Source organism: Pinus tabuliformis, chromosome 1_1, assembly GCF_031772625.1.
Source record: "Pinus tabuliformis cultivar Carrire ecotype Pingquan chromosome 1_1, CPIR1, whole genome shotgun sequence".
Classification (NCBI taxonomy): Eukaryota; Viridiplantae; Streptophyta; class Pinopsida; order Pinales; family Pinaceae; genus Pinus; species Pinus tabuliformis.
This window is the reverse complement of record NC_142297.1, coordinates 942228104-942372282: the sequence shown is the minus strand read 5'-3', so window position 1 is coordinate 942372282 and position 144179 is coordinate 942228104.

Sequence of the window (144179 nt, the reverse complement as noted above, 5' to 3'; positions counted from 1 at the left end):
TGCAAAATTAGACATATTTCCAAATAAATGCCTTAATTCAAAAAATTCTCAAATACAACACTAACCCAGACAGAGTATGTCTATAAACATCAAGGCAGAGATAAAACAAAGGCTCTAATACCAAAATGTAAGCATAATAACAATTGGGTTAGGGAAAGAGTTCTCATAAAATCCATGGCTGTGTGTGCCAATAACTAAAACTAAAATGATACGCTGATGCACTATTCCAATAAAAGGGAAAAACGTTTTGACCAATGGAATGCAACGCCATTATTGAAAACAAAATTATAATATGATCTTCTTATCCAAACGTATAGAATGGGTGGACTAAAATCCAGTAAAATACTACGAGCAGAGATTATTGCAAATGTGGGAAAGTTAAACAAAGCTAAAGCACAAGGCATACGGTAAGTGGCCTATAACAGAAGAAGACAAGGCATACGTATATAAAATGATCCCAAGTCTGGAATTAAAAAAACGCTTAACACGCTGGGTGTGGATAAGGTCTGAATAATGATTTTATAATGCGGAATAAACACTTAAAAGAGTCAAAAACTTGAATGCCCAAGAAATCGTACCTCCAGCCATTGATACTTGCTCACACTCTGTCACTATTTCTTTCTCCCGTTTGGCACTTCCAAGCTCTGCGCGCTCCAATTTTATGGTGTAAGGTTGAAGGGGTTTGAGTTAGTGAGCTTGGGGATAAAACAAAAGTGTTTATAGCTAAGCTTCCATCAAGCTTCTGTTGGCTATGTGTCAAGTGTTCCACAGATCATGGTAGAGAACTGCAAAGGGAGTAATTGACCACTCTAGGAGCTCCCAACAAGAAATTAATTTAACTACAGTTGGTGTCTGTAATTTAAAGAAATAACTGCAGTTGGTTTCTATAATTTAAGGAAACAGCGGCAAACTATTGCCCGTAATAAAAATAGTGGCAGATGAATTATCGACGACCATTGGGAGCTAACAAGATCCTAACAGTCCAATTGAAGGATAGTGCCACTGAAGCAGTGACTCAGTTATCCATGATTTCACAAATTCCTCCTTGAATTATGGAGGGCGGAGGGAAGGTGTTGAGAAAGCTAGGGCTTAGCTTCATAACGAGTAGTTATGTATTTTGGGTTGACTGCAATAATGTTGTTTGCATTGCAGTGTCTCTCACCTTCGTCAAAGTTTGGACTGATATGAAATTTTTGTATTTTGATGACACTCAACCCAATTGTTCAACTTCCTGCAAACAAGATTTGCTCAACCCCAAAATTTTATAGAAGACAGATCATTCCAGCTGGAGACAAATTCTTTGTAACTAGCCCTCATTAGGCCTGAGATTTTGTCAACCACAAAAGGTTTTGCAGAAGACCTATCATTCCAGTTGGACACAAATTTTATGTAACTCATACTAGTTATCTAAGAGTTGGAAATTACAACTTTGAAGAAGATTTATAGTTAGATGTGTTTTGTAAGTAAATGTGAATGTTAGTGAGTATTTAATACTGGGCTATGAACCTGCACAAGCCATGCTTTAGATAACTTTTTGACAATCTATTAATAATTACCAATCCACTAATAATTTTAATTTGTTGATAGGTGTACATATGTGAATTTTCGATGGGAGAGGGTAGGTTGAATTTTGTTATGTATTGATAACACTAATTTGATAAAGAGGGAATATGTCCAACTTATTTAGTCTGTGTGTTTAATCCATGGTTGATACAAGGTAAAAGAAAACTTCCAAACAAGTGGAAATATTTAGTGTGGAAGTGTGGAAGGTTGCCTTAACATGTTTTGAAATTTAGTTCATTAATATAAGAAAAAGTTAATATTAACATAATTTTTGTTAAAAGAACACGTTAAAGATAAAGCTAAAGTTAAATCTTATTGTCTTACTATATTTGGCTTCCATGAAGTAGATGAAGAAGGTCGAATAAACAAACTTAGTTCATGAATACATGAAAACTGCCATGCATGTTGTTAATGTATGTTGTTATAATGATTTTAAAGAAATGTATGTTTTTAAAGTTAAATGTTACTGTCATACTATATTTGTCTTCCATCAACTAGGTGGAATAAATGAACTTTTTCCTTATTCAAATCCACAATTTTAGTGCACTGGAGTGGAATAAACCTCTTCCATCAACTCTATGAGGAAGGTGGAATAAACAAACTTTTTCCTTATTCGAACCCACAATTTTACTGCACCGGAGTGGAATAAACCTCAATACCTATGGAAAATTATCTTGAAGTTTAAAAACATTGGTGAATCTCACTAGTCCCTAATATGCAAACTATAAAATGTTTATTGATATATTTGTAAATTTATTCAAATTTATAATGAATTCATATATAGTCTCTATATAATGTTGGAGATTTTTAAGGTAAAATAGTTTTATATTGTAAAATTTGGGCTAATCATTTTTAGAAAAAATGAAAGTTGGCGAATCTCTTTTTTGAAAATTTCATGGAAAATTAGCCCACCTGCGAATATTAGCCCTTAAAGTTTTCCATGTTTGTGGAGTTTCATATTTTATGGAAGCTTGAGTTGTTATGTTCTTCTTTGTTTGACTTAGCAGTTGGTGGGGTGTGCTTCCTAAGCTTGGATTTGGAGACGAATACTACAATTGCAAAGCAATACTACAGTGGTCGTCTGTCATTTGTGTTCAAATGAGTAAGAAGAATGAACACCATTTTCTATTCAAAGTATGAATTGGTCAATGTGCCTATTTAGTGTGCCTACTATGCATGTTAATAGGAAAAGATGATAGGTTTGTACCTTAGAAACCCGAGTTAGTCCTATGGCCTAGCCAAAAGGTAGTCCCAAGGTCTATAATAATAATATGCAAATTTATTTAAATTTTAAAGGAAAGATTTAAGTAATAGTATGCTCTACTTTAAAGGAAGAAGCATGCACATTAAAAAATAAGCATGCACATTAAAGAAACAACTATGAAACCTCTGCATTTTTCTATTAAGAGATAAATTAAGTTGAATTAGACAATTTGGAATTTGGTAATTTATAGAACAACATAATCAATGAATCTTATTAAGTCAAAATATTATCAAATAAATAAAAAAATGTGAAATAATTATCACGTCTAGTCGCTAATTTAGACCCCATGTTGAATCGTAATTTATAGAACACTACAGTTAGTGAATCTTAGTGAGTTGAAATATTATCAAATAAATAAAAAATGTGAAATAATTATCACGTTTAGTCCCCAGATCGAATCGAACTAGCCAACAACATGGGGACTTGTCTGGGTCAATGCAACCTTGCATTAGCGTCTGGGGTTGATTAATAAGACCAAAACCGCGTATACCCAAGGGATGAATGAAGCATAAATTTGAATCTTATAAACGAATTGTGAACCTAATGAAGACAAAAAGTAAAAGACAATGCACAAAATAGTGGTTGTACCAAAGACAAAACAAAAACAACAAATGAAAACTATACTTATCTGCAATATATTCAAAATAGCCACATAAAACCGATTATTGATACAAACCTAAAAGAGAAAACCATTTCGGATGGTGAAACCCTCATTCATGAGAATGAAAAAAGGAATATAATAACAATACATTTCATATATTAACAACCAAACTTTAAAAGGGCCATAACTTAATTGAGTTCGTTACACCCAACCAAGATGGTTAGGATACCTAAACCAACAAACATTCTATATCCGTATATATATATATATATATATATATATATATATATATATCCTCAAGTAACAACAAACCTCAAATACTTGTGCCAGTGCTATAAAATACAAGAATGAAATAACAACACTTTATGACCACATTTAAGCTCACCGTGTATAATTTGTCCCTAGCGGTTAACTATGTCATAAGGTGTTCCCTCTGAAAAGAACTCCCCTCCTATGCCACCTGTGCTTTTATGTGCCTTTGATTGAGGTGTTAGAGGATGGAAATAATCTGTGCCATCAGATTAAAAACGAGTATTAGTTATGTTGAAGAGAGATTCCATACAGGCTGGTAGAGTATTATGATTAATGGAAAAAACCTGTGAGCAATTTATGAAACCGACGTTTCGGACTAGCTAGGTGAGTCCATCATCAGGGAAATGAGATCTGTATTTTGAGAAGAGAGAGTCAAGAAGATGTGAACCTATTAATAGAAGGATAGAGAGATAACTTAGGGTTGGAGAGGTCGGCTTGGTTTTCATATATTTATTAATAAATTGATTAAGTTAATTTTAATTTATTTTTAATTTTTATTTTAATTAATAAATTTTAGTTAATAAATTTAAAATTTAAGTAAAAATAAAATAAATTTAACCTAAATTAAAATAAAATTAATTTAAACTAAATTTAAAATAAATTTAATTTAATTAATTAATTAATTACTTAATTAAATTAACTTTAAATTTAGTTTAAATTTTATTTTAATTAATTAATTAATTAATTTAAACTACATTTAAAATAAAATTAATTTAATTAATTAATTAATTAATTAAATTAACTTTAAATTTAGTTTAAATTTTATTTTAATTAATTAATTAATTAATTAACTTTAAACTTAGTTTAAATTTTATTTTAATTAATTAATTTATATATATATATATATATATATATATATATATATATATTTATTTATTTTAATTTTATTTTAATTTTTAAATTATGAGCTGTAAATGCTGTCTCAAGGAAGAATTTGTATAAATTAAAGTTACTTTATTTTATTCAGCAAAGGTTTCCATGTATTACTTAGTTTAAGACCATCATCCCTATTCATATTATTAGAAGATTTTTCAATTTCAATTGCCTCTTTAATTCTTCTTTTTAAATAGTGGTCTTCCTTATGGATTAATTTAGTTTATTCCATGCATATATAGTGAGAGGAGGAACAAGCGTGCTCTGCAAGACCTGATTTATCACACCTATTTCTAGTAATATCGCTAATGTGTTCTTTTAATCTTACTCCAAAGGATCTCCCTGTTTCCCCTATATAAACTTTACCGCATGAACATGGAATCGAATAAACGGCTTTGTGATTTTTTGGGTCAATTGCATCTTTCGCGGATTCAAGCATGTTTTTTATGGTGTTAGGGGGGGTGAAAGCTACCATAATGTTGTGCTTAGCGAGAAATTTGGCAATTTTGTGAGTGGTTCCTTTGATATAGGGAAGGGAGATTCTAGGGTTTTCAAACGATTTCCTTTTGTTTTGTTTATTGGTTAAGGAATCTTTAATTATTTTGGGGATGGTGTGATGTTCATAGCCATTGTTTACAAAAACTTCATGGAGATGGACAAGTTCTTCATCTAGATGTTCTGGGTCGGAGATTCTAGAGGCTCTCGTGGTTAGGGTTTTGATGACACCCATTTTTTGCTTAGGATGGTGGTGGGAGTTTGCATGAAGATACCTTTCAGTGTGCGTTTTCTTTCTGAAGACCTGGTGGCTTAGCTTGCCATCTTTCTTGGTGAGGAGGACATCTAAGAAGGGGAGCTGGTTGTCTTTCTCAATTTCAATGGTGAATTTTATGTGTTGAAAGAGGCTATTTATATGGGATAAGAATTCCTTGAGCCTATCCAAACCATGGCTCCATTTAGCAAAAATATCATCTCCAAAGGAGTATTAGTTAGTTACAATTCAATTCATTATGTTATAGTTACCCTATGTTATAGTTACCCTATGGGCACTTTCTTGAATATCATAACGTTGAGGTTACTGGCGTCCATAACAAGTTAGAGGTTGAGATCTGTTTTCTTTTGGTTAATGGCAAGAAACAATAATTGTGAGAATTGTGTGTAGTTGGAAATGGGGTCTATGGCTTCTTTGGCGGTAGAAAACACACCGGCTCTGTGTGGTGTGAGTGCCAATGGAATTGAACACATCTGCGTTCGAACAAATGCGGCCAGTGTTTGTGGATCTCTGAAGCGATGCGGCTAGTGTCTGTGGAGCTACACTGCGAATAGGGTTCTCAGGTTTGACAGTTGAAGATTGATTTTTTTGTGGGCTAGAAGCCTCGTCCGGACAACCATACTATTGGGGTAACTTTATCTAGGTGCAGGTGGGTGTGCCGCCAGCGATGGCATCTCCAGTTTTGGGCCATTGCAGTGGGAGGGTATCATCAACTCCCTTGTTTAATTTTCAATAGCATTTCTAGCTAGTTTCAATACAACTTTGTTGTCACATATTGGGATCCATAAATAATTTGTCCAATTTGTGAACTTGATCTACCATTCCGTTGTAAAATTTGACAACATTGCATTATTTGAAAATTTTATATTTGCGCATAGACAAACCTGCACCTTTGAATTTAATTTGTGAAACAATTCCAAAAGAAAATATGGATTGAATTTTGATTTAAATCTTTCTCTATATGCTGGTTTTCGACCCAGTTAACAATCTCTAACAAAAACTCATTGAAAATTATCAGTGTTTGTAGCCATTCCCGTAGTCCAAATCTGAACATATTTTGACCAAATGTAGTCATAGATTTCTGGCAACTGAAATATTTATAAATATAACATTAAATAAATGGATTATTTTTTAATGGAAAATGATAATGTATTAAGAGTTCTCCATTCCCCATAACTTTTAATTGTATCACGTGTTCTTGAAACCTAGATATTTATTCTTTCTATGAAATTATGACCTTTTCACTAGACGAGAGTCACAATTTTATTCAATAGATTGACAATATCCCAAGATATAAATTATGTTAACTATAATCTGCTTGAGAGTTCGTAAATGCAGTAGCCAATTTAAGAATTGAAAATCTCAATTCCATATAAATAATTGTTTTGCGCGATCTGTTATAGTCGTTGCCTAACACTTGTCATCCGTCGAACTGGGGATATCACACCCATGTTTCTTTCGATATTTTTTTACTAACTTGAAATGCCTGTTATTATTAACCATTTATGGATGCCTCGTTTTTATAGATAGGTGCATCGGTTAGAAAGACACAAGAATAATGTAAGAGAGTTGAGATTATTATTTTCAGTTTGAAGCATTACATGGTAAAATATATACTTTGTGGGATCACGTATAACTAATGATAATAGTTTAAAGTTTTAGTATATTGAATTAATACTTTGTGGGATCACGTATAACTAATGATAATAGTTTAAAGTTTTAGTATATTGAATTAATACTTTGTTGGATGATGTATATGTAATGATAATAGTGTAAAGTTTTAGTATATTGAATGAAGTATAAGTTAAAGGATATTCATGTAATGGATCAATAAAAGGCCAAAGCGTGTAAGGGGAAAGATACAAATTTGATTTACGTAGGAGATAATAATTATATCACTAGGTCAAGTATAAAGCATTGAATTGTGATAATGAAGCTTATGGATATATAAGAGATTTCAATTCATTAAAGGAGAGTGGATATCAAGGGAAAATTTTGGAAATTGTAGTTCTTTAACTTGAATTACAAACGTATGGGCTAAATCACCATGCATCAGAAAATTGCTAAAAATGAAAATTGTTTTCCAAAGGCTACCAAATATGGATGCACAAAACCACCCAAAAAAATTCATCGCCATTGCACCCAATGTAACATATAATGCATGGAGGTAGTCATGACAAGAATATAACACATACCGAATAATGATCATAGTTTAGCCTTGGAGAACCTCCAATGACCTTGTTGACTTTTTTTAAAGAAATTCTTTATACTGATCATTTGTTCTTGCACATATAGTTCATGAAAATTTGCAAGTCTCATATGAGATCATAATTTTCAATTAAATGAGCATACATTCTAGGAAATTAGTAAGGTAATGAAAACCTATTAGAAGTGTGGTAAAGGAAGGAAAAAGGATACTCCTTCTGCACATCAATACAATGGGGTCGTAAAAGGGTAATTAGGATGTTGGTGGAAAAAGTAAGGTATGTGCAGAGTGTTGTCAAGATATGATATGAGTTTTAAGTAGAAGTAATGGATACTACATGTTACCTAGTAAAACAATCACCCTCATCAGGATTGGTTGAAAATAATACACGAGGCATGGAATGGTAGAAACCATCTCTTTAATGGTGTTGCTAAATAGTAACTCTTATCGAGGTAAGGGAAATAGGGAAAATATAACTTATTTAAAGGAGGAAAATTTTTAATCAATAGAAGAAATCAAATTAGAAGACGATGAAGCCCATATTATAGTATTGAGAAGATTGGTTTCAGAAAGAAAGATACCAAAAATTTATACTTATTTCATATTTTATTTCCGTTGTTGACAATAAGATGTCATAAATTTATACTTATTTCATATTTTATTTTCGTTGATGACAACAAGATGACATTTATGTTAAAGGGGATGTCTAAGACAATAGTACTATATTCACAATGTTGAAGGAAGTAGAAAGACTCTTCATAAAGCAATATTGCAACTAGATATCTAAAGAGGATGTAAAAAGAGGAATTAAAAGAGTGTAAAGATATTTTATTTTTGAACATATTCATGATGCTCTGATTATCGTATAACTTTACATTATTACATAGGTCTTGTTGATATCTTTCCAATGATATATCCTACTCTAAAAGGAACCTACATATGAGAAGTTCTGGCCATTTGAAGGTCAAAACTAATTGGAGGCTCAAATTATGGAAAAAAATCCACAATATTTATACATTAAAGAGCGTGCACCTTATAGGTGCATCCACCTTACACTAAGTAGTTTAATTGTAGATATGACAAAAATTGCATGAATTATAAGTGAAAAATGGAGGACGTTAAAAAATTCACTGATTTTGGGTTATTCTCATATAACTCCAACAAATATTCTCATATAACTCCGGAAAATCAATCCTTATGGAAAATGCTATGAATATGATCAATGTTATACGTGTACCACTAACTTGAAGTTGAAAACTGTACAATTCGTTTTAACGCTTGGATTCAAGTTCTGTAAAAGTTTTTTTCTCCAAGAAATCATTAGTTATGACATATTAGAGACTTCACATTATTACCTCTTTGGTGTGATCTTGACGGTCAAGATAGTTGCATTCACAAAATAAATGTAATTATTGGGTAGGTTTCACATACCTAACTATCCTCTTACCATAAATAAGCATTATTTTTTCTACTCTCCTAAATCCTCCAATTCATTTCCAATAAAAATACTACCCTAACTAATCAAATGTAAACAAAGAGGGAAAACTCAAATCCAATTACGATCTAACAATAAGGAACTACCTTTTTTGAAGTTGAGGTTTGACATTAATTATTGTATCATTTTAGGGTTCATTATGCAAGCACTTCGAGATCAATATCCATTGTTGTAGTCACAAATGGACCCAACGGTATGAAAATATTCATTATTTCCAAATCTAAACAAAAATGCATAGGTGAATATAAATGATTTAATTAAAAATCATATTATCACAAGTGAATATAAACAAGTTATTTTAAGAACATGTTAAAATACAGTCTTACCCATAAACTTAGCCAACTCCTAGTATAGGCACAAACACTGGTTGTGGAGCAAAAGTGTGTTATCTTATCCTTTTTACACTTGTTTTTACGGTACAAAGTGGAGTTTGTAGATTCATTTTGAACTAGGATAAGAATTCTTAACATTGACTGTCTGCAACATGTCTTCATTGATCACAAAAGCATAACCTTATTTTAGCAAAGACGAAAAACATGGTGGACCATTCCCATGTGCATACTGTAAATTGAAGAACTTGGTGGTTCATTCCCATGTGATTTTCAGTTGAATTTTGTGATTTTTCTCATAGAATTTTAGTGGCGATTTTGAGTGCACTCCAACTAATGTCCCAAATGATAGTAACTAGTAAAAATACAATAGTTTGTCTCTACATTCTTAAAAAGGAAAACCCTATCTTATGTGATCTTGGTGGTTCATTCCCATGTGATTCTCAATTGAAGTTTATGATTTTGCTCATAGAATTTTAGTGGCAATGTTGAATGCACTCCAACTAATGTCCTAAATGATAGTAACTAGTAAAAAGCTAATAATTTATCTCTACATGCTTAAAAAGGAAAACCCTATCTTATGTGTAATCGACAGTTTGAGCAAAACTCAATAGTGACCATCCCTTAGTAATTAATAATGTTGGCCAGATTAATTCATTAATGAAAGTTGGATCACTTTTAATTTAGAGTAAAGTTGTATCACTTTGAATTTAGAGTTCCTATAAAATCAGTGTAATGTGGTGAATTGTGTTTTGTTGCATTTAGCTAGAATGTGATCTGTATATATTCATATATTACGGCTGAGAGGAATCTCAATTGTCGTGTCACAAATATGACAATATTGTCTCTTTCCTTACACATTCTGGTGGCTTCCACATCAATCTCACTTCTCCTGGAGCTTGTATTGAGTATGTCAACCCTATCCACTTTGGTAGAGTCCTCTTAATTTTGTTTCTTTTTTAATTGAATCAATTGAAAGGATACAAATCTCATGCAATTTCAATTCATTGCAAGAGATATTCCCCTCATCTCACGAGTCTGGGTGTATAAATACCCACTAATAGCAATACATCTCCTCTTGTACAATGCACTTTTCACATGTTCCTAATTAAAATACATTGGCATGTCAAGCTCAACTACAAAGAGTATTGGAGAGTGAAAATCCTATCACAAACTTCAATTACATGATGAATTACAATGTTTGGAATATTGTTACTCAACATCCAAACTTCAACAACTTGACCCAAATTTTCAGCTTCAACTACAAGCCACTTGATCCATATGCATCTGAGTAGGTAACTCAATCTATTTCCTCTATATTTTCACACTTCACTATTTCTCACAACACCTTATCAAATTTTCATTTTAATGCTAATAAGTTAAGATATACCTAGTCTTTTTTATGTATTTGATGGTACCTTTAAAGATGACAATGCATTGTTTTGGGGAATCAAATACTACAATGATATGATTTTAGAAGTTGAACCAATGGGGAATGTCTAGTCTGAATTGTTGCTTCAGAAGGATACACAAACATTTACCCTAAAATAGAGGTGGGTGTTCCCTCGAAGAATATAATTCTATAGAAAGAAATAACTCTTCATATATGCTTTTCTTTCATATGCTACCGACTTACGACATTTCCATTGCAACATTTGGTGCAATTGCTAGTTAAAAATGTAAGAAAATAGCTACAGGGACCAAATCTAGAAACCGTAATGAAAATAACTATAGAATTTATGAAACCTAGAAAGAAGAAATATGTGTGAAGGTCAGCTTGTTGGCCCCCATCTCAAAAAAAATTGCAGATGAAAAGATAAACCAAAAACAAATTGGACCTGTAACTAAATTCAAAATTTTGTACATTCATGAGGAATGATATTGCATGGAATAACTTCATTAATAAAGAAAATGAGATATATTTTTCTAAGTTAATAACAAATCCATATACAAAATTATGGTATTTATACAAGAATTTTGTGTACAACATTAACCAATAATAGATCCACAACCTGTGTAACACTATCAACATAGAACCATTCAAAATATACAAATTTGAACACAGTTATCAATTCTGAGAAGCCTAAACCCTTAACGCCAGCAGATTGAGGAAAGGCTTGGAGCCTGCCCTCTGGTATCTCATGGGTGAACACCGGTGTTATGACAAACCCCAAAAAATAGAAAGGAAACTATTGTACATACGAGAGGGAACCGAAACCTAGAAGGTTTTCCCTAAAACAGTTCATCTGCCCATGGTCCTATGAGGACAGGGAAGTATAAAAACAAGAGATACTGGAATTCCAACCTGGAGATGAGCGACCAGCATTTCTGAGTAACATAATGAAGCCAACAACCCTGGTAAATGTCCTCTCCACCTGCAGGAATAGTCTTCATGTTAGGAATAATTTGGTGGAAGGAATTTAGCTCAAAAATTACAATAAAAGGAAAAACTAGAGAAAAATAAAACAAAAGAGTAAACCTTACCTAAGAAGGTGGTGAGGGGGTATTATTCATGAGGGAAGCACAATGTTTGAATGGATGGAACAGCAACCCATCCAACGTGAACCTAAATATTTCCTGAGTGATTCGGTGCAGAATAAGGTTTGAGCACTGAGGAACATTTACTTCTCCTGGTTTCTGCACTCTCTCTGCCTGGGAGAAGCGACTGGAAAACGAGGGTTCTCTCCACCTACAAGAATAGTCTACCTGTTAGGAATAATTTGGTAGAAGGCATTTAGCTCAAAAATTACAGCAAATGGGAAAACTGATGAACAATAAAATAGAAGAGTAAACCTCACCCAAGTCTGTGGTGAGGGAGTATTCTCCATGCAGGAAGAACAATGCTCAGATGGATGACACAACAACCCAACTAGCGAGAAACTAAAGATTTCCTAAGTGATTTAGTGCAGAATAGGATTTGAGTGTTGAGGAGCATTTACTTCGCCTGGTCTCTGCACTCTCTCTTCTTGGGAGAAGCAGCTAGAAAATAAGGGTTGTAGAGCCATCAAAACTGACGAAAAGGAACAAAATGAATTATGTTTGCAACAACCCAGCAAGGTGGTTACCCTAATTTGTTCACAAGTGATCATGGCCGTAAGATGAGTATCGGGTGAGGCAACCCTTGGATGATCATTGTGTTTCATTCTAGATTGATGCACATATGGAGGGGTGCCTAACAATTTTTGAGAGCCATCCATATCATACGAATTAGTATTGATACTTAACGTTTTCTTGCGAAAACTAATGTATGGTACCTGACTTGATACATGTCGCATTTAAATCTCTTCAAAAGCATTTACACTATATGTAACTCCATGATACATGATATTAATGTTCCATGGTTGGGCTCGATGGTTCATACCATTGAGTTGTAATAAATTAAATGGATTACATAACTATAATGTCAATAGTAATATTGTGTTGTGACATCAAATCATAATGTTTAGATTAATAGATAAGTGGTGACATGTAAGTAGAATATTTTTTTTTATTGATTTATTCAAGTGGTTAACATATATGTGAAAATATGGTTTAATTAAGGGTTAACTTCCAAGGTTTCATAAGGTTTTTTTTGCATTAATACTCGATGTCTGAACCCACTTACCTACCAAGCATTCATATTTCCCATTAATTTATATGAGAATAGCTACAATTGGAAACTTCCTTCATGTCACCTCAATCATTGATCTAAACCTTGAGCTCAAAAGGTCGTAGATACAAAATTGCTCCAATCTTGAAGATAACTCCAAGCCATATTGCAAGAGATCCCAACGTGGCCTTTAATTCATTTTATCTTGATCTAGATAATGGGCACTTTTTAATGCTCTTATGGTGATCCTTCTTATATATTGTCATACATTTCTGATCGAGAGGTGGCATCCCTTACCCTTAAAATTTATGGTAGAAAATAGCATCACAACAAATACTTGTCATAAACTTTTATTCTACATTTAAACTTTTCTATGTAATAATAGGTTGGGAATAATTCAAAGTGCATGACAATGATCACATGTAAATAATTTATTCATCATCATTTATTTAATAATAATAGTTTAAATGGTTTTAGTATAGTCTAAAGCAATTGCAAATACAGATTTTATTTTACATTTAAACTTTAATTCTAAACATTAATGTGTGGGAATAATTTACTGACAATGGTAACCCATAAATAATTTATGGGTAATTATTTATGTTGCAATATGATAACGATACTAACTTTTCATATGATAAGTTTAAAATAGGTCAAGTCATTAGTTCACTTTTTCAAAAATTTCTTCAATTTTTTTTTGAAATGCAAGGATTATTGAATATAGGTTCTTGCGAAAATCAAAAGAAAAAAAATTCATGCTTTGAGTTTTGACTTTTATGTTTTGAAATGCATAAGGATTATTGAATATAGGTTCTTTCGAAAATCAACGGAAAAAATTTCATGCTTGGACATGATGTCAAATTATTGTGTGAAGTGAATTGGAATGATGAAAGTTCATGTTGCAAGGTGATAAAAATACTAACTTGCCATATGATAAGTTTAAAATGGGTCAAGTCATTAGTTCATTTTTTGAAAATAAATTTGAATAATTTTATTAATGATCTTTAAAATTATACTTTCAGATTATAACTAGTCCTTGAAAAAAAAAAAAAAAAATGTTGTAAACAATGATTAATCCATGATTTTTTTTTCACAACTTAACTCATGGTGTTGTATAAACCTAAGTATATCTTAAGTTACCTTCTCATATAATATAATAAAATATGGTGCATGTTATATAGATGGAACTAAAAAAATTTACTCCTTTTACTTTAGTGGCATAAAAAGCTAATGATAATTTTTAATAGGTCATGATAGTTACAAATAATGATAATAATAAAAATCATAGTAGTAGATAAATCAATTTTCTCATGTTGTGGATGACTAAGACTTTAAATTTATGTAATAATTTAAGGAAAAATGACATGCAGATGCGATGTCAAGTGTTTTTACATTTAATTTATAGTTATTTTTAGAAATAAATTAATTTAGTTGTATATTTCATTTAGACATTTTGTTTTGTTTTATTTTATTTTATGTTCAACTTATTTAAAAATATGTATATAATTTTTATTATTTTTATCTTTTCAATATAATAATATAAATAAATATGCAATAAAACCATTTCTCTTATAAATTTTCTACTTTGAAGCATAGAGAAATGTGTAGGGGTGCACTAAATCCGAGACATTTAGAAATTTGTGCTCAATATGTTGAATTCTTTTAATTTTTTCAAACATTTTGAAGTAAAATAATCACCAACCATACTTTTTGTATTATTAGATTATTAATAAGTAGTTATCATTTAAAAAATAGACCGTCTTAAAAGGTATAGTGTCGAGCTTATGATAACTTCAATATAGTTACAAAGTTTTATGTTTGTGTCAAACTTATGATAACTTCATAAATTGCAAACTTAGGCTTTCACAAATATGAATTTATCCTTAATGTTAGATTTAATATTCTATTGAAAAGGTTTTGCATCATGTGCTCATCTAAATCATTTTTTGACTATGGGGGATTTGTCCTTCTTAATATTGAACTTTTGTATTAATTTTTTAATATATTTTTATATATATCATAATAATTGAATTAACAATGAGGGTAATTATCATATATTTAACTTGCCCATCTTTCATAAAAATGTTTCAAAAAATCGTTCTTGCACAGTGGTTATAAATTTCAATAATTTTGGATTATTAAGTTGTACTATTTTGTTTAGTCTAATATTGAAGTATATAGAAAGAAAGTAAAGATTGAAATGGATAGTTTTCTTAATCCATTTTCAGATTAAAATAATCAATGAATGTTGTTCCTATTGTCATTTAATTGTTTTATTCTTTACTTTCCAGTACAAAAAGCAACTTTTCCTTTGTTTCCAACAAAGGTTGTTGCTTTTGGTATGGATACTGTTATTTGGAAATTTCTCCCCTTTGACATTATTGAGCTTCACTTTCATTGGATTCCTTTGTCAGTGTTGATGAAATTTAATTTGGTTTGTAGACAATGGTGTCTTGTTTTGAAAAACCCGCTTTTTCTTGTGGCTTTTGATTGATGTCGTGAGAAAGATTTAGGATTTATTTCCTTGTCCACTCGTTTTCGCAATGATTGCTTCCTAGCATCAAACCTTAACAACGGTGGTCAGTTGTCAATTATGGTGTTTGCTTTTCTTCATTCTACATATAGAATTGAATGTACAGTGGGATCAATGGTTCTCTTTAACACGCCTACAAGTTATTTGCATACAAAAAACTATTTCATTGTCAACCCTTTTACGAATACATTTAGAAATGTTGGACTTCTTAGCATTGCGGAGGAGGATTCTTCTCTTTATTTCGAAAATGCAGTCCAAGAAATTATGAATGGGTGTTTTTGAAACATGTTTGTGAAAACATGGACTCACATTTTCTCATTTGTAGTAGTGTTGACAATGTTTGGAAGAGGACAGAGCTTCCATATGGTGGTGTGACTCCGAAAAATGAGTGTATCTTGTTTGAAGAAAAGTTTTATTTGGTATATCTAGACAAAGATTATGAAGATTACCCTGCTTATGGTTACACTCTCTACTGGTTGGAATTGAATAGAAATAACTAGGGTTATTCGTTTGTTCCTATTGTTGATATACAATGTATGTCATTAGGGTTATATAAGAATCAACATGTTTATGTTCTTAATAATGGTGGCACATTTGTTTGGTCACTTGAAAAAGTAGAGAATTTTGAATTTTATCGACTGTCAAAAGAGAAAAGTTTGGAATATTTTGAAGATGATTGGGGACACATATGGTCATTGCTTCAATATCTCTCTTTGGATATAAATACTAAATATGCAGGATACGTACCTTTGCGCATAGTTGAAGAGAAAGTCCTTATGCTCAGTTGGTCTCGAACGTAGTTAAAGTTGTATGATTTAATGAGTGGAATATGCAAATTAGAAAATATTGATGGATTATTCATACTGGAAGGATCATGCTTCTATCTACAAATATTTAAAGAATTTGATGATTTCATTAAAAATGGAAATCTTTTTTCATTGATTCCTAATGCAGATTCTATCGTTGACATACCTCCACTATCTGTGGATGTATTCAATTAGCATTTGAGGCATGAAGATGTTCTTTTTTGTGTATTACTGAACACCATATCTATGTTTAATGTTTTTAAATTTTTTTTTGAACATCATTGTAATTCACATTTTGAAGTTATATTAAGGAGATAGCCTCATGGTTCTATCTACAAATGGTGGATGATTTTGATAATGTCATTGAAAATGGAAATGTATTTTCGGTCATTCATAATGGATATTTTATTCTTCACATATGTGCAGTATGTTTGGATGTATTGATTTAGTGTTTGAGGCTTGAACATGTTTGTTTTTTGATAATGCAGAAGACCTTTTGTATGTTTTTAATTGTTTTTCTTAAATCATTGTAATTCAGATTTTAAAGTTATATTGATGACATATGTATGGTAAATTTTGAATGCGGTTTGTATTTCTATGTTTTTGATTTCTTCAAAAAAAAATTATATCGATTATATGTAACGGGAACATTTTTGTATGTGTTCCAAGTTTTCAGTGGGAAACATAATTTGTCAAATATTTATTCTCTGCACTTTTCTTAGTTTTTAGTTATTTCAAGATTGGATAGTATGTCTTAGCGTGAAACGGAATTGCAAAATGACTTTTCAACTGACTTTAAATTTATCATAGAGATGTTGAGAGAAATAAGAAGAAAGAGAGGTGCGAAGAAACCTCCCTTTGCTGCTAAATGACAATGATTAAGTGAATACCAACGATAGTGGTATTAACAAAATAAGGAAGTCATTAAAGAACGGAGAAGAGTTGTGTATCAACGAAAGAAAAGAGCTTTAGTGAATGATGAAGAAGGAGGACCTGTAAATCGTAAGTATGAAAAGAGCGGTGAAAATTTTGCTTTGATTGTCATTTCATTGCATGTTTATCATCTGAAAGAACTTATATTTTTTTAAGTTTTACTAACTTTTCTCTTTTTTCAAAATATTGTGTTTCGAAAGAGAGTCTTCATATGAACAACAATGGTATTTATTAAGGAATTTAGACTTCTGTGATCCATAACATTGTTAGAAAATCTTCGGCAAAATCACATAATCAATCTTTTGTCGACGCGTTTCGAACCAACCAGTGTGGTTCATCGTCAGGACAAGCTGAAGACTAATCTGGTTAAGCTGGTTTAAATATAGTATGCAGAGATTCCAACAGCTATAATGCCAACGGCTAATTTTGACCAAAGGTCCAAGTCAAACCACAATTATATTATTAATATCCTTAAAAACCGCTAAAACAAATAAAATAGTTTATATATTAAGGGATTTCCTTTGTTACTGTAATAAAATCATCTATATAATTGGTAATTCAAGTATTATTAAATTAGTATTCTTGTTAAATCTTTAATATTTAGTTACAATAGGTAAATCCATAATTAAAGAATAAGTTTATTAATAATAGAATATAGTAAATTGTGTATTAATTTAATAATAATTGTTTAAATCTAAGGTCCAAAGATAACCCTTATTGTATTATTTTAATTAATTATATCAAAATAGCCAAAAATAATAATTTATGTTTATTAAAAGATCTATATAATATATAATCCCAAAGTTTATTGAATTAGTATTCTTGACAAATCTTTAATATTTAGTTACATTAGGTAAATACCTAATTAAAGTATAATAGAAAATTGTGTATTAATTAATTGTTTAAAGCTAATGGTCCAAAGGTGAACTCTAATATATTATTTTAATTAATTAAATCAAATTGGCCCATTCTAAATAATTTATGTTTATTAAATAATCTATATAATTTATAATTACAATATTTCTAAATTAGTATTCTTGTTAATCTTTATTATTAAGTTACATTAGGTAAATACCTAATTAAAGTATGTTTATTCATAATAGAATATAGGTAAATTGTGTATTAATCTAATATTAATTGCTTAAAGCTAATGGTAAAAAATAAAATAATAATTTATGTTTGTTAAATAATCTATATTATGTATAATTCCAATATTTTTAATTTAATATTCTTGTTTAATCTTTATTAATTAGTAACATTAGGTAATTACCATACTTAAAGAATATGTTTATTAATAATAGAATATCCAATAAATATAACTAACTTAAACTCACTCACTATTATAGGTATATCATATAATAAAATCAGATTATTATACATAAAAATAATAATTTCTTATTTATTATTTGACATAAAGGTCATTTTCCAACTATATCACTTTCTATAATTCATATTTAAGTAATATTAATTCACTAAAAAGATATCTATGCCACTTGGGTAAATAGATTATTACTAATAATTAAATATAAAAGCAATTAGTTAAAGGGAAATTCAAAAGGAATGCAAAAAAAGGAGATAAAAATCTAATCTAAAGGAAAATACCCCATAGAATTAAACGGGATAAGCCCGAAATTGCTAGAAATTAATTCATAATCCATACACTCCTTACAAATAGGATTAATCCGCCAGAAACACACCAATGGAGATGGAAGACAGAGACCCTAGGACCTAACAAAAGGGGAATGAGGAGGCTAGGAAGACAAGGCTGGGACCCAGCAACTGCTAATCTTCCAGCCATCATCCCTATTAAGATTGTTCGGCCTTTTCTCAATCTCCAGGGCCTCTCTAAACTTGCGATGGTGAAAATGGGCTACTTTTGCAATGACTTGAGCCTCTTCTATACATACATGATGCATAGTCTTCCCCGCATGCTCAGCCAGGGCTGAGGACTTGGTCCTACCATGCCTTAAGTCCGCCGAATGCTCGCTAATCCGTTGCTTGATAGAGCGACCAGTCTCCCCAATATAAGGGGTCCCACAGGAACAAGGAATGACATAGACGCCCTTCATGTCCTTGGGATCGATAGGGTCTTTCACAGACCTGAGGGAGCCACGGATAGTGTTAAGAGGCCTAAAAGTAGCGGGCACATCGTACTTCCTCAGAATCCTAGCAATCCTGTCCGTGATCCCTTGGATGTAAGGGAGGTTCACACCCGAGACATGATCTTTAGGAACCCTTCGGGTTGAAGGCTCCTTCTTGGCCTTGAGGAAGGCTTTTCGACCCAGGTGCCTATTGTAACCATTCTTCTCAAAGACATCCAGGAGATGGGCCTTCTCCGCTTCTAGGTTCTTCTCATCCGAAATTCTAACAGCACGGGTGGCAAGCGTGCTAAGAACCCCTAACTTCTGAGCTGGGAAATGATGCGAAGACGCATGTAAGTATTGCTCAGTATGCGTCTTCTTCCTAAACACTTGATGAGAAAAGGAACCATCCGCCTTCTTAGAGATGAGAACATCCAAGAACGGAAGACAACCATTAACTTCTTTTTCCATCGTGAATTTAATGGCGGCGGACTGGTTATATATTTAACTAATTGCTTTTATATTTAATTATTAGTAATAATCTATTTACCCAAGTGGCATAGATATGTTTTTAGTGAATTAATATTACTTAAATATGAATTATAGAAAGTGATATAGTTGGAAAATGACCTTTATGTCAAATAATTAATAAGAAATTATTATTTTTATGTATAATAATCTGATTTTATTATATGATATACCTATATTAGTGAGTGAGTTTAAGTTAGTTATATTTGTTGGATATTCTATTATTAATAAACATATTCTTTAAGTATGGTAATTACCTAATGTTACTAATTAATAAAGATTAAACAAGAATATTAAATTAAAAATATTGGAATTATACATAATATAGATTATTTCACAAACATAAATTATTATTTTATTTTTTACCATTAGCTTTAAGCAATTAATATTAGATTAATACACAATTTACCTATATTCTATTATGAATAAACATACTTTAATTAGGTATTTACCTAATGTAACTTAATAATAAAGATTAACAAGAATACTAATTTAGAAATATTGTAATTATAAATTATATAGATTATTTAATAAACATAAATTATTTTAGAATGGGCCAATTTGATTTAATTAATTAAAATAATATATTAGAGTTCACCTTTGGACCATTAGCTTTAAACAATTAATTAATACACAATTTTCTATTATACTTTAATTAGGTATTTACCTAATGTAACTAAATATTAAAGATTTGTCAAGAATACTAATTCAATAAACTTTGGGATTATATATTATATAGATATTTTAATAAACATAAATTATTATTTTTGGCTAATTTGATATAATTAATTAAAATAATACAATAAGGGTTATCTTTGGACCTTAGATTTAAACAATTATTATTAAATTAATACACAATTTACTATATTCTATTATTAATAAACTTATTCTTTAATTATGGATTTACCTATTGTAACTAAATATTAAAGATTTAACAAGAATACTAATTTAATAATACTTGAATTACCAATTATATAGATGATTTTATTACAGTAACAAAGGAAATCCCTTAATATATAAACTATTTTATTTGTTTTAGCGGTTTTTAAGGATATTAATAATATAATTGTGGTTTGACTTGGACCTTTGGTCAAAATTAGCCGTTGGCATTATAGCCGTTGGAATCTCTGCATACTATATTTAAACCAGCTTAACCAGATTAGTCTTCAGCTTGTCCTGACGATGAACCACACTGGTTGGTTCGAAACGCGTCGACAAAAGATTGATTATGTGATTTTGCCGAAGATTTCTAACAACAATGGTATTTCCTGTGAAAGTAATGAAAGAAATGCAGTTTTTGGAGTTCATGAGAACTGTAGGAATGGGGAATTTCCTGAAATGTTTGAAAATTTAGGATACTGTGTTGGTGAAGAAGGTCAGGCGTTTCTTGGTAGCATATATATTGTTAATATAGCTACGCCTCCTAAATCTGTATGTAATGTGTTTGTTGGAACAATGTAGGGAGTTCAATTATTTTTCTTTTGCATTTTTTTTTCTTCTGGATCTAAACTTTTTACTGTTTTTTTTACCCTATATTGTTTTTTCAAAACAATGTCAAAATAATTAGTAACTAGGAAATAGATTTGGAAGAAATCAAACCTTTATTTCTTCCTGAATGGCAGGGTCGATGACCAACTTGTTAGACTTCAAGAAATTATGAAATGTACAATAACAATAATCGTAAGTTTAGAACCTTTCGTCTGTACATAACAAAACATTTTGTTTGCATTTTTTTCTTTGTTGTTGATTCTCTCGGAAGTTATGTCTTCTTCCGTATATCTTCTTAGATGTTATATGTTTTTGAATATTTTGTTTACATAGGGACCCTTGATAGAGATGAGAACCTTGGGGGTTGTGGAAATGGTGCAAAAAATGTTATAATGGAAGATAGGGAATCTGGTTCTAGAGAAGAAGTTGTTGCGTTTGATGTTTTTGGTGATAGTGATATGTTTTCTAGAATGGTTGATGATTTGGGAAATGTTGGAACCAATATTTTTCGACGTAGCTTTACAGAGAATATTGTTGAAGCCAAAGAATGTGAGAATATTTTTCCTCTTCGCGGAGCACAGGTGCTTAATGCACATTTATTTTCAAAGGTTTAGTGGTTGTCAATGTTAAATTTATATTGTTTTACGAATACCTTTTTTGATATTTTTTTATAGAATTACGTTCATATAAATAGTGGTCGACAAATAAATTTGAAAGAAACGCAAGAAATATCAATTCGACCATTTGCACATAGATGATGCAACAATGAAGAAAATGTAAAAAAAAAATTGTTATATTAATATAAATTTTATTTATTTTGTAGATATTTAATTCTTACAAACATTATTTTCTTTGTTCGAACCAGAATTTGGTCAGCGTAATGAATATAGAAGAATGATTTCCCATTCTTTTATAGAAATAAATTATATAACCAATACTCCAGTTCCATGAGTTGTTTCGCATGATCGCCAAAGAATGATTTCTCATTCTATTATAAAAATAAATGATATAACCAATAGTCTAGTTCCAAGAGTTGTTTCACATGATCACCATCTAGGATGGTGTTTCGTAGAGAAAATGAAAGTGTTCGGTATCATTTTAGCGAACAAATCGTTGATGTGCATAAAAAATTTCGGTCAAGGATTGATAGTTTGGCTTCTGTGCATATGTTCTATGTATGTAATGAATGTTATCTTGGTATACAAGTTTTTAGATTGCACGTGGGCCCGATTTGTAAAAGATTTAAGTTTGAGAAAGGTGTTCATCGCTTTTCTCACTTTAACAACATGGATCCAGGTGAGCAACCTGATGTTCTAGCAATTTTAACACAAGTTGAACAGATGCTAATAGCACAGGTAAATCTGGTATTGAAAGTAACACATGCTTGTGGTGGTAAATATAAATATAGCATCCACACAATATGCTTTCCACAAGATATTTCTTTGATTGCAAAGAAGCTTCCATGACGTGTTGAAAAACTAGATTTTTTGTTGTAAGAAAGTGAGGTGTACAATATGAATACTATGAATGTTATGTGAAGAGACAATGTTTGATGGATGTGTTGTGTTATAAAATTGAAATGGACAAGTACTAAAGGGATGTCGAAATTTACATGGATTCGGTTTCTTCTCTCCTGGAAATACCTACTGATGCTTCTAGATGGTTACAATATGTTGAAAGTCATGTTGATGATATACCTAAGATGGATGTAGAGATTGAAAAAGACAGGGCTAATTGTTTTCATTGTCACCCATCATCCTTTATTTCTCGCTTGCCTAATGAATCCTAGGAAGTCGATTGAATTAGAAGATTTATTGAAAATGGAAATAACACATATGTTGAACCAATAGGCTAGCCAAATAGTGGTAAATCTCTCATTAACAAATATAATATTGAAGGACTACTATATATGGCGTTACCCACTTTATTCCCTACAAGTGATGCTGATTGGTTGCATCCTCGAATTAGAAATGTTGAAATGCATGAATATTATTTGCATCTATTAAGATTTTCTGATAAGAGATTTGGAATCCATCCTCACTTTCAATATTTCTTGTTGAATATGATTATGTGAAATCGTAGTCAGGGAAAAAAATTCATTTTTTTAAAGAAAAATATTCATGAATATATGCCTGCAACTGTTCAGGAGTTATGTCAACAACTTTCTGATTTCCCAAATAATAAGTTAGCTAAGAAATTAATGCATTTTGGATCCTATCTTAGGGGTACAAGAGCTTATCGAACAAAGTATCATTCTGAATTAATTGATATGATCAACTAGTTGGGTTGCCCTACCTTGTTTTCTACATTGACTATGGTTGGCACAAGGTTGTCTGATTTGCATAGTGTTATGCCTTCAAGCAGAGATTCTGATCAACAAAGTGAGCATGCTAGAAAGATGAAAATTGTTATTCGTTACCAACATATAGTTTCTATGTACATGCACCAAAGATTCAATATCTTTCGTGACATAGTATCGCAGAGATATCTTAGTTCTAAAGACTTTTGGTATAGGTTTGTTGTTCTTCCCTTATGACAATTTTATAATTATTTGAAGGAAAACGTATGTTGTTCATAACTAAATCCACTATCCAATTGAGTACCAGCATGAATGTGTGTGTCACCAAATGATGGAATAATCAATGGATATGAATATGGATGAAGGTATGAACGAGATGACTCAGTGAATGCCTTCACATAAAACAACTTTATATATGCATGGCTTTTCCACTTCCATGTGACACTCCTAGAATTATCGTGGCCCTAGGTGACCCTTTCACCCAGCACCGAACACATCCATTCATTTCCTTTACCATGGAGTTGCACTACCCCCCATACTCTTTTACATGGAGTTGCATTGCCCCCATACTCTTTTCCATGGAGTGGGATTCACAACCAAACATTATTATTAATAAAAATATGTACAATTTTTACAATATTTACAATCTTGACCATCCGACCATTTTTCCAACATAACATATATGTCCCTGGGTCAACTAGCCCCAAAATCAATTTACACATATTGATAAGCATGCAAGCCTACAAAAATGACTCTGAATCACCAACCTAATTGTTATGTACATTCGTCTCACCAGCCTAATATCAAAGTATTTATATTTACATCATAAGTCAGTAAGGGTATTACATGAAGACTCTACCAACTCTAGGGTTTAACAGGCTAATATTAGTACTCGTTAGGGCTTGGTCGCAGTGGAGAATGACAGTTAGCCTAGGTCCAACATTCATCCCTAATGCATGGTGTTTGTATCCCTGGTAACTATCTCTCTATGGTTGTTTCTTGTTGCTTGGACTACGAATTTTAGGTCTAGAATCTTTCTAGTAGCATGAGTCGCACTACCAAAGGAGGAGGATATTTTACTCTTGTGTTACCTATGAGGTCGTGGGTACATGATATTTTGTCTTTGTTCAATATCTATTTTGTTATCTGGTAACATGGCCTGTCCTTGTGGTAAAGAGTGTTGTGGTGCAAGGGGGTCAATCCAGCCTCATAAGTCTCGTGTAGCAGCTCAATCCATGGAGACAGTTGTAGCCTTCCATGCAGTAACCCCCCCACCAATCATTCAAAAGGAATTTTGCAAGTGGGAAAGCCATGTTTCAAAGGAGTATCTTTCTCGATCTGATGTTGAGGTGCTTAATGAGGTATCTTACTGGCTTCCTAACCCTAGTCACACTAGGGGAAGAAGGGATCAATATGGACAATTTGTTTCCCTTCATTGGAAGCTAAAGAGATTGTTGGGATATGTCCTCTACGAGAAGCATGAAGATAGAAATTATATCATCTCTTTCTTAAATGAACACTAGAGGAATCAGTGGAATATGCAGGACAATATGAACAAGTTGGATGCTTTCCTTGCTCACATAGAAAAACATGTCGAGAGTGAGTTTAAATTTAAAGAGCCTCTTGGTTCAAGGGTGGATAATCCAGTCATTGTTACCTCTTCGGATTCTTGATCCAGATGATATGAAATGGTATTTTTGAATGACGCCCTATGGAAAAAATCTAGTAGCTTTTAGTGACTCTTCTCATGGGATTTTCTTCTCCTCCCCTGAACCCATTTCTAAATATGTCATCACGTCCAACTGTAATGCATTTCATCAATGAAATTATTTTTTTCGAGCCTCAAATGGTTTTGGTTCTTCAAACTTGACAATTAGTTGCTACTGCGTGGATATAGACATATTAAAAAGAGATTCAGATGATGTTTTCAAACATTTTTTGGCTTTGAGAATGTGTTTTACAATGGTTTATACTCTCAGAAAATTTTAGCGATACAAAAGTAGGAAAACAACTTATAGAATATTGTTGCAAACTCATTTTTTAGACAAATACAAAAAATGAATGTGGGTCAACGCCTTCAAACAGTTATGGGGAGGTTGGAACCAGATAAAAAGGCTTACTGAAGCTTGTTGGGAAGCATATTTTGACCAAAATTGATGTCGAGCAATAGTTTTCCGCAAAGGGATGTGAGTTAATGGTTTTGTGAAAATTTTAGAAATGGATGTGGAACAATAACATAATTGAATGTGGTTCAATCGTTTTAAGCATATTTTCACAGTTAAGAATGGAGGTAAATGGCCAAGAGAATGTTTCTCAAGCAATTTTGAGAAATGAATATGTGTATTTCCACCAAATACTGACAGCAGGTCATAAGAGATGGTCTACAGAAGGAAAATTATGGTGATATGGTGAATGTTTGAGAAGAAAGATAACAAGAAGGGCTTAAAGGGTTCCACTAAAAAATAATTCAAGTAAATTGGGTAGATAAATTGGTTTTCATCATATTGGCAATGGGAGCGTTGAGCTTATTGTTGGTATCAAACCCAAACTCTACAATGGACACCAATTCCCATACACTATAGGATCCTTAGTAACCCCAAATGAAATTGCTACAAATGTTTTTAGTTGCACAGTGACATTGTTTCACGAGCCTTGGGACAAACTGGCTTATTATAAATTAGTAGTCATTAAATGCATAAGGGTATTGATCTGATGATTGTTTTAAATGAAATCTTCTCTACAGATAGTCTCTTTGCAATCCTTCCATAGGACAGATATCAAATAATTGATGAGTCAAATTCTTAAATCAACATATGAAGCTTACGTTTCAACATATAACTTGGAATTGAAATATATACTTTGAGTTCTGAATTTTTTTATATTATGGAGCATAATCATATCCTGACAATGATGGTAAACTTCTGAAGCCATATGTACGACTTCTCTAAATGAATAAGCTCCAAAAGTTGAATCATAAACTCCTGTGTTACCATGAATAGACTTCGATCATCACTCAAACTCAAAAAAAAAATGTCATGTAGACACATGCCCTGCATTCAATGCCTGTTAGTGCCATTTTCATAATAAAACTATGGTAAATTAAAAAATAAACCGATAACGTTGGTGGCGTAACATTCGGATAAATCAGAGATGTGTACTCCATACAAATACATGGATGTGTTTCCATTTCTCAATATATTACTTGATGGAGGGGAGTGGCATAATCCCAATATGAATGATCAGAATTCCTAGACAATGTTATTCCTGGAACTCCCATCGGGACAAGAAACTTCTGAATAAATTTGGTGAACCATTCCGATCGACCTCAAGAGGAAATAATTCACCTCTGGAGAAATACTTAGTAATTCAATCTATTCATCGTCAATTTATGAGGATTTCGTTCCAATGCTCGTATAAAAGACAAACGTTCTGAACCACACATCCCTTCCCGATATTCCATATCTGTTTGGCATCAACATAAACATTACTTGTGCTTCGATTATGTGATCCCCCATGATTCGATTGTTCAATATCCTCATAACCTCCCTGCCATGTTTGTATTAGTACTCTATTTTTAGCTCCATTAACAATTACGCTTGACACGGTATTGGTTCCCTTATTTTATCCAAGACTATGCATAGAAACATCTTTAACAATTCCTTCCTATGTATTATATAATTTATGTTTGCAGCAAAGGTATTCTTTTTTCAAAAAAAAAATTGACTTTAAATAGTCAAAATCCATGGGTGGTCAAAGACCAAAATTAGAGAAGTTTCAGTAGTTAGAGATTAACATATATGTTTTCAATGGGCAATGACATTTTTTACCAAGGTTTGGTGAATTGTGTGGCTTGGAGTTAAGATCAGAATTTAAATATGATACCACACATTGACTTATTACTCTCTAATTTAATTTAACTATCTAATACTTTTCATTCACTACTTGCATTTACTTCTTTTTTTGTACTATTACTTATCTCCTATCTTACTATTGAACAAAGTTCATTTACTCACAATCATTAAATATAAGAAGGATATATGACATAATTAGATAGTTAAATAGAAGGGAATAACAATCTTAGTTCAAAATCATCTATGATTTCATCCTCCTTCAATAAATCATTTTAAGATATCATTTCAACCTTTATGGATTCTCATTGGAACCTCTTATTTGTGTAGGACCTAGTCTAGTACCCTCAACTTATTCATATATTATAAAGTTGGATTGGCCCATTGGCCAAAATGTTTGAACTTAGAGCATCGATAACATTTGTCACATACCCCTAGGCCAAATTTGAAAATTTACCTACTAGGCTCCCATTCCCTAAATTTACTTTGATTAAAGTTAGATTCAATAGTCGTCATAAGTATGATTATTCCATCATTGTGTGAAAAAATATTATTCATGCAACTATACTCATACTCCTAAAAATTGTATAACATAAAAAGCAATGAACCATACTCACTGGGCACAATACTGCAAACTCCTTCTATGCTTTGTTGTATCCATTATGTGGACTTTTAGATTCATTTATAAGACTTATATGTCAGATCAACCCTTAAGCATAAATTACAACTTGGAGAAAGAATTAATCATGGAATGCAACCAATAAAATTCTTCGGTGACTCAACATAAGCATTAATGGAATGCTACCTTGAGTCTACTGTAGCTAGCATGGCCATGAATCATGATCATAGTCCTAATGGCATAGTCAAAAGTGTTACTGACATAACTCTTATAATATGCATAAATAGCTAAACTAACCTCATTGGATTCAATTCCTATGACGCATAACATATGCCATAGATAAGTTGAAACATATGCTATACAAATTGAAGCAATAAACAATCATTATTTTGCAGACATCAATGTCTCATGCATAAGTATTCACCAAATTAAAACAGAAATATCACATAAGTTTAGAGGCGTACTATGTTCCTTCACTAAATTTAATGGTGATCAAATTTAGATTCAATATATATCCCACGCATCTGTATATGATCATCTCATAAAATAAGTTAGTATAGGAAATTATACTTATGCATAGTGGTCACACGATGATTCTACCATTAGTAACATGTGTCAAATAGCTCTTTGACCCAAGCATTAATAACTACCTACTATGCTTCCATCAGTAACTCTACACTTGGATGCAATAGAAGTCACATGCATAAGAATTCAATCATTCTCATAAATAAAGATAACACAAACATCTATACATCTCAGCTTAATGATTCCACAACATAAAAAGTAAGGAGTAAACATACAATATATCCCATGCAAGTGGTTCAAACAAGAGAAATTGGAAAGAATGTCACTAATAAATGAGCACTGACACCCAACATAGAAGTAACTTTCACCAGTTCCCCCCCAAGTCAAGAGTTCTTGCCATTGATCAACTACCTCTATTGATCTCTTCAATGGGTATTTAATACCCTTTTTCATGATATGGTTTTTATTAGCAGCATCCTTATTTTATGGATTTTTTATCCATTTTCCCAAGCTTTTCTTAGAAAAACTCACCTTTCTCTCCCGCGAGGCTTTTCCTCATAAAATCTTCCCTTTCTCTCCCACAAAGATTTTATGTTTTTCTAAGTAACTCAATGGATATTTATTTTCAATCCATCAAGATTATCTAGAATTGAATCTAGAAGTTTTATCATGAAAGAATTATCCCTTCCCATTCACTAATGGGATTTGGCAAGAATCTCATCTCTTGGTGTCTCACTTTTCCAAGTGATTAATTTATTTTATTTGTTTAATAATGAAGTGTTTACTTTTCATGTTACACATTAGACCTAGCATTTCCCAGCTTAGGTTAGTAAAGTTTTACATACAAAGGAGGGGTGTTATAATTTCTTACTTAGAAGGTGAATCTAAACCATGTTTGGAGGTCAGCACAATTGTATTTCTTGGAGGCTAATTTTATCAGGCATATTTATTTCTCATAAAGTAGATTGTAGCTTATATTTATTAAGGGTTGAATTCAGTTTAACTTCAGGAGGACATTCCTATTTTCTTATGAGGCTGATTGAATTCTTGGAGGATCAAATTATTGTCAATACTTCAAGTGTCGAATTTCTTATGGTAGGAGACTGATTTCTAGATATTTTATTGATCCCTTAGTGACCCCTTTCAGAATGTTGAGATATGAAGTTCATATTAATTACTCAGTAGAAGAGAGTGGTGAGGTCTGAGAAGTTTGACAGTATGGGAGATTCTATCCTATTGTTCTAAGCCGTGAAGAGCATGCAAGAGTAGTGATGGGTAAACAATGGAGACTCAAACAGATTCAAAGAGAACTGAAATAGAACAAGAGGAATAGTCAAAGGGCAGGAACAATGTATTTTTTAGTTGAATATGAATTTTTTCTAGTTGAAGATGAAAGATATGACATTGATCAGAATGAAAATATGGATCAATGCAGTAAAGAACTTGATGAAATAGATGAAATTGTAAAATGTTTAATGGATTGCAGATTTCTGTGGTTCGGTTTTTTAGAATCTAAACTCGGATAATCCATAGTTTTCATTTTTCTTTGTCGACGTTTCGAGTCTAGACCAAGACTCATCATCAGGACTCATGAGTCTTGGTCTAGACTCGAAACGTCGACAAAGAAAAATGAAAATTGTGGATTATCCGAGTTTAGATTCTAAGAAATGTTTAATGTCAGATCTGTTGTAGCATCCATTGTCTTTTTAATTTTATTTTCAGTTTTATTACAAAAAATGAAAAAAATTAAATATTATGTTGTAGCAGAAATAAAGGGAAAAGAAAAAATTTAAAAGAAATACCTTATTTTATTTGATTGACGAATTTTGAATGTGAGAAACCTGAGAGAAGATCTGAGTCGTCTGATCAACAGGCCACAGATCTGACAGTAATCGTGCGGTCAACTAGAATAGGGTTTATTTCGGAAATCGGATGTAATGATGTATGAAATAAAGTTTAATCCACTGAAGTCTAGGCCAATCACAACCATACATTGAAAGAGACGATTCTGATGGATATCGTGTCGAAAAGTAATCGGGTTTTATTTTAAAAATTGAACCCGATAAATCATTAACTGGTAGTTTTATTTATGGAATTCAAAGGGGCGTTGAAAAAATGAACGTGATAAGGTTTTTTTCAAACAGGTTTAAAGTTTCATGAGTTCCGATGGATCGGACTGTCCATTGAAGGGGTGATCACATACAGCTTAGGTAGATGCGACAGGTTTATGAACCAGAGTTTTAATTCTTTTAGTTCCATGGTAATCGAAGGTTTTCCATATTCCATGTAAATGAATCAATTTCGTTGTTTTAGAAAAATGACCAAAATTAGAGGCAGATGACTAAAACTCCAAAGGAAAGGTGATTGGTCAGGTTTCTTAGTGTTTCTGCCAATCAAAATGCTCCCGTTACATACGTGGGCCCAAGTCCACGCACGGGGATTTGTCAAATATAGTTTGTTGTGTTAAAACAGTTTAACCATTATCAAAGTATCTACAAAGAAACTTTATTGGTAGCTAAGCCATAGATCTGAAAAGCGAACAAGCACCGTTAGTTTTCTAAATTCTGATACTTCTTGTTATTTTATTTTCTTGAGAATGAGGTGTCTTTTATCCTCTATGTAATATTTTGTAATAACTTTTACTTTAGATAGTTAGGAGAATAGTTAAGTAGTTTGACAGTTTTGGTGATTACCAACTGTCTCATAATGTATAAAAAGAGAAAAATTTACAGAGAAAGGGTTCTAATTTTGGAGAACCTGGAGACTAGGCCACTATATTCTTGATAGAACTGTTGATTAATGAAAGAATCATAAGTTTTCCACACATTGCTGGGTATGATTTTGTGACTTCTCTGTTATGTGTCATCATATGTTTTCTTCCTTTAGTTATGGTAATGGAGCTGCAGGTCATTATTTTCTTATGTAAATAAAGTTAAAATCTTTTAAAAGAGCTCTCCTATACTTGAAGTTCCTACCTCTACAATTCTTATAAGTTGTAGATAGTAGATTCTGTGCAAGACAACATATTATCTTTAACTTCTCCAAGTGTCACAGATAGTAGATTCTGTGTGAAATAGCATATTGTCTATGTGTTCTTCAAGCTTTCTTCATTCATCATTTGTATTCAGCAATCAAATGGCATTCTAAGATTTTCATGTCACCTAAGTATTCAGGGTTTAAATCCAAGTCTTTTAGGTCCTTCATTTGAGAATACAACATACCATTAAGTGACAAACAAGTGACAATAATTATAAAAATTAATGTCTTAAGCACAATTTCTACACAACCAAGAAATTAGTTTTTTGAATTTTTGACCGGAGAATCCACAGTAATCGAGTTTTTACACCAACGTTTCAAATCCCAAATGGGATCCATCATCAGGGTAAAGAGAAAGATGATAAAAGAAGAGCCAGATGGAGGAAATAACTTAAGGGACAACAAGATCTACCCTCTTTCGGAAGTATAAATTATGAAATATGGGCAACTAAAATGAAAACAATACTATGGAAGGTAGATTTATTGAATTATGTCAAAGAGGATTTTAACCATGATATGAGTAGAGATGCATCATCATGATATCTTATAACATCTGCATTAAATGAAAACATACTATTCAGTATAGTACATGAATATGTTGAGATTTAAAATGCAAATGTATTTGGGGATATTTTAGAAATTAAATACAGTTTGAATGAGGCTAAAGATGATGAAGGTATTTTTCCTGAAAATGATGATTGTTCTTTCAATCTCATAATTGATTGTGAAACTAAAGATGGAAACATTGAACCTGCAATGATGGTTCATGCATGTGTGCCTCTAATTGACATTGAAACATGTGATGATGAATAAATCACCATTGATGTAGAATTTGAATATTTGTATGAAGAAAGTCTCTCTGATGCAGAGATGCATGAAGTCAAATTTGATGAGAATTATGTATCTCATGGAGAGTGGTTCAATCTGATGCATGAAAAGCATCTTATTGATGAGTTGTTGTTTGGTGACAAGAGATGCCTACCTCCATACACAAATCAATGTAGGACAACATGTTTGCAACAAAAGACTTGATTAAAGAGGTTGAAGACATGAAACAACCAACTATGTTAGTGGAGAAAGATAAAGAAAGGAAAGCTCTCTTAAAACAACCGGATGGCAAGAATCAGCATGTTTATTTTCATGATATTTGATCTAACATTTCTTTTAAGTGTGTGGATATTGACAACCAAGAAGAAGCAATAAAACTTGAAGAAATTGCAAACGTAAAGGACAAGTATAAGTCCCAAGAAACTGTAGTAGTGTTGAATACAAAGAATGTTAACCCGCAATCAAGAAAGAGGTGATCAATAATTCAAGTGTTCCACCTTTGGCCAGAAAATGTGAAAAAGAGAAGCTCCACCTCTATTTTTTGGCAAGAAAGGTGAATATGAAACTTCACTAGAAAATGAACAAGCATGGACCCTTTAGCAAGAAGGAAAAACTGAAAGCTTAATTATCGAGTTTTTTATGTTCCATTGCAATCCTAGCTGAGGTTGAGACCAGTAGGCGTATGTTATTCATGTTATGCTTTGATCCATTTCTCCATTAAGAGGGGAATTTTGAATAATGGAGAAATGTATAATTATGTAGATTATTCTATTATTAGTGATCTTTTGTCATCAGTTCGATTGGATCCTATTCTTAAGGAATTTGTTCAATTACTCAACATATTTCCAATCTTATTTATGTACGAATTATTTGGTGAATGATAGAAGTGTCATGTGCAGACACTCTTCAGGTTGAGCTAGGCTCACCTGAAAGATGCTCATTTCTTCCCTATTTTGTCTCTCTCCTAAACCTAAGTGTAAGAAAATTGTAATATTTTAATAAACATCATAATATACAAAAACACTTAAATATATAAAAGGAAGTAACTAGTTGTGGGTTGTCCATGTTCTGCCCATCCATAGACCTCGTGGTCCATCAGTATTGGCCATGGGTCATCCTTGAGCTTGTTTTTTTTTCATAGTATTGGAATCTAGGTTAGGATATTAGAATCTCTTACACTACCAATCCAAATAACGCATCAAAATACTTTTCATAGAATAATATAAACAACAGTAAATTGATTAATGCACAATATAGACAGCCTTTTACAAGTTTCAATAACCCAACTTTGTTATATTAAAAAACTATAATGCAACTGTCTACGTCTCTTGTACCAAGGAAAATGGCTCTCATACATCGACTGATACAATAATATAAACTAGAGATTGTTTTCAATAGCTATGACAACCAACTTCCCTAAACAAGTTGCATTGACTGACTAGCTGATGTAGAGCTCCTCATAGTTGCCTTGGTCGTACCCTGAATATACATGTTAGTATTTATGCTCCCAATCTGTAGCATTACCTCTATCAATGGTACTAGTCCTTTAGGTCATTGAACAAGATTCATAATTTGACCTCTAGTTGATAGATCGCCCATCAATGCATCCACGCAGAGGAACCCCTACTGAGTTATTCGCTACTCTGTTTGTGAACAAATATCAACTTCCCACTACTGCTCCTCAGCTCCTTTGTGAATTCTTTTCTCTATTTCCTTCTTATGTTTATCCAATGGAGACAATCTTTGGGTCGAAGGGATGCCACCTATCATTGTAAAATGTCCTTCTCTTCAATGAACTTGGGTTAATCCAATTTTCTCACTTAGTTGTCCTTTGACCTTCAAGATGTCAACACTTGAGTTGCTCCAACACACTACCACTCCTTGCAGATATGATATCCTTCTCTAATCTGTAATTAGGGCTCCTTGGGTACCTCCTTGTTGCCCTCCAACAACCTTGATATTCCCAACCACAATCTATCCAAACTGATCCCAAACATGGATTTCAACACCTAACAACAATCAACAACATGAAGAACACATACCTTGCAAATTGCTTTGGATAACTCCTGAAGTTTGTAATCATTGGTCAGGGCACACAATAATCCATGTTATCCCTACAACTGTGGTCAAATCTTCTTTAAAATCCTGCGGTCTCCTTCCCTTTACAAACTTCCACCATCTGTTGCCCTAATAGACTGCTACAACTACCTGTTTAGGCCTTTAGGCCTTCCCAATTGAGACTATGGTGGCTCGGCCCTATCTCCTTAGGTCATAGAGCTTCTCGACCTATGTTATGAGAGAAAAACACCACAAATGATTCACAAAATTTTTCCTCCTTCACTTATCCTGACCTACATACTACTCAGCTTAGAAATTCATGAGAAATGATCCCTAAAACACGTCAATCTCTCCTATGCTCTAAGATCCAAGTGCTACACCCAAGAAAGAAGTATTCTTCCTTATGCAAGTTACTCTTGTGTTGCTTGGATGCCAAAATAGAGTCTCACAATCCTTTACTTATATGAATCTTGTGACAACAACTAGCCCTCCCTTGGGTTATCCTAAAACAAGGTTGACTTGTCTTTTGTTGCACAAACCCATATCCATGCAAAAAATAATCGTTTCTCCACATTGGCATTGTTGTGGGGAAAAGTATCCAACACGGAATGACCCTATCCCACTCTAAGGGTGATAGTTCCTTAGCAACAGCTGAAGCAAAGCTATCTAAAGTTACTTCTTTATGACATGCAAGAGATGAAAGGAAGAGATCCACTTACCGATGTATTGCGCAAATGGTCGATCCAATCTCCTCTATTTGCCGCTTGCTCCCAGCTCCAAGTCTTCTCACGGGCCCAGCTACACGAGATCCTGCGAACAAGACAAGAAAGGGAAACTACAAGAAGCATGCATTCATAATTGATTCAAGGATTAGCATAAATCAAATACGCAAGTAAGACAATACACCATTGAAACACATGCGAATAGAAGAACCTCAAATGCTTTATTAATATAAGGAAGTAAGGTTCAGGCGGTGATACAACCGTGAGAGGTCCAATCCAGCATCACCTTCCCGACGGAAAGAAATCTCCTCTTCACCTCCCTCAAGCAATCACCCAATACTCACAACTGTAAACCAACAGCAATTCTTTGCACAAAATTCCGGCCTCCAGATCCCATGGGATGAGATCCTTATATAGATTTTTGGAGTGAAGATAAGTCAGCTTGATGTGTGACTTGTTGTCCTCTTCAACTCCAGTTGTTCTTCAGTCCTTGAGTCCACTCGGAGTTTCTACCTTCCACTTGGAGTTTTAGAACCTCTTTACTCATCATTAGGCGAATCTTCTGATCCAAGTGTCATTTTGGAAGCTTCCTGGGCACTGGCACATTGAGAAAAGATTCCTCCACATGTCAAAGTACGCCCAGCGCAGGTAGCCTTTGTTGCACTTGCTATGCGGCGCAGGTACACCATAGAGCTTTTGACATTCAGCGCAGATGCTTAGTGGAGCAACTGCTTTGATCCAAAATTGACCTGTTTTTGAGTGTTTTTCAGTGGAGAACTGATCTGTAGTGCTGTGGTTTGCTGACCTTGTTCCTCTAGGGGTAGGAACAACATGTTTAGGGACTTTGGATCCCTCAGATTATTGACATTTCATGCTCCATGCTGTAAGGCACAAAAATGTCTATAACAGTTGCCCCCTAAAGTATGAGGTCGTTTATCGGGTGAAATGCTTTATTAGGAGGATCCGAAGTTCATTCAATCGTCGGGAGGTGACCTGTAACAAAATACAATACAATACATTATCTTTTCATACTTTCTTTTCATGATCTAGCTGATGCGGGCATTTCCCATGATCAGCTTTATAAATACATTCGTTGTACATAAATAGACGATCGTCTGATAATAGACTGATAATTCTCTGCTTTTAATTATCATCCTTTTAGTAGGATGATCATCTGCTGCACATGTCTATGTTCTTATCTCCTGAATATATATCGCAGCCCGGATGGATGAAACTAGATCCGGGGTCTTCAAACTTGTCCGATCTTCACTCTAGTACAAGTCGATCCATGTGAGAATTTCTTGAAGTCGAACATGGAAAGACATCGCTTGATTACCAGTCAATAATGTAAACTGTTAACAAGCGCGAGAGGAATCACCGATAATGATGATGACCCTCAAGGTACTGCAGCACAATTCACGTGGCGTGAATATAGGATCTGACGTCGAACACCACGCAAAGTCTCCCGGTCGAAGGTCATTAATGTATACCTATTGCCGAAAGTGAGAAACTTGCCATTGAGGCATGCAAGCTTCAAAGTACTGAGGGGGTGTTCCTAGATCAACTTCTTGGATAGTGAGTTGATGTCGACAAGAAGTGATCCGTCAAAGGGGGGCCTTAATGAATCCCACATCAGTGACACGGAACGGAGCTAGTGATGATGGTGAAAACGATCTGTGAAATATGATTCAGGGTGGCGGTCATGGAAGGACGAAAGATGATGTATGGTAGTGGATGGGACCCGGTTGACACTTTCTGAATGACATATCTTGAACATATAACGACACTGATGTGATGGATCGGTAGCATTACCCCATGTATGGATGGTATGGCGAGACCATGGTGAAGGGACCGGTGAATGATAATAACCCAACCTGATATTTACGGAGGCAAAAGTGTCATGTTCAAGAGCGACTTGCTACCATTAAGCTTTGAGGTTCTTCCCAATTTTTCCCCAGTCATTTCTGACCAGTACCTCTTTATTTTTGTCAAGCTTGAGGAGGATAACATACGCTTGTTCTATAACCTGCCCTTCGGGCAAGCCCATCGCTATGTTTTAACGAGCTTAACGATAGGGAAACTCGTTCTCGTCTAAAGACAAGTTTGTCGCTATCTAATATTTTTAACGAGCCCAGCGACAAAGACAACTCGGTCCTTTTCATCTTTAGAGAGTCTGAAAAGGGTACATAAAGTGGACTCCAGGGGTCCTTTTTCGTCATCTAATCCCTTAAGTCCGAAAAAGTATAAAACAATACAGAAGGGATGAATGTTCGATATCTTTATCGAGCCGAACTAGACAAACGCTCGATCTTTTTGTGCAATAATCCCTCAGGTCCAAAAAAGATTAAAATCTAGAGGAGGGATAGCTCTTCCGGTCCTTTTAACGAGCTGGAAGGCCAAAACTCGGCAAACTTTTCATATTTTACGAGTCAGTGAAAAGAGCTCAAAGAAGACTCGTATTTTGAGGAACGAGTGATAAACAGGGATAGCAGCAGATTCCAGGTACAGGTTGGAATTTTCCAATCACGGCAGTGTCACAAGGAAGGCTAGGTGAAATCACTCTTCGCAGCTGTTCCTCAAAATAGGTAAACAATCAAGTGGATGTGAATGATCGGCCAAATGAAAAGTGGAGGTGACGGTGCACAAACACGACCAAGGCTTTTATGGCTGATGAATTTACGGTCTCAAATGGTTATTTACCGGTTCATTTTTTCTTGATGAGCTTGAACTCTGGGGGAAGCTTGCTCACATGTGCATTTATTTTTTAATGAGCATGAACTCTTGCTAAAACTGCTCGGTTTTGCGTTTATTTTTTAACGAGCATGAACTTTGCCAAAACTGCTCGTTTATTTTGCATGCCCCCAGCATCATAATAACGCATGTCAAAGGAGGGTGCCCCCCAAGCTTCATTGCATTCAACTTGGTGGTTGGAATGAAGGTTTACCTTTGAATTTTGAAAAGGGGATTTGTTTCATTTTTTAATGAGGTTGACATAGTAAAAGAACTATCCTCATGACTCCTTGTTTCATTTTTTAACGAGGTTGACACGAGATAAGAACCGTCCTTGGAGCCCACTGTATTTACAGTATTTCCATTAGGGCGATGATCCATGCTGACAAAATATTTAGGAATCTTCTGAATCCGTTGGATATAGAAGATTTCATATTGTAGGTTTCCACTGTGGCTACTTCCGCCAGATTACCCGCCGGTGGTAGGGCAAAAGTACCCATCAAGGCAGGGTCTTTTAGGAGACCTACTCCAATATTTTGGAGCGATTGATTACTTTCATGGATCATTGTGCTGCTTCCCGTAACTTGAGAACTGTTGGGGAGAAATGTTTGTTGGTCGACGATTGTAATTTTTCCTTGGAAAGGAAATACAATCCTCCTGAAGTAGGTCGACACAACTGCAACCATGGCATATATCCAAGGCCTTCCCAGTAGGATGTTGTAATCGAGGTTTCCGTCGATTACTTCCACATCAACTTCTACTGTTTTGCCCCCCAGTTCAACTTGCAAGTTACTTAAAATCCCGTATGGAGTGTATGATCGTCCATCAAATGCTTTTAATGTCGTTGACGATTTTGACAAGGGTGGTGAGCCTAAATTTTTCCAGCAACTCATCGACATAAGACATGTAGATGCCCCCTCATCAATAATTGTTCGATGAACAGTTTTGTTGAGGGCTTTCACTTGAATAAGGAAAGCTAGTTGAGCTGGTAACTGAGGGTCATATCCTTTATGATCAAAGGCCACAAGATTGGAATCCATTGGGCCAATCCCACTTATCGCTGATAGTAAAGCTTGCTCTTGGGATGGGCAATTTTGCGGTACCTCAAGTGTCGACATAGCGGACGGCGATTGGGCCAGGTCCTCTACTATATTATAATTCTGTGCTATTTTTGCACGAGGATTAAATGTCGATTTGTGTACTACTCCCTTTGGCGACTTTATCATTGGTTCAGGAATGATGGGTGGCACGACTTTGGTCAAAGTTGTTGTTGAACTACTAGGTTGTTTATTTGCCTTGTTGTTCAACTGCTTTGGATTCCTGTAATCTTTATTCCTTGTCAAAGCATTATTCTGTTGCTTTGAGGTGGACAACATAAGCACTTGGGATCGGGAAGCATTTTGATTAGCAACCAGATTTTGTCTTGGATTAGGAAACAGATCAGTCAATACTGCTGGGGTTTTTGAACTCTTGAAGAGTTTCTTAACTTCAGCTATATGTGGACAATCTTTCGTCCAATGATCCTCATCGCATATATGACACCCTGTCGGGGGTTTCCCTTTCCTTTTCTTTTTCTTCTTTCCCCCTGGTTGCTTCAGTTGTTTGCCCTTGTCGGTCGACATGGCATTTACTTCTGAGGCAAGAAATTCTTCATTTGCATTTTGACTAGAAATTTTGTGTTTGCCAGTCACGCCATTGCTGGTGTGAGAGTCATTATTCGATTTAGGAGGGGGAGGAATTGAAAATTCAGGTCTAGGGGCGTCAGGTATTTTGTCGTAGAGCGTGCCAGACTGAGTATATACTAAGTCTAAATATTGAGCACGAGCAATGACCTGCTCCTCTGTTACGACTCCCCCCTTGGCCACATCTTCCGTTATAGCCGGAAGTAACGACTTTATAAACCATTCAGCTAACAGCTGATCGGGAACGTAAGTTTTCACCATCCTACGACGACGTCGCCACTCATGTATATGATCAGATATGTGAGTGGCCGTTGTCTGTTTGAAGTTGGTAAGGAGTTCTGTTCCCGTTTCATACCTTATCGGTAATTGAAAATGGGTTAAGAAAGTCGTGGCTAAGGAGCTGAAATTGTCGAAAGAGGCTCTTGGAAATTCAATATACCATTTAGCCGCTGGACCTGTCAATGTCCTCTGGAAGAGGCGAAGTCTTATCGAATCATCATTCAAGGTGTTTGATGAACACCACAGATGAAAAGTCATGACGTGATTCAACGGGTCTTCACCTGGATTTCCATTGAATTTATGAATGTCCGATGGAAGTTTATGCGGAATCGCTGGCCACCAAGGGGCATAAGCAATTGGATCATTCGTCAGCCGGTTTAGATCTGGTAATTCTAGAGTTGCTACAAAAGGCAACTGTTGGTTCAGATTAGGCGAAGCATACCTGGGATAAGATGGTATCGCCTGAGCAATGGGTCTTTGCAGACCAGCATAATGCTGACAACTTTGACAAGGTTGATGGGCAAAACCATTATAGCATGGTTTCCCATTACTTACAAAGACTTGTTGCTCAGGTCCTTGATATGATTGCTGGAATGGAGGTTGTTGAGATTGAAACAACTCTGGTTGTTGGACCATTTGTTGTTGACCAATAATGGATGATTGACCAAGATTAGGAGTCACAGTACTTGTTTGAGCCTGAGATTGTGATTGAGCCGCTGAGACAAGAGGTTGTTGTATTACAACAGGTAGCGCTTGTACTTGCGACGCATTCGCCATAGCAGGTGTGGTGGGAATATTTGACTCAGGGTGTACTGGTTGCATTGAATATGCAACTCCTGATCGTTGAGGCAGTATTGGTACCCAACCGCTGGATGTAATTCCAGTTTGACCTGATCCTTGTTGTAAACTCTCATATGGTTGTTCTCTAGGAGGGAACAATGAAAGAGCATACTGCCCTCCACATGGTGGAAATCCAGTACTTAAAGGGTAAATTGGCCTTTGAAGACACATTGGATCAATTTGTTGAGTTTCAACATAAGAAGTACCAGATGATAATCCGGATGAAGAAATAGGAACTAGCCATATTGTCGTCCCTGATTGGACTCCGGCTTGTTGTTGACAATTTGCCGGGACAGATGGTATACCAGCGAACATCGTTGGAGTAGCAGCAGGAGGTTCTGCTGCTACTGTGTCAGATGACACGGTCCTAGATGTCGACGGTTGTTCAGACATATCTAGTCTATCCAAAAGATTTCTTAGCGATTCTACAAGAACTTACGATGCCAAAAGACTAACTTCGAAGATCAACGCAGGAATAGGAGGTGATTATGTTCCGTTTAAAATGAATTTTATATGACGACGCTTTAGACACAACTTGCTTTTTCACTTTTTAAGAGTCGAGAAAAAGCTAAAGATGACTCTAGTCTCCTTCGATGTATTAACGAGCCCGAAGTGACAAATGCTCGGATGGACTTTTTCAGTTATAGAGTTTGAAAAAGGCCAAAAGAAACTACTCTGGAGTTCTAGGCAGAGGGTGTGCCAAACCTTTCGCGAAACCACAGAATACGTTTTACGGTACGAGTGGTCGATCTTCATGAATGCTGTGTTCACTGCATCGCGATCAGTAGGGCGGCTGACACGGCTTCCTATGGATAAAGGCTTTGTTCCTATAGGGGTCCCCCAATATACGCGACGGTACGCGGGGGCACAAGTCCGTATTAGTGCTATCGTCCCTCAGGAGGAATCACCCACCTTCGTAGAGATCGACAGTCACTATGTTTAACGACGCCGGTTCACGTCTCTACCTAGACCTCTACTGTGTTTCGTTATGTTTCAAAGCGTTGTTAGGTAAATTCATTTCGTTTTAGGTTGATCTTGCTTAGCAGTTTGCCTTTATGGATCACCACGTGATGTATGATACAACTCCTAAATGCAGTCTAAGAATGATAAGCAAGCTTTTTTCAATTCTTTCAACTTATGAAAATCTTAACTACTGAAGGAAAAGAAAGACATCATCTTTTCAAACAGATCATAGAACACACACTGATGCACTTTCCTAAATCGACATGCAAACTATCAAAATGCACATGCACAATGCAAGTATTTCTTTTCTTCTTTCTTAATGTTGATGTATTACAAAAAGAAAGCTGTTGTATAATTTCGAATTCAATTTCAAGTGAAAGAAAACAAGTTTTGTCCAATAATCAAAAGAACACCTTAAGATTCACTTGTTTCAACACAAGAAATACTGAAATTCGAACCATATAACGAAAGAAAATGCTCAAGCAGCTATGAACAGCAATAAACTAGCTCTTAGAATCACAACGACACTTTATCACAGGTCTAGATTCAAGAGGTCACAGCAAGACTAGTTCACTTTCGCTACGGGAAACTGTGAATGAAAGCAAGAAATACAATAAGAACAATCACGGTTTCTTCATACAACTGAGGCGAAATGAAGGCAAAGAAAGGTAGTTTCAGCTGGGTATACAGGTTGACAACAGGCTGCAAAAACAATATTGAAAACTGGGCAACAGACAGTGGGGAACCCCAGTTGCACAAGGCAAAACTGGATCAGCGCAGGTGCTGCACTGTCAATCTGACATGCAGCGCAGGTAGCCCCTTCGGGACCTGCGTTGCAGCGTAGGTAGCCTTTGCTGCAGCTGCACTGAAGAGACAACTCTCGTCTCTCTCAGATTCCGGGTCACAGTTTGCTCAAAAATCAATGGTTTTTGGCCAAATCAGAGGCTATCAGTCAAGTATACACTAGAGGATGATTAAGGAAGATGAACACTATCACAAAGAGCTAAAAAGAGTCCTTGTGGATCAGCTCTTCAAATCATAAACATGCCCAGCACTGAGCTAGAGTAGCTGCCCTCTACTTTGCATTCGAAGTATTCGAATGCAGTTTGATTCGGTACTCCCTTTGTTTAGGAAATGAATAGCAAGAAACACAAGCTACCAACAAGACACGTTCCCCAGCGGAGTTGCCAGTCTGTTGTGGGGAAAAGTATCCAACACGGAATGACCCTATCCCACTCTAAGGGTGATAGTTCCTTAGCAACAGCTGAAGCAAAGCTATCTAAAGTTACTTCTTTATGACATGCAAGAGATGAAAGGAAGAGATCCACTTACCGATGTCTTGCGCAAATGGTCGATCCAATCTCCTCTATTTGCCGCTTGCTCCCAGCTCCAAGTCTTCTCACGGGCCCAGCTACACGAGATCCTGCGAACAAGACAAGAAAGGGAAACTACAAGAAGCATGCATTCATAATTGATTCAAGGATTAGCATAAATCAAATACGCAAGTAAGACAATACACCATTGAAACACATGCGAATAGAAGAACCTCAAATGCTTTATTAATATAAGGAAGTAAGGTTCAGGCGGTGATACAACCGTGAGAGGTCCAATCCAGCATCACCTTCCCGACGGAAAGAAATCTCCTCTTCACCTCCCTCAAGCAATCACCCAATACTCACAACTGTAAACCAACAGCAATTCTTTGCACAAAATTCCGGCCTCCAGATCCCATGGGATGAGATCCTTATATAGAGTTTTGGAGTGAAGATAAGTCAGCTTGATGTGTGACTTGTTGTCCTCTTCAACTCCAGTTGTTCTTCAGTCCTTGAGTCCACTCGGAGTTTCTACCTTCCACTTGGAGTTTTAGAACCTCTTTACTCATCATTAGGCGAATCTTCTGATCCAAGTGTCATTTTGGAAGCTTCCTGGGCACTGGCACATTGAGAAAAGATTCCTCCACATGTCAAAGTACGCCCAGTGCAGGTAGCCTTTGTTGCACTTGCTATGTAGCGCAGGTACACCATAGAGCTTTTTACATTCAGCGCAGATGCTTAGTGGAGCAGCTGCTTTGATCTAAAATTGACCTGTTTTTGAGTGTTTTTCAGTGGAGAACTGATCTGTAGTGCTGTGGTTTGCTGACCTTGTTCCTCTAGGGGTAGGAACAACATGTTTAGGGACTTTGGATCCCTCAGATTATTGACATTTCATGCTCCATGCTGTAAGGCACAAAAATGTCTATAACAGGCATGTGATCTCTTAGTGCTTAAAGTTTCCCCTTTCTTCATTAAGGGTTTTATTTCGTCTCCAAGGGTCAAATCAACAAAACTCCTAGTGGATTCACACCCACAACCTTGGATGAAAGGCCCCTTGCTCCAAATACCACAAAAAACTATTTTGTAGAATAGAATATAAAGAATAGTAAATCTACTAGTGCACAATATAGACAACTTTTTACAATTTTCAATAACCCAGTTTTTTATATTAACAAATTGTAATACAACTATATAGGGCTCTCATACTAGGGATAATGGCCCTCATACATCCACTGATACAAGAATAGAAAATAGGGATTATTTTATACAACTCTGACAACCAACTTCCCTAAATAAGATATATTTAATGTCTAGCTAATGTAGATCTCCTCATAATCGCCTTGGTCGTACCCTAAACACACTTGTCGGTCCTTTTTCTCCCAATCTATATCATTGCCTCTATCAGTGGTCCTGGTCTTAGGTCATTCAACATGACTCACCAATCTTCCCTCTAGTTGATCATTCATCCATCAATGCATCAACACATAGCGACTCTTGTTGAGTTGTTCACTAGTCCATTTGTGAACAACTCTCAACTACCGACTACTTCTACTCAACTCCTTTGGTACTTCTTACCACTATTTCCTACCTGTGCTGCCCCAATAAAGAAAAACTTTTGGTCGGAGTGTTACCACCTATCACTGCAAGATGTCCTTATCTTTAATGAACTTGACATGATCCATCTATACACTTATTTATCCTTTGTCCTTTAAGGTTTAAACACTTGAGCGTCTACAACATACTGCCACTCCTAGTAGATATGATATCCTTCTCTAGTCTTCACTTAGGGATCCTTAGCACCTAGTTACAATCAACAACATAAAGAATACATACCTTGCAAATGGTTGTGCATACCTCCTAAAGTTTTAGATCAATGGTTATGACACACTACATTCCATGTCAGCCCTCGAACTGTGGTAAAATTCTTTTCAAAATCCTATGGTCTCCTTCCCTTTACAAACCTTCACCACGTACTTCCCTAAAAGACTACTACAATCACCTGTTTAGGCCTTTCAATCCTCCCAATTGAGACTATACTGGCTTAACCCTATATCCTTAGGTCACAAAGCTTCTCAACCTATATTATGAGAGAAAACCTCCACAAATGATGCACATAACTGCTCCTCCTTCACTCGACATGATAGGCATCCTACATGGCTTAGATAGTTATGATAAATGAGCCCTAAAACAAATCAATCTATCTTCTTCACTAACCTCCAAGGATCGACAACCAAGACATGATTATTCTTCCCTACGCGAGTTTCTCTTTTTTGCTTGGATGCTAAAATGGAGTCTCACATTCCTTTATTTATATGAATAACTACGTGACAATGAATAGACCTCACTTGGGTTGTCCTAAAAGTAGGTCAACTTGTATTTTGTTGAACAAACCCATATCCATACAAAAAAAATCATTTCTCCACTTTGGCACATGCTCTCTTGGTGCTTGAAGTTTCTCATTGCTCCTTTAAGGGTGCTCTTTCATCTCAAAGGTTCAAATCAACAAAAATCATATTGGTTTCACACCCATAACCTTGGGTGAAAAGCTAACTTGCTTGGATACTTAGCCCACAAAATTCCATTTGTGTTGCAATTCCTCAAAAAACCCAAACCCTAAGGCTTAGAGCACCTCCCAAGCTACAAATCTCAACAGAGGTGCGGTTGCAACTCCATAGGCAATGATGAAAACCAACTTGTCAACATGTCTGTGAAAAAGGTGCCAACCTAACAACCACAACTCAATCAGTGTTTTTTGCTTCCCAAGTGGAACACCCTTCCCCAGGACCTTCTAGTCGCTCTATGATGCCAACCTTCCAAGGAGCTTATGACCATCCAAAAAATCCATATTAATAAGGCTCTAAGGGCTCATGTTGTATCTAGGGCTTTGAGGCTGTTACAGATCCATTTCGGCACATCACTCCCATCATATAGATCAGTGCTTTAATGCCCATCAAACCCTAACTTAGTTGTTACATAAAGAAGTCAACCATCAAAATACCTAGCTTCTCAAGAAGTTCTATGACTGAAATCATCCAAAAATTGTCTCTAAGAGGATCAGCACAGGTAGATACACTACCAAGGTGCACTGTAGTGCAACCCAGTTGACTACCAAGGTGCACTGCAGTGCAACCCAGTACACTACCAGGGTGCGCTGGCGAATTTGAGCGAAATTTCATTGGGGTTTGGGAATATTCTTATCCATTGGATGCATCTAGAAGCTTCCCAAGTTTATCTACTCCTTTGGGCTCGAAATTGGGTGAGGGAGGAGTTAAGGAACATCAATCCCTTTATCCCTTCCTCCATGGAACTAAATCCTAGGTTTGGGAGGGCATTCATTATCACCATTTATGGCATAACTTCCTTCATTCACTTATAAGAAGACCACTCATATAAGTGATCAGGGCTATAAATCATTGAATTATAGGGAGATGTTGTTAGAATGAGTCTTGAGTTGGTTTCAAGTATTTTAATGATTTTAAAATGTGTTGCTTGTTATGAGGAGAGGATGGGATTGAACTAGAGGAGTGACACTGAGTCAAGAAAATTAGGTTGTAACTCTTCCTTTTACTAATAAAGTGTTCAAAGCTTTTTCCATATGTTTGTATTGTTCATTGATGCTTCCATATGTGTATTATGAACTTGATTCCATTCTATGTTTAATCAATAGGTCATTATCATATGCTTTTATCAGTTTTTGTCTTTTGTCTATGTGCAGGTACTTTTCAAGTGGATTAAGTACGGAAAGGAGCCACAGAATTGGTCAAGGGAGATAAGGAGTAAGCGAAAGCTATAGGTTCTTTACTGTCTTATTTAATCTATTGGTTATAGAAAAGGTAGAGAATGCTTCGCACTGTCACTGTTGTTCTAGACTTAGCTATTAGTCTAGGGGTTTAAGCATTTATCCGTAGACACTAAAATTTCCCAAAACAAATTGGCGACTCCACTGGGGAGTGATTATCCATCTTAGTAGCTTATCACCCTCTTAAGACACCTTGACATACTTGTTGTAATTCAGCCTTTTGCATTGAATTTTGGTCAAAATTTGAGGTTAAATGACTCTTGAGTGGCCTCATAGGAATCAGCGTAGGCTAGCCTTATAGATAGTGTGCTCAATGCACCCTCTAGTTAGAGACAGTGCACTGCAGCGTAGTTACTCCCTCTTTGGCCTGCACTGATCTTCCTAGGGTCAGATTCCCACCCTTGGAATTAAATTTTTTGCCAAAATTCTTCTGATTGCTTGTTTGCCGATTGTAAATGGATGTCATGTCTCAGAACATAGGTTTTGATCTCCTTAGTTGGCCCTACTTAGACTAGGATTGATAAATGTTTCTTATTTATTTAGTTTGTCATTTTCAATCTATAGTCGAAAGTTAGTGTTTTGTTCGATTGATCTTTTTCGAAAGAAAGTGTCATAAAATCGTCTTTTCCTTTGAAAATTGAATTGTTGTAAAGTCTTCATTCATGAAAGATCGATTGATTGGTGTGTGCATATGATTAATATTTTCATTGAAAGTTTCATAATTCCTCATTTCTTTGAAAATGAACGTGTCATAAAGTCTTCCTTTCCTTGAAAAGAAATTGTCACAAAATCGTCATTTTTATGAAAAGAGTTTATTGATCAATTGTTCATTAGTTTTCTGTTTTGTTCATTCAAATTAAGGGAAATAAAAAAGAAATACATGCATGTTGCATTGAAAAATTTTGTGAATGCTTGAATGGAACAGCTAGGAAAATTGCATTAGATGTGCTCTTTGCTCTTTGTCAAAGATCTAATTTCTCTATTCCTACTAGCTAAGGATTTTCATTGTTAAATTGAATGGATAGAATGCTTATCATATTAGTTTCATTTTAGGAATTGCAAACATACATCATGTGGTGAACCTTGAAAGGCAAATCCTAAATAAGATCAACTTAAAATTTATCTAAATTTACCTAATGGAGCATTGTCACCTAACGAAAAACATTTAGAGGTCTAGGCTAGAGACGTGTTCCGGCATTGTAAAACAAAGCAACTGTCGCTAACTTATTTGAAATACATCCCGAGTGTGATACCTCATTCCATGTATGTGAGTATATCGAATCTCATCCACCTACCTTCGGGTATATAGGGTGGTGTTAGAGTACGTAAAGTATATGGGAATGCTCTCACTGTGCAGTTTTGCATTAGACAACGCTCATACGGATTGGGCCTCCACGTACTTTTGGGTATATATGGGAGGACAACACTAGGTTTCTATCCATCCTTAGGTAACCAAGTCGGCCACTTTGTGCACTGTGATACACCAAACATAACATTTAGAGAGATTTCCTGCCTGTACTTCTTGGTTTGCCAGGAGGTATTTTGCAGTTCATAGTTGCTTGGTAAACCTTTTGCCTAGATTATCCATATTTTGTTTTGTTATGTTACTTTGATTAAAATAAATATAATTGATTGCGGATAACATCCTCTAAGCTCACTCCTTAGTTGATCTTAGGTTGATACATGTGGCGACAAATATGGATTCCACCGATCAAGGAGTTCCTTTTGATGGGAATCCTAGTCCTTTTCCTTCTTTCGGAAATATTGGTGCTCCTTATATGGCTACATTGTCCCTTCCGGGACTTACCATTGGCTTGTCAGTATGGTTGTTTTCAACCTCCTTGGTTCAAAATGTTGTGATTTCTCCACAATCGAGTACACCTCCAACTGGAAAAAATCAACCTCCAATTGATCCTAAAGTTGACCCTTCGCCTTCTTCCTCGGTTGTTTCTTCCTCCCCTTATTCCTCTTCACCTAGTGAAAGTATTGGTACTAGTAACCAGGTGGCTAAAAAGAAGAAGAAGAAGACAATTTAGCAAAGGGGAAACTAAGCAACCATTGCTTTCAATGCAACATCCGATGAGAAACCGTCCATCAAGCCTCATAAAGTTTGATATCCATGCAAACTTTGTGTGGGAGACCATCTTCTTCGAAATTGTCTTGATATTCCTCGAATCTTAGAAGAATGGTTTTCCCGTCCATATCATCTTGTGTCATCAACTTCTCAAGATCATGTTGGTGACACACCATCAACTAGTGGTAGTAAAGTTCATTGAAAGAAGGGAAAAATCAAGTTTCCCTTTAGGTTATGTGAAGGGAATCACACCATTCACCTTTGTCCCTATCTGGACAAAGCCAAAAGAGTGTTGGATAACCGTCCTGCTTCACCGTAGTGACTTCCATCTGGTTACAGGAAAATCTCCCTAAATCCTTCACTAGTTTATGAATTGAATGACGAAAATCAACCGTCAGTCGAATCCACTCTCTCTAAAAGTGAATCCTATGAGTCTGTACCCGATCCAAATCAATACGTCGAGGTAACAGTTGACCCGGTTTCACCTTTAGTAAATCATACCTTTCTCGAAGAGAGTGAATATGATACCACTCAGGTTCTTTTGGTTTCTTCAAATTCTAATGAGCTTGGGGGCAATCGTCCTGTTCCATCAAGACAGGAGGAAAATCTTCCAGTTCTAGTAACTCAAGGGGTTAATTCTCCCATTTCTATGGTACCCCCTCCAAGAAGTCTAGTCACTTCCTTTGATGGGAATCCACTGGCAGGATTCCACCTTCCTTCCTATGTTCCTTTCCAGATCATAGTACAAGTTTGTAATATGATTGTATCTGGCACCATTATAGATGAAGGTGCATCTGTGAGTATCCTTTCCTCAATTGCTTTGAAAGCACTCAGTTTACCGCCACTTGTGCCAGTTACCCAGAATCTGTTTGCTTTTAACACAGGAACCAGTCAACCATTAGGGATCCTCCCTCAGTTACCTATTACTTTGGGAGGAAAAATCGTTTATCTGAATGTGATGATAGTCCCAGGCCCTTTAGATTACAATTTACTGCTAGGCCGTGATTAATTTTATGAAATGGGAGCTATTGGTTCAACACTCTTTTGAGTGATTTGTTTCTCGCATGAAGGCAGGATTGTCACCATTGACCAAATTTCATTTCATGGTCCAAATATGGATCCTAGTCAACCATCTTCCCTAAATGGTCCTTTTGTACCAATGGTATTATCCCCGCCATGGGTTAATTATGTGGCAACCTGTTCCATACCTACATCAACTAACGATCAATTTGGCGATGTTGTACATCATGTACTGGGGGCATTGGAACCAGATATTTCCTTCATGACCTCTTATGATTTGTGATCCAAGGGTGAGGATAGTTCTTTTATTGTGTCAACCTCATTAAAAAATGAAACTGGCCCATGAGGATAGTTCCTTGTCTTGTGTCAACCTCATTAAAAAATGAAACAAAGGGAATGAGGATAGTTCTTTTATTGCATCAACCTCATTAAAAAATGAAACAACCCCCATGAGGATAGTTCTTGGTCTTGTGTCAACCTCGTTAAAAAATGAAACAAGGAATCTGAGCAAAGTTCCTTGTCTTGTGTCAAGCTCATTAAAAAATGAAACAAGGTCCCAAGTTCCAAGTCGAGTCTTTGAGTAGATCTCGTAAAATCCGAGTCAAGTATTTCACTTGATCTCGTAAATGAACCTTCATTCCATCCACCTAATAGCCACAAGTAGTCTACTCAGGTGAATGAAGCTTGGGCGGCATGCATCTAGTGGTAAAGTTAAGTTTCCCTATAGGTTATGTGAAGGGAATCACCCCATTCACCTTTGTCCCTATTTGGACGAAGCCAAAAAGGTGTTAGATAATCGTCATGCTTCACTGTAGTGACTTCCATCTAGTTACAGGAGACTCTCCCTTTCATCATGCCGGGGGCATGTAAACTAATCTCAAGCATAGTTTTTCATTTTATGCTTGTGTAAAAATGAAACTGAATCTAAGCATAGTTTTTCGTTTCAAACTTGTCTAAACATGAAACTGAATCCAAGCATAGTTCCCTATGGTTCAAGCTTGTTTAAAAATGAACCCATTTCTAGTTTAACCCTCGTGATCGCCATTCTATCGGCCTCTTTTGTCAGATGAGCCTTGGTTTTTTTCATCCCATTGCCACCATCCCTTTGGCTGATCATATGCTTTCACTTGGTTTTTTTACCCTTTTTGAGGAATAGTTAAAATGAGTGGTCTTATTAGCTAGCCTCTTCACATAAATCAACATGTTTTGAGAAGTTCCAACATCACCAGAACCAGTTGATATCCTAGACACCACTCGTTCCTCAAAATGGAGTCTTCTTTAAGCTCTTTTCAGACTCTCTAAACATGAAAAGATTTAACTCGTTAAAAACATCAAATAGCGACAAACTTGTCCATCTAGACAAGACCGAGTTTCACCTTTGCGAGACTCGTTAAAGCATCAAATAGTGATGGATTCACCCAAAGGGTGAAATTATACAACAAGCATATGTTATCCTCTTCAAGCTTGATAAAAATAAATAGGTACTGGTCAACAATGACTTGGGAAAATGGGAAAAAGGGAGAACACTTTATGGTAGCAAGTCACTCTTGAACATGACACTTTCACCTCATCACTGTGACTATGTGGGTAGGGTCATTCAGCTTGATGGTTATCACACCGTTGGTCTATCATACCATCCATTACTTTGTTTTGGGTCAATGCTACCAATTCATTTTAGTGTCACCGACATGTTCAAGAGAAGTCATTCAATTCAAAGTTCATCCTTTGCAATACCGTAAAACTTCATTTTCATGACCACCATTCTTGAACCTTCTATCGTCAGTCGATTTTCATCTCCAAAATCATTTACCTTGTTTCGTGTTGTTGGTGTGGGATACATCAAGGCCCTCCTGTGATGAGTCACTTCTTGTTGATATCAGCACATTATCCAAGAAGTTGACTTAGAAACACCCCTTCAGTACCTTGAAGCTTGCATAGATCAATGGCAGGTTTCTTACTTTTGGCGATAGGTTGACATCACTGGCCTTCGACTGAAAGACTTTGTATGGTGTTAGACATCAAATATTTTATTCACAGCATTCGAAATGTACTGTAGTACCTTGAGGGTCATCATCATTATCGGTGATGCCTCTTGCATCTGTTAATGACATACATCATTGGCTGGTAATCAGACGATGTCTTCCCATGTTTGACTTTAGCTCATCTATTCACATGGTTAAACTTGTACTTGAGAGAAAGATTGAATGATATTGAAGACCTTGGATCTAGTTTCATCCATCCAGGCTACGATATTTTCAGGAGTACTAAATCAAATGTTCAATGGCCTTTCATTCATAGTCATCCATTCATGGGTCTATATCTGTAGATGACTATATTTGTATATGTAATGAAAGTTAATAAGCTGAGCATGGGTATGCCTTCCCTCAGCAAGTTCATGAGAAAAAATCATATTATCATGATATATGTATTGTAATTGATGCAGGTCACCTTCTACTTTGAAACCTCCTCTCCACATAGTAAAGCATTTCACTTGACATATATATTTTTGACTTCATGCTTTAGGGGACAACTGTTACAAATCCATTTGGGCACATCACTCCCATATTATAGATCAGTGCTTTAAGGCCCATCAAACCCTAATTCAGTTGTTACATTCCCTAAAGAAGTCAACCATCAGAATTCCTAGCTTCCCAGGAAGTTCTATGACTGAAATCATCCAAAAATTGTCTCTAAGAGGATCAGCGCAAGTTAGGGATAATTTTAAGAACCCCCCTAAATTTATATATATAATAAATGGGCGAATCTCCATGGTATATAGGAAAAATGGAAGGCGATTTTATCAATAATATAATATGTATATATAATTTTTTGGCGAATCTCTCACCAGGCATGGCGAATATTTTACTCAATTATAAAATCTTGTAAGATCTTGGTATTATCATGGATCAATACCATGGGTTATTATAAACTTGGAGCTTAAAATTTACTATTAGTAATTTATAAAAATTAATAAAATTAATAGTTGATTTTTATTTTATTTTTATTTTAACCAAGCTAAAATGTTTAACATACATTAAATTACAACATCCATTTTTACTCTTGATCCACCCCCGTGAGGGATCAAATATTTTTTCACTCTATGCTCGTTTGCATATCACGATATTTGATACCTCTCGGGGGTTAGTAGATCCAGAGTAAAGAAGGATCTATGCTGGTTTAATTCCCCCATTTAAATAGGCTACATTCCATGTCAAATACCATGGGTCAATACCATGTGCCATTTTGGTGAATACCATGGTTCAATATGAGGTGCCATTTTGGTAAATACCATGGGTCAATACCATGTGCCATTTTTATTTTTATTAATACTAATATTAGGGTTAATAATGTTTTTTTGCATGGTATTAATAACAATTTAGTCCATGGTATTTGTCCCATAGTATTTTTCCCATAAGTTTCACCTAAATATAACGCATTTTTTGAGTGTCCTTAAATATAAGGTGACTTATGGAGTAAATATAAAAATGTTTTATTTGTTTACCATACCTCTTGTTTATTTATATTTTTATTAATTTACCATACCTCTTTTACAAATATGGTATTTGGCCCATAGGATTCACTTAAATAAAACCTCTTTCTTGAGCCTTCATAAATAGAATGAGGGTTATGGACTAAATATTAAAAGAGGTTTTATTTATTTACCATACCTTTTGAGTAAGTATAAAAAAGCGTTTTATTTATTTACCATACCTCCGCTTTACTTTTATTTTTATTTGTTTACACCCTTGCATGTATATAAGGTGACTTATGGAGTAAATATAAAAAATGTTTTACTTATTTACCATACCTCTCATTTATTTATATTTTTATTAATTTACCATACCTCTTTTATAAATATGGTATTTGGCCCATAGGATTCACTTAAATAAAACCTATTATTGAAAATGGACGAATGGATTCACTTAAATAAAATCTATTCTTGAAAATGGGCGAATGGAAGGTTGTAACTCTTAATTTCAAGGGCTAAATTTACCTTTTTTACCCTCTCCCTTAAAATAAGGTGGGCTATTTGAGGTGATTTGTAAAAATGTACTATGATATAAAATATTCGCCCACTAAAAATTTAAAACCTCTTAATTTCGCCAAAGGGCGAACATTCGCCCCTAAAATTTTCTATGGCGCAAGTAGATACACTAGCAGGGTGCAAGGCAATGCAGCCCAAGACACTACCAGGGTGCACTGCAGTGTAGCCCAGTACACTACCAGGGTGTGCTGGGCGAATTCGAGTGAAATTTCATTGGGGTTTGGGAATATTCTTATCCAATGGATGCATCTAGAAGCTTCTCAAGTTTATCTACTCCTTTGGGCTTGAAATTGGATGAGGGAGGAGTTAAGGAACATCAATCCATTTATCCCTTCCTCCATGGAACTAAATCCTAAGTTTGGGAGGGCATTCATTATCACCATTTATGACATAACTTCTTTTAGTCACCTATAAAAAGACCACTCATCTAAGTGATGAGGGGCTGGAAATCATTGAATTATAGGGAGATGGTGTTAGTATGAGACTTGAGTTGGTTTCAAGTATTTTAATGATGTCAAAATGTGTTTCTTGTTATGAGGAGAGGATGGGATTGAACTGGAGGAGTGACACTGAGTCAAGTAAATTGGGTTGTAACTCTTCCTTTTACTAATAAAGTGTTCAAAGCTTTTTCCATATGTTTGTATTGTTCATCGATGCTTTCATATGTGTATTATGAACTTGATTCCATTCTATTTTTAATCAATAGGTCATTATCATATGCTTTGATCAGTTTTCGTCTTCTGTCTGTGTGCAGGTACTTTTAAAGCGGATTAAGTATGGAAATGAGTGACATAATTGGTCAAGGGAGATAAGGAGTAAGTGAAAGCTATATGTAGGCTTCTTTATTGTCCTATTTAATCTATTGGTTATATAAAAGGTAGAAAATGATTTGCACTATTGTTCTAGACTTAGCTACTAGTCTAGGGGTTTAAGCATTTATCTGTAGACACTAAAACTTCCCAAAATAAGGCCATAACTCGATCAATAAGTTCCACAACCTAAGTGGCACACCCTTCTTTGGAACCTACCAATAACTTTCTGATGCCCACCTTCCAAGGTTCACCAACTATTCATTAGTACTCGAGTTGGTTCTAGAGTCCCAGCATAGAACTCACCAACAAAAAGCCCTTATCAGTTCTAGAACCCCTCACCAGCTTCACCAACTAGTTCATAACTGAATCCACTATCCAATTGAGTACATACATGAATGTGTGTGTCACCAAATGATGGAATAATCAATGGATAATGAAGATGGATGAAGGTATGAATGAGATGACTAAATGAATGTATTCACATGCAACACCTTTATATATGCATGGATTTTCCACTACCATTTGACACTCCTAGAATTCTCATGGCTTGAGGTGCCACTTTCACCCAACACCGAACACATCCATTCATTTCCTTTACCATGGAGTTGCACTACCCCCTATACTCTTTTACATGGAGTTGCACTACCCCCATACTCTTTTCCATGTAGCGGGATTCACAACCAAACATCATTTTATTAATAAAAATATGTACAATGTTTACAATATTTACAATCTTGTCCATCTTACCGTTTTTCCAACATAACATACATGTCCCTGGGTCAACTAGCCCCAAAATCCATTTACACATATACATAGGCAAGCAGGCCTGGAAAAATGACTTTGAATCACCAACCTAATCATTATGTACATTTTTCTCACCAGCCTAATATCAAAATATTTATATTTACATCATAAGTCAACAAGGGTATTAAATGAAGACTCTACAAACTCCGAGGTTTAACAAGCTAATGTGAGTACTCGTTAGGGCTTCGTCGTAGTGGAGAATGACGTTTAGCATGGGTCCAACATTCATCCCAAATGCATGGTGTTTGTATCCCTGGTAACTATCTCTCTATGGTTCTTTCTTGTTTCTTGGACTATGAAGTTTATGTCTGGAATCTTTCTAGCGGCATGAGTTGCACTACCGAAGGAGGAGGATATTTTACTCCTGTGTTACCTGTGAGGGGGTGGGTGCATGATACTTTGTCTTTGTTCATTATCTATTTGGTTATCAAGTAGCATAGTCCATCCTTGTGGTAAAGAGCGTTGTGGTGCAAGGGGTCAATCCAGCCTCAGAAGTCTCTTGTAGAGACTCAAGCCATGGAGACTGTTGTAGCCTTCCATGCAGTAACACCCCAACCAATTATTCAAAAGGAATTTTTCAAGTGGGAAGGCCATGTTTCAAAGGAGTATCTTGCTCGATCTGATGTTGAGGTGCTTAATGAGGTATTTTACTGGCTTCCTCGTCCTAGTCACACTAGGGGAAGAAGGGATCAATATGTACAATTTGTCACCCTTCATTGGAAGCTAAAGAGATTGTTTAGATATGTCCTCTACGAGAAGCATGAAGATAGAAATTATGCCATCTCATTCTTAAATAAACTCCAGCGGAATCAGTGGAAGATGCGAGACAATATGAAAAATTTGGATGCTTTCCTGGCTGACATAGAAAAACATGTCCAGTGTGAGTTTAAATTTAAAGAGCCTCCTGGTTCAAGGGTGGATAATCTAGTCATTGTTACCTATTTGGATTCTTGGTCTTGATCATATGCAATGGTCTTTGCTAATGGTGCCCTCTCGAAGAAATCTAGTAGCTTTAGTGACTCCGCTCATGGGATTTTCTTCTCCTCCCCTGAACTCGTTTCTAAATATGGCATAATGTCCAATTGCAATGCATTTTGTCAATGAAATGAAGTTTTTTCGAGCCTCAAATGGTTTTGGTTCTTCAAAATTGAAAATTAGTTACTACTATGTTGATATAAACATATTAAAAAGAGATTCAAATGATGTTTTCAGACATTTTTTGGCTTCGAGAATGTGTTTTACAAATGGTTTCGACTTTCAGCAAATGTTAGCAATACAAAAGTAGGAAAACGACTTATAGAATATTGTTGCAAACTCATTTTTTACACAAATACAAAAAATGAATGTGGATCAATGCCTGCGAACAGTGCTGGGGAGGTTGGAACTGGATACAGAGGCATATTGAAGCTTGCAGCAAAGCATATTTTGACAAAAATTGATGTCAGTTGATAGTTTTTAGCAAAGGGATGTGAGTTAATGGTTTTGAGAAAATTTTAGAAATGGATGTGGAACAATAACATAATTGAACGTGGTTCAACTGTTTTAAGCATATTTTCACAGTTAAGAATGGAGGTAAATGACCAAGAGAATGTTTCTCAAGCAATTTTGAGAAATGAATATGGGTATTTCCACCAATTACCGATAGTTGGTCATAAGAGCTGGTCTACAGAAGGAAGACATGGCGATATGGTGAATGTTTGAGAAGAAAAATAACAAGAAGGGCTTAAAGTGTTCTAGAGAAAAATAATTCAAGAAAATTGTGTAGATAAATTGGTTTTCATCATGTTGGCAATGGGAGCGTTGAGCTTATTGTTGGTATCAAACTCCAACTCTGCAATGGAAACCAATTCCCATACGCTACAGGATACTCAGTACTACCAAATGAAATTGCTACAAATGTTTTTAGTTGCATGATGACATTGTTTTGCGAGCCTTGGGAAAAATTGGCTTATTATAAATTAGTAGTCGCTAAATGCACAAGGGTATCGATACGATGATTATTTTAAATGAAATCTTCTCTACAGATAGTCTCTTTGCAAACCTGCAATGGGACAGATATCAAATAATTGATGAGTCAAATTCTTAATTCAAAATATGAAGCTTAGGTTTCTACATATAACTTGGCATTGGAATATATACTTTGAGTTCTGAATTGTTTGGATTGTGGAGCATAATCGTATCTTAACAGTTTTTCTTGTCCTTTTCATTTCTATTTAGAAATAGTAAATAGTAAATATTTATTTTTTTCCTACAAAGAAAAAGCACAAGCACTTTGCAAATACTAAATAGTAAATAGAAAAAATTGCAGATAGTAAATCATAAATATTTGGTTTTCTTTTCCTAGAAAGAAAAATATTTGGTTTTCTGATTAAGGCAAATCTAAGATATCTGATTAAACTGATCAAGGGATGTAATGATAAATGATTAATACAAGTTCTGAGGATCTTCTTTTGCTTTGCTTTGATGCCTTTTCTGGAAATGGGTTCTCAGTAAGCTAAACCGACATGTTTCATTTCTTTGATGCCTCCACTTTAGCAGCCACTGGAAATATGGCTTATGGGTCAATTTCACATGCCTATTCTTTTGTTGCTAGTTGATTACCTATTTATTCACTTGAAATATTTGAAATAGAAAAAGTTGAGGGATAGAAGCATGTCCCTCCTTGTTTTGTCGTGGATAGATGGTCCTTAGGACTCTTACTTGACTGACTGGTATGGCTTAGAATTCTGTCAACGAAGACATAAATTCATGAGGAACTCCATGTGTTTCTGATAGCACGAACTAGAACAGGTAACACAACTAGATAAATTTGCTTTTCATGCCGCTATTATCTCGGTAATTCCATTGGTAATTCTACTAGTATTTTTGTTGGTGATACTCAAACTACAGTTGTAAATGGAATTAGAAGTGTACGATATGTAGCAGATTCTATGGCTGTACCTGGAATTAGAATTGTAGGATATGTAACAGAGTTTGTACCTCACCAAATACAGAACAAACGAGCCAAGTTGAACTAGAAGGGGAACATGCCTTGTGTGCTCGCCACCAAGGTGTCACAAAGGACCAAATGGCAGTGTCACAAAGACAACATGCATTCGATCAACCAACTTTTATATTGCATTTACCTCGCATAGCATTTAATGTGTGGATCTAATACGAGCATTAGTTTAACACTTTCAAAATGTAAACGAAACAAATAAATATGAATGAATATAAAATATGGTTTAGTCTACCCACCTCCAAAGATGCCAAATAATATGCCGAAAAATATTACATCCATTACCATTTAACAACTTTCGTTACTCCAAAATTCATTGTAGTGATCAAATTAAACTAAGATGAATGCAGCCAATTTCGATTACTATAATCCCACATTACCGTTTAACAACTTTGGTTATTCCAAAAGTAATCGTAGTGATCAGCTTAAACTAATATGAATGTAGCCAATTTCGATTACTATAATCCCACATGTGCAGCTAAGACTATAAAGCATACCCATTCCAAAATATTTCAACTTACACAAATAAATTTTATATAAAATAGAAATCTTGCAAAATTCTTCCGCGCTTTTTAAAACCATGCGCTCCTTACCCATATAAAAACTGACCCTTTTGCGCATTATTAAATAGACATTCACATACTCTCTAAAGATCGTCATTTTTGCCATCATGAATCTGACTCAAATTTTTTTAAATGCTTCATGTCGGTAGAAGCAACAAACTGAGTTATTGAATTTATATATGAAATGCCACTCTTTGCTTGGCTTGGCTTGGCATGTTGTCGGGTGGGGAGACATGATCCATAGACAAGTAAATGTAGAATTCTCCATATTATTCTATTATTAGTGATTTTTTGTGATGAGCTAGACATCCTATTCTTAAGGAATTCGTTCAATTCCTGAACATATTTCCAATCTTATCTATGTATGAATGATTTAGTGAGTAATGGTAGAAGTGTCATGTATATGCACTCTTCAGGTTGAGCTAGGATCACCTGAGAGATGCTCATTTCTTCCCTATTCCATCCCTCTCCTAAAGTTTAGTTGGTATCAGAGTGAGGGTTGTGAGGTTGCAGTCAATTGAGTTTGGTGGATGGGCCTGCCCTTGAGATCAAGTAAGCCATTTGTAGAAATTGATCCTATGGAGGTTAGCGCAACTATCAGGGGCTGCTATAGACTTGTAATCATTGTATTATGGCATGAAATGGGACCTGTTCTAGAATGAGACCAGTGCCTGGTACGTTGTTCTTTGTGAATTGAGAAATTCAGAAGAAGGTGTTTTGTCACTATCATAGCCAAGCAGAAGCATGGTTTTTCTATGGAGGTTTGGTTGTTGTCAATGTGTGCAATTGAAGAGCTACAAGATGCCACTTGTAGGACAATGCGTTTATGTGGAGATTTGTCGGCAAGTGTGAAGAGTCGAAGCCTGAGCCTGGCAGTTGGTGTGGCATCATGTGACTTAACTTGTGAAGTCCCAGTCACAAATGGTCAGTCTTTGTGGTTGTTGGACGAACGCTGAATTTTGGAAGGCATGTCAACTTTAATTTATCCGATGTTTGTCCCAATGAACCATCCCACAAGTTGAACGAAGGTAAGTAGCCATTGGATTGTTAATCTAGTTTCCAGTGGATAACATGATTGAGATATGTGTAATCCTGTGTGAAAGGAGCCAACCTGTGTGTGAGACCCACGTTTGAGACTTGTTTCAGTGAAATAATTTGCCATATTCCCTAAGTTGGATAAACCAATTCTCTTGAGATCCTCATGTACTGAGGCCTTGTCCTTCTTAAAGTGAGTTAATTCTACAATCAGTACAGATGCCCATGATTATGCATAGCTAATCTCATCTACATCATTGGAGGAACCTTGATAAGGTGATTTATGGGTAGATAAATTGGTATCAACTATAATTTCTTGAGCGTCGTTGAGCTGCTGCAATAAACATTGTGTAGGACATATTTGTTCGATTGTGTTGGATTGGTGTTGAGTAAATTCAACAATGTGTTGAGACTTGTGGAGAGGGCCTCCTTAGCACATTTTTTGGAGTTGTAGAGTTTATTCTTCGATGTTCAAAAATCCCAAGCACGTTTTTGGATGTTGCAGTGAGAGCAACTTGTTGAAGGAGACATCATGTTTGTTTTTTTACATGGCGTGAAGATGTGTGAGGGAAATGAGCCTAGCGTAGTACAGTTTGAATCTTTTGCATGCTTCTAAAGCCTGCGTGGGTGGAGCATGTGATCTAAGTGCCCGTGCACTTCAAGTTAGATTTCCTGTGTTGTAAAGGAATTATGCAAAATTGTTTTAATTTGTGAATTTTTTGGTTGTGTGAATCATATCCCCCACCGAAAGAGACAATTTTTTGTGGAATTATCCACATGAAAGTGTGACCATCTGGAGAAGGTCAATTCCATATTCTGCATGGAGGTAAATTAGAGTAGAAGTGATCAACTACGATTTCACTTGGAGGAATTGTAATGTGTTGGTTGTAGTGCTAAGGGCAACTTCATGATATCAAGGAGTGACAAGGGTTGTTCATATTGTTTGAGTGTTATCTAATGGTTGTGTGGAGAGCCAAACGCGGCTTTGGAAGTTTTGATCATCCCAACTCAGGCCTCTACGACCTTGAGATCATTGTTTTTGTTATCTATTTTTGGTCAGCGCTTCCTGATATAAAGCATACAGAGCGTTGATATAATGCAAGCTCCAGATTCAAAATTTGTTATATTGCAACACTGGTGGTCAAAAGCGGGAGGTGCATTGTTGGGTTAGTTGACCTTTTTTTGCTTGATTATTTTAATCAATGTTCCCACCATGAGTGATTTTGACCATTTTTTTTATGTGCTCTTTGATTTGTGTTCTGAGAAAGATTTCGATATTGTTGTTAGAGGTTTAATTTCCTCCTACTCTTGGAGGCCGAAATATACTCCTTTGGCAGGTCGAAATTGTTGTCACATACCCCCTAGCCAAATTTGAAAATTTGCCTACTAGGCTCTCATTCCCTAATTTTTCTTTGATTAAAGTTGTATGCAATACTCACCACAAGTATAATTATTCCATCATTAGATGAACAAATATTATTCATGCAACTATACTCATACTCTTAAAAATTAGACAACATCAAAAGTAATGAACCATACTCCTTGGACACAACACTACAAACTCCTATGCTCTACTGGATCCATGATGTAGACTTTTAGATTCATTTATAAGACTTATAGATCAGATCAACCCTTAATCATAAATTACACTTTGGAGAAAGAATTAATCATGGCATGCAACCAATAAAATTCTTTGATGACTCATCACAAGCATTAATGGAACGTTATCTTGAGTCTACTGTAGCTAGCATGGCCATGAATCATGATCATAGTCCTACTTGCATAGTCAAAAGTGTTACTCACATAACTCCTATGAAATAAGCATAAATAGCTAAACTAGCCTCATTTGATGCAATTCCTATGACGCATAATGTATGGCCTAGATAACCTGAACCATAGGCTATACAATTTGAAGTATTAAACCATAATTGTTCTGCATGCATCAACGTCTCATGCATAAATATTCGCCAACTTAAAACGGAGATATCACATAATTTTAGAGGCGTACTATGTTCCTTCACTAAATTTAATGGTAATTAAATTTAGATTCAATAGATATCTCATGCATCCTTATATGATCATCTCATACAAAAAGTTAGTATAGGAAATTCTAATTATGAATAGTGTTCACATGCAAATTATACCATTAGTAGCATGTGCTAGATAGCTCATTCACCCAAGTATTAATAAGTACCTATTATGCTTCCATCACTAACTCTACACTTGGATGCAATATGAGTCACATGCATAAGAATTCAATCATTATCATAAATAAAGATAACACAAACATTTATACATCTGAACCAAATGATTCCACAACATAAAATGTAAGGAGTAAACATATAGTATCTCCCATGCAAGTGGTTCAAACAAGAGCAATTAGAAAGAATGTCACTTGGATAAACGAGCACCGCAACCCAACCTAGAATTAACTTTCACCAGTTCACCCCCGAGTGGAGAGTTCTTTACATCGATAACCTACCTCTGTTGATATCTTCAATGGGTATTTAATACGCTCTTTCATGATATGGTTTCTATTAGTGGCATCTTGCTTTTATGGATATTTTTTATCCATTTGCCCAAGATTTTCTCAGAAAATCTCACCTTTCTCTCCTGCGAGGCTTTTCCTCATAAAAGATTGCCTTTCTCTCCCACAAAGCTTTTATGTTTTTCTAAGTAACTCAATGGATATTTATCTCCAATCCATCAAGCTTATCTAGAATTGAATCTAGAAGCTTTATCATGAAAGAATTATCCCTTCCCATTCACCAATGGGATTTGGCAAGAATCTCATCTCTTGGTGTCTCACTTTTCCAAGTGATTAATTTATTTTATTTATTTAATAATGAAGTATTTACTTTTCTTGTTACACATCAGACCTAGCTTTTCCTAGCTTAGGTTAGCAAAGTTTTACATACAATGGATGGGTGTTACATACTCCCCCCTTAAATTTACATTGTCCTCAGTGTATTGCTTCATCTTATAATGGAGGGGTGTTACATACTCCCCCCTTAAATTTACACTGTCCTCGGTGTATTACTGAATCTTACAATATTATTTCCTCGTTCAAAGATAGTTGTTTCTGAATTTACATGCTCCCATGACCTTTCCATCTGATGCAGATCTTCCGATAAAAATATATCGATTACAAAGGAGTTCTCCCGACAAATCTCCTTCCATCGCTACCTGTAACATGGGTTTCAACCAATTTTGTGAGAGATTTTAGATGTAGAAACTGAACTTTTCTTACCACGTTTAATATCATAACTTGATATACAATACTATTATTTTAGTAACTACAAGTTATGTTACTCGAAATTTAAATATGATTCCTCATTTGAATAATGCATGTTCACTCCCCCTGCATTCTTCCAATGCCCTTATGTTCTTGTCGAACACTTGCTTCATGTTGTTTACTTGCATTATTCCCAACAAGTGAAACTAGTCCAATTGATGAATAAAAATTTATAAAATATCATATCAGGTTAGATTCAAACATAACCTTCAAAATCATACCCCATATGTAACCATCCTAAGCAGAACCATATGTCATATGTGTACTAATACTGAAGAAAAATACAGATACTTATCCTTAGTTTCCAATACGGATTCTTAGTTTCCACTTTTATCCTGCATATGTACACACTCTGGATCAGTTGCCTTACCAAGAAACCACCCAGTATCTTCATGCACACATGCACATAGTGTGCATTACACAGACACAACTATACATGTCATGCATCCATACGAGTACCATATGTATTTTTTGTACAGCTACCACCTGTACAATTTTTACACCATACTAGTGTTTGTAGCATTACCTACATGACATATACTTCATCCACATGTTTTAAACCATGTTAGTATTATGCCAAAAATTCCTTCAATTATTCATGGACCTGTAATGAGAGCATAACTGGCCTTTTTTATGTCAAAGTATTCAAGCAGTTTTACTTAGCTAATCATTTCCATGTATCTTGTGGTGGTAAGAAATTTTCAACACATGATAACATAGATGCATAATAAACTTGTACAAAACAAATAACTTTGAGTTTTTGGGATTGAATCTGTCCCAACCACAACTGACCTCTGCTCAGCTATTGACTATGATAGTTAGTCTACTATGGACTTCAATGTTATATTTGAAGTCTAATAGCAACCTTAACTTTTTCTTTAACCAAGAAACAATCATTTGGTACTCAAAGGTACTTCACACTTAAACAAATCATGTCATATGATTTATTGTTGCTCTTTTTATACTTCTTCCAACGCTTTGTTGGCCATGAATAATTTAGAATACGTCCAAAACCAATTGGAAAATCAGTATGCTATTACATACATTTCTCATACATGAGTTATAAATGAAATTTACAATGTTTTCATTTCCACACCCTCTAAGGTTGTAGGCACTATGTGTACCAGGGTGTGATCCTAGGGTATTTACCTGTTAACACCTCATTTTAACATTAAATCACCCCTAGAAAATAAAATAATATACTCATTTATCCATTATAAATTTTATTGACATGAATTCCTGCATGGTTTATGCAACAATTGTTATAGTGTCCTATACAAACCAGACAACATTATCAATGCAATCTGTCAGGTAAACTTCCCAATATTGCTTGGTAGGAAAATAGTGGTAGAAAATATGTATTCCAGTTGGTATGATTTTGAATTAATTAACTAGATTGATACATCCCCATATCCTTGTGCACAAAAACCTCAATTACCAGTACCACATAGCCATCCCTATGGTTGAATCATCCTAAGGTTTTTTGTTGCATGATTGGTTATCGATTAGAATCTTCTTGATATAGGAATTATGTTATTACTATCATAAGATCCTTAGATCATCCTAAGTTGTGTTTAATGCGAAAAAAATTTGGGTTTATCAAGAATTTGCTTATTAATTCAAACCATCATGTTCCGAATCTAGTGTACAATTGTTGTTATTCATTAGGTTGCTCTGAATTGCTCTACTGCATCAAGCACCCCATATCTAGTCTACAAGTATACGTTGTTTATATAAAGTAGAAGCACACAGATTATTTTAATCTTATCACTTCCCACAAGAGCTAAATTGTAATATCTTCAATCATTCTATAGACTAGAAAGGTCCCTATTTGTGAGATATTACCAACGGAACCCCATTTATAATTGGATGGATATTTACATTAAGGTACAAGTTGCAAGGTTTCACACATTAGAATTTGAGTGAACTGTTGAAAAGGTTGTCTTAAGCTTAATACAGTCCTTCTGTTATTAACCGAGAAGCACCAGGAGTTTCTTTTACACTCCCATCATGTGTTTATACTAGATGTACTTTTAGGTGCTAGACCCATTAATCTTGTTATAAATTTTTCAATGTGTGATGTCTCCTCCGCATACCTACAATGAGTTGTATTACAGGCGTGCGTACCCTTCACCATTCTGACTCTAGTTCAGTCTAGTTTGAACATATAATTTGTGCTTCTTATTTATTACAATTATTTAGATATTGTGTTCCTCCAAGACACTTGTCGATCCAAACTAGGCATATTTAATTTGGTATGCATGTTGCTACCATATGTTTGAATAATGACCTACTAAGGTTTAGTTTCCTTCAATAGTGCATATTTGGAACATTTTCCTTTAACGATTCAACCAATGGCAATACCACATCCATCATTCCATGCAGATGCACTTCTTACAATATTAAATTGAAAGACAATTTTTTTTTAAAACACATAGTATCCTACCACACGCAGAGACCTATATTTCAAGAGTTTAATGTTTTTCATTGGAATTTCCTGAACATATAGTCATTCAATTTCAGATATTTTTGATAGAATATTATGAATGTGTTTCATCTATATTTTTCTTTTCATAAGGGTTCAACATTCTTGCCCTTAATATTTCAATATCTCTACATGCATAAACTTTATTTCATTAAGTTATGTCCTTGATTAGACTATCTTTATTGACATTAGTTTGTATTTTATTAAGCTATGTTCTTGCTTACAAATCATACCATTCATAATTTGATTTTAGCAAGAGTAAATTTCATCAAAATTCTAATCCAATAACTGTATTTTAAAATCACTTATTCAACTTTCATCATATATTCATTATTCTTCCTACAGCTAGATATATGCTTTACTCCTCTTATGTGGAGGCATTTAGTATTTGAGCCTTCTTCTTCCTCAATCATATATATTCTTCTTACAAATTTACAACTTGTTATAAAATTTAATATATCATTAATATTGTGGGTATAACACCCCATTTCCGTTGCAATAGCCATACTTTACAAATTTTCTTATGAATCCTCTCGCTCTACTATGAACATTTGAAACTATGACCATATCTTAAACCAATTTTAATAATGGTATAGAGTAGTTGTGCCCTTCCAAGAGCACTCAATCATAATTTAAGTTTTGGAAAAATTCCATAATATATAATACAATAGAAAAATAATCTTTAAATCACTCAATAAGTAGGCACACTAAATAAGTAACCAATTAATAGTCAATCATTCTAATCATCAATTAACATGTTAATTGTTTTTTATCTTTTTGTATTACTCTTTACTCCACTACAATTCAGCCTTGCAGAATTATTTGTAGCCTCCTCGCCAGGCTATTATCGATATCCAAGACTTGATAAATTCCACAAAAGTGCAAGGGTTAAATTCGACCTTGTACATTTATATAGATACTCACTTAGAAATTTATTTAATGAGTTTTAAGATGAATATAGTTTAATATTTTACCTTTATTGTATTTATCAAGAATCAAATACACCACATATTTTCACTCTCTAATATATATTATAAATCTCCACTTTGTTTCATCATAAATCAATTTTTAACTCATGTTAATGTGTGAGAATTTTATCCCTTCACATATGTAAGCATATCAATGCAGCTCATTGCAACCATGCAAATGAGACCTACCTGCAATTCAAACATATATGTAAGCATAGGCATGTATGAGTATCCCCTTCAATCATAATGTAAATGTGCAGCTCAGGTTCTTATACACTTCTATTTTGTGCATAAAACAAAATAATTCATATAAAATGTACACTCTCTTTTGTGTAGTTCGTTTATACTCAAAGTTCCCCCAAATCTACTACTCATGTTTTGATTGTTTAAAAAAAAATTGCACTAATTGGAAAACAGTATCCTTTTCCTCCCGGAAATCATGGAATATTTATCAACATGTTTTGGTGTCTTCACACATTAAGGTGTAAAATATACAATACCTACCGCTACCATTAGGTATTTTCCATTTTTAGTTGACATGGTCTTCCAATGTACAAAGGAATTTAGTTATAAGGTGTTGTAGTGGCTACAACCATCCTCCAAAAAGTTTCCTTAGCTTCATTTTGGAGCTTCCATACCAACCATTCTTAGCAGCATGTCTTTCACTGCCCAAGTACTTATGCTTTTAGTTGAGTTTCTTTGGCTTATCATCTTGCATTTGCTAACTTGTTTTCCTTTCACCCACAAGTTCACTTCCCATGAATTGGTCTTCAAAAGGTTGTTGTGTTGACTTAGAGAATTGCATAAAACTGGAGGGAAACCAACCTTTCTCTCCATAATTGTGTAGTGCATCCTGGCAGCCGGCTACTCTCCAAAATTGTGTAGAGCATGCAGGCTGCCTTCCCCTTGAAAATTGCATAGAGCAGCCCATCATTGGGTTTGCTCTTAGACTTGCATAGTTCTAGCTGGAAGCCTTGGCTGTAGTCCAGAAATTGTGCAGAGCCTCAGGGGTATCCAGATCCACTCAGCCCAGAAACTATGCAGATGTCGTCTCAAGGCTTGTTATCCATTTCATGAGCTCACAAGTTGATCGGTTCCCTCCGCGATTGTGCAATATTGCCTTGCATGCATGGGAAACTTTTTCTCAAAAATGAAAAAAGAATCCCTAGACTTTAGGGATCTACTTTTAGCAGTTGGGGGTTACATGCAAAAGTCATTTTAGAAACCTCCCGCCGAGTGTCTCTTTTTCCTATATTTATGGCATGCATGTCATAAGCCTTGATATTGTCAAAACTATTTATTCGACACTTAGGGTCTCATTCTTCACTTTGATCTTGGAGCTCCGGCATCCCCAACAAATATAGGAACATTCAACACACTCAACACAACTTTTTTCGAGTAAATATGCTTTTCGTGTCTTTTGTTGCTTTTCTGTCGCTTTTTGTATTTCGGTCTATGTGAGTTTTTTTCTTGGTTTTGTTGAATTCTTGTTGTCATTTTAATTAATGTTAGCTTGTAGAAGAATTGTTTCAAGTTTTCCATTGCACTTCCTTGTTGTCGCATGCATGAGACTATTTCTACACTAAAAATCACCATTGCGGTGACTCACTTCACACACTTATTTGTTTTTCCATCTTACTGATTGCATGTGTGTTCATTCACTCATGTATGCACCCAATTTTTCACATGCATTCATTCCTTACTATTTTTAGTTGCCCCTCGGTGAGTCTGACTTGCCTTGGCCCAGATCTTTCCTTACTTGGATTACATTGCACATTTATGGGATGGAAGGCCTTACCTTGCTCCCAGAAATTGCGTAAAGCTTTCCTCACACTAGCCTCCCAAAATGTTCTCAGCTCAATTCTGAGAGGCAGTGCCTTAGTTGGCCCCTAGAATTGCACAATGAGATTTTCCCCCGCTGTAGTCATGGTGACTGAAACTGCACATTGCGCATTTCTAGTCCTTAGCATGCCAAGATGGACTATTCTCTTTGTAGTTTCAGTATTCATTCAACTCACTGGTAGTTTGGACTGTGCTCTACACCATTTTGGCTATCATTCTCCCACCCTCTCCTAGTGAAAATTGCACAAATTTTCGAGTCAGTCACCCAGGTTTGTTTCATGTCAGTCCTCAAGTTGCTTTTGGTTTTCAATTGAAAGTTTGTTTTCCATGAGTGTTTCTTTGTCTCTAGGTATCACAAGTGTTCATCAGTCTCTTAGCAGTACAAGTATAATGGCTTCCAAGAGTGCAGTGTCAAAGGACACCTTTGAGAGCGCAACTGGAGATGTGGTTGAGCAAGTGTCTATGAGCTTGCCCATCTATGAAGACACTAATTTGTTCATAGATAACGAGATCAAGATCAGATGGTAGGACATCAATGACATATTTTCAGGCGCCTTTGAGGAGAATATGGAGGACCACAGAGCCTATGTCAACATACACAAGTTTGGCTTGTAATGGGTTACATGCAGGTATCTTGCATTTCCATGTGGAGACATGATCCATTGGATTGTCTCATATATTGATCTAGTGACAATGTTGTTAAGCAGTGTCAATGGAATGGAACTTTCTACCTTCAAGGCATAGAACTTTTAGGAGATGTATCACTTGCTACAGTCGGTAAACACAATGGATGCACCCTTCACCAATCCTAGTAGTAGTGAAAACTCAAGAGACATCTTGAAGAGCTGGGTGAGAGAGCCATCCAAGTTTAGAACAACACCCAACCAAGTATACAAGACAAAGAAATTATGGAATTCCAATCATTTCTTGGTCATCTTCACATGCCACTTATATGGACAAGAGAGTATAGAAACCCCGCAGAGTTGGGTGATTGTGTTGGATCAGCCAGCGAACGAAGGAAGAATTTTCAATTGGTCTGACATGTTGTCTCTCCAGCTGAAGGGACAAGTAACAGATCCCTGACATCCACCCAAGGGTTAGCAAGAAAAGCTCTTCATGTTCTCCTACATTCTTAATGTAATTTGTGCTTGTTAATAACTCCTTGGATTAGGTTGGGCATGGACACCTTCAGAAACCTCTTTGCACACCTCTTGTAGGTTGTTCTCTGAGTGCAGTTTTCGTGGAGTTATACTAAAGCTATCAGACCACTTCATCACCTCGGTGTACAAGATGATATTTGAGCAAGATTAGCCTTGCATGTCATAGGTAGTGATGGAGACATTGGTTAACATAGTAGATTTCTATGCCTTGCCCCTTGGCACCTAAATCTAGATGTATATCACGGAGAAGGCTTCGCATGTGTTACCAAATTTTATCATGAATAATTTGGTCATGAAAGAGGTTTCATACCACATCTCAACAGGGTTGTCAGCGAGACTGCACAGGAACAAGAAGGCACCTTGGCTCACTCTTCCTTTGTGGATTATGTTGTATGAGATCTATAATCTCAAGCATTTTGAGGCCGAGACAGTTGAATTCAAGAGGTTCACCTTCAGCACCAGAAATTTCAATCCATATGAATGTTATCGCTTAGTAGAATACCACTTTCTGAAAGTGTATCATCCTTGGATCCACGGGGCATGTCATTGGCATGAGGAAGACCCATGGACATACTGCTATAACTCCTCAAGGCTCAATGAACCAATCAGAGTGGTTGTATAATGGTTAGCACTACACAAGGCAACAACATCTTAGAGAGCAGCAACATTACCAATAGCAATGGGCAGCAGACCTGCACATGACAAAGTCAAGAGAAAGGTTTCTGACAATGCAAAGGTGGAGAAAAGCTGCAAGTTCAAGGAAAATCCACTTGTATTAAGAGTAGCGTTGGAAATTGAGGAAAAGAAGCGAAAGCACAACAAAAGTATTACGCAAAGATAGAGGGAGAAGCAGAAACTGGAGGAGGCAAAGAAGAAGTTGCAGGAGGTGAAGAAGAAGCAAAGGGAAGAACAAGAGCTACAAAAAAGGGAGAAGGAAGAGTAGCAGGAACAGGAAGAGAAAGACGTGCAACATGGACACATTGATGAAACTACGCTAATACAAATTATTGACTCGTCACATTTGGCAGATAGCAAACAGGGTGAGCAGTCGCAGGAGTAGGACTTTGAACAGATGTTGGAATATATGGACACAGATGTGGTCCAACCAGAGCAGGATCAAGATACAAACCTCATGCCCAAGGACCAAGAGCTTGCTCCACCAGCTTCACCAGTTCCAGGAGAAGAGAAAGTCCCAAGTGACCAAGGAGATACATAAATTCTTAAGGAGAATCTAGAAGCATATGTGCACAACATATCCTTTGACGTGTCACAACACAAAGTTGTGCAGTTGTATAGAGTTCCCACTCGGAAGTCCATGTATCTCGAACACATTTTCAAGAATGAGCGATCATGTTTGATGTGCGCAGACATCCAGCTGCATTAGCTGATGCTACAAAGGCATATGCCAAAGCAAACAACTAATGTGTGATATTCTTGATAGCTGAGAATGAGTGCATGGCTAAGGAGTTCCAAGTGGCCAAGTAGGGAGAAGAGCAAGCTACAACATCCTCTAGAGCAAATTTTAAGAAAGTGATACTTGATGAAGTATCATCTCTCAAGACAATCATGCGGAAGATGTACTTTGGGTTCATCACCGTGTATAAGGCAGTTGTCCATCTTAATCGTTAGCAACAATGTTGTGCTTGGAGAACATGCATCTTGACATACATACACATTGTTTTCGATCACACACAGACGACAATGAGGTACAAGGGAGGCCCATTGTACTTTTCAAAGATGATGAAGCCAAAGGCAGTGGAGTTGAAGGCATGCATCTAGAGTCAAATTTTTAACTATGAGGAACTCCCACGGCTCATCACCAGCTTACAAGCTTCACATGCATAAGTGTTCAGGAGCATGGATGTCATTGTTTGCATGCATGTGATCCCATCCATTGGCACACTCACTAAGGTGAAGGCAAAGAACCAAGTCTGATTGGAGCTGGACATGTACTTTGAGCAGTTGATGTGCATAGCCACTAGTGCAGATTCAGAAATGAGCGCAGACATTATGCACCAGTATGTCACTGGTCCAGATGCACTCAAGACCATGATGTGCATGCTATATGACTCTTAGCCTACCCTATTGACTCTAATGATGTATGTAGTTTTAATTTACGCATGTATGTATGAACTATTATGTATGTGTTTGTATGAATCTTATCGAAGCTTGTTGTTGGTATAACTCATCACTTTGGATTGTCAATTATCTTGCTTTCTGTCTCGTGATGTCTTTCAACTCATGTGTTCCCTTTCAAGTTGTGTGCTATCATAGGCTTCTAAGGGGCACATGCTTCTCCCCTTCCATGTGTTTGAGCCTTTTGTGCACCTTCCCTGACTTGCTGCAAGGTCACACCCTTGCTTCCAACAAGTACATCTTACTTACCTCTACGCGCAACTGCAATCAAGGAAATATTGTACTATCCTTTGCTGGGACTCCTACTCCAAACAGTTTGAGGTCTAGTTGGGACTTCTTACTGGGGAGATCCCCTGACATATTGGTGTGTCCAACACCATCAACAGAAGGTTTTTATCTCATGCAGTTCTTTAAATAATTTCAAAGATATTTTCAATCTAAGTAGTCTTTTGAATTCCTTTCATACAATCTTCCTCTCTTTGATTTCCTTTACTTGTGATAAAAGAAAGCGATGAAATTTGAAAACTAGAGCATGAGCTTATAAATATTTAAGCATACATATTTCTTCTTTAGATTTTTCTTTTTTTAACAAAAGTTGAAATCAAACTGTGGCTAAAAAATAAATTAATCTGAAATGAACGGAATGGAATCATAGTATGAGATGTGCCAGATTTATTGTATGTTCGAATAACATGATTTTCCCTCTCTCCTACATAGATATTTCCCTTTGAATTGATTGTCAATTATCTTGGATGGTTGACTTGAGCATCCACAAAGCCACCATCTGTGTATGTAGTTGTAATTTATGCATGTATGTATCGCCTATTTTGTATGTGCTTGTGTGAATCTTATAGAATCGTGTTGTTGGTATAACTCATCACTTTGGATTGCCAGATATCATTTTTTCCATCTTGTGATGTATTTCAACTCGTGTGTTCCCTTTCAATATACTTGTTATCACAGGCTTCTAAGGGTTGCACTCTTCTCCCCTTCTGTGAGTTAGAGCCTTTCATGCACCTTCCCTAACTTGCTGCAAGGTCACACCCTTGCTTCCAACAAGGACATCTTACTTACCTCTGCATGCAACCGTATTCAAGGCAATATCGTACTATCCGTTGTTGGGACTCCTACTCCAAGAGTTATGAGGTCTAGTTGGGACTTCTTACCAGGGAGATCCCCTGACATGTTGGCAGGTCTAGCACTGTAAACATTTATGGTGTTAGAAGGAGGGCCAGATGACAAGGTGAGTCCTCTCAATATCTTTTGAATATTCACACATCTATCATGGATATTGTTATAGTTAACCCTCTACAATTTTTGTCCAACGGACATCCCTTTGAAGTCGAGAGGGAGTTCTTTGAAGACTTGTCAGAAATCTTGTATGATAGTGAAGGCGAAGTGGCCTGGCTTAAGCACTTAGATGAATTCCATGCATTCATGGATAATGTGAATTTTTTTAATGAAATAGAGATATGTATGTTTCTCGCACACACACTTCGTGAATACCCATTACTATGGTGTCACATGTTGCCTCCTAATTGCTTGCGCTCATTCAAACAATTCAGTGATCTAATAGAATCTATTTTTCACCATTTTGATCCTGAAGCACTTTATAAGAAAATGTTAAAAAAATGGAAGGCACCGCATGAATATTTAATGGAATTTTGGGAGGTCTTTCGTCCACTCTCTTTTCAAGCTCTGAAAAGTTAGATAAAATTCCAATATCTTATGGAAAGATATGAGTATGTCTCTATCAAATCACTCTATCCCAAAGTGAAGAAGAAGCTCAAACACTGCTCAGCATGCTTCGGTGATGGATTTGCGCAATCTCAAGCAGACACTATCACTGTCACAAGTGACTGTCCCCCTTCCCCTCATCAAAAGGATCCACCCCCAGAAAGTGATGTGGGATATTTTGCACACAATTTTGTTCAACTCTCACATCCTCCCATCCTCACTACTCTCAATTTCTGCATAGATTTGGTTGGGAAGCCCATGGGTTGTCATATGCACTTGTTACCTAAACCTCTATCTCCACATTTTGTTGATCCTACAGATTGTACTATCTTGTTTTCTTCTGTTCTGAACTCCACACCTGTTGTGAACGAGGATCAAGCTATTGATGGAGGTGATGTTGCACAACCAAACTGCATTGTCATTTATGACGAGTATGACTAGGAATCTAAGCATGAATCTGTAGTGAAGGATGACATCCTTTTGTTCACACTTCCTCAGATTTTTCCTAACGTATTTGGTGATTCTGCTAGCTCTGATTTTCCTTGTGTAAATCCATCCACGAATGAATCTACTTCTAACCATTTGCAGAACACACCCGATGTCAGTCCATCGTTTGATAGTGAAGAGGAAAAATATTTCACTAAGGATCCACTTGATTTTTCATCTACTTTTTCCAGAAATGTAGAGGGTGAACATTCTTGCTTCTCATCTACCCCTTTGTATGATTCATCAGATCACGAGGATGTCAATGAATTCATTGATTTTTCTGACCGTATCTTTCGTGATCTCTTTAATCTTATATTAAATCATGGTGTTGATTCAATCATTGTTGATCTTTCAAAGCCACCTGTTTATGATGATCTATCTGTTGATCAAGTCGAAACCCAGCAGGCCATCAAGGAACTTTAGCCTGAGATGATGTTTATGTCAAGCCCTTGTTGTCCCGAGGTTAGTTTCACTTTCGATCAAGAAATTGTTGAACCACCCAATGCTCATCACTACTCATCTATATGCACTGAAGATCAATCCAACATAGATTTTACTTCCTCCACTCAAATCGCATGATCCCATTGCTCATGCATTGGAGGAATCATACACAACAAGCACACTTGCAAGGCATAAGTTGTCTCTATTTCTCATGTTTTCTTGTCTATCATAGTCAAGAGAGTGCGCATGCTTATCATCTTCACGTTGTGTCACAACACTATGTTAATTTCGCAGAGTGCTTGTCTTGTTATTTTACTCTTTCATTTTCTATGGATGTGTTTAAACTCGGAGTGTGTTGGTATTCATTGTTATATCTTTCATGTATGTTGGATTGCTTAACCATCATGCTCACGAACCATGCCTTCACCAACATGGGTCAACCAATGTGTCCATGGCTGCATTGGAAATATCACTTCACGTGAGCAAACACATGCATCGTTAGGTTAGGAGTAGGAGTAGTGTTTGTTTTTGTCTTGTCTTCTTGCATGCATGTTGTCTTTATTTATTTGTTTTTTTGCTTGCTTGTCTGCTTTTCTTACTCGCTTTGCCTTCCCGTTTGATTCTGCTCTTTTCTTTATTGTCTTGTTTTCTTGTTTACGTCTATAGGTTAGTTTCGCATGAAACCATGTGCAAATTTTAAGACAAGAAGGGTAAAGTACAAGAGGACTTGTACAAATATTAATACTTGGTTATCTGTTGTCCTCTCTCTTTATGCATAACTTGTTGTCTTCATTCAATGATATGCCAATGGAAAATATGTTCTATTCAAAGTGAATCTTGGTGAAAATACAACCCTTGTGCTCTAACTAGTACCACCTACTCTAGTCAGTTGTTTTTAGGTTAGCCTTTGTCAGCTCAATCAAGTAGAGTAAGGTGAGGGGGAAAACCTTAAAAAGTATGTCAGAGGTATATATAACATACTTCTCTAGAGGAACTACCTATTCTTCTCTCAAGAATTCGGGATCCATATTTTTCCTCTGAAATAAATAAGTACCTATGCACAGTTCTTTGAAAAATGAAAAAAAATAAAAATATGAAAATATGAAAAAATTTTAAAATGAATAAGGAGAAAGAAGAGAAAGTCTTCCTACATAGAAAGGAATTGACTCCACCGGGGTAATGACCAGGCTCGTTGACAACGAAGTGATGCTTGTGTTCCTACGTGACTCCACCGAGGTACTATCCAGGCCTACTGGTAGCGGAGCAACACCAGAGATGAAACTTAAACTTTGACAGTCATATTACTTGTGCACCAATATACCCCTCATCCTCAAACGAAACAACTAAGTTGACTTGGCTTGGAATGTGTGCTAATCGATCAAGAGCATGGCATGTGCTACATTTTTCACTCAAGCTAGTGTGGAAACCACGATGTTTAAAGAATCAAACAATACTTCCGGAGTTAGACTTGCTTTTCATGAAACAAGGCCCATTCAGAGAGATGGAGTTCTACTAGTGTGTTGCCAATATTGTAGCCACTACAACCATCCTCCAAAATTTCTCCTTAGCTTCATTTTGGAGCCTTCCTACCAACCATCCTTAGCAGCATGTCTTGCACTGCCTAGGTACTTATGCTTCCAATTGAGTTTCTTTGGCTTATCAACTTGTGTTCACTAACTTGTTTGCCTTTCACCCGCAAGTTCACTTCCCATGACTTGGTCTTCGATCAGATCTTGTGCTGACTTGGAGAATTACACAGAACTGAAGGGAAACCAATCTTACTCTCCATAATTTCACAGTGCATCCTGGCAGCTAGCTGCTCTCCAAAATTCCGTAGAGCATATAGGCTACCTTCCCCTTGAAAATTGCACAAAGCATCCCATCACTAGGTTTTCTCTCAAAATTTGTGTAGTTCTGGCTGGCAGCCTTGGCTTTAGTCTAGAAATTGCACAGATCTTGAGGGGTAGCCAAAGCCACTTAGACCAGAAACTGTGTAGAAGTCATCCCAAGGCTTGTTGTCCATTACATGTTCTCACAAGTTGATCGGTTCCTTCCAAAACTGTGTAATATTGAATTGCATGCATGGGAAACTTTTTATCGAACAAGAAAAAAACATCCTTAGATTTTAGGGAATTATTTTTAGCAATTGTGGGTTACATGAAAAAGTCCTTTTAGAAACCTCTTGCCAAGTGTCACTTTTTCCTAGATTTGTGGCATGCACGTCATAAGCCTTGCTCTTGTCAAAACTATTTATTTGATGCTTCAAAGCTCATTCTTCACTTTGATCTTAGAGCTCTGGCATCCCCAACGCATCTTCGAACATTCAACACACTCAATACTAATTTTTCCAAGTAAGCTCGCTTTTCATGCCTTTTTCTACTTTTCTGTCTCCTTTTGTATTTTGGTTTTTTTGAATGTTTTTTGCTTAGTTATGTTGAACGCTTGAGTTTTTTTTAATGCATGTTATCTTGTAGAACCATTGTTTCAATTTTTTCATTACATTTCCTTGTTGTCGCATGCATGACAATGTTTTTGCATTGAAAGTCATCGTTGCAGCGACTTGCTTCACACACCTAAGTGTTTTTCCATCTTAATGAATCTTGCACTTACTAATTACTTGCATTTTTAGTCACTCATGTCTACACCCAATTTCGCACATGCATTCAGTCCTTACTGTTTTCAATCGATCATCGGCGAATCTGATTTGCCTTGGCTTGAACCTTGCCTTGCTCAACTTGCACTGTGCATTTATGGGATGGAATGCCTTACCTTGCTCCCAGAAATTGCACGGATCTTGCCTCACACTGGCCTCCCATAATTTTCTCTATGAAATTCTAAGAGGCAATGCCTTAGTTGGCCCCTAGAATTGCGCAATGCAATTTTCCAATGTTGAAGTTATGCTGACTGAAACTGTGCATTGAACATTTCCACTCCTTAGCATGCTAATATGGACTATGCTTTATGTAGTCTCAGCAGTTAGTCAAATCAGTAGTAGCCTATACTGTGCTCTTCACAGTTCTGGAAGTCAGTGTCCCAGCCTCTCCTAGTGAAAATTGCGCGAATTTCCTAGTCAGTCACCCAGTTGTGTTGCATGTCATTCCTCATGTTGATTTTGGTTTTCAAATGACATTTTTCTTGCCATGTGTGTTTCTCTGTCTCCAGGTATCACAGGTGTTCATCAATCTCTTAGCAATACATGTACAATGGCTTCCAAGAGAGCAAGGTCAAAGGACACCACTGAGAGTGCAATTGGAGATGTGGTCAAGCAAGTGTTTATGAGTATGCACATTTATGAAGACACTAAGCTATTCATAGATAAGGATATAAAGATAAAATGGCAGGACATCAATGACACCTTTTTAGGAACCTTTGAGGAGAATCTGGGTTGCATGTAGGTATCCTGCATTTCCATGTGCAGTCATGATCCATTGGATTGTCTCGCATATTGATCAAGAGAGAATGTTGTTGAGAAATTTGTGTGGAACGGAGTTTTCTACCTTCAGGGCAAAGAAATTTTAGGAGATGTATCACTTGCTGCAGTGGGTAAACATAACGGATGAACCCTTCACCAATCCCAACAGCAGTGAAAACTCATGAGACATCTTGAAGGGTTGGGTGAGAGAGCCATCTAAGTTCAAGACAACACCCAACCAAGTATACAATACAAATATATTACGGAAGGCATATCAGTTCTTGGTCATCATCGTACGCTGCTTATATGGCCAAGAGAATACAGAAACCTTCTTGCAGAGTTGGGTGATCATGTTGGATCAGCTGGTGAATGAAGAAAGACTTTTTAATTGGCTTGACATATTGGCTCTCCAACTAAAGCGACAAGTAACAGATTCTTGACATCCCCCCAAGGGTTAGTAAGCAAATATCTTCATGTTCGCCTACATTCTTGATGCAATATGTGCCATCAGCAGTTCCCTGGCTTGGGTTGGGCATGGACACCTTTAAAAACCTCTGTGCACACCTATTGCAGGTTGTTCTCTGAGTGCAGTTTCGGTGGAGTTATACTACAACTTTCAGACCACTTCGTCGCCCCGGTGTACAGGATGATCTTTGAGAAGGATCCACCTTGCATGTCACAGGCAGTGATGGAGGCATTAGTTAGCATAGAATATTGGCGTGCCTCACCCCTTAGAACCTTCATTCGAATGTACAGCACGAAGAAGGCTCCACATGTGTTACCGAAGTTTTCCATGGATAAGTTGGTCATGCAGTAGGTTGCATACCACATCTCGATAAGATTTTCAGCGAGACTGAACAGGAAGAAGAAGGCACCTTGGACCACTCTTCCTTTGTGGATCGGGTTGTATGAGATCCAAAATCTCAAGCATGTTTAGGTCAAGACAGAGGAATTCAAGAGGTTCACCTTCGACACTAGAAGTTTAAATCCATATGACCCTCATTGCTTAGTGGAAGACCATTGTGCGAGAGTGTATCATCCTTGGATCCACGGGGAATGGCATTGGCCTAAGGAAGATCCATGGAGAAACTTTTATAAATCCTCAAGTCTCAATGAACCAATTAGAGTGGTTGTAGAATGTTAGCACTGCACAAGGCAACAACATCTGTGAGAAAAACAACATTAGCAACAACATAGGGAAGCAAACCTATGCATGACAAATGCAAGGGAAAGGTTTCTGAGAGAGCAGAGGCAGATAAAAGCTACAAGTTCAAGGAAGATACACTAGTATGAAGAGCATCTTTGGAGATTGAGGAAAAGAAGTGACAGCGCAACAGAAGGATTGTGCAAAGATAGAGGGGAAGGTAGAAATTGGAGGAGGTAGAGAAGAAGTTGTAGGAGGTGAAGAAAAAACTAAGGGAAGAACAAGAGCTACACAGAAGGGAGAAGGAAGTGCAATAGTAATAGGAACAATAGGAGGTGCAACATGCACACACTGATGAAACTGTGCCGATACAAGTTATTGACTCATCATAGCTGGTAGATAGCAAAAGGGTTGAGCAGTTGTAGAAGCAAGACTTTGAATAGATGTTGGAACATATGACATGGATGTGGTTCAGCCAGAGCAATAATAGGATACAGACCTCAGGCCCAAGGACCAAGAGTTCACTCCACCAGCTTCACCAAATCTGGGAGCAGAGTGAGTCCCAAGTGACCAAGTAGACACTGAAATCCTTGAGGAAAATCTGGAAGCAGATGTACACAACATATGCTTTCACAAGTCACAACACACAGTTGTGTAGTTGCGCAGAGTGCCCACTCCAGATGTCCATGTATCTCATGTGCATTTTCAAGAACAAGTGATCGTGTCTAATGTGCATAAACATCCACCTACATTGTCTAATGCTACAAAATCATATGTCGAAGCCACCATATCAAGTGTGAGATTCTTGATAGCTGAGAACGAGTGCATGGCTAAGGAGTTGCAAGTGGCCAAGTAAGGAGAAAAGAAAGATACAACATCTAATAGAGAAAAGTTGAAGAAAGTGATACTTAATGAAGTATCATCTCTTGATACAATCATGTGGAAGTTGTACTTCAGGTTTGTCACTATGCATAAGTCTGTTGTCCGTCTTAATGTTTGACATCAACACTATGCTAGGAGAGCACACACCTTGACAGACATACACATTGTTGTCGACCACATGTAGATATGGACAATGAGGTACAAGGGAGCATCGTTGTACTTTCCAAAGATGATGAATCCAAAAGAAATGGAGTTGAAAGCACGCATCCGGAGTCAGATTTGAAACTATGAGGAACTCCCACAGCTCATTACCAGATTAGAAGCATCACATGCAAGCATGTTCAGGAGCATGGATATCATTGTGCATGCCCATGCAATCCCATAAATTATCACTCACCTAGGCGAAGGCAAAGAACCAAGTTCGACTGGAGCTGGACATCTACTTCGAGTAGTTGATGTGCATAGCCATCAACGCAGATTTGCAGATGAGCACAAACACTATGTGCCAGTATGTCACTGGTCTGATTGCACTCAATACCATGATGTACATGTTATATGATGAGTTGGACAGAGGTGCCAAATTGTGTACCCAGATGCAATGGAGAAAAGAGTTTTCTTTCAAAAGGATGTCACCATGGATTACGCAAACACCATAATAGACTACCAAGCTTGGCATCATTTCTCCAATATTGATCCCTAAGAGGATGTCATTGAGTTAGCCTTCCCACAACTTTCTGAGTCTAAGTGATGTCTTGTATGGATTACTTAAGCCCATTTTTGTCTCACATGGGTACATTTGCAAATTGTATTGTAAACATTTTGTAAAGTGAAAGACCAAGTTTCAATACTAAAATGTAAACGGTTATGTGTAAGTTGAAGGGTCATGAGGGTAGGCTAAGAGTCATAAAGGGGAATGTCAAGGGTCACCCCACCCTTTTCTATGTATAGAACCTCATAACTCATTGTAAGTGCTTGATAGGTATAACTTAGAGAATGGATGGAGTGTATTGTAGAGAGCCTTGGCTTCTTCACAATGCAGAGCAAGTACATCCCTTTGGAGGAATAAGTGGCAGTGACTATAACGTTCCACTATTGGGGCTAGTGATTTTCATGGTTGTATGTATGATTGGATCTTTCATGCTTTTAATATAACAGAGCCAACATGTTTCATGCATATATTTTTATTTTAGTTCGGTTATGATGGTTACTCTAATGATGTATGTAGTTTTAATTTACACATGTATGTATGAACTATTATGTATTCGTTTGTATGAATCTTATCGAAGCTTGTTGTTGGTATAACTCATCACTTTGGATTGTTGGTTATCCTGCTTTCTGTCTCGCGATGTCTTTCAACTCGTGTGTTCCCTTTCAAGTTGTGTGCTATCACAGGATTCTAAGGGGTGCACTCTTCTCCCCTTCCATGTGTTAGAGCCTTTGCTGCACTTTCCTTGACTTGCTGCAAGGTCACACCCTTGCTTCCAACAACAACATCTTACTTACCTCTGCGTGCAACCGCAATCAAGGAAATATTGTACTACCCACTACTGGGACTCCTACTCCAAACAGTCTAAGGTCTAGTTGGGACTTCTTACCGGAGAGATCCCCTGACATATTGGCGGGTCCAAAATCGTCAACAGAAGGTTTTTATCTCATGCAGTTCTTTAAATCATTTCAAATCTATTTTCAATCAAAGTATTTTTTTGACTTCTTTTCATACAATCTTCCTCTCTTTGACTTCCTTTACTTGTGATGAAAGTAAGTGATGAAATTTGAAAACTAGAGCATGAGCTTATAAATATTTAAGCACACATTTCATCTTTAGATTTTCCATTTTTTAACAAAATTTGAAATCAAACTGTGGCTAAAAAAAAATTAATCTAAAATGAATGGAATGGAATCATAGTATGTGATGTGCCAAATTTATTTTATACTCAAATAACATGATTGTCCCTCTCTCCTGCATAGATATTTCCATTTGAATTGATTTTGAAGTCACTTGGATGGTTTACTTGAGCATCCATGAAGCGACCATCTGTGAAACCAAGTGTTGTGTTTCACAAACCAGAAAATACGTTGACCGTGATATCTTCTTGAGAATAAGTTTTGAAGGACCATTCCCATTGTTCACCAAACCCATACATGGCAAGGGATGATGAAAAGGAAGATGGACTTGAAACTATGAACATCTTAGGATTAACTTTCGGAGCGCCCTAAGTAATCCTACTCGAGTTTTAATGAAAAATCTTGCTACACATTAACATTCAGATGTCACGCATTGAATTGATTGGTGGTTGCATCAGGTTTTTTAGCTTTTATAAGAATTGTAAGTTCTATGTTGCAGCCTTCTCTACCAGAATCGATCCCACAACCCACTCAGAAACCCCTAGCCAAGAAGTCAAATGCCAACCTGACAATTGCTAATTGTGAGGGCGAATGGACAAGAGTATCCATTTATCATAACTCTCACAAAAATATCTTCTAGGTGCAGAGAAAAGATGAAATTGAAGGGATTTTATTATTTATCCTCATTAAATTTAAAATAATTTTTATCCATATTTATGTCTATTATAGAAACAACATGAGTGATATGTCTACTTATCCACTGACTTCTTCTTAAAATGCATCATGCATTATCCTCTGAATGTTTTTGTGGTAACTCTATCCACCAGTGAACACCTTCAGTTCAGTGGAAAAAGCAACTAGAGAGGGTGACATTACCAATTGGAAAGGGAAACCGATGACTTTCCTCAGTTAATTGATTTAAAAAGTAATTTTGTGCTTTAAGGGTGTTGTTGCTTAGATTTACCCATCAAACATGCTTTAAAAATGTTCCTTAAAGCATAAAGGCACAATTTTTTTTTATCAAATTGATAGCGTTGATGGCGTAACATCCAGATAAATCGGATATGTGTACTCCATACCTATACATGGATGTGTTTCAATTTCTCAATATATTACTTGATGAAGGGGAGTGGCATAATCCCAATATGAATGATCAGAATTCCCAGACAATACTCGGTTATTCCTCGAACTCCAATCGGGATGAGAAAATTTTGAATCAATTCGTTGAACCATTCTAGTTGACCTCGAGAGGAAAACATTTACCTCTAGAGAAATACTAAGTAATTCAATCTATTCATCGAAAATTTATGAGTATTTCGGTCCAATGCTCGTATAAAAGACGAACGTTCAGAACCGTACATCCCTTCCCAATATTCCATATCTGTTTGGCTTCAACATAAAAATTACTTGTGTTTTGATTATGTGATTCACCGATGATTGGATTGTTCAATATCCTAAGTACCTCCCCACCATGTTTGTATTAGTACTCAATTTTTAGCTCCATTAAAAATTATGACTGACACAATATTGGTTCCCTTATTTTTTCCAAGACCATACACAAAAAAATCATTAACAATTCCTTCCTGTGTATGATATAATTTATGTTTGCAGCGTAGATATTCTTTGTTCAACAAAATTTTTGGCTTTAAATGGTCAAAAGCCATGGGTGGTCAAAGACCAAAATTAGAGAAGTTTCAGTGGTTAGAGATTAACTTATACGTTTCCAATGGGCAATGACATTTTTTACCAAGGTTTGGTGAATTGTGTGGCTTGGAGTTAAGATCATAATTCAAATATGATACCACGCATTGACTTATTACTCTCTAACATACTTTAACTATCTAATAATTTTCATTTGCTACCTACATTTACTTTTTTTTGTACTATTACTTATCTCCTATCTTACTATTGAACAAAGTTCATTTACTCACAACCATTAAATAGAAGAAGGATATATGACATAATTAGATAGTTAAATAGAAGGGAATAACAACCCTAGTTCAAAATCATCTTTGATTTCATCCTCCTTAAATAACTCATTTTAAGATCTCATTTCAACCTTTATGGATTCTCATTGGAACCTCTTATTTGTGTAGGACCTAGTCTAGTACCCTCAACTTCTACATACCCTTCACCATTTTGATTCTAGTCCAGTCTAGTTTGAACATATAATTTGTATTTCTTGTTTATTACAATTATTTAGATATTGTGTTCCTCCAAGACACTTGTAGATCCAAACTAGGCATATTTAATTTGGTATGCATGTTGCTACCATATGTCTGAATAATGACTTGTTAAGATTTAGTTTCCTTCAAGAATGCATTTTTGGAACATTTTCCTTTAACAATTCAACCAATGGCAACACCGCATCCATCATTCCATGTAGATGCAGTTCTTACAATATTAAATTGAAAGACATTTTTTTTTAGATATATAGTCTCCTACCACACATAGAGAACTGTCTTTCAAGAGTTTAATGATTTTCATGGGAATTTCCTAAATATATACTCAATTCAATTTCGAATATTTTTGATAGAATATTATGAATTGTTTTCATCTATATCTTTTTTTTCATAAGGGTTAAACACTTTTGCCCTTCATGTTTCAAGATCTTTATATGAATAAACTTTATTTCATTAAGTTATGTCCTTAACTGGACTATCTTTACTGACATTAATTTGTATTTTATTAAGCTATGTTCTTGTTTAGAAATCCTACCATTCATAATTTGATTTTAGAATGCATAAATTTCAACAAAATTTTAATCCAGTAACTGTACTTTAAAATCACTTATTCAACTTTCATCATACATCCATTATTCTTCCTACAGCTAGTTATATGCTTTACTCCTCTTATGTGGATGAATTTAATATTTGAGCCTTCTTCTTCCTCAACGATATATTTTCTTCTTACAGATGTACAACTTGTTATCAAATTTAATATATCATTAATACTGTGGGTATAACATCCCATTTCTGTTGCAATAACCATACTTTATAAATTTTCTTATGAATCCTATCGCTCTACTATGAACATCTGAAACTATAAACATATCTTAAACCAATTTTAATCATGGTATAGAGTATTTTTGCCCTTGCAAGAGCATTCAATCATAATTTAAGTTTGGGAAAAATTCCACAATATATAATACAATAGAAAATTAATCTTCAAATCACTCAATAAGTAGGCACACTAAATAAGTAACCAATTAATAGCCATCCATTCTACTCATTAATTAACATGTTAATTGTTTGTTATCTTTTTGTATTACTCTTTACTCCACTACAATTCATCATTGCATAATTATTTGTATCCTCCTCACTAGGCTATTATCGCTATCCAAGACTTGATAAATTCCATACAAGTGCAAGGGTTAAATTCAACCTTGTAGATTTATATAAATGCTCACTTAGAAATTTATTTAATGATTTTTAAGATAAATATAGTTTAATATTTTACCTTTATTGTATCTATAAAGAACCAAATACACTACATATTTTGAATCTCTAATATATATTATAACTCTCCATTTTGTTTCATCATAAATAAATTTTTAACTCATGTTAATGTGTGAGAATTTTGATCCCTTCACACATGTAAGCATATCAATGCAGCTCATTGCAACCATGCAAATGAGCCCTACATGCAAGTCATACATATATGTAAGCATAGGCATGTATGAGTATCCCCTTCAATCATAATGTAAATGTGCAGCTCAAGTACTCATACTCTTCTATTTTATGCATAAAACAAAATAATTCATATAAATTGTACACTCTCTTTTGTGTAGTTCGTTTATACAAAAATTGCCCCCAAATTTGTTACTCTTGTTTTGAATGTTTAAATAAGCTTTGCAAACTAATAAAAAAGTAGTATCCTAGTCCTCCCAGAAATCATGGAATATTTATCAACATGTTTTGGTGTTTGCACACATTAAGGTGTAAAATATACAATACCTACTGCTACCATTAGGTATTTTCCATTTTTAGTCGACATGGTCTTCGAGTGTACAAAGCCATTTAGTTAGAAGGTGTTGTAATGGCTACAACCATCCTCCAAAATTTTTCCTTAGTTTCATTTTGGAGCCTCCCTACCAACCATCCTTAGAAACATGTCTTGCACTGCCCAAGCACATATTCTTTCAGTTGAGTTTCTTTGGCTTATCATCTTGCATTCGGTAACTTTCTTTCCTTTCACCCACAAGTTCACTTCCCATGAATTGGTCTTTAACTAGTTGTTGTGCTGACTTGGAGAATTGCGTAGAACTGGAGGGAAACTAGCCTTGCTCTCGAGAATTGTGTAGTGCATCCTGGCAACCAAATTCTCTCCAAATTGTGCAGAGTATGCAGGTTACCTTCCCCTGGAAAATTGCACAGAGTAGCCCATCATTAGGATTTCTCTAAAAATTTGCACAGTTCTTGCTGGTAGCCTTGATTTAGTCCAGAAATTGCACAAAGCCTCACGGGCATCCAGATCCACTCAGCCCAGAAACTGCGCAAATGTCATCCCAAGGCTTGTTATCCATTGCATGTGCTCACAAGTTGACCAGTTCCCTCCAGGACTGTGTAATATTGCCTTGCATGCATTGGAAAAAATTTCTTGACAAAGCAAAAAGAATCCCAAGATTTTAGGGATCCACTTTTCATAGCTCGTGGTTACATGCAAAAGCCATTTTAGAAACCTCCTGCCAAGTGTTGTTTTTTCCTAGATTTGTGGCATGCATGTCATAAGCCTCAATATTGTCAAAACTATTTATTCGATGCTTCAAAGCTCATTCTTCACTTTGACCTTGGAGCTCTGGCATCCCCAACACATCTAGGAACATTCAGCACACTCAACACAACTTTTTCCAAGTAAGTCTACTTTTCATGTTTTTTGTTTCTTTTTTATCACTTTTTGTATTTTGGTCTATGTCAGTGTTGTTTTCTTGGTTTTGTTGAATGCCTGCTATTGTTTTAATGAATGTTAGCTTTTAGAAGCATTGTTTCAAGTTTTTCATTGCATTTCCTTATTGTCGCGTGCATGAGACTGTTTCTTCACTGAAGCTCACCATTATGGTGACTTTCTTCACACACTTAGTTGCTTTCCCATCTTACTGAATCCTACACTTACTGATTGCATGCATGTTCACTCACTCATTTTTGCACCCAGGTTTTCACATGCATTTAGTCCTTACTATTTTTAGTTGCTCGTTGGCGGGTCTGAGCTTCCTTGGGTCGAACCTTGCCTTTCCCAGCTTGCACTGCACATTTTTACGATGGAAGGCTTGCCTTGCTCCCAGAATTGTACAAAACTCGCCTCACATTGGCCTCCCAGAATGTGCTCAGCACAATTATGAGAAGTAGTGCCTTAGTTGGCCCCTCGAATTGTGCAATGAAATTTTCCCGCGTTGCATTCATGCTGACTGAAACTACTCATTGTGCATTTCTAGTCCTCGACATGCTAAGATGGAATGTTATCTGTGTGGTTTTAGTAGTCAGTCAGCTCACTGGTAATCTAGAACATTCTCTATGAAATTCTAGCATTCAGTCTCCCACCCTCTCCCAGTGAAAATTGCACAAATTTCCCAGTTAGTCACCTAGGTGTTTTGCATGTTAGTCCAAAAGTTGCTTTTGGTTTTCAACTGACAGTTTGTTTGCCATTAGTGTTGCTTTTTCTCCAGGTCTCACAGGTGTTCATCAGTCTCTTAGTAGTATAGGTACAATGGCTTCTAAGAGTGCAAGGTCAAAGGACACCACTCAGAGTGCAACTGGAGATGTGGTCGAGCAAGTGTTTATGAGCTTGCCCATCTATGAAGACACTAATTTGTTCATAGACAAGGAGATAAAGCTCAAATTGTAGTACATTAATGACATCTTTTTAGGCACCTTTGAGGATAATATGGAGGACCGCAGAGTCTATGTCAACATACATAAGTTTGGCTTATATTGGGTTGCCTGCAGGTATCCCACATTTCCATGTGCGGACATGATCCACTAGATTGTCTCACATACTAATCCAGTGACAATGGTGTTGAAAAGTGTCAGTGGAATGGAACTTTCTACCTTCAGGGCATATAACTTTCAAAAGATGTATCACTTGCCACATCTGGTAAACACAATGGATACACCCTTCACCAATCCTAGCAATAGTGCAAACTCAAGAGACATCTAGAAGAGCTGGGTGAAAGAGCCATCTAAGTTTAGGAAAACACCCAACCAAGTATACAAGACAAAGCTATTGTGGAATGCCTATCAGTTCTTGGTCATATTCGCATGTCACTTATAAAACCTTCCCGCAGAGTTTGGTGATTATGTTGGATCAGCTGGCAAACAAAGGAAGACTTTTCAATTGGTCTGACATGTTGGCTCTCAAGCTAAAGGGACAAGTAACATATCCCTAAAATCCACCCAAGAGTCAGCAAGCAAATCTCTTCATGTCTGCCTACATTCTTGATGCAATTTGTGCCTGTCAGTAGTTGCCTAGCTTAGGTTGGCCATGGCCACCTTCAGAAACCTATGTGTACACCTATTGCAAGTTGTTCCCCAAGTGTAGTTTCCTTGGAGTTATACTAAAGATATCAGACCAACTCTTCACCTTGGTGTACAAGATGATCTTTGAGTAGGATCCGCCTTGCATTTCATAGGTAGTGATGGAGACATTGGTTAGCATAGCATATTTCTATGCCTCACCCCTTGGCACCTTCATCCAGAAGTACATCATGGAGAAGGCTCTGTATGTGTTACTGAAGCTTACCATGGATAAGTTGGTCATGCAAAAGGTTGCATACCACATCTCATCATGGCTGTCAGCGAGATTGCATAGGAAGAAGAAGGCACCTTGGCCCACTCTTCCTTTGCGGATCAATTGTATGAGATCCATAATCTCAACCATGTTGAGGCAGAGATAGAGGAATTCAATAGGTTCACCTTCAGCACCAAAAGTTTCAATCCATATGACATGCATCGCTTAGTGGAAGTCCAATGTGCGAGAGTGTATCATCCTTGGATCCACGGGGCATGTCATTGTCATGAGGAAGACCCATGAAGATACTACTATAACTCCTCAAGGTTCAATGAACCAGTCAGAGCGGTTGTAGAATGGTTAGCACTAAACAAGGCAACAACATCTCAGAGAGCAGCAACATCACTAGTAGTAGTGGGTAGTAGACCTGCATATGACAAAGTCAAGAAAAAGGTTTTAGATAACACATAGGCAGAGAAAATCTGCAAGTTCAAGGAAGATCCACTTGTACTAAGAGTAGCTTTGGAAATTGAGGCAAAGAAGCGAAAGTGTAGCATAAGGATTTTGCAAAGAGAGAGGGAAAAGCAGAAACTAGAGGAGGCAGAGATGAAGTTGCAGGAGGTGAAGAAAAAACAAAGGGAAGAACAAGATCTGTAAAAAAGGGAGAAGGAAGCATAGTAGGAATAGGAACAACAAGAGGTGCAGCATGTACACATTGATAAAACTGCGCCAATACAAATTATTGACTCATCACAACTGAAAGACAACAAAGAGGATGAGAAGTCACAAGAGCGGGACTTTGAACAGGTGTTGGAATAAATGGACATAGATGTGTTTCAACCAAAGCAGGATCAAGATACAAACCTCGTGCCCAAGGACCCAGAGGTTGCTCCACTAGCTTCACCAGTTTCGGGAGAAGAGAAAGTCCCAAGTGACCAAGGAGACACATAAATTATTGAGGACAATCTAGAAGAAGATGTGCATAACATATCCTTCGACGAGTCACAACACAAAATTTTGCAGTCACGTAGAGCGCCCACTCCATATGTCCATGTATCTCCTACACATTTTCAAGAATGAGTGATCATGTCCGATGTGCGCAAATATCCATATGCATTGGCCGATGCTACAAAGGCATATTGTGAAGCCACCATCTCAAGTGTGAGATTCTCGAAATCTTAGAATGAGTGCATGGCTAAGGAGTTGCAAGTGGCCAAGTAGGGAAAAGATCAAGATACAACATTTGCCTGATCAGAGTTGAAGAAAGTGATACTTGATGACGTATCATCTCTTGAGACAATCATGCAGAAGTTGTACTTTGGGTTCATCACCATGCATAAGTCAGTTGTCCATCTTAATGGTTGCAATAGTGTTGTGCTAGGAGAGCACCCATCTTGATATACATACACACTTTTTTCGATCACATGCAGATATGGACAATGAGGTACAAGGGAGCCCTATTGTACTTGCCAAAGATGATGAAACTAAAGGCAATGGAGTTGAATGCATGCATTCGGAGTCAGATTTGGAACTATGAGGAACTCCCATAGCTCATCACCAGCTTATAGGCTTCACATGCCTGAGTGTTCAGGAGCATGGATGTCATTGTGCGTGCACATGTGATCCCATCCATTGGTACACTAACTAAGGTGAAGGCAAAGAACCAATTCTGACTGTAGCTGGACATTTACTTCGAGCACTTGATGTGCATAGCCACCAACGTATATTTGCAGATGAGCACAGACACTATGCACCAGTATGTCGCCGGTCCAAATGCACTCAAGACCATGATGCTCATGTTATATGACGAGTTAGATAGAGGTTCCAAATCAGTGTACCCAGATGCAATGGAGGCAAGAGTTCACTTTTAAAAGGATGTCACCACGAAGTATGTGGACAACATAACAGACTACCAAGCTTGGCATTAGTTTTCCACCATCACTAACCAAGAGGAAGTCGATGAGTTAGTCTTCCCACAGCTATTCGAGTCTCAGTGATGTCTTGTATGGCTTACTCAAGCCCATTTTTTTCTCACATGGGTACATGTGCAGATTGTATTGTAAACATGTTGTAAAGTGAAAGAACAAGTGTCAATAGTAAAATGTAAAAAATTATGTGTAAGTTGAGGAGTCTTGAGGGTAGGCTAAGAGTCACAAAGGGGAATGTCAAAGGTCACCCCACCCTTTTCTATATAGAGAAACTCATAAGTCATTTTAAGTTCTTTTGGGAGCCAAGCTTCTGATAGGTATAACTTAGAGAAAGCATGGAGGTTATTGTAACGAGCCTTGGCTTCTCCACAGTGCAGAGTGAGTACATCTCTTTGGAGGAGAAGGCAACAGTGATTGTAACGTTCCACTATTGGGGCTAGTGGTTGTCATGGTTGTATGTATGATTGGATACTTCACTCTTTTAATATAACAGAGCCAATAAGTTTCATGCATATATTGTTATTGTAGTCCCACTATCCTGGTTACTCTAACAATGTATGTAGTTGTAATTTACGCATGTATGTATGGACTATTCTGTATGTGTTTGTATGAATATTATCGAAGCTTGTTGTTGGTATAATTCATCACTTTGGATTGTTGGCTATCCTTCTTTCCATCTCGTGATGTCTTTCAGCTCACGTGTTCCCCTTCAAGCTGTGTGTTATCATAGGCTTCTAAGGGTTGCATTCTTCTCCCCTTCTCTGTGTTAGAGCCTTTCATGCACCATCCCTAACTTCTTGCAAGGTCACACCCTTGCTTCCAACAAAGACATCTTACTTACCTCTGCATGCAACCACAGTCAAGGCAATATCCTACTACCCATTGCTAGGACTCCTACTCCAAACGGTATGAGGTCTAGTTGGGACTTCTTACTGGGGAGATCTCCTGACACGTTGGCAGGTCCAACACCGTAAACATTTATGGCATTAGAAGGAGGGCCACATGACAAGGTGAGTCTTGTCAATCTATTTTGAATCTTCATGCATCTATCATGCATATTTTTATAGCTAAGCCTCCACAATGTTTGTCCTACAGACATCCCTTTGAAGTCAAGAGGGATTTCTTTGATGACTTGTCAGAAATATTGTATGCTAGTGAAGGCAAAGTGGCCTGGATTAAGCACTTAGATGAATTCCATGCATTCATGGAGAATGTGGAAATTTTTAATGAAATATAGGTATGTATGTTGCTCGCAGACACACTTCGCGAATACCCATTTCTATGGTGTCACACGTTGCCTCCTAATTGCATACACTCATTAAAACAATTCAATGATCTAATAAAATCTGTTTTTCACCATTTTTATCCTAAAGAACTTGATAAGGAAATGTTAAAACAAGGAAGGCCCTGCATAAATATTTAATGGAATTTTGGGAGCTCTTCCATCTACTCTCTTTTCAAGCTATGAAAATTCATATGAAACTCCAATATCCTATGGACATTATGAGTATTTTTGTATCAAATAACTTTGTCCCAAAGTGAAGAAGAAGCTCAAACCTCACTTAGCATACTTCGGTGATGGAGTTGTGCAATCTCAAGCGAACACAGTCATTGTCACACGTGACTATCCCCCTTCCCCTCATCAAACAACTCCACCCCTGCAGAGTGATGTGGGAGAGTGTGCACACAAGTCTATTCAACTGTCACATCCTCCTACCCTCACTACTCTCAATTTATGCACAGATTTGGTTGGGAAGCCCATGGGTTATCATATGCACTTGTTATCTCAATCTCTGTCTCTGCATTCTGTTGATCCTCCAGATTGTACTATCTTGTTTTCTTCCGTTCTAGAATCAACACCTATTGTGAACGAGGATCAAGATGTCGATGGAGGTGATGTTGCAAAACCAACCTGTGTTTCCATTTACAATGAGTATGATTGGGAATCTAAGCATGAACCATGGTGAAGGATGACATCCTTTTGTCTGTGCTTCCTCAACTTTTTCCTAAAATATTTGGTGATTCTACTCTCTGCTTTTTCTTGTGTAAATCCATCCACAAATGCATCTACTTCAGACCATTCATAGAACACACCCATTGTCAGGCCATCATTTGATAATGGATAGGAAAAATATTTCACTAAGGATCTACTTGATTTTTCATCTTCTTTTTTGGGAAGCGTAGAGGGTGGATATTCTTGCTTCTCATCTACCCCTTTGTATGATTCATCAAATCATGAGGATGCCAATGAACTCATTGATTTTTTTTATCGTAGCTATCGTGATCTATTTACTCCTATATTTGATAACGATGTTGATTCAATCATTGCTGATCTTTCAAAGCCACCTATTTATGATGATCTATTTGTTGATGAAGTCGAAACCCCATAGACCATTGAGGAACTTCAGCCCAAGATGATGGATATGTCAGGCCCTTGTTTTCCTGAGGTTAGTTTCGATTTCGATCAAGAAATTGTTGAAACACCCAAGGCTCCTCATTACGCATCTGTATGCACTGAAGATCAACCCAACACAAAGATTACTCTTCCTCCACCTGAATCGCATGATCCCATCACTCATGCATTGGAGGAATCATACACACTAGCACACTTGCAAGGTGTAATTTTTCTTTATTTCTCATGTTTTCTTGTCTGTCACAGTCAAGAGAGTGTGCATGCTTATCATCTGCACGCAGTGTGTCACAACACCATGTTAAGTACGTAGAATGCTTGTCTTGTGCTTTCACTCTTTTCTTTTCTATGGATGCATTTAAACTCGGAGTGTGTTGGTCTTCATTGTTATATCTTTCATGTTTGATGGTTTTCTTAACCATTTTGTTTGCGAACCATGCCTTCACCAACATGGGTCAACCAATGCACTAGTGGCTACATTGGAAATATCACTTCATGTGAGCAAACCCATGCACCGTTAGCTTAGGAGTAGGAGTAGTGTTTGTTTTTGTCTTGTCTTCTTGCATGCATGTTTTCTTTATTTCTTTCTTTCTTTCTTTCTTTCTTTTCTTGCTTGCCTACTTTTCTTACTTTATTTTCCTTCACATTTTCTTCTGCTCTTTTCTTTATTGTCTTGTTTTCTTGTTTACATCTAGGTTAGTTTCGCATGAAACTGTGTGCAACTCTTAATACAAGTAGGGTAAGGTACAAGAGGACTTGTACAAATATCAATACTTGGGTATCTATTGTCCTCTCTTTTTATGCATAACTTGTTGTATTTATTCAAATATACACAAATGGAAAATACGTTCTGTTCAAAGTGAATCTTGGTGAAAACACAACACTTGCACTCTAACTAGTACCACCTACTCTAGTCAGTTGTTTTTGGGTTAACCCTTGTCAACTTAGTCAAGTAGAGTAAGGTGAGGGGGAAAACCTTAAAAAGTATGTCAGAGGCATATATAACATACTTCTCTGAAGGAACAATCTATTCTACTCTCAATAAGTTGGGATCCATCTTCCAGCTCTAAAATAAATAAGTGCTTATGCACAGTTCTTTGAAAAATGAAAAAAATTAAAAGGATGAAAATATGAAAAAAATTGAAATAAGGCAAAAGAAGAGAAGTTCTTCCTGTGCAAAGAGGTGATGCAAGTAACTCCGCTAGGGTACTCACTAGGTTCGCTAGCAGTGGAGTGATGCTTGTGTTCCTGCGTGACTCCACCGAGGTATTGTTTAGGCCTACTGGCAGCAAAGCACCACTAGAGATGAAACTTAAACTTTGACAGTCATATTACTTGTGCACCAATATACCCCTCATCCTAAAATGAAACAACTAAGTTGACTTGGATTGGAATGTGTGCTAACCGATCAAGAGCATGGCATGTGCTGTATCTTTCACTCAAGCTAGTGTAGAAACCACGATGATCAAAGAATCAAACAATACTTCCAGAGTTAGACTTTCTATTCATGAAACAAGGTCCATTCAGAGAGATGGAGTTCTACCAATGTCTCGCCAATGTTGTAGCCACTACAACCATCCTCCAAAAATTTTCCTTAGCTTCATTTCGAAGCCTCCATACCAACCATCCTTAGCAGCATGTCTTGCACTACCCAGGTACTTACACTTTCAATTTTTCTTTGGATTATCAGCTTATGTTCACTAACTTGTTTTCCTTTCACCCGCAAGTTCGCTTCCCATGACTTGGTATTCGACCAGTTCTTGCGTTGACTTAGAGAATTTCGCAGAACTGGAGGGAAACTAGCCTTGCTCTCTAGAATTGTGCAGTGCATCCTGGCAACTAGCTGCTCTCCAAAATTGTGTAGAGCATGAAGTTTACCTTCCCCTTGACAATTGCACAAAGCATCCCATCACTATGCTTTCTCTCTAAATTTGTGCAGTTCTCGCTGACAGCCTTGGATTTAATCCATAAATTGCACAGATCTTGAGAGGCAACCATAGCCACTCAGCCTAGAAACTGTGCAGAAGTCATCCCAAGGCTTGTTGTCCATTGCATGTGCTCACAAGTTGATCGGTTCCCTCCAAAACTATGCAATCTTGCCTTGCATGCATGGGTATCTTTTTCCCGAAAAAGAAAAAAGAATCCCAATATTTTAGGGATTTACTTTTAGCAGTTGTGGGTTATGTTAGTGTCAGCCTTTCCAGCCTTCCTCCAGTGATCAAATATGCTCTTACAAAGTGGTCTCAGAGTGTCAAGGTCAAATTTTGTCATTTCAAAGAGTTTTTAAGCAAAATTTGGTCACTAGGCATTAGGTCTAGGGTTTGCTTTAACTCCTTCTAAAGTTGTCCAAATGTCGGTACTTGTCACCATTCAGCTGAGTTTATCATAATTCATAGGTTTTTCATTATCATGTCAATGTCTAATGAGTCATTTTACACCTTGTCCATGCTTCAGTTGCGCCTAGGTAAGGTCATTTTCCTCTTCTAGGGTTTTGAAAGCTAATTTCTCTTGGATGGTCAAATCACTAGAAAAACTTGTATCCATATGTTCATACACCTTCCCCTATCTTTCATGTACCTTATCAAACACTTCCCATCACTGAGATCCCCCAAATTCCTCATTTTTCCACAAACCCTAGTTTCTAGCTACAACCTGGCAATTTTCCAGGTTAGGCCTGTGTTTTTCCCTATTGGACACTTTCCCCTCACTCGATATCCATGATTCCACTTTCCCCTGCTTCCTAACATCCCTCCCCACTCCCAAAAATTTCCACAAGAATTTAGAAGCCCCCTATCCCCTTCATTTCGCTTCATTTCCACGAAATTCCTTGTTTCACACATCAGGATCTGTTTCACTCAAAAGATGTTTCAGAGCAATCAAAGATGAATTTGGGAAAACTGAGAGAGGTTTTTGTCCATAACACGCCAAAGAAGAAAAACCTCCTTCATTTTTTGCACAGGTGTCATGGTTTTAGATAAATGTCAAAATTACAATCGCCAGATCCAAGGAGGTTGGCCAAGGCACTAAAACGACGGAAAAGGCCCGATCCACTCTAAATTTTGGCCAAAGCCTCTTTGATTGAGCATGGTACTTGATTGGGGACTCCCAGCCCAAATTTCAAGAAATTTGGAGAAAGTTTTGTCAATTGTGAATTTTTTGTGCCAAAAACAGGTTTTCCTCCCCAACAGGTCGCGCGCTGCGCGCAACCTATTCGATGGGCAACTCCATTTCGGGAAAACTCAGCATTTTTTGATTTTTCATGCAAATATACACCTGCTCAGAAATTACCAAGAGATTTCATCAAGTTTTGAGCCTCCATCAGGTCAAAAAACAAGCAAAAAATGACTTTCTGCCACCTTTTTGACACACAGGAAGCAGTCTTGGGAGATTGCAATTTTGGAGGGGCAAATGGCCACCAAATTCAGAAATTCTACTTGGGTTGGAAATTAGACATCCATACCTTTCCAAAAAGCCCACTTTTGCCTCATTTGGACACCTAGAAGTGCCTCAAAAGTAGCTCCAAAGTAGTGCGACCTGTTCAGGATTACGGCGCGACCTGTTGGGCAGTTTCACAGAAATCCACCTACAGCTCAGCAAAACGCAGTTTGGATTGGATTTGACTTTTTTGAGTGAATTTTGATCCTCCTTGTTGTAAATGATGTAACTTTATGATATTTTGACACTTATTTATCTCTTCTAGAAGATTCATTCATGAGATAGGCAAAAATTTAATGAATGAATTGGTTTCCTAGTTTATAGAGGCAAGTTGTTTTGACTGCCTAGTTTTTAGTGCTCAGTTTAGAATTGGTTGAAACAGCTCCTAGGATAGTGAGCTCGACCCCTAGAGGCAAGTAAAGATGTTAGATTGCCTATATTATGTACTTTCTTGGTCATTTTCATGGTTGGACTCTTGAGGGAGAAAGCTTCTATTGTATTACTCATTGTATATCTGCAATTTTGGCAAAGGAAGAAAGACCAGGGTTTTTCAGTCCTTTTTGGGATTCCTGTGGTTACATGTATTGATGGTGTGTTTCTCTTTGTACTTGTAAGTTTGTTATGTGATTCATCTTCTTACTTTTTCTTCTGCAAATTAGGCAAATGAAGTGTTAAAGTAGAATTCATGATTGCCATGCTCTGCTTTTAAGTTTGCTTAATATTTATGTTTTCATCTGTCTAAAGAGAACCCTTGAAGGTTTCTTGCTCTCTTTAGCTCCTCACTGGTCATTCCTATCCATTCACTTAATTCAAAGGCATCAGTACAGTCTCCTACCTTGCCCCAAAGAACCCCCTGCAAAAACTGTGTCCAATCCCCGCACCCAAAATTGCCTTTCCCCAACTTTCCACCAAAACCCTAAAAATCCCAAATCAAACCTTTTATTAGTTTACTAGACTAAAATCAGTGTTTCCTCATTGGTTATCTCGCCCGTTGAAGATCCCTACCGAGATAGACCAGAGAGAGCCCTCTCCTGCCCCGTAGGGCTAGCTACGAGGCTAAGTGGTTTGATGTTGCCTTGGAGTTTACCTTTCTCAGCCTGAGGTGAAATTTCAAGCGCTAACAGGTTACATGCAAAATTCATTTTAGGAACCTCCTACCAAGTGTCGTTCTTTCCTAGATTTGTGGCATGCACATCATAAGCCTCGATCTTGTCAAAATTATTTATTCAACACTTCAGAGCTCATTCTTCACTTCGATCTTGGAGCTCTGGTATCCCCAGTGCATCTAGGAACATCCAGCACTAATTTTTCCAGGTAAGTCCACTTTTCATGTCTTTTGCTGCTTTTCTGTCGCTTTTTGTATTTCAGTTTGTGTGAATGTTGTTTGCTTGGTTTTCTTGAATGCTTGATGTTGTTTTAATTCGTGTTAGCTTGTAGAACCATTGTTTCAAGTTTTTCATTGCATTTCCTTGTTGTCACATGCATGACAATGTTTCTGCACTAACGGTCACCGTTGCAGCGAATCGTTTCACACACTTAGGTGTTTTTCCATCTTAATGAATCTTGCACTTACTAATTTCATGCATGTTTAGTCACTCATGTCTGCACCCAGTTTCGCACATGCATTCAGTCCTTATTGTTTTCAGTCATCTATCAGCAAGTTTGAGTTGCCTTGGCTGGGACCTTGACTTGCCCGGATTACACTACGCATTTATGGGATGGAAGGCCTTGACTTGCTCCCAGAAATCTCGTAGAGCTTGCATCACAGTGGCCTCCCAGAATGTGCTCTATGAAATCCTGAGAGGCAGTGCCTTAGTTGGCCCCCAGAATTGCACAATGCAGTTTTCATAGGTTGCAGTTATGTTGACTAAAACAACACATTGCTCATTTCCATTCCTCAACAAGCCAAGATGGACTATGCTCTACGCATTCGCAGTAGTGGTGTAGATTGTGCTCTTCATAGTTCTGGCAGTCAGTCTCCCAGCCTCTCCCAGTGAAAATTATGCAATTTCCTAGTCAGTCACACAGGTGTGTTGCATGGCATTTCTCAACTTGATTTTGGTTTTCAACTGACATTTTTCTTGCCATGAGTGTTTCTCTATCTCCAGGCATCACAGATGTTCATTAGTCTCTTAGCAGTACATGTAAAATGTCTTACAAGAGAGCAAGGTAAAATGACACCATGGAGAGTGCAACTGGAGATGTGATCGAGCAAGTGTCTATGAGCTTATGCATCTATGAAGACACTAATTTATTCATAGACAAGGATATCAAGATCAAATTCCAGGACATCAATGACATCTTTTCACGAACCTTTGAGGAGAATCTAGAGGACCGTTGAGTCTATGTAAACATACACAAGTCTGGCTTGTACCGGGTTGCATGTAGGTATCTTACATTTCCATGTGCGATCATGATCCACTAGATTGTCTTGCATATTGATCCAGAGAATGCACCCAACCAAGTATACAAGACAAATATACTGAGAAACGCCTATCAGTTCTTGGTCATCTTCACATGCCACTTATACAACCAACAGAGTATAGAAAACTTCCCACAGAGTTGGGTGATCATGTTGGATCAGCTGGTGAATGAAGGAATGCATTTCAATTGGTCTGTCATGTTGGCTCTCCAACTAAAGGGAGAAGTAATAGATGCTTGGAATCCCCCCAAGGGTCAGTAAGTAAATCTCTTAATGTCTGCCTACATTCTTGATGTAATATGTGCATGTCAACAGTTCCCTGGCTTGGGTTGGGCATGGACACCTTGAGAAACCTATGTGCACACCTATTGTAGGTTGTTCTCTGAGTGTAGTTTCCATGGAGGTATACTACAACTATCATACTACTTCGTCACCCTGGTGTATAGGATGAACTTTGAGCAAGATCCACCTTGCATGTCACAGGAAGTGATGGAGGCATTAGTTAACATAGCATATTGGTGTGCCTCACCCCTTAGAACCTTCATTAGAATGTACAGTTCGAAGAAGGCTCCACATGTGTTACCGAATTTTTCCATGGATAAGTTGGTCATGAAATAGGTTGATACCACATCTCGACAGGATTATCAGTGAGACTGTATTGGAAGAAGAAGGCACCTTGGCCCACTCTTCCTTTACGAATCAAGTTGTATGAGATCCAAAATCTCAAGCATATTGAGACCGAGATGGAGGAATTCAAGAGGTTCACATTCGGCACCACAAGTTTCAATCCATATGACCTGCATCACTTAGTGGAAGGCCATTGTGCAAGAGTGTATCATCCTTGGATCCACGGGGAATGGCATTGGCCTGAGGAAGACCCATGGAGATACTATTATAACTCCTCAAGGCTCAATGAACTAGTTAGAGTGGTTGTAGAATGGTTAGCACTGCACAATTCAATGGCATCTCAGAGAGAAGCAACATCATCAACAACAGAGGGAAGAAGACCTGGACATGACAAAGGCAAGGGAAAGGTTTCCAACATTGTAGAGGCAGAGAAAAGATACTAGTTCAAGGCAGATCCACTAGTATGAAGAGCAGATTTCGAGATTGAGGAAAAGAAGTGACAGTGCAATAGAAAGATTTTGAAAAGACAAAGGGAGAAGTAGAAACTAGAGGAGGCAGAGAAGAAGTTGCAAGAGGTGAAGAAACAACTAAGGTAATAACAAGAGCTGCGTAGAAGGAGAATGAAGTGCATCAGGAACATGAACAACAGGAAGTGAAACATGCATACATTGATGAAATTGTGTCAATCCAAGTTATTAACTCATCACAGCTAGTAGATAGAAAACAAGGTGAGCAGTTGTAGAAGGAGGACTTTGAATAGATGCTGGAACATATGGACATGAATGTGGTTTAGCCAAAGAAGTATCAGGATACAAACCTCATGCACAAGGACCAAGAGGTCACTCCACCGGCTTCACCAGATCCGGGAGCAGAGCAAGTCCCAAGTGACCAAGGAGACACCGAAATCCTTGAGGACAATCCAGAAGAAGATGTGCACAACATATCCTTCAAAGAGTCACAACACAGAGTTGTGTAGTTGTGCAGAGTGCCCACTCTAGATGTCCATGTATCTCCTGTGCATTTTGAAGAATGAGTGATCATGTCTAATGTGCACAAACATCCAACTACATTGAGCAATGCTACAAAAGCATATGTCAAAGCCAACATCTCCAAGTGTGAGATTCTTGATAGCTAAGAATGAGCGCATGGCTAAGGATTTGCAAGAGGCCAAGCAGGGAGAAAAGCAAGCTACAACAACCACCAGGGAAAAGTTGAAGAAAGCGATACTTGATAAAGTATCATCTCTCGAAACAATCATGTGGAAGTTGTACTTCAGGTTCATCATCATGCATAAGTAAGTTGTACATCTTAATGGTTGGCAGCAGCATTGTTCTAGGAGAGTACACATCTTGATAGACATACACACTTTTTTCAATCACATCCAAATATCGATAATTAGGTACAAGGGAGGCCCGTTGTACTTTCCAAAGATGATGAAGCCAAAGGCAGTGGAGTTAAAGGCACACATCTGAATCAGATTCAGAACTATGAGTAACTCCCACAGCTCATCACTAGCCTACAAGCTTCACATGCATGAGTGTTCAGGAGCATGGATTTCATTGTGCATGCACATGCGATACATCCATTGGTGCACTCACCTAGGCGAAGGCAAAGCACCAAGTCCAATTGGAGCTGGACATGTACTTCGAGTAGTTGATGTGCATAGCCACCATTACAGATTTGCAAATGAGCACAAACACTATGTACCAATATGTCACTAGTCCTATTGCACTCAATACCATAATGTGCATGCTATATGACGAGTTGGACAGAGGTGCAAAATAGTGTACCTAGATGCAATGGAGGAAATAGTTTGCTTTCAAAAGGATGTCACCACGGAGTACACAGACACCATAACACACTACCAGGCTTGGCATCATTTCTCCACCATCAATCACCAAGAGGATATCGATGATTTAGCCTTCCCATAACTTTCTAAGTCTCAGTGATGTCTTCTATGGCTTACTCAAGCCCATTTTTGTCTCACATGGGTACATGTACAGATTGTATTGTAAACATGTTGCAAATTGAAAGACCAAGTATCAATAGTAAAATGTGTATAAATTCCCACTATAGATCAAAAAATTATGCAATATACTAAAGCAAAATACGAGATCTACTTCTACAACAAACGTTTCAGAAGCTTAATTGAATATGAGCAAGATCAATGAGAAGACATATAACTAAGAATGAGAAATCAATCGCACACAACACAGAAGAAATAACTTGGGGAAAGCCTCAGCCTAAAACCCCAATCTTTGTATTATCATACAAGTGGAAATATGTTCAAGTTACAAAAAGAATTAGTTCTCAAGCTATCCTTCTCTCTCTGCAATAAAAAAACACAGCTCATAGACCGCGCAATTTTTCTTGGGGTCCAATGATGTCACATGTGTGAATTGGCCTCATCACACTCACTAAATTAAAGAAGTAATTACACAATCTCCAAGGAATGAATTCCTTCTACGTGCAAGAGATATTCACAATGGGTTATTCCTGCAACTGATAATACACTTCCCTTCCATCTAATCTCAACTGGGTCTTTGTCTGCACTGACATGCATGGGTTATTTATGAGAGAATATTCAGTTATCTGAAGTGCAACGATTACATGCATGCATGCATTAACTAACTGAACTCACAATTAATTCAACAAATTGTTTGAATTAATCTAACTTGACTTGACTCAGTTAACTGAGCCAACTAATTACAAATCATCCTTATCTCTTTAACTAATGGATAAATTCCTCAATTAATGGAGAAACTGTTGCATGTCCCCACATAGACTTCATGTTTGATTTTATACAACTAATTAACTCATGGTGAATTAATTAATTATTTTACAAACAACTGCTAAGATCAAATTCTAATTTTACTTCTCTATTTTAGTTCAGGGACAAACTAAAATAGGAAGGTATCTTGAAATGATATTTATAGCAGTACTAAATTTAGAACTTCTATATTTAGCATTTCTTATTGCTATTTTCAACACTCCCTCTCAACAAGAAATGGATTATCAGTAACCCCAATCAAGTCTCTGTGAAACTCGAACTTGCATTTTGACAATGCCTTAGTCAAAATATCTGCATCCTGTTCCTCGGTCAAAACATAGAGCAACAACATGATCCTATTGACCACACAGTCTCAAAGATGGTGATACTGGATATCAATGTGCTTGGACCTGTCATGAAAAACTGGATTCTCAGAGAGTTTGATACAACTCTGATTATCATAGTAGATCATAGTTGGATCCATCCTCTGACCAAACAATCCCACTAGAATCTTCCACATCTAAATGGCCTCACATGTAGCCTGACTAGTAGCCATGTATTCAGCCTTTGCTGAGCTAAGTGAAACTGGCCTTTGTTTCCTGTTGTACCATGAAACTGCAGTTGAACCAAGGTTGAAGATTCCTCCAGAAGTGCTCTTCCGGTCTAATAGACTCCCTGCCCAATCTGCATCTGTGAAGCCTTGAAGCTTCACTCCCTCTGTCCATATGTAACACAATCCAAACTGATATGTGCCTTGGAGGTATCTCAGCACATGCTTCGTTTCCTTCCAAAACAGCTTGGTAGGTTGAACCATAGCTTGACTCAGTTGGTTCACTATAAAGCATAAGTTGGGTCATGTGTTCACTAGATACATAAGTGAACCCACCAGCTACCGATAAATAGTAGCATCTACTACCTCACCTGAAGTAGCATCCTCCTTCCTCCAGTTCCCAGCTAGAGGAGTCTGCATGGGCTTTCACTTCTCCATGTGAAAGCGCCTAAGTATCTCATTGGAATACTTGCCTTGAGACACACATACTTCACCATCTTTCTGCCACACCTCCATGCCTAGAAAGTAGTGCATAAGACCCATGTCTTTCATTTTGAACTCTCTTGCAAGGTCCTCCTTGCAAGACTATATCAATTGATCATCACATGTCAAAATCAGATCATCGATATAAAGAACAATGATCAATGGTTTACCTTCTACCATGATGTGGTAAAGGTTCAAATCTGCTTCACTCTTGGTGAAGCCCAATCCGGTGAAATAGTTGTTGATCCTGGTGTACCAAGCATGGGGTGCTTACTTTAGCCCATACAAAGCCCTCTTGAGTTGGCACACATGCAACTCACGATCGAAGGTCTCGAAACCCTCTGGCTGCTCAATGAACACCTCCTCCTCAATCTTCCCAATGAATAATGATGTCTTCACATCCATCTGATGGATCTTCCAAACCATTTGAGGTGATAGTGCCAACATCGACATGATAGATGAGTACCTCGATACAGGAGCAAAGGTCTTATCGTAGTCGATCCCCTCGACCTGTGAGAAACCTCAAGCAACAAACCTTACCTTATGTTTCTCAACACTGCCATCAGCTGCTTGCTTACTTTGTAAAGCCATCTAGAACTCACCACTAACTTACCATGAGGTCTTGGGACAACATCCCACACATTATTCCGAATGATAGAGTTGTACTCCTCTACCATTGCATCAACCTAAACTAGTTGTTGCACTACCTCCTCAAATGAATAAGGTTCAGTATCTACACACTCCCCAACCAGGGCCATGTACCCAGTGTACCACTCGAGTGACCTCCTCTGTTTGTGCTGAGAAGATGGTTGTCCCACATTCTCCCGTGCATCCAGCATCAACCTGTCAACTTCCCTTGAGCGTTTCCACCGATCTCTAGAAGTCTCAACATGAATGGATGTCTCCACTCCTAGATCCTCTGCATGCGATTGCTCTGCATCAATTTGAGGCTCATCCTCCTTAGGAACTGAAAGTTCCTCCTCTACATGCAACTTCAGCTCCCTCTCAAGTGATAATCGCATGGCTTTCTACTCGTCGAACTTCAGATCCCTATGTACCACTATCCCCTAACTGGTAGGCAGGTACGCCCGATATTTGTGGGGTGTATCCGCATACCCACAAGTATTCCCAACTCAGTTGTTGAATCTAGCTTCTTTCGGGCATCTTTGGTCACATGACAGTAAAATGATGATCCAAAGATTTGTAAGTGACTCACATCTGGTTGCTTTCCAGAAAAGGCCTCCATAGGTGTCTTCATTCCCACTATATAGCGTAGGCTTCTGTTCTGCAAGTATACTTCTGTATTACATGCCTCAGCCCACAAATGTAGTGGTAGCCTTTGGTCATGCAACATTGCTCGAGCTTCTCCCACAATCGATCTGTTCTTCCTTTCAGCCACCCCATTCTGCTGTGGGTTATGGGGTGTCATCAATTCCCTTTTAATTCCTTCTGCAGCGCAGAAGTCTTTAAACTATTGGGAGACATACTCTCCACCATTGTTGCTACACAAGGATTTTATTTTCTTTCCGGATTCTTTCTCTGCCAAGGCTTTAAACTCACAAAACCTCAAGAAGCTCTAATCCTTCTTTTTCATAAAGTAGATCCAGCATCTATGAGAAAAATCATCAATAAAAATAACATAGTACCTTTGTTTAGAAGTGGAGGCTGTAGAGAATCGTCCATAAACATCTGAGTGAACTCGCTCCAGGATTGCTATAGCTCTACTGTCTCATTCCGGAAAGGAAGATTTCACATACTTACCCAAGGTACAACCTTTGCATGTATTCATCTGCTCTGATTTTCCCTTGGGTAGTCCAGTAGAAATCTGCTACATGATCTTCAGGGCAACATGGTGCAAGTGGCACAGTCTTCTATTGCATAGCTCGCCAACATCTTGGCTCTTCACCATCTCAGCTTTGGAACTCAATGCAGCATAGTTGTCTACCTCCAACTTGTAGAGATTCTTTACTCGAATCCCAATTCGCTTGGTCTATCTAGTACTGATATGCCTCAGGAATACCTTTCCTTTACTAAATACTACATCATAGCCTTTATCTTCTAGCATAGTGACAAACACAAGATCCTTTTTCAGACATGGTACATACTTTACATCAGTCAGGGTGAGGGGAGATCCATTCTCCCTTTGAAGCACAACCGTACCTTCACTTGAAACACAGTACTTTCCATCATCGCCCATCTCGATCTGCATCTGGAGATCCTTCTCCCCCAAGGTACTAAAAATATTCTTGTCACCTGACATGTGGAATGAAGCTCCACTATCTAGGTACCACACACATCCCACCATGGATGAAACCATGCATGCGATAAGAGAGAAATCCAGCTCAAACTGTGAGGCTAGTCCCTAACCATCAAATCCCTTCAAGGATCCCTTCTTGGATTTCTTCTATGGATAATTCGTAGCATAATGGCCAACTTCATGAAAATGAAAGCATCACACTTTCGATTTGTCAAACTTCTTCCCACCATGGGAAGAACTGGATTTGGGATGGGATGCCTTCCCTTTCCTTTTCCTTGCCTTACTTGCTAAGGCTAGATTTTTCTCATCATCTTGCTTCGATGAGGATCCATCTCTGGTGCTTCTTATTTCATCCTGCATCAAATCCGACCAAAGTCGTTCCCAATCTAGTAGTTTTTCTCTTCCATTAACTGAGCCTTGGTAGCTATGCTAGTTCTTAGGAAGACCAAGGAGTGCAAGACTCACCATGTCATCATCAGCGGTCGTGATCCCTACACTTCCAAGCTCATCCTTGCAGGTGGTAAGATTGTTCAGATATGTAGAGATCGTGTCGCCCTTTTCACACTTGATTTTCCAAAGCTTGTCTTTCAGCACTAGCTTCCTCTAATCACTGTTGTTCTGATATAGATCTTTCAATGTTTTCCACATCGAAAATGGTGTCTCCTTCCCATGGAGGCTTGAGACAATGTCGTCTCGAACTCCCTCCAAGAGGATTCTCCTTGCTCTAGCCACACATTTCTTCCATTCCGCCAATTCTGTAGAATCAGACAGCTTGGGGACTTCTTTATCAATTAATTCATTTAGACCGTTATCCTCTAATACTGCTTCCATTTGATCCTTCTAGGCTATATAATTTGAGCTGCCATCAAGGGCATACTCGAGTCTTAAACCGTTGAATGCCATTGGGGAAATTGAGATGTGATAAGAACTCGTTTCTATATTCAAGAACTTGAAACTTGAAACTTCTCCCTTCTTGTATATTGTTCTTTCACTTTGATCACCTTTTCTTTGATACCATGTAGAAATTCCCACTGTAGATCAATGAATTATGCAATATACTAAAGCAAAATACAAGATCTACTTCTACAACAAACTTTGCAGAAGCTTAATCGAATATGAGCAAGATCAATAAGAACACATATAACTGAGAATGAGAAATCAATCACACATAACACAAAAGAAATAACCTGGGGAAAGCCTCATCCTAAAACCCCAATCTCTGTATTATCATACAAGTGGAAATATGCTCAAGTTACAAAAAGAATCAACTCTCAAGCTATCCTTCTCTCTCTGCAATAAAAAAACACAGCTCACATACTGAGTAGACACTAGATATGCCTTCCCTCAGGCCTCCAAGCCTCCTATTTCCTTGCGTAGTTTTTCTTGGGGTCCAATGATGTCACATGTGTGAATATTCCTCATCACACTCACTAAACTGAAGAAGTAACTGCACAATCTCCAAGGAATGAATTCCTTCTGCATGCAAGAGATATTCACAATGGAATATTCCTGCAACTGATAATACACTTCCCTTCCATCTAATCTCAACTGGGTCTTTGTCTGAACTAACATGCATGAGTTATTTATGGGGGAATATTCAGTTATCTAAAGTGCAGCAGTTACATGCATGCATGAATTAACTAATTGAACTCGCAATTAACTCAGGAAAATGTTTGAATTAATCTAACTTGACTTGACTCAATTAACTGAGCCAACTAATTACAATTCATCCTTATCTCTTTAACTAATGTTATGAAACCAACTCACAAAAAGATAGAAAAGATAGTTGAACGCCTTAGAATTCAACCTCTTTGACGGGGAAACCTTCTTTACATTACACAAATGAACAATTCTTGGATTATGCAAACGACAAAACCTCCTTTCTATATATAGGAGTCTAAGGGGTCACAATATAACCAATCTGACCTAACAATAATAATATAAAGGCACAAAAATAACAATAGAGGGATTCTATGGGGCATAGTAATAACAATATGGGGACAATAGGGGCACAACAATATTAATAAGGGATACAACTACAATAGTAATGGGGGCATCACTAGTATTATAGGGACCTAACATGTCCCTCTCAATAAAAAAAGAGTTGTCCTCAACGCTTGAGTAGTTCTGGATGCTTTTGTATAAAATTCTCATCCTCCCATGTGGAATCTTCAGCAGATAAGTTCTTCCACTTAATGAGATACTTCGAAATGGTTCGATTTCGTAGCTGTCAAGTTCTTTTTTCTATGATTGCTTCTGGTTCCAATATAATTTTTCCTTCCTTATCAAGTTCTGGTAATATTGTTTGAACTGGGAGCTTGTTGCCTATAACCTTCTTTAAACATGAAACATGGAAAACTAGGTGTACTCAAGCAGCTGCAGGAAGCTCCAATTTGTATGCCATAGTACCAATCTTTTGCAACTCCTTGTACAGACCATAATACTTTGGAGATAATTTATTATCCTTCTTAGCTTGCTTGAGGGACATTTGTTTATATGGTTGTAGCCGTAGGAATACCCAGTCACCTACATCAAAACTTATTTCACTGCGATGTTGATCTACTTGTTGTTTCATTCTATTATGCGCCAACATGAGGTTATCCTTTAAGACTTGGAGAACTTGTTGTTGATTCTCGATGTGATGTTTCATTGCTTGAACCTTAGAATTTTCTCTTAAATATGTTGTGATGGATGGCAGCTGATATCCATAAAGTGCCAAAAATTGGGTCATTTTTGTTGCAGTATGGAAGGAAGTGTTATACCACCATTCAGCCGAAGACAAACATTTGACCCATTGTGTTTGTTTATCATATACAAATCAACGAAGATATCCTTCCAAACATTTGTTTACTATCTCAGTTTGTCCATCAGATTGAGGATGATAAGATGATCTATGAGCTAACTGAGTACCAAGACAAGAAAATAATTTTGTCTAAAAATTTCCATTAAAAATGGGATCTCTATCACTTACAATAATCTTTGGATTTCATTGTAGCTTTTGAATTATTTCCATAAATGCAGTAGAAACTGTACTAGCTTTAAATGGGCGTGATAATGCACAAAATTGTGCATACTTGGTAAGTCTGTCAACTACCACCATGTTGACACTCTTTCCTTCAGACTTGGGTAAACCTGTGATAAAATCCATTGAAACCTCCTCCCAACATTGGATTGGAATGGATAAAGGTTGTAATAGACCTAGTGTCTTAATTGTTTCAGCTTTATTTTGTTGACAAACCAAACATTCCGCCGCAAACTTTTGAATATCTGATTGAAGGCCATCCCAAAAAAATTCCTTCTTAACACTATGGTAAGTTTTTAAAAATCCTGAGTGCCCTCCTAAGGGAGAAGCGTGCAATTCCAGAAGAATATTTTGTTTGAGTTTGGAATTCTTAGAGAGGCATAAGCGATCTTTGTACCATAATGAATCATTTTTCCAACTAAATGTATCAGATGTACTGGAATATTGTTGTAACTTTCAAATAAGTGCCCACACTTCTTCGTCATTCTTCCATTCCTCCCTTGCTTTGTTTATCCAACCTGGTTGGATAATAGAAATGGCGACAACAATGCTTCCACATCCTCATCCTTTCTTGAGAGTTCATCTGCCACAACATTTTGCTTCCCTTTTTTGTAGATGATTTCAAAGTCATAACCCAACATCTTTCTAACCCATTTTTGTTGTTCTTCAGAGGATAGTCTTTGTTCTAAAAAATATTTAAGGCTATCATGATCTGTGTTTACCTTGAAGTGTCTTCCCGTTAGGTAGGGTCACCATTTCTTAAGTGCATGTAGTATTTCCAACATTTCCTTCTCATAAATAGCTTTGCGTAAATACTTTCCCTTGATTGGACGACTTTATAAAGCAATGGGTCTTTCATCTTGCATTAAAACAACACCAATTCCATTTCCTGAAGCATAAAATTCCACAATAAAGGTTTTTGTGAAGTCTAGTGTAGCTAAGATTGGTGCTTGGCACATTGCCTCTTTAAGATGTTCGAAGGCCTTTGTTGCTTATGGAGTCCATGAAAATGCATCTTTCTTCAATAATGTTGTTAGAGGTGCTACTATTTTCCCATAATTCTTAACAAACTTGCGATAATACCCTATCAACTCGAGAAATCCTCGCAAATGCTTTATGGATGTGAGGATTTTCCATTCCTTAATGGATTTAATTTTGCTAGGATCTACCTTAACTCCATGAGATACAATATGACCCAGATATTCCACCTCTTGTACTCCAAAGAAACATTTGGATCCTTTTGCATATAATTGTTTATCCTCCAATAGTTGTAGCGCCCTGTCAACATGTTCAACATGATCCTTCCAAGACTTGCTATAGATTAGTATATCATCGAAAAATACTAACACAAATTTTCTAAGGAAGGGTTTGAAAATGGAATTCATCAAACCTTGAAATGTGGAAGGTGCATTGGTAAGCCCAAAAGGCATGACCAAAAATTCATAGTGACCCTCATGAGTTATAAATGTTGTTTTCAGAATGTCTTCAGTCTTCATTCTAATTTGATGATATCCTGAATGAAGATCCAACTTGGTGAAGTAAATTGGTCCATGTAATTCATCCAATAATTTGTCAATGACAGGAACAGGAAACTTATCTTTAATAGTGAGCTTGTTGAGCTCCCTATAATCCGGACACATGTGCCATGATCCATCCTTCTTGTGCACCAATACTACTGGAGCAGAGAAAGAACTTTGGCTAGGTCGAATTATACCAACCTCTAGCATTTCTACAACCATACGTTCAATTTCACTCTTTTGGGAATAAGGATATCTGTACAACCTAATGTTTGGAGGAACACTTCCTGGAATCAAATGAATAGCATGGTCATGATCACGAATAGGTGGGAGACCTTTAGGAGTCTCAAATACCTTGGAATGATTGTACAAGACTTTTTGGAGATCTGGAGAAATAGATGATTTTGATTTGGAAACATCTAGCGAACATAATTGTGCAATTACACCTCGTTGTTCCTTTTTTAGAAGCTTTGTCATACCGTTAGAGCTGATTATAATTCCCAATTTCCTTGCAATACCCCTTAATTCAACTTCCTTTCCTTCTGCATTAAATTTCATGAAAATTTCTTGAAAGTTGAAAGCTATTGTACCCAAGGATTGTAGCCATTGAACTCCTAGTACAACATCAGTGCCTCCCATTGGAATGGAAAGCATTGGGCTATTCAATACATATTCTTCCATGGATAACTTGATATTATGGCACTTTCCAGAGAAATTTATCGTTCCTCCACTTGTAACCATCACTTGACACTCTCGTGTTGTATATAGGAAGCAATTCGATTCTTTTGCTATCTTACAATGAATAAAATTGTGGGTACTTCCTAAATCAATCAACACTATTACCTTTTTCTTCTTGATATGTCCTTCTATCTTGATGGTTTTAGGAGTGATAATTCCAGCCAATGCATTACAAGATATGGTCAGATTCATTTCTTCTTTATCTAGGCTTTATTCCTGGAGTATATCCTCTTCTTTTGACCTTTCTTGTTCCTTTTCTTCTTCCTCTTCACAATCTATGTAGAATAATTTCTTCTCAGCACACTTATGACCTTTAGTGTATTTTCTATCACAACTGTAACAAAGCCATTTTGCTCTTTCTTCTTCCAATTGTTGTGGTGTCAACCTTATAGGTTGTGGAAGGCTAGGGGAAACAACACTTCCATATTTGTAGTTGTGAGTGGTAGGCTTCCTGGTTGCAATAATTTTGCTTTCCATTTTTCTTGCTAACCTGAATGCCTTCTCCAATGAATCAGGTTCCCAAAGGCGAACAACATGTTGGATATTCTCCTTTAAATTCCCTTGAATACATCAATCCTATGCTCCTCTGGAATATTTTATACCCTTATGTTCAATTTTTGGAACTCCTCAAAGTGCTCCATCATTGAACCCTTTTGTTTGAGACTTATCAATTGGCTAAAAAAAGTGTTGCTTTTTGTATCCTCATAATGTGATGTCATTTCTTCCATAAAAATTTCCCAAGTGACAATTTGTTTATGAGAGAAAACCCATTGATACCATACAAACTGATTTGGTTCCAAATATAAAGTTGCAATGTGTACCTTTTGTGTGTTTTGCACATTATTGAGGTCGAAAAATTGCTCCATCTATAGTATCCATGTTGCGAGATCCTTGCCATCAAACTTCCTTATATCGATTTTCGGAATATGGTGGGTCTTCGATCCAACATTAGAGTCTATGAAATCATGATTAACATTTCTTTTGTTCTCATCATGAGTTTCCTTTACTACCCTTTCACCATTAGTGACCATTTCTTGTAGCAACTTATTCAAATTTATCTTCAATTCTTCCATCTTATCATCCATGCCATCCATATTAGCGTCCATGCCATTCATCTTAGCTTCCATGCCATTCTTTAAACCATCCATCTTAGCTTCCAAGAAATACATCTTAGCTTCCATATCTTTCTTTAAACCATCCATCTTAGATTCTGTTACTTTTTGTGCGAGTGACATTTGTTGCACTTGGTCTCGCAATTTTGATATATCATGTTGCATTTCTTCCTCTTCTTCATGATTCATGATAGAGCTTTCAGGTTGCTTACTAGGTGTTTGCATTTTCTTTCTTTGGGGCATCAATTACCAATAATAATGCTTTACTATGCCCTTTGAATTCCTTCAAACTAATTTTTCAAACCAAGCTTATGCAAAATTTAAAAAAACTACACACATTTTTTCACTTTGTAGGAGCTCAATATTGAATCTGATGTATCGCTGTAATTTTGGATAATCCAGTTCTAAAATTACGATCTACAGTAGCCTTCTGTGTCCTCTTTCCAATGCCACCAGTCTGATTGAATTTAGATTCTCCAAGGCAAAGTTATGCACAATCTCCCAAGATGACCTTATTATAAACCTTTCCAAAAGAGCGAACTTGTATAAAGTTCCACGTGTCACTATTTTGACCTTAGTATCTAAAAAATATACATAAGAAACTACAGTCCATCCTCTTAATGTAACTTCTTACAAAATTTCAATCTGATGCTCAAAACAAAAGTTATGACAATTTTCCCCAAGTCGCCTGTTTGGAATGAAATTCGGGAGTCTGCAAAAAGGCCAACTTCCTGAAATCATATTTCTGCAAATATAGCACGAAACACTCTGAAATTCAGACCCAAGGTTCATAATGATTTCATCCCAAATGGTTTTTTTTTAGCATCTAAAACATCGGAGAAAAAAAGTTATAGTGCAAATGCCACGATGACCTGTTTGGAGCAGCGAAACCCTAGAATTCAAAGCTCTGATACCAAATTTTATGAAACCAACTCACAAAAAGATAGAAAAGATAGTTGAACGCCTTAGAATTCAGACTCTTCGAGGGGGCAACCTCCTTTACACTACACAAATGAACAATTCTTTGATGATGCAAATGACAAAACCTCCTTTATATATGTAGGAGTCTAAGGGGTCATAATATAACCAAGCCGACCTAACAATAATAATATAAAGGCACAAAAATAACAATAGAGGGATTATATGGGGCACAGTAATAACAATATGGAGACAATAGGGGAACAACAATATTAATAAGGGATACAACTACAGTAGTAATGGGGGCATCACTAGTATTATAGGGACCTAACAACTGATGGATAAATTCCTCAATTAATGGGGAAATTGTTGCATGTCCCCACATAGACTTCATGTTTGATTTTCTACAACTAATTAGCTCATGGTGAGTTAATTAATTATTTTACAAACAGTTTCTAAGATCAAATTCAAATTTTACTTCTCTATTTTAGTTCAGGGACTATCTAAAATAGGAAGGTATCCCGAAATTCTATTTATAGCAATACTAAATTTAGAACTTCTATGTTTAGCATTTCTTGTTTCTATTTTCGACAAAATGTAAACAATTAGGTGTAAGTTAAAGAGTCATGAGGGTAGGCTAAGAGTCATAAAGGGGAATTTCAAGGGTCACCCACCCTTTTCTATGTATATAACCTCATAACTCATTATAAGTTCTTTTAGGAGAGAAGCTTTTTATAGGTATAACTTAGAGAAAGCATAGAGTGTATTGTAATGAGCCTTGGCTTCTCCACAGTGGAGAGTGAGTACATCTCCTTGGAGGAACGGGCGGAATGATTGTAACGTTCCACTATTGGGGCTAGTGGTTGTCATGGTTATATGTATGATTGGATCTTTCACTCTTTTAATATAGCATATCCAACACATTTCATGCATATATTTTTATTTAGTTCAATTATCCTGGTTACTCTAATGATGTAAGTAGTTTTAATTTATGGATGTATGTATGAACTATTATGTATGTGTTTGTATGAATCATATCAAAGCTTGTTGTTGGTATAACTCATCAATTTGGATTGTCAATTACCCTACTTTCCATCTCGTGATGTCTTTCGGCTCGTGTGTTCACTTTCAAGTTGTGTGCTATCACATGCTTCTAAGGGGTGCACTCTTCTCCCCTTCCGTGTGTTAGAGCCTTGCGTGCACCTTCCCTGACTTGTTGCAAGGTCACACCCTTGCTTCCAACAAGGACATCTTACTTACCTCTGCGCGCAACAGCAATCAAGGAAATATTGTACTACCCGCTATTGGGACTCCTACTCCAAACGGTCTAAGGTCTAGTTGGGACTTCTTACAGGGAGATCCCCTGACATGTTGGTAGGTCCAACATTGTCAACAGAAGGTTTTTATCTCATGAAGTTATTTAAATCATTTCAAAGCTATTTTCAATCGAAGTATTTTTTTGAATTTCTTTCATACAATCTTCCTCTCTTTGATTTCCTTTATTTGTGATAAAAGAAAGCGATGAAATTTGAAAACTAGAGCATGAGCTTATAAATATTTAAGCCTACATTTCTTCTTTAGATTTTTCATTTTTTTAACAAAATTTGAAATCAAACTGTGGCTAAAAAAAATTAATCTGAAATGAATGGAATGGAATCATAATATGAGATATGCCAAATTTATTGTATATCTGAATAACATGATTTTCCCCCTCTCCTACATAGATATTTCCCTTTGAATTGATTGTGAAGTCACTTGGATGGTTGACTTGAGCATCCACGAAGCCTCCATCTGTGAAACCAAGTGTTATGTTTCACAAACTAGAAAATACTTTGACCGTGATATCTTCTTGGGAATAAGTTCTGAAGGACCATTCCCATTGATCACCAAACCCATACTTGGCGAGGGATGATCAGAAGGATGATGGACTAGAAACTGTGAACATCCTAGGATTAACTTTCGGAGCACCCTAAGTAATCCTACTCAAGTTTTAATGTGTAATGTTGCTACACATTAACATCTAGATGTCACACATTAAATTGATTGGTGGCTGCATCATGTTTTGTAGCTTTGATAAGAATTGTAAGGTTTACATTGCAGCCATCTCTACCAGAATCAATCCCACAACCCACTAAGAAAGCCCTGGCCAAGAAGTCAAATGCCAACCTAAACTCACTAATCCTGAGGTCGGATGGACAAGCCTATCCACTTATCATAACTCTCACACAAATCTCTTCTAGGTGCAAAGAGAAGATGACATTGAAGGGATTTTATTATTTATCCTCGTGGAATTTAAAATAATCCTTATCCATATGTATTCCTATTATACAAACAACACAGGTGATACGTCTACTTATCCACTAACTTTTTTTCAAAAAGTGTCACACATTATCCTCTAGACGTTTCTTTGGTAACTCTATCCACCAGCACACGCCTTCAGTTACGTTACCAATTGGAAAGGGAAACTGATGACTTTCCTTAGTTAATTGATTTAAAAATTAATTTTGTGCTTTAAGGGTGTTGTTGCTTAGATTTACCCATCAAACATGCTTTAAAAGTGTTCCTTAAAGCACAAAGACACGGTTTTTTATCAATCGATAGGGTTGATGGTGTAACATCCAATAAATTAGAGATGTGTACTCCATACCTATACATGGATGTGTTTCCATTTCTCAATATATTACTTGATGAAGGTTAGTGGCATAATCCCGATATGAACGATCAGAATTCCTGGTCGATACTCTATTATTCCAGGAACTCACATCGGGATAAGAAACTTCTGAATCAATTTGTTGAACCATTCCAGTTGACCTCGAGAGGAAATCATTCACCTCTGGAGCAATACTTAGTAATTCAATCTATTCATTGGCAGTTTATGAGTATTTTCAATCCAATGCTCGTATAAAAGACAAACGTTCAAAACTGCACATCCCTTCTCGATATTCCATATATGTTTGGCATCAACATAAACATTACTTGTGCTTCGATTATGTGATCCCCCATGATTGGATTGTTCAATATCCTCATAACCTCCCTGCCATGTTTGTATTAGTACTCTATTTTTAGCTCCATTAACAATTAGATCTCACATGGTATTGGTTCCCTTATTTTTTTCCAAGGCTATACACAGAAACATCATTAACAATTCCTTCCTATGTATGATATAATTTATGTTTGTAGTAGAGATATTCTATGTTCAACTAAATTTTTGACTTTAAATGGTCAAAAGCCATGGGTGGTCAAAGACCAAAATTAGAGAAGTTTCAGTAGTTAGAGATTAACATATATGTTTCCAATGGGCAATAACATTTTTTACTAGGGTTTTGTGAATTGTGTGGCTTGGAGTTAAGATCAGAATTCAAATATGATACCACGCATTGACTTATTACTCTCTAACATACTTTAACTATCTAATACTTTTCATTCGCTACTTGCATTTACTTTCTTTTTTTTGTACTATTACTTATCTCCTATCTTACTATTAAACAAAATTCATTTACTCACAACCATTAAATATAAGAAGGATATATGACATAATTAGATAGTTAAATAAAAGGGAATAACAACCCTAATTCAAAATCATCTTCCTTCAATAAATCATTTTAAGATCTCATTTCAACCTTTATGAAACCTCATTGGAACCTCTTATTTGTGTAGGACCTAGTCTAGTACACTCAACTTCTTCATATATTATAAAGTTGGATTGGCCCATAGGCTGAAATGTTTGAACTTAGAGCATTGATACCATTTGTCACATACCCCCTAGGCTAAATATGAAAATTTACCTGCTAGGCTCCCATTCCCTAAATTTACTTTGATTAAAGTTAGATTCAAAAGTCGTCATAAGTATAATTATTCCATCATTACGTGAATGAATATTATTCATGCAACTATGCTCATACTCTTAAAAATTGTACAACATTAAAAGTAATGAACCATACTCCCTAGGCACAATACTACAAATTCCTTCTATGCTTTGTTGGATCCATGATGTGGACTTTTAGATTAATTTATAAGACTAATATGTCAGATCAACCCTTAAGCATAAATTACGACATGGAGAACGAATTAATCATGGAATGAAACCAATAAAATTCTTTGATGACTCAACATAAGCATTAATGGAACGTTATCTTGAGTCTACTGTAGCTAGCATGGCCACAAATCATGGTCATAGTCCTAATGGCATAGTCAAAAGTGTTACTGACATAAATCTTATGCAATATGCATAAATAGCTAAACTAGCCTCATTGGATTCAATTCCTATGATGCATAATGTATGGCATAGATAACTTGAACCATAGACTATACAATTTGAAGCATTAAACCATAATTATTTTGCATGCATCAATGTCTCATGCATAAATATTCACCAACTTAAAACAGATATATCACATAAGTTTAGAGGCGTACTATGTTCCTTCACTAAATTTAATGGTGATTAAATTTAGGTTCAATAGATATCCCACGCATCTGTATATGATCATCTCATAAACAAAGTTAGTACATGAAATTATACTTATGCATAGTGGTCACATGATGATTCTACCTTCAGTAACACATGTGAGATAGCTCCTTGGTCCAAGTATTAATAACTACCTACTATGATTCCATCACTAACTCTACACTTCGATGCAATAGGAGTTATATGCATAAGAATTCAATCATTTCCATAAATAAAGATAACACAAACATCTATACATCTAAGCTGAATGATTCCACAACATAAAAATTAAGGAGTAAACATACAATATATCCCATGCAAGTAGTTCAGACAAGAGCAATTGGAAAGAATGTCACTTGGATAAATGAGCACCGCCACCCAACCTAGAACTAACTTTCACCATTTCACCCCCGAGCTGAGAGTTCTTGCCATGGATCAACTACCTCTATTGATCTCTTCAATGGGTATTTAGTACCCTCTTTCATGATATGGTTTCTATTAGCAACGTCCTACTTTTATTGATCTTTTTTATCCATTTTCCCAAGATTTTCTCAGAAAAGCTTGCCTTTCTCTCCCGTGGGGCTTTTCCTAATAAAATCTTTCCTTTCTCTCCTGCAAATCTTTTATGCTTTTCTAAGTAACTCAATGGATATTTATCTCCAATCCATCAAGCTTATCTAGAATTGAATCTAGAAGTTTTATCATGAAATAATTATCCCTTCCCATTCACCAATGGGATTTGGCAAGAATCTCATTTCTTGGTCCCTCACTTTTCCAAGTGATTAATTTATTTCATTTGTTTAATAATGAAGTATTTACTTTTCATGTTACACATCAAACCTAGCTTTTCCTAGCTTAGGTTAGCAAATTTTTACATACAATGGAGAGGTGTTATAATTTCTTACTTAGAAGGTGAATCTAAACCATCTTTGGAGGCTAACACAATTGTATTTCTTGGAGGCTAATTTTATAAGGCATATTTAATTCTCATAAAGGAGACTAAAGCTTATCTTTATTAAGGGTCGAATTCAGTTTAACTTCAGGAGGCCATTCCTATTTTCTTGTGACGCTGATTGAATTCTGGAGGATCAAATTATTGTCAATACTTCAAGTGTCGAATTTCTTATGGTAGGAGACTAATTTATGGATATTTTATTGATCCCTTAGAGACCCCTTTTAGAATGGTTTTTTTAATTACAGAGGAATCAGCAACTAGAGCAGCCTCGCAACTCACATAACACGGAGTTGATTCTGACCGCTACCACTATAACCCGTAGGAACTTCCCACCCCTCTCCACAGCTCCAGGCTAGTCTGGGGGATTTAAACTCGTGACCTTCAGTACAGAGCCCACCTTTCTAATGAACTTCACCACATTGTGATCACCAACTCACCTACCCCCGTGGGGCTCAAGCAACCCCTTTCAGAATGTTAAGATATGAAGTTCATATTAATTACTTAGTAGAAGAGAGTGGTGAGGTCTACGAATTTTAACAGTACGGGAGAGTCTATCCTATTGTTCGAGGTTGTGAAGAGCATACAAGAGTAGTGATGGGTAAACAAAGGAGACTCAAACAGGTTTGGAGAGAATTGAAATGGAACAAGAGGAACAGTTAAAGGGAAGGAACAGTGTATTTTTCATTTGAATATGAAGTGTTTCTAGTTGAAGATGAAAGATATGACATTGATCAGAATGAAAATTTGGATCGGTGCAGTAAACAACTTGATGAAATAAATGAAATCATAAAACGTTTAATGTCCGATCTACCCTCTTTCTCCAGTATAAATTATGAAATATGGGCAACTAAAATGAAAACAATACTATGGAAGGTAGATTTATTGAATTATGTTGAAGAGGATTTTAACCATGACACGAGTAGAGATGCATCAGTATGACACATTACAACATCTGCATTAGATGAAAACATATTATTCTTCTCCTCCCCTGAACCCATTTCTAAATACAACATCATGTCTAATTGCAATGCATTTCGTCAATGCAATGAAATTTTTTCGAGCCTTAAATGGTTTTGGTTCTTCAAAATTGACAATTAGTTACTACTGCATGGATATAGACATATTAAAAAGAGATTCAGATGACGTTTTCAGACATTTTTTGGCTTTGAGAATGTGTTTTACAAATGCTTTCTACTTTCAGTAAATTTTGGCAATACAGAAGTAGGAAAACGACTTATAGAATATTGTTGCAAACTCATTTTTTACATAAATACAAAAAATGAATGTGGATCAACACCTAAAAACAGTGTTGGGCAGGATGGAACTGGATACAGAGGCCTATTGAAGCTTGCTGTGAAGCATATTTTGACAGAAAGCAAAGGGATGTGAGTTAATGGTTTTGAGCAAATTTTAGAAATGGATGTGGAATAATAACATAATTGAATTCGAATCAATTGTTTTAAGCATATTTTCACAGTTAAGAATGGAGGTAAATGGCCGAGAGAATGTTTCTCAAGAAATTTTGAGAAACGAATATGGGTATTTCCACCAATTACTGATAGTAGGTCATAAGAGATGGTCTACAGAAGGAAGATATGGCAATATGGTGAATGTTTGAGAAGAAAGATAACAAGAAGGGATTAAATGGTTCCACAGCAAAATAATTCAAGTAAACTGGGTAGATAAATTAGTTTTCATCATGTTGGCAATGGGAAAGTTGAGCTTATTGTTGGTATCAAACCCCAACTATGCAATGGACACTAATTCCCATACGCTACAGGATCCTCAATTCCTCGAAATGAAATTTCTACAAATGTTTTCAGTTGCACAATGACATTGTTTCATGACCCTTGGGACAAACTCTTAGTAGTCATTAAATGTGTAAGCGTATTGATTGGATGATTGTTTTAAATGAAATATTCTCTACAGATAGTCTCTTTGCAAACATGTAACAGGCAAATATCGAATAATTGATGAGTCAAATTCTTAATTCAAAATATGAAGCTTAGGTTTCTACATATAACTTGGCATTGAAATATATACTTTGAGTTCTGAATTGTTTAGATTATGGGGCATAATCATATGCTGACAATTATGGTAAACTTCTGAATCCATTTGTATGACTTCTCTAAATGAAGAAGCTCCAACAAGTGAATCATAAACTCCTGCGTTACCATGAATAGGCTTCGACCGTTATTCAAACTCAAAAAAATGTCATGTAGACACGTGCCCTGCATGCAATGCCTGCTAGTGCCTTTTTCATAATAAAACTATGGTCAATTAAAAAATAAGAAAGGATCACCTAGTGGACACATGAGGATGTGAGCTTGGATGCAATCCACTTGTCCCCACTATGTGGAGCCCATTGCTTTATATTTTATAAACACGAGCTTGATGCAATCCACTTTCCCCCACTGCATGGAGCCCATTGCTTTACATTTTATAAAGACTATAACATGTAAAGGGTAAGGCTATGCTCATGTTTGTCATTTTTGTGTTACAAAGAGCTTTAATAGGCGACCACCTTCTTTGAAGACAGAATTAGGACACATGGAAATCATCTTTGTTTATCTAGGATGGGTGTCTCGTGGCAGCTTTAAAGTTATGAAGAGGCGTTATCACACAAGGCTAAAGTCTTGAACATTTTGGTAACGAATTGTGCTTCCTAGACTCCATTTTTAATGAATTGAATGCTCTTGTCCTCATACTCTTGAACAAAGTGGAGTTTCATACTCTTGAACATAATGGAGTTGCAAAGTGCAAGCACAAAAGCACTCTCTAAATCTTGGATCTACTGTTGTTGGAACCACTGGTTCAGGGTCAACCATAGGAAAAAAGAAAATTGATAAACACTGCAAAAAAAAAATCTATTGATCAGGGTGATGATGTTACCATTGAACACCCGTGAATGCCCTTTAAATCCATTTCGATTCAAGGGGGGATGAGTTGCAGAATGCTTGTTTAGAATTTCCTTTTGTATGCTCTTGTTAGCTCGGAAGAAGCAAGGAAAAAGGGAGAAAGGTTCAAAAAAATTTCTTCACCTTTGGCTTAGAGTGAATTTGTATAGGGTCTTGGCTGAACAAAAACACTATTTAGTTGTGTAGGTAGTTCAAAATTTGGTTCACCAGGCTAGCCTGAAAGAAGACTAATTGTACTCATGCATTCTTCAGTGAATTGCGAAAGGGAAACAAATGGAATAGAGATAATTATGGGGTGTGTTGGGGAGGACACCCCCCAGGAGAAACTCGATTTAATGTTTAGCGCGACACAGAGGAGGAAAACCCTGATCATATTAAAAAAAATCTTGGTATTCTTGTAGGAGGAGTTGAAGGGACGCTAGCAAACCCTGAGGATTTTCAAAAATGTCTTGGTATTCTTGCAGGAGAGGGACACTAGAGGAGGAGTCTTTTTATCTGGTTTGGCGGCTTAACGAATAAGCTTGTCCTTTCCATTTCTATTTAGAAATAGTAAATAGTAGATATCCTTTTTTTTCCTACAAAGGAAAAACACAAGCACTTTGCAGATAATAAATAGTAAATAGAAAAAATTATAAATAGTAAATAATAAATATTTGGGTTTTTTTCCTAAAAAGAAAAATATTTGGTTTTCTAATTAAGGCAACTCTAAGATATCTCATTAAATTAGTCAAGGGATGTATCGATAAATGATTAATACAAGTTCTGAGCATCTTCTTTTGCTTTGCTTTGATGCCTCCACTTTAGCAGCCACTGGAAATGGCTTCTCAGTAAAATAAACCTGCATGTTGCTTTGATTTGATGCCTCTGCTTTAGTAGCCACTGGAAATATGGCTTCTGGGTAAATTTCGCATGCCTATGCTTTTGTTGCTAGTTTCTTATGTGGTTACTCACTTGAAATATAAAAAGTTGAGGGATAGAGGCATGTCCCTCCTTTTTTTGTCATGGCTGGATGGTCCTTAGGACTCTTACTTGGCTGACTGGTATGGCTCAGCGTTATGTCAACAAAGACAAAAATTCATGAGGAACTCCATGTGTTTCTGATAGCACGAGCTAGAACAGGTAACACAACCAGATAAATATTCTTTTCGTGCCACTGTTATCTCTGTAATTACACTGGTAATTCCACTGGTATTTTTATTGGTTATACTCGAACTAAAATTGTACCTGGAATTAGAATTGTAGGATATGTAGCAGAGTCTATACCTCACCAACTATAGAACAAACGTGCCAAGTTTAACTAGAAAGGGAACAGGCCTTATGTGCTTGCCACCGAGGTGTTACAAAGGACCAGATGGGAGTGTCACAAAGACAACAAGCGTTCGATCAACCAACTTTGATATTGCATTTACCTTGCATAGTATTTAATGTGTGGAACTAATACTAGCATTAGTTTAACACTTTCAAAATGTAAATGAAACAGATAAATATGAATGAATATAGAATATGGTTTAGTCTCCTTGCCTCAGAAAGATGCCAAATAAGATGGCGAACAACATTGCATCCACTATCATTTAAAAACTTTGGTTACTCCCAGAAACATCGCAGTAATCAGTTTAAACTAATATGAGTGCAACCAATTTTGATTATTATAATCCCAACTATGCGGGCAACACTATAAGGCGTACCCATTCCAAAATATTGCGACTTACACAAATAAATTTTATATAAAATAGAAATCTTGCAGAATTTTTCCAGGCTTTTCAAAACCATGCGTCTCCTTACCCATAGAACAATATACCCTTTTTTCTCATTATTAAATAGACATCCACATACTCTCTAAAGATCATCTTTTACATCATAAATATAACTCTAATCTTAATAAATGCTTCATGTCGACAGAATCAAAAGACTGAGTTGTTGAATTTATATATAAATCCACTATTTTCTTGGCTTGGTTTGGCATGTTTCTGGGTGGGGAGACATGATCCATAGACAAGTAAGGTCCACAAATTGTGTAAATTAAAATAGTGTTATCACCTTTCCTCTCCGCTATTCTTTCTGTTAGCCATGGGTTTGTACCTATCATCGTGCTATCTGATCTGGACGGATGTGTGTAGTTAATTGAGTTTTATTTACTATTAATATACCCCTTACATGTTTGAAACAAACTACAAGTGCAGTGACTTTGAGAGAGATAATCAAACCCTAATTCTGAGATGGAGGAAATTAAGCAATTGAGCATTGATCGCAATCATGAGTTCTGCCATCGATTCTCTTGGATCCGTTCTGTACTTATTGATGCCTGTTGTTGTTCATGGTCACGACAAGCGTAAGAGGTAAAGAAGCATTCCAACCTCCATAGAGAATATGATCCTTCGGATTTTCAGTACGATACATTGATCGTCTAGTTGATGTAGAGCTCTTCACAGTTGCCTTGGTTGTACCCTGAATACACCTGTTAGTATTTATGCTCCCAATTTGCAGCACTGCCTCTATCAATGGTACTGGTCCTTTAGGTCATTTAACATGGCTCATTAATTTGACCTCTAGTTGATCGATCGCCCATCAATGCATCCACATAGAGGGACTCTTTTTGAGTTATTCATTACCATTTTTTTGAACAACTCTCAACTTCCCACTACTGGTCCTTAGATCCTTCGAGACTTCTTCTCTCTATTTCCTTCCCGTGTTTCTCCAATGAAGACAAACTTTGGGTCAAAAGGATGCCTCCTATCACTGTAAAATGTCCTTCTCTTCAATGAACTTGGGTTAATCCAATTTTCTCACTTAGTTGTCCTTTGTCCTTCAAGGTGTCAACACTTGTGATGCTCCCACATACTGCCACTCCTTGCAGATATGATATCCTTCTCTAATCTGAAAATTAGGTCTCCTTGGGTACCTCCTTGTTGCCCTCCAAAAAACCTTGAGATTCCCAACCACAATCTATCCAAATTGGTCCCAAACATGGAAATCAACGCCTAGCAACAATCAACAACATGAACAATACATACCTTGCAAATTTCTTTCCATAACTCCTTAAGTTTCTAATCATTGGTCAGGGCACACTATAATCGATGTTATCCCTCCAACTGTGGTCAAATATTCTTCAAAATCCTACAGTCTCCTTCCCTTTACAAACTTCCATCATCTGTTGCCCTAATAAACTGCTACAACTACTTGTTTAGGCCTTTTGGCCCTCCCAATTAAGACTACGGTGGCTTGGCCCTATCTCCTTAGGTCAAAGAGATTCTCAGCCTATATTATGAGAGAAAACCTCCATAAATGATTCACAAAATTTCTCCTCCTTCACTTATCCTGACCTACATCCTACTCGGCTTAGACATTCACGAGAAATAATCCCTAAAACACATCAATCTCTCCTATTCTCTAAGATCGAAAGTACTACGACCAAGAAAGAAGTATTCTTCCTTCTGCAAGTTTCTCTTGTGTTGTTGGGATGCCAAAATGAAGCCTCACAATCCTTTATTTATATGAATCTTGTGACAACAACTAGCCCTCTCTCGGGTTATCCTAAAACAAGGTTGATTTGTCTTTTGTTCCACAAACCCATATCCATGCAAAAAAAAAATCATTTCTCCACTTTGGCACGTCCTCTCTTAGTGCTTGATTTCATCTCCAAGGGTCAAATCAACAAAAGTCCTAGTGGATCCACACCCACAACCTTGGGTGCAAAGCCCCTTGCTCCAAATACCACAACAAACTATTTTGCACAACGGAATATAAAGAATAGTAAATCTACTAGTGCACAATATAGACAACATTTTACAACTTTCAATAACCCAATTTTTTTTATTAACAAATTGTAATACAACTATATAGGGCTCTCATACCAAGGATAATGGCCCTCATACATCCATTGATACAAGAATAGAAATTAGGGATTTTTTTCAACAACTATGCCAACCAACTACCATAAATAAGATACATTGAATGTCTAGCTAATGTAGATCTCCTCATAGTTGCCTTGGTCATACCCTGAACACACTTGTCAATATTTTTTCTCCCAATCTATACCACTACCTCTATCAATGGTCCTGGTCTTAGGTCATTCAACACAACTCACCAATCTTCCCTCCAGTTTATCATTCATCCATAATTGCATCAACACATAAGGACTCTTGTTCACTACTCAATTTGTGAACAACTCTCAACTGGCCACTACTTCTCCTCAACTCCTTTTGGACTTCTTCCCTCTATTTCCTACCTATGCTACTCCAATGAAGACAAACTTTGGGTCAAAGTGTTGCCACCTATCACTGCAAGATGTCCTTATCTTCAATGAACTTGACCTGATCCAATCTACACACTTAGTTATCCTTTGTCCTTTAAGGTTTCAACACTTTAGCTTCTACAACATATTGCCACTCCTAGTAGATATGATATCATTCTCTAGTATGAACTTAGGGATTCTTAGAACCTAGTTACAATCAACAACATGAAGAATACATACCTTGTAAATGGTTGTGCATACCTCCTCAAGTTTTTGATCAATGGTTATGGCACACTACATTCCATGTTAGCCCTCCAACTGTGGTAAAATCCTCTTTAAAATCCTATGGTCTCCTTCCCTTTACAAACCTTCACCATGTGCTTCCATAAAAGACTGCTACAACCACCTGTTTAGGCCTTTTAGCCCTTCCAATTGAGACTACAGTGGCTTGACCCTATATCCTTAGGTCACAGAGCTTCTTGGCATGTATTATGAGAGAACAAACTCCACAAATGATGCACATAACTACTCATTCACTCGGTGTGATATGCATCCTACATGGCTTAGGCAGTTATGATAAATGAGCCCTAAAACAAATCAATCTATCTTCTTGGCTAAGCTCCAAAGGTCTACGACCAAGACATAATTATTATTCCCTATGTGAGTTTCTCTTTGTTGCTTGGATGCTAAAATGGAGTCTCACAATCCTTTATTTATATGAATAGGTATGTGACAATGAATAGCCGTCTCTTGGGTTGTCCTAAAACTAGGCCAGCTTGCCTTTTGTTGAAAAAACCCATATCCCTAAAAAAAAACCATTTCTCCACTTTGGCACATGCTCTCTTGGTGCTTGAAGTTTCTCATTGCTCCTTTAACGGTGCTCTTTCATCTCCAAGGGTCAAATAAACAAAAACTCTACTGGTTTCGCACCCATAACCTTGGGAGCTAAGCTAACTTGCTTGGATTCTTAGCCCAAAAATGTCCATTTGTGGTACTAATTCCTCAAAATCCACAAACCCTAGGGCTTAGAGCACCTCCCAAGCTACAAATCTCAACAGAGGTGGGGTTGCAACTCCATAGGAAATGATAAGAACCAAAATATTAGCATGTCTATGAACAAGATGCCAACCTAACAACCACAACTCAATCAATGCTTTTGCTTCCCAAGTGGGACACCCTTCCCTGGGACCTGCTAGTACCTCTGTGATGCCAACCTTCCATGGAACCTTATGACTAGCCAAAAAATTCTTATTAATATGGCTTTAGGATCTCATGCTACATCTAGGTCTTTGAAGCCATAACTTGATCAATTAGTTCCAAAACATAAGTGGCACACCCTTCTTTGGAACCTACAAATACCTTTATGATGCCGACCTTCCAAGGCTCACCAATTGGTCACTAATACTCGAGTTGGTTCTAGAGTCCCAGCATAGAACTCACCAACAAAAATCCCTTATCAGTTCTAGAACCCTTCACCAGGTTCACCAACTACTTCATAACTAAATCCACTATCCAATTGAGCACCTGCATGAATGTGTGTGTCGCCAAATGATGAAATAATCAATGGATAATGAAGATGGATGAAGGTATGAATGAGATGATTGAATGAATACCTTCACATACAACACCTTTATATATGCATGGATTTTCCACTTCCATGTGACACTCCTAGAATTATCGTGGCCCCAAGTGCCCCTTTCACCCAACACCAAACACATCCATTAATTTCCTTTACCATGGAGTTTCACTACCCCCCATACTCTTTTACATGGAGTTGCATTTCCCCCATACTCCTTTCCATGGAGTGGGATTCACAACCAAACATTATTTTATTAATAAAAATATTCACAATGTTTACAATATTTACAATCTTGGCCATCTGACCATTTTTCCAACATAACATACATGTCCCTAGGTCAACTAGCCCCAAAATCCATTTACACATATACATAGGCCTACATAAATGACTCTGAATCACCAACCTAATCATTATGTACATTTGTCTCACCAACCTAATATCAAAGTATTTATATTTACATCATAATTCAGCAAGGGTATTACATGAAGACTCTACCAACTCGGGGATTTAACAAGCTAATGTGAGTACTCATCAGGGCTTGATCACAGTGTAGAACGACGGTTGGGAAGTGATTTAATGGTTTTGAGAAAATTTTAGAAATGGATATGGAAAAATAACATAATTGAATGTGGGTCATTCGTTTTAAGTACATTTTCACAGTTAAGAATGAAGGTAAATGGCCAAGAGAATGTTTCTCAAGCAATTTTGAGAAATGAATATGGGTATTTCCACCAATTACTGACAATAGGTCATAATAGATGGTCTACAGAAGGAAGATATGGCGATATAGTGAATGTTTGAAAAGAAAGATAACAAGAAGGGCTTAAAGGGTTCCACAGAAAAATAATTCAAGTAAATTGGGTAGATAAATTGGTTTTCATCATGTTGGCCATGGGAGAGAGTAGCTTATTGCTGGTATTAGATCCTGACTCTACAATGGACACCAATTCCCATACGCTACAAGATCCTCAATACCCCGAAATGAAATTGCTAAAAATGTTTTCAGTTGCACAATGACATTGTTTCACGAGACTTGGGACAAACTGGCTTACTAAAAATTAGTAGTCATTGAATGCGTAAGGGTATTGATCGAATGATTGTTTTAAATGAATTATTCTCTACATATAGTCTCTTTGCAAACTTGCAATGGGACAGATATCGAATAATTGATGGTCAAATTCTTAAATCAAAATATGAAGCTTAGGTTTATAAATATAACTTGGCATTGGAATATATACTTTGAGTTCTGAATTTTTTTGATTATGCAGCATAATCATATCCTGACAATGATGGTAAACTTCTGAAGCCATCTATACGACTTCTCTAAATGAAGAAGCTCCAACAGGTGAATCATAAACTCCTGCCTTACCATGAATAGACTTCGACCATCATTCAAACTCGAAAAAAATGTCATGTAGACACGTGCCCTGCATCCAATGCCCACTAGTGCCCTTTTCATAATAAAACTATGGTCAATTAAAAAATAAATTGATAGCGTTGATGGTGTAACATGCGGATAAATCAGAGGTGTGTACTCCATACCTATACATGGATGTGTTTCCATTTCTCAATATATTACTTGATGGAGGGGAGTGGCATAATCCCAAGATGAACGATCATAATTTTCGGACAATACTATGTTATTCCTGTAACTCCCATCAGGACGAGAAACTTCCGAATAAATTCATTGAACCATTCCGGTCAACCTCATGAGGAAATCATTCACCTTTGGAGAAATACTTAGTATTTCAATCTATTCATCGGCAATTTAAGAGGATTTCGGTCTAATGCTCGTATAGAAGACAAACGTTCAGAACCGCACATCCCTTCCCAATATTCCATATCTGTTTGGCATCAACATAAACATTACTTGTGCTTCGATTATGTGATCCCCCATGATTGGATTGTTCAATATCCTCATAACCTCCCTGCCATGTTTGTATTAGTACTCTATTTTTAGCTCCATTAACAATTATGTCTGACACGGTATTGGTTCCGTTATTTTTTCCAATACTATACACAGAAACATCATTAACAATTCCTTCCTGTGTACGATATAATTTATGTTTGCAGCAGAGATATTCTTTTTTCAAAAAACATTTTGACTTTAAATGGTCAAAAGCCATGAGTGGTCAAAGACCAAAATTAGAGAAGTTTCACTAGTTAGAGATTAACATATATGTTGCCAATGGGCAATGAAATTTTTTACCAAGGTTTGGTGAATTGTGTGGCTCAGAGTTAAGATCATAATTCAAATATGATACCACGCATTGACTTATTACTCTCTAACATACTTTAACTATCTAATACTTTTCATTCGCTACTTGTATTTACTTATTTTTTTGTACTATTACTTATCTCCTATCTTACTATTGAAAAAAGTTCATTTACTCACAACCATTAAATATAAGAAGGATATACGACATAATTAGATAGTCAAATAGAAGGGAATAACAACCCTAGTTCAAAATCATCTTTGATTTCATCCTCCTTCAATAAATCATTTTAAGATCTCATTTCAACATTTATGGATTCTCATTGGAACCTCTTATTTGTGTAGGACCTAGCCTGGTACCCTCAACTTCTTCATATATTATAAATTTGGATTGGCCCATAGGCCGAAATGTTTGAACTTAGAGCATCGATACCATTTGTCACATACACCCTAGGCCAAATTTGAAAATTTACCTACTAGGCACCCATTCCCTAAATTTACTTCTATTAAATTTAGATTCAATTGTTGTCATAAGTATAATTATTCCATCATTACGTCAACAAATATTATTCATTCAACTATAATCATACTCCTAAAAATCGTACAACATCAAAAGTAATGAACCATACTCCCTGGGCACAATACTACAAACTCCTTCTATGCTAGAGAAAGATTTCGGCGAAAATCACATGGAAAATCATTTGTCGACGCGTTTCGAACCAACTAGTGTGGTTCATCGTCAGGACAAGTTGAAGAACAGATCTAGCGAAGCATGTTAAATAGACCGAGTAGAGCCTCCAACGGCTAGTTTGACCAGCCGCTAATATGACCAAGGGACCAGGATCAAAATACAGTAAGAAAATTAGTTGCAACAGATTACTAAATTAAGGGAGAATGAAAATATAAAAAACCCATAAAATAAATCCACAACCAAATCGAATAAAACAAATGAGATAAATAAAAGTTAAAACGCTCATGGATCAATGGAATAAAACATGTACCAATAGTAAAAATAAAATTAAAACAAATAAATAAATTAATTAATTAATTAATTAAAACTTAGTAATGCAAAATAATACTAAAGCTCTAAGAATAATGAAACCAAATAATAAATAAAGGGGGAATAATGACCAAAGGTAAAGAATAAATGAAAATAAATAATAAGAATAGAAATAAAATAATTAAAGTAATAATAATATTAATAATAATGAATTAATTAATTCAAACTAAAAATTAATAATAAATTAATAAGTGAATAAAAAATATAATAAAAATGAAAACTAATAAAAATAAAACTAAATGAATAACCAAATGGGGCTAAAACAAAACTGAAAAAAATGGTATAAATAAATAAATAAATAAATAAAGATAATAATAAAAATAAATTAAAATAACTAAATTAATAATAATAATAATAATAATAATAATAATAATAATAATAATACAAACAAATAAAGTAATCAAGTAATAAATAAAGGGGGAATAAAACCTAACTGAAGGACCAAAGGTAAAGAATAAATACCTAAATGAAAATAAATAATGAAAATAAATTAATTAATAAAAAGTAAAAATAAATAATGAAAATAAATTAATTAATAAAAAGTAATAATAATATTAATAATAGTAATAATAATAATAAAATAATTAGTTAAAACTAAAAATTAATAAGTGAATTAAAATAAAATAATACGAAAAATAAAATAAAAAGAATAAAATTAAATTGAATAACCAAATGGGGGTAAAACGAAACTGAAAGAAAAATAAAAATAATAGTATAAATAAATAAATAAATAAATAAAATAAAAATAATAATAAAAACAAATTAAATAAATAAAAATGACTAATAATAATAATAATAACAAATAAATTAAGAAAATAAAAGGGAAAAATAGGTGAATGGAATAATGAATACAGTTAAATATAATAAAAATAGCGAGTTAAATAGTAAAATAGAAAAGCAATATAAGTAGAAAAAAGCTATACCGAGGTCCATAAATAAAATTAGGAGAGGCGAAATAATGACGATAACATAAAAAGGAGAACAATAAAAAACCAACAAGGACGGAAACCACTAGGAGGAGAGGGCAGGGACCCAACACCTGCTGACTTTCCAACCGTCATCTCTATTGAGATTACTAGGTCTCTTTTCAATCTCTAGCGCTTCCCTGAATTTACGATGATGGAAATGCGGAATCTTAGCAATAACACTCGCTTCTTCAATACAAATATGATGACTGGTTTTCTCCGCATGCTCAGCCAAAGCGGAAGACTTAAATCTCCTATGCCTCAGATCCGCAGCGTGCTCACTAATCCTCTGATTAATGGAACGACCAGTCTCCCCAATGTAGGGGGTCCCGCACGAACAAGGGATCAAATAAACACCTTTCATATCCTTAGGGTCGATGGGATCCTTCACCGATCTGAGAGACGAACGGATGGTGTTCAGAGGCCTGAAGGATACCGGGATACTATGTCTCCTGAGAATCCTACTAATTCTATCCGTGGTCCCTTGAACATAAGGAAGAAGGACACCAGGAACACGATCTCTTGGCTCTCTTTTCACCAGAGAATTCTTGGAAGCTTTAAGGAAAGCCCTATGACCCAGGTATCTACTGTAACCATTCTCCACAAAGACATCCAGCAGATGGGATTTTTCTTTCTCAAAGCTCTTCTTGTCCGAGATCCTCAGGGCCCGAGTAGCAAGGGTACTAAGAACCCCCATCTTCTGAGCTGGGAAATGGTGGGAACTGGCATGAAGATACTGCTCCGTATGAGTTTTCTTTCGAAAAACTTGATGGGCCAGGGAGCCATCCTCATTCCTAGAAATAAGAATATCAAGGAAAGGAAGGCATCCATCAACTTCCTGTTCCTTAGTGAACTTAATGGCTGAGGACTGCTTGTTAAGATGATCAAAGAAGAGATCAAGCTCATCCTGGCCATGAGACCAAATGACATTGGTGTCATCCACAAACCTCTTCCATAGCTTAGGAAGGAGTCGGGAAGAGTTCAAAGCTTTGGACTCAAAATCTTCCATAAACAGATTAGCCACAACAGGGGAAAGGGGGGATCCCATAGCAACCCCACATGTTTGCTTAAAGAACTCCCCTTCAAAACTGAAAAAGGTTGAAGTGAGACAGATCTCAACCAACCTAGCCGTGTCAGGATCCATTAGGCGGTTGATCACAGTCATGGCCTCATTAATAGGGATGCAAGTGAACAAGGAGACAACATCAAAACTAACCAGAATGTCCCCAGGATCAAGCTTAATGTCCTTGAGCTCGTCCATAAAGGATCCTCGGGCCCTGAGGATCTCGGACAAGAAGAGCTTTGAGAAAGAAAAATCCCATCTGTTGGATGTCTTTGTGGAGAATGGTTACAGTAGATACCTGGGTCATAGGGCTTTCCTTAAAGCTTCCAAGAATTCTCTGGTGAAAAGAGAGCCAAGAGATCGTGTTCCTGGTGTCCTTCTTCCTTATGTTCAAGGGACCACGGATAGAATTAGTAGGATTCTCAGGAGACATAGTATCCCGGTATCCTTCAGGCCTCTGAACACCATCCGTTCGTCTCTCAGATCGGTGAAGGATCCCATCGACCCTAAGGATATGAAAGGTGTTTATTTGATCCCTTGTTCGTGCGGGACCCCCTACATTGGGGAGACTGGTCGTTCCATTAATCAGAGGATTAGTGAGCACGCTGCGGATCTGAGGCATAGGAGATTTAAGTCTTCCACTTTGGTTGAGCATGCGGAGAAAACCAGTCATCATATTTGTATTGAAGAAGCGAGTGTTATTGCTAAGATTCCGCATTTCCATCATCGTAAATTCAGGGAAGCGCTAGAGATTGAAAAGAGACCTAGTAATCTCAATAGAGATGATGGTTGGAAAGTCAGCAGGTGTTGGGTCCCTGCCCTCTCCTCCTAGTGGTTTCCGTCCTCGTTGGTTTTTTATTGTTCTCCTTTTTATGTTATCGTCATTATTTCGCCTCTCCTAATTTTATTTATGGACCTCGGTATAGCTTTTTTCTACTTATATTGCTTTTCTATTTTACTATTTAACTCGCTATTTTTATTATATTTAACTGTATTCATTATTCCATTCACCTATTTTTCCCTTTTATTTTCTTACTTTATTTGTTATTATTATTATTATTAGTAATTTTTATTTATTTAATTTGTTTTTATTATTATTTTTATTTTATTTATTTATTTATTTATTTATACTATTATTTTTATTTTTCTTTCAGTTTCGTTTTACCCCCATTTGGTTATTCAATTTAATTTTATTCTTTTTATTTTATTTTTCGTATTATTTTATTTTAATTCACTTATTAATTTTTAGTTTTAACTAATTATTTTATTATTATTATTACTATTATTAATATTATTATTACTTTTTATTAATTAATTTATTTTCATTATTTATTTTTACTTTTTATTAATTAATTTATTTTCATTATTTATTTTCATTTAGGTATTTATTCTTTACCTTTGGTCCTTCAGTTAGGTTTTATTCCCCCTTTATTTATTACTTGATTACTTTATTTGTTTGTATTATTATTATTATTATTATTATTATTATTATTATTATTAATTTAGTTATTTTAATTTATTTTTATTATTATCTTTATTTATTTATTTATTTATTTATACCATTTTTTTCAGTTTTGTTTTAGCCCCATTTGGTTATTCATTTAGTTTTATTTTTATTAGTTTTCATTTTTATTATATTTTTTATTCACTTATTAATTTATTATTAATTTTTAGTTTGAATTAATTAATTCATTATTATTAATATTATTATTACTTTAATTATTTTATTTCTATTCTTATTATTTATTTTCATTTATTCTTTACCTTTGGTCATTATTCCCCCTTTATTTATTATTTGGTTTCATTATTCTTAGAGCTTTAGTATTATTTTGCATTACTAAGTTTTAATTAATTAATTAATTTATTTATTTATTTGTTTTAATTTTATTTTTACTATTGGTATGTGTTTTATTCCATTGATCCATGAGCGTTTTAACTTTTATTTATCTCATTTGTTTTATTCGATTTGGTTGTGGATTTATTTTATGAGTTTTTTATATTTTCATTCTCCCTTAATTTAGTAATCTGTTGCAACTAATTTTCTTACTGTATTTTGATCCTGGTCCCTTGGTCATATTAGCGGCTGGTCAAACTAGCCGTTGGAGGCTCTACTCGGTCTATTTAACATGCTTCGCTAGATCTGTTCTTCAACTTGTCCTGACGATGAACCACACTAGTTGGTTCGAAACGCGTCGACAAATGATTTTCCATGTGATTTTCGCCGAAATCTTTCTCTAACATAATATGGATCACAGAAGCCTAAACTCCATTATTGAATCCTTCTATGCTATTTTGGATCCATGATGTGGACTTTTAGATTCATTTATAAGACTTATATGTAAAATCAACCCTTAAGCATAAATTACAACTTGGAGAAAGAATTATTCGTGGAATGCAACCATAAAATTCATTGATGACTCAAAATAAGCATTAATGGAATGTTATCTTGAGTCTATTGTAGCTAGCATGGCCATGAATCACGATCATAGTCCTAATGGCATAACCAAAAGTGTTACCGACATAACTCTTATGCAATATGCATAAATATCTAAACTAGCCTCATTGGATTAAATTCCTATGACGCATAGCATATGGCATAGATAACTTGAACCATAGGCTATACAATTTGAAGCAATAAACCATAATTGTTCTGCATGCATCAATGTCTCATGCATAAATATTTACCAATTTAAAATAGAGATATCACATAAGTTTAAAGGCGTACTATGTTCCTTCACTAAATTTAATGGTGATTAAATTTAGATTCAATAGATATCTCACTCATCCATATATGATCATCTCATAAACAAAGTTAGTAAAGGAAATTACACTTATGCATAGTGGTCACATGATGATTCTACCATTAGTAACATGTGTAAAATAGCTCCTTGGCCCAAGTATTAATAGCTACCTACTATGCTTCCATCACTAAATCTACTCTTGGATGAAATAGGAGTCGCATGCATAAGAATTCAGTCATTCTCATAAATAAAGATAACATAAACATCTATACATCCGAGCTGAACGATTCCACAACATAAAAAGTAAGGAGTAAACATACAATATATCCCATGCAAGTGGTTCAGACAAGAGAAATTGGAAAGAATGTCACTTGTATAAATGAGCACCACCACCCAACCTAGAACTAACTTTCACCAGTTCACCCCCGAGCCAAGAGTTCTTACCATCAATCATCTCTATTGATCTCTTCAATGGGTATTTAATACCCTCTTTCATGATATGGTTTCTATTAGCAGCGTCTGGCTTTAATGGATATTTTTTATACATTTTCCCAAGCTTTTCTCAGAAAAGTTCGCCTTTCTCTCCCACGAGGCTTTTCCTCATAAAATCTTGCCTTTCTCTCCCGCAAAGCTTTTATGTTTTTCTAAGTAACTCAATGGATATTTATCTCCAATCCATCAAGATTATCTAGAATTGAATCTAGAAGTTTTATCATGAAAGAATTATCCCTTCCCATTTAGCAATGGGATTTGGCAAGAATCTCATCTCTTGGTATCTCACTTTTCCAAGTGATTAACTTATTTTATTTTTTTAATAATGAAGTATTTACTTTTCATGTTACACATCAGACTTAGCTTTTCCTACATCAGGTTAGCAAAGTTTTACCTATAATGGAGGGGTGTTACAATTTTTTACTTAGAAGGTGAATCTAAACCATGTTTGGAGGTCAATGCAATTGTATTTCTTGGAGGCTAATTTTATCAGGCATATTTATTTCTCATAAAGGAGACTTAAGTTTATCTTTATTAAGGGTCAAATTCAGTTTTACTTTAGGAGGCCATTCCTATTTTCTTGTGAGGCTGATTGAATTCTTGGAGGATCAAATTATTGTCAATACTTCAAGTGTCAAATTTCTTATGGTAGGAGACTGATTTCTTGATATTTTATTGATCCCTTAGAGACCCTTTTCAGAATGTTGAGATATGAAGTTCATATTAATTACTCAGTAGAAGAGAGTGATGAGGTTTGAGAAGTTTGACAGTATGGGAGATCCTATCCTATTGTTCGAAGCCATGAAGAGCATGCAAGAGTAGTGATGGGTAAACAAAGGAGACTCAAACATGTTCAGAGAGAATTGAAATGGAACAAGAGGAATAGTTAAAGAGCAGGAACAATGTATTTTTCAATTGAATATGAAGTTTTTCTAGTTGAAGATGAAAGATATGATGTTTATCATAATGAAAATTTGGATCAATGTAGTAAAGAACTTGATGAAATAGATGAAATCGTAAAATGTTTAATGTCAGATCTACCCTTTCTCAAGTATAAATTATGAAATATGGGCAACTAAAATGAAAACAATACTATGGAAGGTAGATTTACTGAATTACATTGAAGAGGATTTTAACCATGATATGAGTAGAGATAAATCAGTATGACATGTTATAACATCTGCGTTAGATGAAAACATATTATTCAGTATACTACATGAATATGGTGAGATTCAAAATGCTTTCAGTCTCATAATTGATTGTGAAACTGAAGATGGTGTTATCACCTGGATTGAACCTCAGGCTGAAGGAAGGTAATGGCAGGCTAACCACAAACGACACTTAGCCAAGTAGCTAGCCCTACTAGGCTAGAAGAGGGCTCTCTCCGCAAGGATCTCAGCCAAGATGACTGGATCAGAAAAAAGACATTAGGCTAGGTATAGTAGCACAAGGCTTGATTGGATTTTGAAGGGGTTTTGCTAGATCAAGAGGAGCTGGACAGTTAGGGCTAGGAAATTAGGTCAAAATTGTAGGGTGTTCAATGGGGCAAGGTAGGCATGAGGTTTAGCACTCTAGGGCTTGATGGGTGATGCGTTTTAAGACTGATGAGAAGCTAGGAAGAGCATGTGATTACCATGAATCCTTCCTAAACTGTAGAAAACATAATAATGGTGAATATTTCCCCAAAGCAGAGTAGTGATGTTATGGATTTTTCCTATCAACTTGAAAACATTCACCTAGAAAATATGAAATGATTAATGAAGTACGCAAAACATATCAACATATGATCACAAGAGAAGAAATTGAACTAAACTCCATACCACATGAATCCCAAAGAAATAGTTGCAATTTTTATTAATCTCCTGCAAAACTGCTACAAAATGATGTACAATCAAGGCATAAGCATCCAACTGAGTCCAACCCTTTACAATGAGAAATAAGAAGAATATATAGGCATTGTTTCAACCTCCTCCCATCCTCAGGGGTTGAATCCCTAAGATGAGGAGCTAATCTAACCAATACTGAATAAGAAATAGGAATATAAGTATCTTAACAACTTGCCTCTAAAAGTGAGGAAACTAATTCATTTAAGCTCAAATTGACTTTTAATCTATTGAATCTACCCTCTACTACTAATTATCCATCATATTTACAATCCAAGTCATCATTTATATCAGTAAAAGATCCCCCATGAGAGAAAATCCATGAACATAGTCAAAACATAGAAAAATAGCCATCCTGTGCAAAATTTGTCCTACGCGCAGCGCCACTGGCCCACAGTGCAACACCACTTTCAGGTCCCTTTTGGAAGACTTCCTGGCATATAAATTGAGCTCATGATAGCTCATTGGAAAGGTATTCAAGTATAATTTCTAAAACACCTAAAATTTCTTCATTTGAAGCTCATTTGACCCCTCAAAAGTTGATTCTCCCAAGACTGCTTCTATGTGTCCAAAAAGTGGCAAAAAATGTCATTTTTAGGGTGTTTTTTTACCTTTTGGTGGACCATTTTTGCCCCTAAAAACTTAGAAAATACATAGGGTGCATGTACTCATTTCTCTGAATCCAAAAATGCAAGCCATTTATGCATTGCGTGCCCCTAGGAAAAGCGAGCCAGATTTTTTGTGTGTGCAATTTCCAAAATTTGCAAAAAACAAAATCTTCTCCAAACTTGACCAAAATTGGTGAGAAGCACCATAATCAAGTATCCTGATGAGCCAATGAAGCTTAAGCAAGCAACCTAAGCCTATCCTCCTCTTTTTTTCCTTTTAGAGCCCGCCTTAGCCTAGCTTTCATCTTTTTGACCCTCATGTTGCAAATTTTGTTTCGGGTCCTATAATGGTAGGTCACGTGCCTGATCATCTGGTTATCCCTATTGGCCTTCCGCAATAGCTTCTCTAGGTGAAAATTTACCCTCTCAAGCCAAGTATCTCTATCATCCTCAATTTCCTTCTCAATAGGAATCAAAGTGACATGTGCCTCTTTGTCACCTTGTCGTTTTACCTTGAGAAGTTCCAGCTCCATCAGGACGTGCTTGTCACTCAACTACTTGTTCTCTTGTTCCAAATATGTGATGATATACTTGGTCCTCTCCAAATTGTCCATCAAAGCTTGGACTTGAGCCTTCTTTTCCTATATGATGATGTCCTTTATTATGTGGAGCGATAAAAAGGCGTCTTTTGAACTCCTAATTACCTTCACATTAATTATCAACCCAGGGACGACTTTTTATTTCAAGAGTGTACTCAATCTGAGGCGGCTATTTACTCAAGAGTAATGTTTTGCAGTATAGTGCTCAAAATCCAAAATTAAATGAAAGTTGGAAATAAAATCTACTTACAACAAAGCACTTTAAGACTTAAATCATGCATTCGGAAAAATAAGCACTGTATCAGTCAAGGCTCCAGTAGCAATAACTCATCCCTTTGGAAACTGATGTAACCAAAAGTAATCAAGGAACAGATCATCAATCTGGGGACTAGACAGCAAATGCCAATGCCCACTACAGTTTCAGATCGTTCTCCACAACAAAGCAAAGATAATGCGAATAACAGGAAATGGAACGACAGATAAGAAATGGAACAACAATTAAGAAATGGAATAGCAAGAAACTGAAATGTTCTTAAACTAAATCATTCACTCAAACAACCATCAATCGAGGATACAATAGCAATAACTCATACCTCTTGATATTGATGCAATTGAAATCAAACCGGAACAAGACAATCAATCTGGGTACGAGGAAGCAATAACCAATGTTCTCTACAGTTGACAGTCCTGCTTTAAAGAAATCAAAAGGAAATCGAAATTGAACTAAAGTTGTCATTGAAAGTAAACTAGGAAAACTCTTTAAAAGCAAACTATTGCAATTAATCAACAGAAATGGACAACAAGTAAATGGATAGCAAACTTATAATTAAAGGAATTAAACAATGAATCATATTTAATAAATCTGAACAACAAACTCTAATTAGTGGAATCGAATAACCAACAATCTGAAATGAACAGCGAAGCTTTACATTTGAAATGAACAGCATAACAATATAAGTTGAAAACTATAGTAATCTTTGTTATGATGGAAAAGAACAGCCACGTGATTCAATCTCAACTTGTGCAATAAAACAATTCCATAAAATATTCTAACATCACACTATAGAAACATGAAACTGTAAAATAATGCAACTCAAAAGAATAGGAAATAAATCAAACCATCACACAACAGCAATTGTAAAGATATGATACACAGCAGCAGCGTACTCCACTAGAGGCTCGGCCCTTAGCTGCCAGCGGATGCTGCTGGGCTACTTCAGATGAAAAGAATGAACAACAACTCCCAAATTAGGTATTAATCATTAAATGGTAAAATCATTACAACAGCAGCAGCTTTGAGACTTACAGCCTGAAAAAATCTTTTCTTCCTCCTATCCTATCATGAATTCTTAATTCTAAATCTCTAATTCTAAATCCTCAATTCCATCATTTTTCCATCATTCGAATCCCCAAATCATCCCCATCTCTGATCTCTGTTCTGATTTAAATAGAGAGAGATCAGAGAGCAGTTACAATAGAGAGAACTACAACATGATTTCTATTACAAAATTGGATTGTTTCCAACCAATTGATAAACAAGAAGATATATTTCCATCCAGATTTCAACAAGAGCAAGACGAATTTGGCTTTGTAACTGAGATTTGGAGGATGGTCGTAGCAACAAATCTGAGAAAATCGTGCTCAAAGAACCCTGTGTTTCTCTCAGTACAAGCCGAATTTGGGCAAAACGTTCTTTGTTAAAGTTGATTAGGTCCGTTCTAGACAAAACCCATGTTCCGGATTTTCCAGATTCTACTTCATTTGCTCAAAATCTCAACCCCAAAACCGTCACTTCTTATTCCAGCGAATTTCTGAGTTGGCACTTTTAATGATCAAATCTTCAATCTGGAAATTATCTTGGAGGCTAAAAATGGTGAATAATGTTACAACTGATTTACTAAAACTATCATTGATAAAATCATGCATAATCATCAATTTATTAGAAATAAAGGAGAATAAATAATATTTGTTCATAAGAGCATAAATCATCATAAAATGGATTTATATAATAAATTATAATAAATGACATGATGAAGAATAATAGAAATGGGTGGAATAAGTGTTCAAAAGTGATAATAATAATGGCATATTAACGACCCAACATACCCCCACACTCAATATGTTGCATGTCCTCATGCAACGAAAACTGACTATATTGCATGTCATCATGCAACCCAAAGACAAAAATCCATGTGTTAATCAAGCAATAAAAAATATGTTCATCTCAGCTCATGAAATGGATAGAACAAATGAATTCTTCCTTAATTAATGAATATTCACTTTTAGTAATCTTGATGAAGACATAACAATTTTTACATTGACATTCAACTATATGTATATATGAATTTGCAACATAATATGATATAAGTAACAACAAACTTCATTAACCATTTTCTCAAAAACTACCACCCCCTTTTGTTGAAATTTGGTAAGTAAATTTATAATATATGAATGCCTTTATGATCCAAAAAATCAGACTGTTTTGATGCACGGATCATGAGATATAAACAAAATGGTTGTAGGTGAGAGTGCATGATTTCCGAAATTTTATGAACCAATTTATCTTGAAATTATCTAGGTATGTGTATTTTAATAGTATGTCTGTGTTTCCTAGAGATCACAAGAATTGAGTTCATAGTTTTAAAAATATTATGGAAATCAATTTCTACACTGAAATTGTATGCCTTAAATGAGAAAGAAAATAGAAAACATCCATCATGCGTAGCAATTCCTCCCCCTCTTTGAAAAATTAGCATGCCCTCATGCGATGCTAGAAAACAAATAGAGGTGGTTGCTACTATCTGTTGAAGTCTATGCTTGGTGTAAAACAACATGGAATAAGGGAGGTGTTGAGAATGAATAAGAATAGCAATGGATGATAAAGAATATGAATGGCATGGTCATAAAAAAGAAATGAATGAAAGCAACACTCCCCCAAACTGAAAGATAATATGCCACTAAAAAAGGGGAAGTGGTAAAGATGTGGAATGAAGGATGATAAATAATGCTCAAAATGGATTTCATTAAATTCTCCTAAATTCGTAATAAATCAGAAAATTATGCTATTTTACCTCAAGTTTTACCTCCAAAAAGAAAAATGTGGAATGACATATATGTACTGGCATTTGTTGAAACTGATGTAGGCAGAGTTGGCACTGAAAGTGATGCAAAAGGTGGGATCCAGGTAAGCACATCATGTCTGAAGAATTGTTCACATGCGCGAGCCTCTTCTGTTAAGTGCAATAGTGTGGTCATGCTATGAATAGAATTATGCCCATACTTGTTGTTTTCCTGCAAACAAAACACTATTTGGCATACAATGTTCTTGAATCCATAGTGTTAGTTTTGAATAGCAACAGATAAGATGCATGCAAAAATTTCAGAAAAACTTTTTTATACATGCAATACTGATATTTTGTCAAATCAACAAGTTATCGCAGAGTGCAGTAATCATGTCACATGCAATCCCATAATTCATACATTCCCCCCCTCCAATTGGAAAATGAATTCGATGACCATAAAGTGTATGAGAGGGGTTATGTTGACGGCAAGGCACAGGAATGAACAATATATCAGTAAATCAAGCAGAGTACACCTATCAATGATAGGACAACGAGAGTTATGGTTATAATGAGAGCAGAGTATGTAAAGATAGTTATGAATAAGAGATAGGATGCTTAGGATTGATGATAAGTTATGAAAAAGATAAAAAGAACAACAATATGCCAAAAAAATGCTTTACTGATAGTATGCTAGCTGAAAATGATGCGATTGATCATAAAACAATTTTTCATGCATAAAGGTTCAAAATAGGGAAAAAACAATTAAGGAAATAACTTCTCTGATAAAAAGAAAAAATAATAAAATGGTATTATAGTAATAATTGACGATAAGATATAACTTCAATACCATAAGTAGAGCCTCTGCTGCCAGCAGGTGTCCATAGCCTCGGTAGGGTTGCTTTTTAACCCATATGAGCCATAATCCTCAATTTATAACTAGAGAGTTTCAGTGCTGTTCTTACAGAAGAGACCAGTGCGCTGGCGTGGTAACCAGATAACCACATTGCCATTCACTGGGATGTAGCAGAAGTGATCAGGTTAGCTCGTGATGAGACCTCCTGTTCCAAGGATAATCTGGCTATCTAGTCGATCATAATCTTGGTGTGGTGGCCATAATGGGAATGTTACTTTGTTACAGCCTTATGAACATGGTAGGTTGGATCGTAATGAGACCCCCTATCCTCCATCTGCGAACAAAATTTTGTTGTTATTACACATTTTTATGATAAAAAGAGGGAGGCTCAGTACTCCTTAAGAGTAGGGATAGTGGAAGAAGTTGAACATGTCAATAGAAAAAAAATATACCCATAATCTTATTTATTACAGACAGAGAAGATAATAACCAAGAAGGGTGGAACGAGCATGGTATTAAGATGATCAATCAGTATCATGTACAGCAGAAAACAATGCAGTAAAGTAGTGTATAAATAATTGTGTCCTTTTTGAAAATAAGTTATCATCAAGGAGTTGTCCTGTTAAAGATCATAACATGAATGATATTAACTTGCTTCAAAAGAATCCATAATTCTTGTCTTCATAAAAATAGTGTACTTCATGCCATGAAAGGGAATCAATAAAATGTGGTTGAGATGAACTAAGAATAATTCCACAAGAGGAAGGAAGGGTTGCTCTCGAAAATACTCCCAAAGTGTTGCTCTTTTGAAGGAACAGTGAAAACACTCAAAAAGTGGTGTTCCGTGTAGGGAACAACAAAGGAAATGCACAAAAAAAAAAACAAAAATAGACACAAAAAAGTGTGAAAATGTGAATGTCATTCCTTTGGAAAAAGGAACAGCAAAAACTAAAAGTGTCGTTCCTTTAAAAAAAAGGAACAGCAAAAACGCAAGTGTCGTTCCTTTGGAAAAGGAACAACAAAAATGAAAAGTGTCGTTCCTTTGGAAAAGGAACAGCAAAAACGAAAAGTGTCGTTCCTTTGGAAAAGGAACAAAAAAAATCAAAAGTGTCGCTCCTTTGGAAAAGGAACAACAAAAATGCAAGTGCCGTTCTTTTGGAAAAGGAACAACAAAAAATGAAAAGTGTCGTTCCTTTGGAAAAGGAACAGTAAAAACGCAAGTGTCGTTCCTTTGGAAAAGGAATAGCAAAAACGCAAGTGCCGTTCTTTTGGAAAAGGAACAGCAAAAATGAAAAGTGCAGAAGTGTTGTTCCATTCGAAAAGGAACAGCAAAACATGAAAGTGCAGAAGTGTTGTTCCATTCAGAAAGGAACATCAAAATGGACAATCATAAAATGCAAACATGCAAAAAAAAACAAATTAGCTGTTCACGGCATTGATGCTGAGGATGAGTTACACGTTGAATGAAGCAACACTTGAAACACAAAATATAAGAGAAATCAGA